General features: G+C 34.2%; 1 protein-coding gene across 2 annotated transcripts; it reads right to left on the bottom strand.

Annotated features, from left to right (window-relative positions):
• Positions 1–55302: 55302 nt before the first annotated feature.
• Positions 55303–124108, bottom strand: LOC129800032 (putative transcription factor SOX-14). Of its 2 annotated transcripts, XM_055844390.1 has the most exons (4): positions 123091–124108; positions 120990–121346; positions 66234–67477; positions 55303–55423 (listed from the first exon to the last, which is right to left on the bottom strand). In XM_055844390.1, exons 2-3 carry the CDS (start codon positions 121140–121142, stop codon positions 66242–66244), a joined length of 1389 nt encoding a protein of 462 aa, XP_055700365.1. In that variant the 5' UTR covers positions 121143–121346; positions 123091–124108; the 3' UTR covers positions 55303–55423; positions 66234–66241. The 2 variants fall into 2 exon arrangements, with proteins under 2 accessions (XP_055700365.1, XP_055700364.1); XM_055844389.1 differs by lacking the exon at positions 55303–55423 and having other exon boundaries at positions 65761–67477.
• Positions 124109–144179: the final 20071 nt, after the last annotated feature.

Below are 144179 nucleotides of genomic sequence, written 5' to 3'. Positions count from 1 at the left end.
CCATTCGGGATTTTGGTCCATTCGGAATTTTGAAACATTCAGGATAATAACCCATTCGGGATTTTGATCCATTCGGGACTTTGACCTATTCGGGATTTTGAGATATTCGGGATTTTGGCCCATTCGGGATTTTGGCCCTTTCGGAATTTTGACCCATTCGGAATTTTGATCCATTCGGGATTTTCACCTATTCGGGATTTTGATCCATTCGGGATTTTAATCGATTCAGGATAATGACCCATTCGGTATTTTGGCCTATTCGGGATTTTGATCCATTCGGGATTTTGGTCCATTCGGAATTTTGAAACATTCAGGATAATAACCCATTCGGGATTTTGATCCATTCGGGACTTTGACCTATTCGGGATTTTGAGATATTCGGGATTTTGGCCCATTCGGGATTTTGGCCCTTTCGGAATTTTGACCCATTCGGAATTTTGATCCATTCGGGATTTTCACCTATTCGGGATTTTGATCCATTCGGGATTTTGACCTATTCGGGATTTTGACCTATTCGGGATTTTGGCCCATTCGGAATTTTGACCCGTTTTGGACTCATATCATTCAGGTTTTCGATTCATTCTGGAATTTGGTTTTCGTGATATTGACCAGGACCCTGAAATTATATTACCTATTATATTATCACCTCCCTTATCTTAGTGAATAATTTTCTTTTAGGACAGCTATTATACAGATTTGAGACTTAAGACTTAGACCAGTTTTGAATGACTTAACGAGCAATATTAATTTCAAAATCTAATGAATAATTTGCCCTTAATCAAATCCTGAATAAAGGATTTGCTAAAGATCTTGTCTTGATAAAACATTACACAAGTTAAACCGTATGACTTAGTTTTAAATTTGAAGCCTTACCTTTCAGAGATTAGTGCAAAAGATTTAAGGATCTGATTTAGTCAAAGTAGGGTAGTTTCGCTCCTAAATTCCTAATTGGATTCCCTGAGTTGGAGATAGAACTAATGCTAAAGTTTGCGTGAAGGTCCATTAACTCGAAACTATCCCTTCGTTAAACTGCCCCACTTTCCCATATATCTGTCTCTTCTTTGAAAGACTGGGACATGGAATCAATCATTTGAAAAGTACATTAGGCGCTATGGTTTGTCCTGGATTTCTTAGATTCATCAAGTTCTTAAGCATCCTTATGAGTTCCTACGATTCTCTTTCAGAGTTTCTCTGGTACCAGGTCCTGAGGGTACCAGGTTAAACTGATACTAGCTCCTCGTAAGGAGTTTCTCTTTTTAAGCAAATTAGAGCTAATCTTCAAATTTTCATATAAAATTTCAAATGAGCAATGCCAAAAATTAATTCTAAAAGTTAAGCCTCCTAAAAGACCTCAAAATGGATCACATCTACCAATTTACTTTTCATCACATTTTAGTGAATTTTTACTGTCTTGTTCCGAAGTAATTAATGGCTCCAATTCGCCAAAACAGAGACTCTAAAGAAGTTTCCAAGAACGAGACGCTCCATCTCAAACAATCCACAAATTGATGAGAGATTATTTGATTAGCAAACGCACAGAAATTTTATTGCTCAACAAATAACAATTGCTCACCATCTTGTAGACTTTTTAATGCCACAAACTTCTGGGCCTGTTTCTGAGAATACACCGGAGGGCCTTTCCATGGGACACTCACCTTTACAATTTTTTTTTGTACTAAAAATCAAAAGCAATCAATTGGCGATATTTGCACCACCTAAAGTTCACCCTAAACTGATGCAATGTTGCACGGATGAGTTGGGAAAGACAATTGCTGGATTTTAATTAATTGCGTGGCAAAAAGGTTCTGCCTGAGCATGGTGTCAGAGAAGGGAGATTGGTCAGGGCAAAAAGCTTGGAGTGTCTGTCCCAAATGGAGGCGGCAGAAGAAGAGTTCTCCTCTTGTGTCAGTCGCTGAAGCGAGAAATGGCTTGAGAAGAAGAACCTGTTGTTCTCAATGCACTCAATGTCTTGCCAGGGACTATTGCACTTTACCCATTCATCCATCTATCCATCCATCCGTGGAATTGATTTATTCCCATCGAAAATACATTGCACTCTTGGGCACTGTTTGTCTTTTCTCTGCCACACTGTTTGCTGTATATTTTAATAAATAAACATGATGGAGTGAAGAAGACATTCGAGGCAAAATTGATCTCTCTAGAGGGATTTTTCTCTGATTTGTTAACAATCCAGAGAAGTCTATGAACGGAAAAGTGACCAGAATTGTAATTGTGACAGGATAGAATTTTTGGTGAGGAGGAGAGCTCATGCGGATGATATTCATTCAAAGATACAGAATGGTCACATGAGTCAAATGATATAATTAGATGAAGGACAATTCTTCGCTTCTATCAGCAATTTTTATATAGTCTGAATATGCCCAGAAAGAGCAAGAAGCTGATATAAGTGTTAAGGAATTCGACTATGTACGGTCTGGTGATGTGCAATACCTGGTGAGAATTTAAAGAAGCGAAAAAAGTATTAGTCCGTTCTCACCAGACAGGTGATAAGAAAGGTATGACAATTGCTAATCCAAACGACGGTTTACTTAAAAAAGAGTACTAAAACCTTTAACTTTGCTATTTCAAGACAAAATTGTCCTTCCCGTGAGCGTCGGTGAGGTGGTTTAATCCAAAATTAAAACACTAAAGGTTCCAGAGCTTTCGACACTATATTTGTGTCAGTTGGGCGCTATTTGGACAGTTGGGAGCTATTAACGAAAAAATCACATAATTATCACTAACAATTTTTCTGTCTTTTTCTACAAAACGGCCTGGTACTTGAATACCAAAATAGTAATTTTGTCAGTGACTAAGCAACATTAATTCTTTACTTTGCTAAAACTTTGAAAATTCAATTTGAAAACAGTTTTCAGCGACACGAGCGGGAGAAAACAGTGCCCTCACGCGGAGGAAAATATTGTTAATATTTAATTAGAAAAAAATAAAGTGAAGAATGCTTTAAAAAATAATCAAAAAAAATAGCACATCATTCAGTAAGTCTAAATATAAATGCTATACAAATTTGTGAATGTTGCATTCAATTTACCTTCAGATGAGAATATTTAGAATGATCTTTTACATTTTAACATATTTCCAAAAAAAGCTTTTTTACAAGCATTTACAAATGTTGGAATTTAATCTTCTTATGTAAAATAGGCCATTAAATAGAAGTATTTGTTAATTACTTTTATTAATCTAACATTAGCTATGATTTGTGCTTCTAATACGCTAGGCACAATTAATTTTTTTTCATTGTGATGATAAAATTTCAAATGTGAAAAAAGTAAAATAAGATTAATCGCTATTTGGACTGATAACAATTAATTTTTGTTTACACTTTATTATAATTAATAAGAAAACAAATCCTTAGATTACTCAAGGTGTGTAGTTTTAGCACATGACTGTACTAAATCAAATCATGTCATCATTTTTATGTATTGCTGGAAATATTAAAATTGTTTTAATTTTCTGAGACCCAGAGAATCAGCGTAAAGACGTTTCCATTGTGTAACTATTCTTTTCTTCATTTAGAATTGAATACTAAAAATAAGAAAACAAGATAGAAATTCTTTATTTACTTTCAAATGAGATGAAAATTGCTATTATTCAACTTGAAATAGGAAATATTAATTGGAGTTCTAATAAAATAATGTATACTTATTATTAGGCCTGTTGTAGTACAAATCGAATTTAGTACAAAGAAAAAAAGTCATTTAAAACGTTTCCATTTTTAAAAAAATCGAGCAATATTAGTAGTATTTTTAACTGTTAAATAGAAAATATTTACACAATTTTTAGCACAAAAGTACTAAATTATTTTTAGTACAAGTCCTATGTAGTGCAGTACAAATATGGATTTCCATTCTGAATAAAATGAGGTAAGTTTGCAGCCTTGTCAACTAAGTAGAAAATATTAATTATTAACAATATTATACTAGACCTCAGATGTGCTTTTGGTAGACGCAAGATTTAGTACAAGACAAAAAAACATCATAGAAACGCTCCCTTTTTTACAATATTAAGCAATTTTGTGGTATTTTTAATTGATAAATAGAAAATATTAACACAATTTGTAACAACATAGTACTAAAATGCTTTTAGTACAAGTCAGATATAGTGCAGAATAGAGATGTATTTCTTTCTTAATCAAAATGAATTAATTTTGTGGCTTTGCCAACTAACTAAAAATTATAATTACTAATAACATAATACTAAACTTCAGGTGTGCTTTTAGTGCACGAACATAGGATTTAGTACAAAAAAAAAGACAATGAAAACGATCCCTGCTTTACAAAAATAAGAAATATTTGTCGTACTTTTATGTAGTGAATGGAAAATATTAACGTAGTTATAAGATATATAGTACTAAATGGTTCTTAGTACAAATCGGATTAGTACAGAATAAATATAAGATTTCTCTTTTGAATAAAGTGAGTTAAGACCTTGTAAACTGAGTAGAAAATTTTAAGTGCTTATAATGTAGTACTAAATCTCAGGTGCACGTTGTATTTAGTACAAAACGAGAAAAGACAATAAAAATGCTCCCTTCACTGAGAGAAATCCGAAAAAGTTAAAATAACATTCCGGAAATGTAAATTTTACCCTGCAGGATTTATCCAAAATCGGTGTAAATATTACCCTTTTCAGGTATATTAAGGGTTAAAGTTACCCTTTTTCATGTTATTTTTACACCTAAAAAGTGTTAAAGTTATGAGGAAAAAAAGTTAATCGCACTCTCTTTTTTTTCTCAGTGTTACAGTACACTAATAAATCTCAGACATGTAGATCTAATGCTTAACCTGTTTTAGTACAAGGTAAATTATTTTCCAGAAAAGAAGACTCAAGTAAGTGGAACTAACTCTGTACAGAATGTTTTCCAAACAAAACTAACTGTGCCTATCCCTGTAATGAAAAAAACATTTCTTCTCTATCAATATTTTATATCAAAAGCACACTTTTTTTCTTAAAACCACATTCATTTCCATTGAACTTATATAAATAGATTTTTTCAATACAATAATGCTTTGTGCGAAGCCCATAATCCACAATGTCTTGCAATAATTAAAATCTTATTGACAATATCTCAAAAAACAATCTTTTAAATAACAAATTACAAAACTAATCTCTGATCTGCCAATATTTTTACTTTTTCGCTCATATTAATCTACCAACTTGTTTCGCAAAACTAGTCTTCAGAGGTATTTTTTTAAAGAAGCTTTAGTTATAAAAAAAATGTGGTATTTTTGGTGAAAACATGAGGAAGCACTTAATTTATCTGCTAAAATTGTCCACTCGATAAGAGGTAGGTAAAAAAAAAAACTAGATGATCTTGTGTGACTTTGACTTAAGCTATCCTGAAGGTTCTATGATTTTGTGAATCTGGTCACACTGTGAATGAAGAAGAACCATGTCTTCTTTCAATCATTTCCTCATCGTTAATGCTCTCCAGCCCCAAACACTCCCTCACGTCTGAGATGAAGATAGCAATCGATTGTGCTCGACCTTCATTGAAATGTTATGATCTGGCGATGGGTTTTGTGTCAGAATCCGAGAGAATACAAATGAGAGAGGCCTCAGAAGACGTGGCTGTGTGTCAAAAAGAAGGTGCAGATAGAATTGGAATTATTTCATTAAGATTTTTGCAAAGAAAAATGCGGAGTATTATGGGCAATATAAGCAGACATCTCTTTGGTGCGGAGATAAAACAAAAGGCGTTGATTAATGATACCTGGCAAGTTGAATTAGTTGCTTTTGCAGTCGCACAGCTATTACCTAATCATGGTAATTGACAATTTATTAATATGAATATAACAATTTTAAAAACATGAAAACCACTTCCAAGACACTCTATTTTATGAGCTCGTCGTGCAAGTTCACACAGCAAATGAGGAAAAACTTTGCGCAATACTTTTTGTGGGTTTGGTCTCACTCTCTCATATCTTATGAGCCATTTATTTAACCCATGATCAACCATTGTATGTCTCACTCCAGTCAACCAGATGTAAATTGAAGAATTGACTCGTGTCCTTCGCGCTGCTTACATTCTGTTGCAATATGCGCGATTAGTGGTTCACCCACGGAGAAATAGTCTTGTGCACAAGATCAGCTGAAGACTTGCCAGATCTCTCTCTCACCAGTCCATGTTCAACATCCCAGCATCGACTCCCAACAGACAAACAAGCCTCAAACCATCAGACGAAGAGCCACAATTCACCCATCCCAAACAGACCAGTCGTGACTCCATCATCTACCCCCCTATGCCCTCCCATTCACCATCTCCCAGGCAATTTAATGAGACACCCAAGATCTGCGCCGTTTAGCCCTGAAACATCTATCTCTATCTCAGATGGACAAAAACACCGAGAAATGTCGCTCGATTGAGGGATGTCACGGCAGATGAGTTGGAGATGATCTTGAAGCTTGGAAGAAGATTCATTGACTCCGCACCAGCTTCCAAATGTGACTGACCTCAGCTGCATCTTCAGCTCGTGCGCTGATCATGGTGATTTTTTGGAGGATCTCCCAGAGGTACTGCCTCTTACCATCACCACAAGCCATATCTCGATAGAGATCACTGCAATTCTTTGATCGATTCTTGGAGGAAAACTCGTTTTCTTAACAGCTCAAAAATTGAGCTCTTGTTGATGTTCACAAGAGGTGCTTAAATACCCGAGTCAAATTTTATTGCTGAATTGAGAAAAGATCAATAAATGATCGTTGAATTAATGGCCAAATCAGTTAATTCTTGTTCTTAAAAAACCAACACCAAATTTGGCATTCAGAAGCAATCCCAAGACGCAAAATTGCATTTATGTAACTACCCATAGCTGACCTTTAAAACCTCATAAAGAGTATTTTAGGCTTAAGTAACTATTAATTATCATGTAGGTTTTAGAAGAAGGCAATTAAAGAGTATTTCACTTTCCCTGCAAACTTCTTAGATGCCTATTATTAATAAACCAATTTTTGTAAACGAGGTCTAAGTGGAAAGGCGGTAATGGTGCTATTCCAATGAAAATAAACAAGTTTTTTCTTTGCATTTCACTGTTCTCAAATGCTTCTACAAATCGGATTTGTGTTGGTTGCTGTTACGACTATTTGGTGATTTTAGAACACGGCAAGGACTGAAGAATATAGGCGAGACAGGAACCAATAGAGAAAAGTCGATAATGCAGAAGCACTTGTGAACAGTAAAATGCTAAAACAATGTGTTCATTTTACAGTAGAATAGCACCATAATGCGGATAATGCGCTACATAGCCACATTCATTCATTTTCAACCGCTTATCCCTATTGGGGTCGCGGGCCTATGACATTCAATTTAGCAGCCCACGCTTGTCGATCCTCCGCCACTTCAGGAAGATTGTCGGGTTCGATCCCGAGGCGCTCCCACGCAAGATCCTGATTATTATTCAGCCACCTTGTCCTAGGTCTGCCACATGGTCGAGGTCTCCTCACAATGGCTTGCATAGCTTTTCTGGGGAATCTTCTGGGAAAGCTACATAGCCTATACCCCTCAATTTTTGTAAGTGACATAAGACTGAGTAATCAATTCCAGTTAGAAGTCACGAACCTGAGGTTAAGGATCAAAAGATCTGGTCCTCCTATGATCTAGACTAGGCGAAGCGCTAACTACGCCTCTCCATAAAAAGCAAGATTCTTATACGGGCTTCAGATCTAAGGCTTAGCCATCTGGCATAACTCCTATAATTTCTTATCAGGCACGATTTTTTAGGAAATTGTTGTTTAGAATTGGATATTAAGGGCAAATGATCCATTAGATTTTAAAAAATCAATAAAATTGCTTGTTATTTAGATTTTTGGGACCTCCGGGAACTGGGCTAAATCTCCAGTCTGAAGCCGGCATTACGGAAATTTTTCAATGAGCTTCATTAGAACGGTCTTTACAGCAGTGATACGCTGAGGAGCGAAGGAACTAGGGGGAGCTTGACGGGTTCAGTCCAGTATCGACCTGGCGATGTTTAATAAAAACTATAAGAGAATGTGTTTGATTTCTTAGCAAAATCGTGTCATCTACAAGGCAATTTACCAATACTACCAATATAAGTTCTAGATCGGCATTAATATGTCCATCTGCCTTGATTTCCTTGCTGAGAATTCCTTAAAGTTTCTCATATTCTCCAGGTTCAGGGATTTCCGAATTATATGTTATGTCAAAATTTGGAATATTGATCTTGATATCTCGTTCTGTAATAAATTTTTATTGGCTAATGTTTCGGTCCTTGGATTGAACCTTCCTCTGGGCCTACATACTGCAACGAATTCTGATGTTTTTCGTTACTGAGAATTCGTTACTGTATGTAGGCCCTGAGGAAGGTCCCAACCGAGGGCCGAAACGTTGCTCAATAAAAATTTTTTTGTAGAAAAAGAAATCAAGATCGATATTCCGAATTTTGACGTAGTACATATCCTAACGGGTCATAATCCTGAAAGCCAAAATCACGGATTTTTAAGAGTATCATAGCTACTCCCTGGCACCCACGCTTGCTGGGGGCAAGGGGACATTTTCTGTGGCTTGGGAAGTTATTCTAAACATTTTCCTATATACAATTTCATCCCTTTAAGATTTTGAACATTTTGGGGATTTTGGATTTCGGGACTTTGACTTTCGGGATTTTGGGTGCCTCTCCCTAACGGTGAGTTTCCGAATTCTTTCCAGTAGATTGCTAAAAATTCTTAGAGCTCTCCAGGTTCTCAACTGTTCCACATCCTTTGAAACTCTGGCTACCTAAATAATATCAATATATTCCTATACTGGGAAAACAATTTTTCGGACTTTTTAGAATCGACAAAAATTCGATTCTTCCGAATAATTACATACCGTGTCAGAATGGTCTTCACCGATCACAGATGGTAGGTCGGATCGTTAAAAACCGTCCCTAAGTGTGAGAATTAAAGAAAAGTTTACGAACAGGAGGAAAGAAAAGTCACTTACGGAGGACAAAGTCACCCGCATCTACGGTACTATTGTACCACGGATGCTAGAGACCTCGCACCGGAACCGGAACATGCTTGTCTGCCCTCGATCGCCAGCTACCCGTAATAGAGCCCCATTGCTGATTCCTGAGGAGCCTCGAATTGAACTTCCTAACAGCTTCACGATGGAAGGCCGACTAAGAGATCAATTCGCATACGCCTTCTGGACAATTCATCGGATGGCCACCATTATCGTCCTCGATATAGTGTCCTCTGAAGTTATCCATTATAGCATCAATCAGAGTCACCACCACTGCATTAGCTTAGAAGAGTCTTCGTCAGGACGGGCTTTCTCTCTCGAAAACTTTTTTTTTTCAGAAGGACGATTAGTTCCTGAGCTACCGTAGATGCCAGTAATTTTACATACCTGCTTTTGGTAAACTTTTCTTTAATTCTAGCACTTAAGGATGATCTCCACCGATCCTGTCTACCATGTCTGATCCGGGAAGAGAAATTCTTAAGTGCAAGAATTAAAGAAAAGCTTACGAACAGTAGGCGGCAAAGTCACCCGAATCTACGGTAAACATTTTTGATCAAAAAATTTAAAAAAACCGATTTTGAAAATGTTAGGCCCTTGACACACTTACGATTTAAGCCGAGAGACGGCTTAGTGGAAACTGATAGAAATATGGTTTAACTATTATTTCCAGTTTAATTACCCTAAGCCGTCTCTCGGCTAATTCTCATGTCTGTCAAGGCCCTTAAGGTCCGGAAAGAGTTTAGAATTTCTAGGGGCTGTTAACAGTTCTTGAAGGTATCCAACGTTCAAAACAGTTCAACGAGCTTCCTAGACGACTTGCAAGAATTAACCGGATTCCTTAAAATTCTTATAGTTTTCGGTTATGTTAATTTAAAATTTTCCGTTGGATTCAAGCTTTTTCCGTAGGTTTCCAATTCAGCAATCCAGGCAATAAAGAAACAGCTCAACTTTATTATGTATTTGTACGCTGTAATGGCCAATCATCGTTCGACATTCTGCACATGTTCGACTTTTATCAAATTATTCTACGAGTTTCCTGCAATGCCTTACCCTTGATCAAGCCCGCATCGCATTGATAAACACTGTCTTTTCCAAAAACATTGATCTCTGATCTATAATCTTCGCAGCTCAAATATCGCCTGATCCAAAACGATCCAAGATAAGTCCGTGTGTGAAGGCAGTCCAAAAAGTGATGATTAAGAAGAATCAAAATCATCAAAATGCGCTCGATTCGGTGACATTTCCGTTTTTCTATGTTCTTGACATCCCAAAAAGCTGTGAGGGAATCACACGCGTTCCTCAAATTGATTATCACGCCACGCGCGAGTCACTTCGGAGCCCCAAAATGCGGTCATTATCATCAATATTGTGCCCAGAATGCCTCACACCATTTGATAAATTGCTCCCTAAAGAAAATGACCGAATATGTGTCTTATCGCTGTGTATTGAAATGTTTCAAGAGGAGAATGTCTTAAGCAATTAAGATGCGCGCGCGTGTTGCTTTTTCAGTTAAAAAGAAGCACCGTGTCTTCAGCAAATATCGTCAATAATGATTGCTTATATTTTTTTCTTCTCTTGTTCGAGACCATTTTTCCGTGTCTCTGAATCTTTTTGGGTAATTTAGTGACAAATTACCGAGCAAGAGTATCTTGGCGACTGCCCCAGAAAAACTTTCCATCTTCTTCACACTTCCCCAACTATGTATTCATTGACTTTTGACGTGACACCGGGACATCAAGTGATTTTTTTCTGTACGTTATCTCTTGCCATGTAGTCAGAAGTATCTTCCTTCCCCTTGGTGACCTCTCAGTGACCTTCCCGCGACCGCCGCGTCAACTGTTAATCCTCAGCAGCGAGAACATCTTCGAGGAGGAGCTCAGGCATAACTTTATTCACCTTTTGTGGTTTTCTAAACGTCTTCAAACTTAAAATCATTAACAATAGTGCTCCTAAAGTTGGTCAGAATATTTAGGAGCAAAAAACGATTAGACTGAGGTTTTTCTTGTTCTCGGGTAATTCTTCACTAAATGATCTCATGACGTAAAAATGTGGTCACAGGGCACAAAAAAACTGAATTTGATGAAATATCAGGCGTGTTTAACTTTTGAAACTCTTATGAAAAATTCGCAATTTGAAATGATTCAAATAAAACATGAATATTTCATTTATTCCATTTTATGTTACTTGTTTTTTTCTTTATTTTTCATTTTATTTTTTTCACAATGTGATGAAATTAATAAAATAGTAAATATTTTTAATTCCCAAATTTTTAGTTATTAACCTAAAGTATGATTAAAAAATTATGAAATAAGAATTACTTCACGTTTAGTGTTAACTTTTTTTAATACCTTTATGTTATTTTCTCTTTTCATAAAATCTAAGTAGAGAATTAATTTAGAAAGTTTTAATAGTATTTAAATAAAAATTGAAGTTTTATCTTTCTATCACATTTTATTTTGTAAAACGAAGTCAAATGGTATTTCATTATTTTAAGGCTCAGAGTCAATTCACCTGTAATTTTTTTAATCAAATTGTCTTTTTATCTAATTTCCCATTATTTTGTTAAAAGCCATTAATAGTTTATCTTTTCAAAGAAATATAAAAAGTGAGTATGTTTTTCAGGAATTCATTAGAAAAAACAATTCAATTGTTTGTAACATTATCTCTTATCAAGGATGATAATCCGCTCTAATTTCTTCAGAATTGTGACTAAGAGAGCTCTTTAATTGAGCCATATACTTTTCTAAGATGTTGTGTTATGAGATTCCTACAGAGAAGTTTTTTCTTCACAATTTAAGTATTCAAAATAATAGTAAAACTTAACAAAAGTGTTTATTTTCTATTGAAAAGTATAGTTAGAATTATTCAAAAACATAGAAATGTTTGATAAAGTAACGCTTGAGTATAATTTAGTTAAAAGGCAACGTAGATAAAATTGTTTCGCAAAATTGTTAACAAATGTTTGTGAATTCCTATTGGAAACTTATAAAGTTCTTGTATATCATATATATAATCCAATAAAATGTTTGTAAAAGTTTGTATTTTTTCACAAAAATTGCTCGTAACATGATCATGAGCACTTCACCAGCATTTTGTCTTTTCTGCAAATAGGGGAAGTGTGTCAAATTTCGGCCATCTTCTAATTTCGGTCACTTTGAGTGTAATTTCGGCCGTGCAAATAAATTAATTAAAATCAGGTATGTAGTCTTCGAATAGTCAATGAATTCATTTTGGTTTTAAATATTTATTCATTTTAGGATGTATTAACATAAAGACCGTTAAATTTTAGGTATAATTTGAATTTAAATTGCGTTGTAAAAACTCAGTGTGGAAAGAGTCTTACAAAAAATGTGACAGATCGATTGTGTTTCTAGCAGTCTTACAATTTGTGGTGAAGTGCAAAAGGTTTTCTTTCGGTGTTTTTCATGAAAATTGATTAGTTTTCATTAAATATTGTTTCTGTATATATTAATGAATCAATCTTTAAATTTCGGGTAAAATTTCCCAGATGGATCCTGTATTTCGCAACAAAAAGTATATACTTTGTAAGCGTATCTCCGGTGAGGTAGTGTTGCTTATTCCGGCAACATGTTTGGATTATATTTTAGAGATTACCCAGGCGGACAATTGATTATGTGTGAAAATACCGTTGAATCATTCTTAATAACGATTTTTCAATGTTAAAGGTTTAAAAAAGCTCTGGAGAGTGTATTTATCAGGAGAATGGGTCATGTTTGGACGCATTGGAAAGGTTTTGGAATTTCCTATAAAACTGAACCGGTTCCAATCGGTTTTAACCGGTAATAAACTGGTTCATAACCCATAACCAATTTTTACACAAAATTCAATTAAATTACTCCTGAGATGTATTTTGGGAAATATTTTAAGTGATTTATAAATGGCATTGTATAAATGAGCAGCAAAAAAGGAAAAATCGAGCAGTAACAAAAAAATTTGAAACAGTGATATTATCGTCCAAATTTTGGCAAAGGCAAAATAAAAGGCTTTTCATTCTATTTACAACAATTTTAGTTGTTAATTGTATAAATTAGACCCAGTTTTGTGAAGATTTAGGTTTCTTACTGACGAAAATTAGGTATTTTACTGCTCATTTTTAGTTTTTTTGCTAGACATTTTGATTTTTTTACTGCTCATTTGTCTTTTGCCTTTATAAGTCGATGCAAATCGGTTGTGAACCGGTAATGAAACGATAAGTAATTTTTGTCAGAAAATCAATTTTATAACTCTTTAAACTATTTTTTGGAATATTTTAAGTGATTTATGAATCGGTTTAAATCGGTTTAGAACCGGTAAACTGTAAATTATGTGAAGGTATTTTTGATGTACAGTAGACTCTCACTCAATCGGCTCTTTTTCAATCGGGTGAAAATTTTTGTTGACAATTTTCACGTTTAATTATGAAGATAATTGGCTCAAATTCGCTGTATTTCTTCCTATTTTATCGTGATTCTTTATAATTGAGAGCTTTTTGTGGAATTTACAAAGGCTTTGACGCCTAAATCTATCGATAAACCGGATAACATTTTGCCCCAAATGCCCAATTGAGAGAGAGTCTACTGTATAGCACTAAGTCACGAGTTCGAGCATTTCGCAAAGTCTGGGATGCTGTGACACCTCTTTTATCGAAGAAAATTATTTTAAAACTTATATCTACCAAAGAATTAAAGTAGCACGGGGCAGTTTCACATACGCATGTCTTTGATGTATCATTTTTTTAAGAAAAATAAATTAATATCAAAGAATTATTATTCATAAATTTGTATAGACTTTATACAAATTCTACAATAAAGTATTCATTCTAAACAGTACATTTTCATTTGGGAAAAGAATTTTTAATGCATTTTTAGCTGTATCGAGCTACCCCAGTCTTTTCTACCTTATGCCCTAGACAGTCTTACGACGGAAGTCGAGAGACAATTTAGTGGGAAACTAAAAGGAGCTAAATACTTGATTTACATTTTTATCGAGTTTTCAGTTATTTACAAACCATATTAAAGTTCTATAAAATTTGTGTTATTTTATATAAAGGGGTAAGGCCTATTTTTAAACGACTGACTGACTGACTTCAGTTCCTCCCAAATTTAAAGTAATTCTACTATCGGAATTACTCATCTTTTATCCAAAAATTATGCTTTTACGTTAAACACAGTAATTTTCTGTACAATCAATTAGAATCTGGGGTAAGAGAGAAAGTTTTGAAATCGAATGACTGTTTTATGCAATTTCGAATGTCATCACTAAATTTATTATTTAGTTGCCTGATACTTTTAGTGCTCAGAATTGAGAATTATCCAGCAAGAAATTGAGCCTTTACCATATACCAATGCTTTGTAATTTGACAATTTTATTAATACAATGCAATTAAGAAATTTTAAAGCACTTTAAAGTTATATATCTCTATTTGAAATTTGAATGTTATGGTTGGAAATTTTTGTTTTAACTACTTTGAGCAACCAATTAGAATTCAGGGAGAAAGAGAGAAAGTTTTTGATATCAAATGTCCGTTTTCTGCAATTACGAATGTCATCGCAAAAATCATTATTTAATTGGATTGCTGTTAATTGGCAATCTCTGCGGTCTCTTTCATGTCATGCGAAAGCCCTGTTAATGCTCAGCATATATTTCATATTCCCCGAAAACACCATCTGAATTATTCACCAGATTTTGTGTCTGATCACCAAAAATTATGCATTCGAAATGCTTGTGTGTACAAATTTTAGCTAATCGCCCATCAACTCTGCCCGATAAGAGTATCAAATTGCGTTGAAGTAGACAATTTCGCCTTAACATAAATAAAACGATATGATGCGACTTGGTTGAGCATAGCTCTAAAGCAAGTACCAGCATTGAACAGGTCAGAACATGTTGAAACAGGCTTCATACAGAATCACTGGGAGAATTTTCCCGATTTTGTGCCATTCGCCTATTTCACAACATTCACCACATCATTGGGTCACTTCTTATATACGAAAACATCTATCGGATGACGTTTTTTACTTGCCTCGATGGTACGTCCCAGTGATTTGAGGAGACTTCCAACTTTATTCTCCATGGTAAATTAATTTATATCACATCTCTAGACATGATACAGTCTGCATAAATTACCTGTTCTCGTTGGTCACCTCTTTTTTTTTTGTGGCAATCGAGCTCAGTTCAAGCTCAGTTGGTGTGATTTATTTTTATGAAATACGCGGACATTAGCTGTTGAGTCAGCAATTCGGTGTGAACACAAGAGAAGAAGCAGGAATTATCGTTGATATTTATTAAACATCGACACAAAACACTCACCGAGACTCGTCTCTGGGAGCCACCTTTCTTCCATGCGAATGAATCATCCACCAGGTTGAGACCATCCTCGAGGGCATCGCGGGAAAGTTGATAGGGTCAAGGTGTCCCATACAGTGACTACTGTCTTACACCTTTCAACCCTTAGCAAATTAATAAGCAAGTCAAATGATCTTCAATCCTGGCCAAGTCAGTTGAAAATTTAACCCTTTCTACAGATCGTGCATTTAAATAATCAAGATCGATACTTTTTTTTGAAAATGCGTTATATAGACGAAAGGGCCTTACAAGTTATGAGAAAATGGGGCAGCTTTGAAATTGAACATTTTTCTCCTATTTTTTAATGGATTTAGACCTTGTACTGTGGTAAAATCTAGTTCCATAAACCAATTGTGAAACTAAGCTACTTAAAAATAAGACTCAATTCGTTTTTAATAAGGTGAAAAAATCCAATTCAAAAAGTATCCGTATTCAAAGGTGCTCCACGTCCCTCTACTTACAAAACATTACAGAAATTGAATAAACTCTCTGATTAAATTAAGAAATAAACAAAAAAATATATGGGGGGGTCATTGAAAATTAAAAATTGATAACCCTTATGGTTTACCGTTATGGTAACCCTTATGATTACCGCATGGCCGGTTAGAAAATATTAGAAATACTTAACATAACTTACAATATTCCAGTAATATTTAAGGTATTCCAACAATTAATATTGCTGGAAAATTGAAGTTATCACTTAAATTCAGTATCAATAAAATCCGTTTTGAAAGATATTTTAAAAGAAGGAAGCAGGACAACAATAACCTTATCGGAAGCGTACGTACCGAACTGAGGAGTTTCACACTGAATTGATACTATTGGTATCCTGCTTCAAAACATCGTAAGTAAAAATCAAGATTGGTAAGTAAAACATAAAAATTGGTAAGTAAAATAATCAAAAATGGTAAGTAAATAAATAAAATTTGGTAAGTAAAAAAATCGATAATGGTGAGAAAAAAAACAAAACTGTTAAAAAAGCTTAATGGTAAGTAAAAATAGTAAAAATATTTAAAATAAAGTAAAAAAAAACAAAATTGGTAGGTAAAAAATCAAAATTGATAAAATGTTTCATTGTTAAGACAATGGAAAATTTTCTTTAGGAATTTATCAGTAACGCCTGTTGGAGCAAAGGGAAATTTTCTGTGTTTTGGGAAGTTATTAGTTCTGTCCATTTGGGGCAAAGGAAAATTTTCTATGGTTTGGGAAGTTATCAGTGTCCCTTGTTGAGGCAAAGGAAAATATTCTATATTTTCAGAAATTATTCGGGAAATTTTCTGTGTTTTGAGAAATTATTAATTTCACCCTGTCTATGGGGCTCGTTATAATCTCGTCACCGCATCGGCTTGGAGACAAACGATTAGAGATATTGACCTCTGATCTTCGATTACCCCTCTCATTTATACGCCCACATACAAACCATCTTTAAATAGCTTATTTCAAAAACTGCTCCTAGATTTTTTTCATTTAGAATATATTTTGGAGATAATCAAGATGAATATTTCGTCCATAGATACCCATAATCGAAAAACATTACGATATAGAATTTTCAAAAGTCAAAGTTAATCAACTATGGAGTTTGGTGGGTCTGTCTCTTAACCGACTTGCTTAAATTTGGATTTTTCAGAAGGGTCTAGTAATTTCTAACTCGGTTGCATCGGACGTAATTAGTAATTAATCGATAAAGTACCAGTTTCATTTATCTTTCTCAAATATTTAATAAAAAAAATCTTTTTAATTTGTCCGAAAGCTTCACTGACAAAAAAAATAGGGGTGCGATTAACATTTTTTCTTCATAACTTTAACACTTTTTAGGTGTAAAAATGTATCAACATTTTTTAATGTTAATTCTACACCTTTTTAAGTGTAAAATTAACATGAAAAAGGTAACTTTAACCCCTAATACACCTAAAAAGGGTAATATTTACACCGATTTCTGATCAATACTCCAGGGTAAAATTAACATTTCAGGAATGTTATTTTAACTTTTTCGGATTTCTCTCTCAGTGTTGTCACACGGAGAGACTAAACGGTTAGAAATATTGACTTTCGGTCTTTGATGACTCCCTCCTCCCCCACCTTAGATAATTTGATCTAGAATAATTTTATTCTTTTTCCTTCACGGCGCTTCTTTCCTCCAAAACCATGTTTTTCGGTTTATTTCAAAATCGGTTCTTAGAATTTTTGATTTTCTAATATCGAACTCATCCCATAATGCCGTAATTAAGTCATAACAACAAATACCCATATTAAATTTCTAATTAAGAAGTCTTTAACTCAATTTCACGGCTATTAAATTATTTTTCGTCCAAATTTGCTTGACCACAATTGTCAATTTTTCTGATTGATTCAGTAGCAAGAGCATCATACCACAAAAACCGTTGTGCATAATCGTTAATCATCGTCAATTCGAAGTAGTTTCCGGTATTTTGACTCTGTGCATCCCTATTCGACAACAGTAGAAAATTAATGAAAATTAATGGAAATACTGGCGACAATGTATCGAGAACCCATCCAGGTGAACGATACTGAAGCAGAATGCATCAACCTCTTTTGTATTTGCTCACGATGTTCACAAGCGTATAAAAAAAAAGCGACAGAATCCCATCGAAAAAAAATCGTTGTAATGTTCCAAGAGAAGTATGATAAAGAAGCGAAAAAAAATCCATTGGAGATTTCTCCCGATGTTTTTGACCCCATCTTGCAGCAGAGAATAAAAAAAAATCTGCTCGTCGAGAAGGTAAGAAGAGGTTAATCCATTGATTTTCAATCCGTTTCAGTTGGTAACATGTTGGGGTATTGTGTTGGGCGCAAAGGTGAGAGGGGTGCTTAAAAAAAAGAACTTTGCACGAGAGGATCATTTCGATTATTTCCAAATGGCTTGATGACGCATTCCGGTGCAGGAATAAAAAAAAGCAGGAGAAAATTACAATGGCACTTAAGTTGCTCTATGATGCCCATGTTTAATGCATTTTGCCACAGAACGATGTTGAGTTTTTGGGTTTTGTCGACGAGGGGCGGAGGTAGGGGTAAGGGCTGGGAGATGAGGTGAATCACATGCATTTCCATTACAATGCTTCTATACAACTACGAAATGCATTTTGGATGTTTAGAGGTGGTAACTCAAATGAAAGTGCAACTGTTGAGGTTGTTGGATTGTGTTGTCGAAAATGAACGACTGGTGAATAGAGATTGAAGCTGTCCTCTGTTCAGGGAATGAGTCACAGGAGGGATTCTCTTTTTTTTTTCAACTGCAGCTTTAGGCGTTTCAAAAAGAGTTCTTGTGTTTTGTATTTTGTGTTTGCAAAAATAAAAGGGTCGAAAATTGTCCTTTGAGTTGTTCCGAAACGAATCAACCCAAAATAGGGATGATAAAGCCTTTATTTCCACTTGAAGAACTAGTTTTGCTATGAAATTTTGACTTTAGAATTACGCATCATTTAATGAGAAAACAAAAATTTAAAAAAAAATGAAAATTATAAAATTTTGTCATTAAAGATATGTAATGCATTCATGTGTTTTTTTCTGTCTAACCTTTTGATATTTGAATCTTGAAATTTATAATTTCTCCAAATTGAAATGAAAGAATATTATAAAGATTTCGAAGTTTTAAAATAAAAGTTCAACATTGTCCGTCTGTTTGTCCGTCTGTCCGTCCAGCTGTCGCCAGCTCTAGAGGCCAAACGGTTAGAAATAGCGCCTTGGGATCTAAGGGGGACCCCCATTAGTAATAAGTAATTTTAGTCCGAAAACTAATTTTATTAGGGTAAGTGTGCCAAATTTCGGCATAGTTGCATGCAAGCGTCAAAGTCTCAAGTTTGAAATGTAATATTTTAAATACAAATTAATTTCTTTTATTCTTTCTTCTGAAAGAGTGTTGCTGGGAGCCATGTAAAGAGTATACCGTCTTTATTTACTCTAAAATCATTCTTAATACATTTTAAAATGAATAAAAATATAGACAATGCTTTGGTGCCCTATTTCGGCCACCTTCATTCTCATAGTTCCTTCCCTTCAGGAATTGTTCCAATGCCTTTTTCAGATTATCTTGTTCCTCGAAGCGACATTTTTTGTTATTCTTTTGCATTTTATAATCTCTAGAATACGTAAAATCTAAAAGTTCATGGAAATTTCAGGAACAAAAAAGGTGGCCGAAATTGCAAGCTGGCCGGAATTTGGCACACTTACCCTATTCTGAAAATTATTTTGTGAGAACTCACAACTGTGACAGTGTGATTCCCGACTCCACTGTCATAGTTGTGACTTCAAGTCCCGTCCGGTGTAAATATTTGAAGCGTCCAAATGGACATTTTTCACGAAACATTATAATCTGAATAATCAATTTGTAAATTGAACAATGTACAAAATGGCAATAAAACTCCGGTACATCGAAATAAATAAATAAATAAATAAATAAATAAATAAATAAATTTTGTGGGATCTTTCGAGTAGGGTAAAGTGGTACAAGTTGGACAATGATACAAGTTAAACAGGGCTTTTTTTTCTTGATAAATTTAGTACTTCATTTTTATTTGTATATTTTTAATGCTTTAGTTTTATAATTTGGTTCCTTGTGCCTAAAACCAAATTTTGTACTGTATTTATTAAGAAAAAGCCATGTCCAACTTGTACCGGCGAATTGTCTGACTTGTAGCACTATGTCCAACTTATATCACTTTACCCTAGTTTATAATTCTGTTTAAATCGATTGAGAACCAGTAGGAGAAATCGCGCTACCTTCGGACGATTCAAGCTTCGCACAACTCATCTTTTTCAATACGTTTTTAATGAATTTCACCCATTATAATATTATATTTTAATAGCCTAGCCAATGCCTTAAAATTCCTGGAGGGGAATTCTGTAACGCTCTGGCAATGCCATATGACAAATTGGGTTCGAATCTTAAGAGAGCTTTTTCGAAAATGCGATTCTGTGTAGCAGTGACATTGCCATTTCAACTCACGTGACATTGTCAGAAGTCACATATTTGAGATTTCTGGCAATTCAAATGACAATAAATTTTGTTAAACAAATCAACCAAGACGTACTGTATTTTCATAAAATTATCAAGTAAAGGGATTTCATTAAAAATTCAATGAATTGCATTTTCGAACTCATATGACATGACAAAAAAAGCTCGAATGGCATTGTCAGGTTTCGAACTCACGTGTGACAATGCCACGAAAATTACAGAATTCCCCTACTGGAAGGGTCATGGGTCAAATCTATTAAGAACATAGAAAAAAATTGAGTTGTTCGAAGCTAGCGTCGTCCGAAGGTAGCGCGCTTTCCCCTAGACAGAAAAAAATATTTTGTAAAATTGTTCGTAAATGTTTGTGAAATCCTATGGAGGACTTACGAAATACTCGTGAATCGTATAACCCACAAACAAGTACGTAAAATTTTGTACTTTTTCACTAACATTTTTCGTAAAATTATCATTTGACTAACGTTTTTTGTACTTTTACACACATTTGTTCGCAAATGTTCGTAAACACACAAAAAATGTTCGTAAAATTTTGTCATTTGTTCGTATTTGTTTGTTTGTCTGGCAAAAATTTACGAACAAATACGAAAAATGACAAAATTTTACGAAAATTTTTTGTGTGTTTACGAACATTTACGAACAAATGTTTATAAAAGTGCAAAAAATGTTCGTCAAATGATCATTTTACGAACAATGTTTGTGAAAAAAGTACAAACTTTCACGAACTTATTTGCGGGTTATACGATTCACGAGCATTTCGTAAGTCCTCCATATGATTTCACAAACTTTTACGAACAATTTTACAAAATATTTTTTTCTGTGTAAACAGTAAATGATGCGAAAGTACTTTTGAGGGATAGCATCTAAGCCACGAGTTCGAGCACTTTGCAAAGCCTGGGACGCTTTGCCATCTCTTTTGTTGTTTTACAAACATTTTGATTGTAAATGTTCGTAAAATTTTGTCATTGGTTTGTAAAGTTTAGTCAGACAAACAAAAATTGTTGAACAATTTTTTGCAAAGGAGGAAAAGCCGCTCGTCAAGTGATCATGTTACGAACAGTGTTTGTGAAAAAATACAAACTTTTACAAACTTTTTTGTAGATCGTACGATTTGTCAACAATTTGCAAATCTTCTATATCCGATTTTCTTATTAAATAACTGTCAATTGCAAAGAATTTCCCAAGAGATTCTAATTTATTTGATCTGCTTTTATTATAGACGTACTATTAAGTTCTTAGGCAATGTTTTAGTTCTACGTGATTTATTATTCTCTTCAGTAGTGCTTAGTAATTTGACAGAGTGTGGTGTCATAAATTTGATTCAAATTCAAATGACTTGTCAAACAACCGTCTATCTTCGGAATACTTCAGCAGAACTTTCCAAATATTGTCTAATCTCTTTGCCTTGTTCACTACCATCAATTCAGCTTCTATAATTAGCACAAAGATATTTTATTGACAGAAAAATATACCAAAAGTGTCAGTTATGTGCTGAAGAAGATGCCCAATAAAATCATTCAAGGATTATCAAGTGAAAATTAACTCCGAAAAAATTTGTGGCTCTGTAAGCAATTCCATCAATTTTATGGATGAATCTCTCAATGTTTGATGTGTTTCAAAGATGTGGCATTTATTTCACAATCTCCGCGGCATCTTAATCACTTCTGCTCGTATTTCTCTCTCAGCATTTTTTTTTGTCGTTGGACTATCTGTTCATCTGATGCTCAGAACTCTAAGCTAGAGTGTCTCATGGGGTAATTGTAAATTTCAGATGATTTGTTACTCAATCTGCCAACTAATCTCTATAGAAGTCATATTTGCGCGGGAGAAGATGCGTGGAAAATTGATCGTGACGCGTAAAAATTGCGTTGACATGCGAGAGAATTTCCGCGTTTGTAAATCTTCTTCATGGGGGACTTTTGGGTTTTGGTTGCGGGTGGGGCAGGAGGTGAATGTTGGGTTTTTGATAAAATTAGATCAGTGCGGAGAGGAAAAACATTTCTCTTGGATTTCCCACTGATTAATCATCAACATGATCATTTTCACCCATTTCCAAGTGACTTGTTGTGTGGCTTCTCGCGAAAGATGAAGCGTTGACTTGAAGCGAAAGAACCACTAATATGACGACATTTTAATTGCTGCAATTGAGAAGCCGCCACCAGCATTTGGAGAGTTTATAGAATTAAATTAGGAATTTCTTATGTGCGAAATGGGAAAATTTCACAACAAAGTGCAAAATGTTGAACTTGGACACTTGGGCTTTTCATGAATGTGTTCACACTCGGTGATTTTCATCTTACCAGCTGACAGGGCATTTTCTCAGCTTCACTGACTTTTTTCCCATTCCGGGACGAGAGGAGGAGCAGTACCCAGTGGAAAAAAAAGAGTGTCATCTCTCGAGAGACAAAAGCGGCATCATCAGATTCTTCAGATGAGGACAAAAAAAAAACCATGAGATCGGAGCTAAATCGAAGGCGATAGAGAGCCAAGTTTGAGCTACGGAGAAGCATCATCTCGAGATGAGGATTGTGTCGCATCTCTTGTTGACATGACCTACGATAACAATCATCTTATAGAGCGCAACTTTTTCATATCACACCACCATAATATACTTTTTGCGCTCTTATGCCTTCGTTCGCGAATTTGCCTCCTTGGCGCAAAATAATCGCAATCTCTCAACAAATACATATAAGAATGACTCTGAACTGCTTTTTTCCTATACTCTTTTTATTCCCTTGCCTTTAAACTCCGTGGAGATATTGTACAAATAGAATATGTCAACGAATTTTATGAATTATTTGCACAAATTATCAATTTCGCTTAGAGGGTCGACCGTTTTTTTCTTCTTTCTCACTCTTTTTATTTCCCACACCAAAGCATCATATTTGTGCCACATAATATTTATTTATGTTTGAACAGAAGAAATTATTCACAAGTGGTCACAATATGACGGTTCTTTGGCGATAAGAACTTTTTTTTCCACTAAGCATTTCTTCCTCATTTCTACGCAGCTACTAAGGAGCTCTAGGGAAAGTATTGCTAGAGACGTAGGCTCGAAAATAAAGTTATAAATATTTTCTTCTGGTCAGTAAAAAATCGAAATGGCCAATAAAATAGGATAGAGGCACCATTTTTAGTGCAATGCTCCATTTAGTGCCACCTTGAAACCATTGATATCGTTTTTTCCATACCGCGTAATAAAGATTTGCAAAATCCAAGCATTTGATCAGTAACATGCAGTTGACGAAAGACCTAAACTCAATCCGCGCGTATTTGGACTACCGAAATCTACTCGCTTTAATAAATGATATGGAAATTTTCCGGGCTTCTTGTGATATTCTGGGGTTCCCTTACATAAACAGGAAGATGACTTGGTAAGATTGGTTCCTGAAATTAAGAAAAATAGACATCCTATTGAAGCGGATTAGCTGTCCAAATATGCAGCCAAAGTGTTCAAATTAATAACCAAGGTGTCCAAAATTTGAGTCAAATTCAGCTATACATATCAATTTATTTTTAAACGTATTAAGACTAATATTAGTAAGAACAAAGACAATAAACCCTTGCCAAGTTTCTAAACAACCCTTCTGAAAATGGAGTAACAAAAAAAAGTCAATTAGTATTGAAAATATCGTACTCCAAACTTAGATTCATGTTTATAAGCACTCTGACCAAAATTATGTGCCCTTACCCTATAGAGTTGCCGTATGAGAAGAACAGTGAATAAAAATTTAATCCTGACCTAATCTTACTCCAGAGTACCACTAATCTATAGAAAAATTCAGCTCTACCGTCAATAACAATTAGGAAAGTGTTAGATCCTGAAATTATTTTTTTTTTTAATTTTCTGAAGGTTTTACATTTACATCAGAAAAATAATAAATGTTAATTGAACTTGTTAAAATGAAAAATTCAACTGACCAGAGGAAATTTAATCGCGATACTGTATTAAATTAGATAAGTTTACACTAAAAAGTAGGTTTTAAATAAAAACAGAGCAAATGCGAGATAATTCCTTAACCCTTTAAAGACGATTGGGTCAACGGTGACCCAAAAATTAAATTTTTCCTACAGCCGTCTAAAGTTCTGGGGTGACATCATGACTTATTTTCGATACTATCGACTGTGTCGATTCTGAGAAATTTAAACGATAGCTGAACTTCTTGTTACTAATATAGATAAATAATCAACAGTGACATTCCTTTTAAGCATGTCAAAATGAATGGCTCAACAATGCGCACAAGGTCGACATTCACTTAATCTAATGGATAAAGATTTATCGATACTATCGATTCGATAGTATCGAAAAGTTATCATTCCAACCCTGTTTTGCTCTAAAATGTCAGAAAAATTATTTTTTCTGATCCCTAATTTTTGAACGTTTTTTTCACCTTAAAGTTTTAACTTTTAAGGGTTAATAGAACGTGAAAAAAAAACAAATAAGAAGCAAAAAAAAATTAAAAGATATATTAAAAATGAATTTGGTCAATATAAAATCCCAAATTGATCAAATTGAGGATCGAAGTACTGCTCTAATGTAATTTTTTACTGCTTATTTGCACAGTGCATTTATTAACCATAAGGCCGGCTTCAGACCTAAGGTTTAGCCCAGTTCCCGATGGTCTAGAACTAGAGATTCAAAATTGTTACCAATTTTATTGTTTTTTTCTTTTAATTTAAAGGATCACTTGTCCATGTTGTCCAATCTTAAGTGATAATTTTCCAAAAAATCTTGATTAATAAGAAATTAGAGAAGTTAAGCCACATGGCTAAGCCTTAGATCTGAAGCCCATATAAGTTAAGCAAGTTTAAGCAAGTGGCTTTATCAACGATTCGTCTAAATTTTAATACATTATAAAATTTGGATCTATGGAAATCGCCTATTGTATTATTCTACTTACTTAATCGTATCGAGACACTTTATTTGGTATTACTGTGTTATCACACTTGCACATTAAAATTTTAATATGATTCACATTAATTGTCGCTAGAGAGAGTCCAAATGTGTAATTTTCGTGTTTGAATTATTTTATATTCAAAATTTGATCTATTTGTTGATGAAAAGGTAGACTTGGCCCGCAAAATTTGATATAAATTGATTTATAGCATTAATGCGAAAAATTAATGCGATTTTCTCTTTAATTTTTTAATGTGAAAAATATTAATACATTAGGTAAATTTAAACTATTTTTGCAGGCCAAGTCCACTTCTTTATCAATAAATAGAAAAATCCCAAATATTAAGCGACTCAAATACACAAATAACTGGATGCTCACAAGCGACAATTAATGTGAATCACATTAAAATTTTAATGTGCAAGTGTGATAACGCCGTTACAATGTAATCATTACAATGTGCCCCGTGTTGAAAGAATCTGCTGATCATAGCACCAAGAACGCCTTGTACTGAATGCTTCTTCCGTGCTCCTGAAAGCTTTTGAGCAGAGATGGTGCACTTTATTCCATTTTATCGCGGTGAAAAATGTCTTTTTCTCGACATTCAGTTGCTTGTACTGAGCGGAACTCGTGCTCACAGCTGTGAGAGTCGAGTCAGAGATCTCACCGCCCGAGAGCCAACGGTCTTGCCTATTGCGCCACTGAGATCTCCATTGTTCTACTTAGAAAATAAATATTCTCAGCTATATAGACCACTATTTTGATTTAAGAATTTTACTTCGTAAGATTTATTATTGTCAGAGAATTTTTAATGAATCTTATCGAAGAATTATTTTTATTTTCTTTTTTTTAGTTATTTTTTTATTTATGTAGAAAAAAAACACTAACTGTTCTAAACCGGCTTTGGCTCTGAAGTGGTTTATCTTCTTTTCTTAATTCGCTTAATTTTGTCTGGCCTATTTCCAAAGCAATTGTAACAATGATATTGTGACAAATAACATGCAGCCTGCAAAAAGGGACATTTCCATCGTTTAGTCCTAGAGGCTGGAATCAACACTAAGATGGCGATGGACGCACGGGAACTCTCCTTCCCAAAATAAGATAAAAATAATTTGAATTGAGAAATTGAAACACAGCTACTGACAAAATAAATAAATTATTGACATTTTTAGTGACCAACTATCTGCAGAAAATCACAAATTAAAAAAAATGTGAAGAATAGCTAAAAATCACGGAAATGCCAAGTTCGCAATGACTTGACAACCGAGTGTTATGAAATATTAAATAAAAATTATTCATCTCACGATTTTCTCTCAGTGATAATAAACATGCGTTGAAATGTTCTAAACAAACATTCAACTTTGGGTTTTTGCTTCTCAAAAATATTATTCACTATATCACGTTTGAGCTTTATCTGGAAATTCGAAGACATTTTATCACGTCTATTATCTGCCTTTTTAATTGTATGTTTTTTGAAAATAAAAAAAAGTTTCGTGTAGAAAGTTCTTAAATTGTGATAACGCAATGGGTTGAAAAATGTTATTTGAGCACACTCACTCTTGATTGCGAAAATATAGTGATGTATTTCTGTTTAAATGATAATAAACATCCTTTATGCCGAGGAGCATTGCGAAAGCAATTTGTAAACAAACCCTTGGTATCCTTGAGAAGGAGGATGGGGTGCTTCAGGAAAAAGTGAATGCACTTCTCCAGGTGAGATAGATGTTGGAAAAAAGAAGCAGGGAAATGTGCATGTTTGAATATTGTGAAAAATTGTGTCAACTGCGAGCAAGTGAATCAGCCCCAGGAGCAACCAAGCTTCTGGCACTGGCATCATGCCATAAATTTGCTTGAGCAGGTGTGAAAAATGCAGGTGGGAATAATCCACATTTCTCACCACCAAAACAGACACCCGCCTAGACCCCTTTCCTCCTGGTCTGGCAATGCAGAAAATTCCTCTGGAGCCATTGAATGGGAAAACACTGCATTTTTCTGCGAAATTCCTCTACTGGGTTTTCCAATACAGAAAATCTACTGAAAAATTAATTTAGAAAAAAAAGAGAAATCCCTGACTATATTTTCCATCAATTTTCTTTAGTATGGGGAAAAACTCAAATTTGCGTCGAATGCAAGTTAATTTGTGTGACAAAAGAAATGGGAGAAGGCACAATGGATCACCTTTCAGCCCAGCAACTAAGTCATATCGTTCCAATTTCGGTGTCGTATCAAATATGTGTCAGAGGCACTTTTTTCTTTCCAAACCATATTTGTGTCAGCAATAAGATTTTTTGCATAACAAATCACGGCCAGAGATTCGAATTTCAAAACTCTTCCAGGAGACACCGAAAGAGTGGAAAGGTGAGAAAGATGTTTTTTTTGGAAGAAGTCTAAACGCAGTGGAAGTGAAAAGCAATAAAATAAATTTTTAGTGATTTCGACGCTTTTATACCCAAGTTTTATCGTTGATAGGGAGACTGGGGGAGCCATAACAAAAAAGCTAATCAAAATATTTAAATTTTTACTCACTCTTTAATCTCCAAATCTCCAAGAGATATTAGAAAAGTGTTTTGTTCACCTAAATGTAACACCGAGAATTTAGGTTGTTCCCTCGACGTGCCGTGAGTAAAGGTGATGAAGAAACCCAGAGATACTGAGTAGAGGGCATTGCAATTGATGAGAGGAAGTACTTGAATGCTGGATTACTTACGGTCATGCATTCGAAGATAGAAAGTCTTTCGAAGTTCTATTCGAATAGAATGATCAACCTTAGGCGGAGTTCTCACAACTGTAGCTGAAGATCCTGATAAGAGAAAAAACTCTTCCTGAAAAAAAGCATTCGATATAAAAATTATTTTTAAAATTTAAATACAAAAAATATTTTTAAAATATTGAGTATAAGAAACCCTGAGTCTCTTGTCTATGCACTTATTTAATTTACACAACGGACTATATTATGGTTCATTTAATGTGGTGGTTTGACAGCGCTGGCCAAAAACGCAAACGACAAAAACCCGAAAACCAAAATACCGAAAAGCCAAATACCTAAAAGCCAAATGGGCAATCTTAATTGTATTTGATTTTCGAAAATTCAAATTTTATTTTTGAATAAATCAATTTAGAATTCGATCAATAAATCAATTTAGACTTTCTTTGGAAAAGCATCTCAAGCTTTGGGATGTGCTTGAACTCGTGAATAAGATGCCTATACCTTATTTAAAAGCACTTTCGCATCTTTTACCGTTTACCAATTCAAAACCGAGATGAACTGATTTACAAATCGCACAAGAGATTGCCTAAAATTAGAACCAATGAAATTGATTTTCGGATAAAAATTACATAGAGGACTCCCCGGGGATGGCCAATTGACGTCACCTCACAAAAAAAAAACATTTCCTTAATCTTGCCCAGAGCTTTCGGTCCTGGATATTGGCCTTCTTCAGTAGTCCATATCCAGGACCGAAAGCTCTGGGCAAGATTAAAGAAGTGCTTTTTTTTGTGATATTATTTCAAAACCACTGGCCATCACCGGAGAGTCCCCTATGTAATTTTTATACGAAAATTAATTGCATTACTTATAATTTTAGGCAATTTCTAGAGCGATTTGTAAATCAACATAATATATTGATTTATAAATTGCTATTATCAAATTAATATATTATATTGATTAACAAATCGCCATAGAAATTGCCTAAAATTATAAGTATTAAAATTTTGGACCTTCTTCAGTGGTCCATATCCAGAACCAAAAGCTCTGGGCAAGATTAAAGAAGTGCTTTTTTGTGAGATGACTTCAAATCCACTGGCTCTCACCGGAGAGTCCTTCTTCTATACGTATTACGCCAGTCCTTCATCCAATTGGATAAAAATTACTTATCGATTCACAACCGGTTCATTACTATTTCATAAGTGATTGGATCTGGTTCAGATTAATTAAAAATTACAAGACCTTTCCAAAAAGCCCAAAAAAAAAACTATTAAATTGAGAAATACGATATGTAGGACGTTTTTAAAGTTTGACTTTGAAAAATATTTAAGATTTTTTTGCATAATATGGCTTTTGTAATTATTGAAAGACAAACTCGACCTCTGACAAGAATCTGAGGAATTATTCATTATAAATCGAACGCAGATAAGACGAGGGGTGATAGGAAAAGCTTTCAGGCTTCGCACTCACACTTTGGATTCGAATCTAATGACTCTTAATGAGCCTTAAGTCGCACACTTCCTGAATAAATTAGGTCAGGTTCAATAAAACAATATTGGAAAAAGTAAGAAAAGTTTGAAGCCAAAGTACGTGCGAAGCTTCAAAGTCCGAAAACCATCCCCTACTGACTTTTTTTTTTATAGATTTTATAGATTTTTATAGATATTCAAATCGATTTCTGTATACTGTTCTCTCCAAAAAGTAAAAACCGAACAGAAAGGTTTCCGTCTCTTGACGGTCGTGTTAGGGTTCTCCTTTATTTTAAAGTATCTCTGCTAGAAGCTGAATGGATCTTGGTCAAAATATCATTGATATTCGAAAATTTAAACTGAATTTCAAATACAAGATTAAGATTTGTCTATGGGGCGGCTAAAACGTTTAGCAGGGGCATTATTTGTTTTCGAAAATTCGAAAACCTAGCTCCTTAAATATTTTAATACTTTACTTCTTAATATTAAAGAAATATTTTCCAGAGTAGAAATTGGTTTTGAGTGGAAATTAGCCACTGCAATTGAATACAAATCGTTGTTCGAAATTGCAACTTCAAAACTGGATTTGAAAATCTCAGCAAATTTTCGAATTTATCGTGTATCCAAGAGCCGTGGGTTAGGGTCCAAATAGATTCAGGCTGATCTTCGAGAATATTTAGCTTGTAAAATTTGGCAGTAAATATTTATTCCAAACTATCATACACTAAGGAGCTAGGACCGCCAATTGGAGGTCCGTTGCATAAGATTCCTTTATTTAATCTTTTATTGTAAAATTTCACACGATAAATATTCTCGAGGATCAGCCTAAGGTTATAAGGACCCTTGGGACCCTTGGGAAGTAGACTCAGGCTGATCCTCGAGAATATTTAGCCTATAAAATGTGATAGTAAAGGATCAGGTAAAGGAAATTAATGCAAATTGCTTCTAATTGATGTTCCAAAGCCCTCTATGACAGTTTGGAATAAATCTATACTGTCAAATTTTACAGCCTAAGTATTTTCGAAGATCAACCTGGATTTATTTGGGCCCTTAGACAGCCCTGCAGCTGATGGATCAGTCAAGAAAAGTTGAAGTAAAAATAAGATTCTCTATGCTCGTGTATGCTATATTAAAGGTGAACAACATTCACACAATTTTCCCAACGATTAGCCCCTCATTTAGGCACATCGGTATGACACCCAAGAAGAGGAGGAATGGAAAGCTCTCGAGGAGCACTTGGTACTGTACTGTATGCCGAGATTGAGTCGATCATTCAGCTGCCCACGCTAACGTTGAAGTGTTTTGCTCTCTCTCGCCAATTTACATAATTCCCAATATATTCATAACACAAATTGGTGAAATAATTCCTCCGAAGAGACACACAAACACGAGTCTTCGGACTTAATTGCACTGTCTCTTTTTTCCTCCATGGCGCGTCTCCAAAAGGCCCATTGAACGTTTAACCCTTTCATGTCGAGTAAATCATGCAATATTCATGAGATTTTTATGAATTTTAATTATTTTTTCTTGAAAAATTGTTGCTTTTAATTAAACGTTTTTAAAAGAAGTTTACTAACGTAAGGATGACTTAAAATTTACTTTTTCTGGATATGAGTTTAAGATCCGTAAAACATAACGTAAATATTTCGTAAACAAAAGGTAATAGATACCTAAAGTCCAGGAAAGAATGAATATTATTTGTTTATAAAATTTTTAAAATTCTCATCTAATTTTTAGTTCCTTTTTAATCTTTTTAAATTAGGATTGATAGAACAACCTGGATTCATAGTGATCAGATTTTGCTACTTGGGAAGAACGATTTAGAATATTCTTTGAAGCTTTCTATTTTGTGTTGATCTTAAGTAATACAGGCTTCAAACCTACGGCTTAATCATATGGCTTAAATTCTCTAATTTATTATCAGTAAAGGTTTATTGAAGAATTTTGACTCAGGGTTGGATTAACCCATTCAGTCAATGTACCAGAAATACTTGAGATAGAATGTTCAAATTTTCGGATTGGTTTAATACAGATTAATAGATGAGTTTTTTTGAAAAGAATTTTTTTTTTACTATTATGAGGGCGTGGGGGGCCCTGTCAAACACATGTCCTAACGGTCACTGAATTTAAATTCCGTTCATTAATTCAAATCAAGAAAGAGGAAAGAGGCCAATTTTAACAAATTCGACGGGATGTCGTATTTTGAGAAAAAAATTTGCATGACTTTTTGCGAACCACGAAAACAATAACAAAATGTATTTTCATCTCTGTCGGACTATTTTTTCCAAGTAACTGAAGAACTAAAGTTACTACACTAAAAGAAATCCGAAAAAGTTGAAATGACATTCCGGAAGTGTTAATTTTACCCTGCAGTATTGATCCCAAATCGGTGTAGATATTACCCTTTTTAGGTGTATTGGGGGTTAAAGTTACTCTTTTTCATAAAAAGGTGTAAAATTAACATTAAAAAATGTTGATATATTTTTACACCTAAAAGTTAAAGTTATGAGGAAGAAAAGTTAATCGCACCCTCTTTTTTTCTCAGTGTAAAAATCCATTCGCGACAGCAATTCGGATAAAAATTGCCCAGGAATAAATCATCTAAAGTCACTCAATTTGCGTATGAAGTATAATACCATGGTAAGGAATGGATAACTGGGCTAAACCTCTAGTCTGAAGGCCGCTTAAGAAGAGATGAGCATTTAACAAGGTTTTTAAGCAATTCAATCCTATTGATTCTCAATCGTCGCGACAGGGTTAACCAGTGATCCACGCCAGAGATGAGGATCATTGGGAGGTGGTCTGGATGATGGAAAAGAGGCCGTTTTTCTGCACCAATTTGATTTTTCGATGCCATTCTAGGGCTCACGATCGAACGAGGTGCGGAAGAGATCGCGTCGATCTCTAATGATCAAACAATAATATTGTTGTAACACGCCGTTGGAGTCTTGTGCGCGCGATGGCTTGAGAAGTCCGAGGTGAAAGTACACGATCTTCGAGACAACACAGCCAGAGCAATATAATCAGAAGGCAGATTTGATCAATTTATTTATTTGTGCTGCTACACAGATAAATAATGAAATAAATCAACTTGGAGGAATAAAAAAAACGCACGATCCAAATTACAATTCACCATCTCTAGATATATTTCCATCGTGGCTATATAGCATTTTTCAAATGTTACCAAATAGGTATGTTCTATTTTTCCTCATTGGCTCTCCCTCTCTCTCACACACTTCTTCTTGGGCCCCAAGAGCACACTTCCCTTTCCACCCATAAGAGAAGGTAATTACGAATGGAAAACAGCTAGTTTAAGATCAATTCTTGGTAACATTTTGTACATTTTCTCCAAGCATATCTTCGACTTATTTGAGTGATCAACAGCACCTCACTTGTACCTGGATCCCCAGCCTCTCTCTCTCTCAGCTCAACTTCGATCTGAGGGAAAGAAAAGAATCCAAACAATATTGCAAATGTTGACTAAGAAAACTGCCAGCGTCACGATCCTCTTAATGTCGAGAATTTCTTCACTAATTAGAAGACTCTGAGTCCATTTCCTGATTCTTACAATCACGATTTCTATCATTTTTCTCTCTCTCCGTCCTCCCATCTCTATCCAACGTGTTCCAATCCCAAAACAGGCACCCCAACATCAAAATTTATTAAGGGTTTCAACACATTGTACCGTTAAAATCAGAAACAATTAGCCGAGACATATACCAGATGTGTTTGTCCCGGAGACAGCCAAAATCCCGAACGCCAAAATCCCGAAAACCAAAATTCGGAAAGCCGAAATCCCGAAAGCCAAAATCCCGAATGTTCAAAGTCCTGAAAAGGATGAATTTGTACGGAGGATAATGTGTAGAATAATTTCCAAAGCACAGAAAATTTTCCTTTGCCTCCAGCATGCGCGGGTGCAATCGTGGGAGTAGCTATGATACTTTTAAGAAATCGGGATTTTGATTTCGGGTTTTTGCCCATTCGGGATTTTGGCTTTCGGAATTGTGGCGTTCGGAATTTTGGTGTTCGGAATTTTGGCTTTCGGGATTTTAGATTTCGGGATTTTGGCGTTCGGGATTTTGGCTTTCGGGATTTTGGCGTTCGGGATTTTGGCTTTCGGGATTTTAGCTTTCGGAATTTTGGAGTTCGGTATTTTGGCTTTCGGGATTTTGGCTTTCGGTATTTTGGCTTTCGGTATTTTGACCGGGACCCGTTTATCCTTTGACATTTTAACGATTCTTTTAAATATTGTGATCTTACATTACTATACAACAAATATCAATTGTATCTACAGAGAAATAAAGAAAAATGTGCAATAGCGCAGACAGGATGCATTTTCTGGTTTGTGTCTTGGCTTTCTATAAATCAATAAAGATTTCTTTGCTCACAATTTTCCCAATTAATGGATTTATCTTTGTCAGTTTACTTTTAGACCAATTAAGCTCCACAGATCCTGTAGATGGCAACAAACTGTTTGAAAAAATTGTAACCTTATTGTCTGTACCAACAAGTTAATAACCCAAAGGGCATCTTCTGATAAATCTGATAAATTTTCCCATGGATTTTGAACTTGTTTCTTCGATTTGACCAACTATTTCTTATTGAAAAATAGCCTTCGAAGTGAACTGCAAGCGGAAAATTACAAAAAACGATGATTTTCTGTCAAAAACGGACAAATCGGTAAGACCTTCCTAAAAGATCAGACGATTGGTGAGGTCGACCAGGTTCTTTCAGAAAATTTCACATCGCCATTATTTTTGCAGCGATCGACATATTAAAATTACTGTTAAAAGAACGAATCTCTCGACACGATTGATAATAATAAAAGAGATTAATTTCCGATTAATACGATCTTTGCAAAAAAAGAACTGAAAAAGAGTAAGATACCTACAGAGACGGAAATATCGAACCAGAGCTTGCAGTGGTTAATATATCGACACAATCTTCTTAAAGATCGACAGATTGGCTACGTTCAGTAATCACCTTTCGAAGAGACAAAGCCACTCCAAAGCCATGCCAAACATATTCGAAAATCTACCGGAATCCTAAAGTACAAGTTCATATACCCGCCGCTTTAGCGCTGATTGTTCTGCCATTTCGATTTTCGATATTCTTGACACTTTCATCGTCAACAATGTCAGCAACAATGTGCAAACCTTTTCTGAAAAAATGAATTTTTGTGTAGTTTTGTGGAATTTAAGGATGGTAGAACGTCTTAATTGCAATTTCATTCAAAGAAATGTCCTTTTGATGAACTTGCTCACTTTTGTGTAACTCATCGGTTTAAACTTTAAACATTCGAACTTCCAACGAGTTTTAGGTAAGTTCTCTCTGATATACCTTCGAATCGGTAAAGAAAAAACCTCAACCGGAGAGAACTCTTAAATCGGGAAGGTTATTACTGAACGAGAGGATTAGCAAGAACTCTGTAAGAAATTTACAGATTGACTCGATTTTTGTAGAGATCGACAGATCGATACAATCATTTCCCAATTAAACTAATCGAAATGGTCTGCGCATCATCAAACTTCGGCAGATCGACACTATCTTCGATACATCAACAGAACAGCAAGATATTTCAAGGAATCGTTTGATCGACATCGTCATTACAGTAGAAACAGGTTAGAACGATCTGTACAAAGATAGACAGATAGACAGATAAGCAAATTCTATGTATATTTCGACAAATCGAAATGATCTTTGCTTATACGTGTAGAGAGATCGGTATGACATATAAAGTGTGTGACATATCTATATGATCTTCGTAAAGATCGGACAGATCGACAAGATATTTAAAGAAAGCGATTGATCGACTTCATCTTTACACCTTGAATCAGGGGCATGACATTTCCTATGTTTCCCATATGTTTCTTGCGAGCCGAAAATTTTTTTGAGTTTATTAGCTGTTTTCTGTCACTATAGAATGAATTAGTAAAAACTACTAATACAAAATAAAAGCCAATTTAATAACAAAGAGGCAACCAAAAACCCTAAATTAATAATCTACGTAGTTTTGGAGATATCTCGTGAAATGTGTACGAAAACAGGGAAAAAATTACACTAAAACTGGTCGCATTTTTCAGAGCTAATGTCACCCCCTGCCTTGAACAGATTAGAATAACCTTTATAAAGATAGATATATAAGCAAGATCTCTCTATATTTCGCTTAACGGAAAAGATCTATGCTTGCTCGGATTCAAAATCGGTATGACGTTTAAAGTGCATAACAGTCCTATACAATCTTCGTAAATATCGACAGATCGCGATAGATATTCGTAGATATCGACAGTTTGTTATATTAGAACGATCTTTACAAAAATAGACAGATGAGATCGATAGAGATCAATCTAAGCTTTGAAATGTTTGACAGATCTATACGATCTTCGTAAAGATCGAAAGATCGGAAAGAGAGTAGAAGAAATCGATAGATCCATGCTGGTTTGCAATTTTAAGATTGGTTTTACGTTTAGAAAAATACACATATAAGCAAGATCCTTGCTTAGATCCCCTAAAATCCCCCCTAAGACAATATGAAAATATCCTAATTAGCTAATACACAATTATCCGGGAACAATACTAATTATCTCGTACAACACAACATTTTCCCAAACCCAAGACACTTTTTCTAATGTCGATGAAGTGTAGCCTGTGTAGCTAATTTGATGTGTCTCGACTAATTCTCTTCCATTGAGTCTTGACTAAAACAAATAGATTTTTTAGTTCTCTTTAATTTTTAAAAGATCGAAAAATCAATTGTCCTAAAATCAGTTATTGTTTTTCAACCGTAAATGTTAAAAACTCTTTTTTTTATTGTAAATCCCAACGATACCACCCATCCCACCCGATCGATGTGTTTGAGCCCTAAATGGATAAATGTTTTGTTTGTACATCAAACCTCCAAATTGCGTTTCTTTTGTGAAAATATTTTACAATAACAATTTGCGTTGTATGAAAATTCACGAATTCCTCTCTATTTACCCTCTCCGTGATATTTTTTTTTCTTATATCCACTGTACTCCATTCTATAAACCTGGCTATAATTTTCACGGTCATCGTGCCACTCTTTACGCCAATGTTATTGTTTGTTGCCATACATTTGTTATTTCGATTGTACCGCTGTCAACTCCCGCCAAAAAAGTTACGACTCGCTCACGTTTCGCGATCGCGCCAAATTGTTGTTTTGCTCATCCAGGGACCCTGCTGGCAACTTTTCCTCTCAGTGTTTTTTTTTTGGTGCTAGGGGAATTTTCCTCAGCTGGGGAAAAGTTTTTGGTCTATTGCAGAAAGACGATGCACGCGGGAATGTTTACAAACATCCAGCTTTCTTTTAAATTGATCCCAAAGACCGAGGTTTAGCGTGTGGTTTATTGGCGTGAGTGCCAAGGGGTCAACCACATTGATGTGTCTCTAGGATCATCTTGAGGAGGCGGATACGATTAGGCACACATGAGTCTTGCCAGCATCATATTATGATCAACAAAGAACTTGAAGAAAATCGATTTATTTATAGAAGATGAGTATAGTGTTGTTGGTCAATGGACTTGGTCAACAAGGCATCAAGAATGCGACCCTGACTTGCACGCATTTTATTTTGAAGAATATACACTTTAGATTGAAGTTGAAGAATCTTGCCATAGGAGAACAGCTGCGAGAGTTTACGAATGAATCGTTTTGTCTGAATAGCCTATCACCTCGCACAAAAGAACTCTTTTGCATAAAAGATTGGTTCAGCTTCTCTGTTAAACTTTCAGGTGTTTTGGAGTTAAGTCTAAATAAAACACGTGCGAATGTAGAATCCCACATTAGTTCAGTGTACTTAAGGTCACACATAATAAGTTACCCTTTGACTTTTAATTGAACCAGAAGAGATGCTAGTTACACTCATTTTGAAATCAAATAAATCAGTGTGTATTAAAAAGTAAAAATTTAAAAAAAACAAAACGATTTAGCACAGATTTTCTTCTGATTATTAATTAAGTTAGTAATCAAATTAAAGAATGATGAGTGAGGTACTACAAAGCAATAATTTTTTTGTGATATTGAATAAAGCATGATGAAGATTTCAGTATGGTTGCTCGATAGGACCCATAAAATATTGTCATTGCAAAGTATATCACCTTATTTTATTTTATTAAAATAAATTGGATCATGATGATAGCCATCATAGCTAATAATCTGTAATTAAATAAATTCTTATTAAAATGAGACGATTACACATTTCTTGTTTATTTACCCAAAGCAAATTAAAAAAAAATAAAATATTCTTTAACAATTTGACTAATTTATTTTCAATAATTCACGCTTAGCTAAATTTGTGTTGTATTTTATTATTACTCAAGTTTATTATGATTTTTAATTTAAAAATATATTTTTAAATAACAGAAAAATAAATAGAAATACTGTGTTATAAAAACCTGAATAGATCCTAAAAATTATTCTACTCGTATCTATATTTTTTATCAAACTAATGAAGTGTTTTCTAAAGTCAAAGATTAATGTACAAATTTATAATAATTTAATAATGAGTAAATTAGAATTATTTTAAATAAATCTAATTGCGATTTCATTAAGCAGTATTAACCAGATTAATATTATAATTCACTAAATTTAATTGGAGTATCTTCGCAATTTTTTAATTCATTTAAATTATGGGAAGGCGCTCTACCTTCGGACGACTAAGACCTTGGACAACTCAATTTTCTTCTACGTTCTTAATGGATTTGACCCATGACTCCTTTCAGTAAATTTGAGCCATTTGACTATAGCCATTAATATATAATATTATAATGGATTAAATTCATTAAAAACATTTTGAAAAAATGAACTGTTCGAAACTTGAGTTGTCCGAAGGTAGCGCGCTTATCCCTTCTGTGTCTTAGTTTTCACAGATTTGTTATTTTTTTTAAGACAGAACTCATTGAAAATTTAAAGATAGAATCTAAAATCACGCTGCAATGATAAATTTCGAGGAAAAATAATTAAAAGATTCTCAACCGTTGCAAATCTGCTTAAAATCAATTTTATTATGTTGGGAACTCGCAGACCTTTCCAAAGGACCTAAGCTTGTCCAAATGAGTTAAGAAATATGCACTCTAGAACTCTTTCTAGCCTTTGCCCTTGAAGGTCATTATTAAGAATAGTTCAAGGTTTTTTTCAGAAATGAAAGAAAAGTCCTATAAGGAAAGGGAACCACGTATCGGAATTATTAAGAAAAACGCTGAATATTCAGTTCAAGGTTCAAGCCCCTAAAAAAATTGGTATGGAAAGTACTCTCTCTTTGAACGTTCATGCCTTTGAATTATGTGAATTTTCTTTTATTTTTCCTAAGAGACTTAAAGATTTCTATTAAATATTAGTTAGCTTATTAATACTTATTGATAATTACGCGATAATTATGTGCAAGTCTCTTGCAGAAGATAAAAGAAATTCACATTATTCGAAGGCATGAACGTTCGGTAGGGTACTTTCCCTTATTTTTGTATTTACCAATTGGCATGTTAGTGATTCATTCAACTAATTTTAGTCATTTGAATTATTACTTCTTATGAAAATTAATAAAAAGAAATATGTTTAATTGCAAATATTATCCTTGTATTAAAACTCGGGTCTGTACCAGCATACTGAAAGTACCTACTGAATTTTGTAAGAGTCAATTGGTTAAAAGTACAGAATATTCTTTAAAAATCAATTTATTTCGAAGAAATAATAAGTAGGGTGAGTGTGCAAAATTCCGGCCAGCTTGCAATACCGGCCACCTTTTTCCTTCCTCGAATTTTCATGAATTTTTAGTTTTTAGATACTCTAGAGATTATATAATGCAAAAGAATAACAAAAAAAATGTAGCTTTGAAACCCAAGAAGACGCGAAAAAGACATTGGAAGGGTTCCAGAAGGGCAAGAAACTATGAGAATGAAAGTGGCCGAAATAGGGAACCAAAGCTATGTCTATATTTTTATTAATTTTAAAATGTATTAGAATAATTTTAGAGTAAGTAAATACGATAAACTATCTACCAGGTTCCAAGCAACACTCTTTAAATAAAAATAAATAAAAATAAAATAAAATAAATCAATTTATATTAAAAATATTACATTTCAAACTTGAGACTTTGGCGCTTGCATGCAACTATGCCGAAATTTGGCACACTTGCCCTAGGTTTGAACCCCCAGAAAAGCTATGCAAGCCATTTTGAGAAGGCGTCGACCTCTAGCAGACCTAGGACAAGGTGGCTGAATCGAATTCAGAATCTTACTTAATCTCTTACTAATTCGGTAATTAATAAAAAAAAAATCTCTTACTTATTCGGTTCAGAATTCTACTTCACAAATTTCCTGGAAATTCTTGGATTTTCCTCTAAAGGAAAATCAAATTTATTCTTATGAGGTTACCGACGGAATATTTGTGTTGTGAAGAAACCAGTGAGCGTCGGGGATATAGGGCAGCTTAGAAAAACAACGATTATTCCGAAAGCTGGAGACTGAGCCGAAAGCTTTGGGAAGAATCGTGGTTTTTCTGATCTGCCCTATATCCCCGACGCTCACCGGTTTCTTCACAATGAAAATTTATTGGCATTTTTTACAAAGTTGTCCTGGTTTGATCAGCTTCGTAAAATATTTTGCCCACCTATGTAGGCCTAATTTTCCCGGAAGCATTACACCGTACACAAAAATTTGCACATCACTGCATAAATAGAACTTTTATCAACTTTTTTTTCACCGTTTGTAGGAGGTATCATGCGTCAAAAAATCACTTTTATGATATTTTTCTAACACTTGTTTCTGTGACACTCGGAAAACCATTTTTGTGCTTTGGTTTATCTTAAGGATTATTTTTTTTTGCGTACCCCCGTTGGATATAAAATTTAATGGCCCTAAATTCTCAAACCTAATTTCACACAAATAAATAAAAATGTTTACCAGCATTCCTGCTTGAATTAGCGCAACTCAGATACTCTACGTGAGATCTTGAAGATCTTCAAGTCCGGGATCATTGTACTTGTCAAGCCTTCTCAACTTCTTAAGAGAACAATCCCAGTGGAAATCATCCAAGCTTCTGAATTGATCCTTCAATTCAGAACATCCCCTATTCTCAAAGTTAAACCCTGATGGTATCTTTGGGCATTTTGTCGCCCAGAACCAGCCACTTCAAACACGAAACCGTGGCATTATCGTGTCCATCTTGCTCTCATGAGTGTAATCCGCCTTCTGGACGCTTATTTGGTAAATTGAGCTGCAGACACGGGGACAAAAAGACGCAGGGCAACAAGAGGCCCAATTGTTAGGCGTCTGAGATGGGAATTAACTGTGTGAGTAGAGGGAGAGAGAGAAGCGAATTGATGAAAATAGGATAAAATCGTGATGTAATTCAATTTAATTATAAAGACCCCAAGAAGTGGAGTCATGCCTAAGAGTGTTGGGCCATGGCTATGGGCCTCTCTATTGTGGAGTTTTGATCTGTGGCAGAAAAGTGCTTCAATAAATCTTCCAACACATCTCAAAACTGAAAAGGTGAGATGGGGGCTTGGTACAAGAGAGAAAAAAAATTAGTAAAATCGTAAGAAGCCTCTATGAGATTACGCATTTGGTTGCTGCAATGGAACACGTGTTCTGCATTAGGGATTATTATTAGTATATGCCTTAATTTTTAATTTCAAACTCATGCAGATAAGTAATCCCCGATATGAGGGGCTTCTGGGATTTTGTTGATGGAATGGAGGAAGAGATTGTACAACTTCCAGGGATCAATTTTCTCTCGCAACAGAATTCACCGAATTGCTGTCGTTGGAGATATTCGCTCAAGTATTTGCGATATTGGCAATTTGAACGTATGACTGATGCTGTACATCAGCTCCAATCCACGCAAGCTTTTCAGCATCCACCGGGTGGGATTTTACCACCCACTAAAGGTATTCATTTTCACACGCGAGAGGGGTTTGGGATGGCATACAATTTTGTAATTGCTTTTTTTTTGCCATTCTCCTGTCTTTTTCACGTCGATTCTGCTGGTTCTTCTTTTTATTCCACTTTTATTTTCAGGAAATTCACTGAGGAAAAATCTCAGATGTTAAACGAATTTTTTGAAACACCATAAAGTCCACTATTTGAATTTAAAGCAGTCGATAAACTGTGCTTGTGTCAAATTTCGGACAGCTGCAATATCGGACACTTATTTCTCAAAATCAATTTTTGGGATTATCAATTCACAGAATTTGTAAAATTTTTAAGAAACCAGCGGACAAGGTGCTGTAGGGCAAGGAAGTTCCAGAAACTTGATGTCCGATATAACCTACAAAGCACTTACCTATACTTCTAATAAATTTTAATTAAAATAGGAATAATTTTAGAGAAAACAATTATCAAGAGCTACTTTTAAAACTCTGAAAAATAAAACAAAGAAAAATCAATTTGTATTAAGAGGTAGCATCTACCAGAACTTTGAAGATTAACGAGTTTTGGGCCTTCATCTTTTTAAATACTTGAAAATTTCTTTAAGAATAAATCATATTATAGGGTAAGTGTGCCAAATTTCGGCCAGTATTATATTTCGGCCACTTTGAGTGCAATTTCGGCAATGCAAATTAAATGAAGTTGATAGTGAATCAATCTTTAAATTTCGGGTAAAATTTCCCAGCTGGATTCTGTATTTCGCGTAAAAAAGTGGATACTTTGTGAGGCTCTCTCCGGTGAGGTAATGTTGCCTATTCCGGCAACATCTTTTGGTTTCCTAAAATTTCTTTTTCATTTAACTATTTTTCAATTTCTGATTTCTACGATGCCCATGGCAAAAAAAGCATCGCCTCTATGAAAAAGATAATGTAGAATAGACCTTGGAAGAGTTCAGGAAAGGTAAACTGCTACTGTAATCTGTGCGTGAATTTGAGAAGCCAAGATAAACACTTCAGGTCTTCAGGACAAATTATACGGAAGATCTCAGGGCTTGTGGGTCATATAAACGTATTAAAGTAAATATTTTTAAACTCGTGCCGTATGATATTTTAAAATTTTCTATCAGATGCTTCACGAAAGGTGGTCACAAACAAATTGGCCGGTATTACACTCAAAGTGGCCGGAATATTACCCTAAGTAACATCTATATTTTTTATTAAGTTTTCAATATTTTTGGACTGATTTAAAGAAAACAAAGATGATAAACTAGTTGTCAAGGTTTCACACAACCCTCCCGAAAATGAAGTAACAAGAAATATCAATATGTATTAAAAATATTGCACTTGAACTTGGAACTTCAGTAATTATTTGCAACTATGCCGAAATTTGGCACACTTACCCTAAATCATTCTTAACATATTTTTACGACATTTAAGAAAAAACCAAAAATATCAAAAAAAATTACTGGTAAATGTAACCCCTTAAAGAAATTTTGCAAACGTATTGCTTTAAAACCTTTATGCAAACTGTCCGAAATTAGGCATAGTTATTGCAGATGTATTAAATGTTGATGTATAAAATATCTAAAGAATAATATCTAAATTTAAAAATCAGTCAGTGACAGTCAGGGGTTAGACAGCTCAAGAGCCGAACGCTCTTACCAATTATACCACGTATTCCCAGAATAAATAGTAGGGCAGACCGGGGAGGTTTGGAACACTTTTTTATGTTTTGACTTTAATTCAGTATTCCAAAAAATCACGATAATATATTACAATTTTATGCGATCTATAGAATACTTATGGATATTGACTATATAAAATGTACTCGATAGAACTTGGAAAACAACTGAATTTTCTTGGAGAAGATAAAATATATAACTTGACGCTTTGTCCCAAACCTCCCCGATTTAGGGCAGTGTGGGACACAAAAGGGGATGTTTGGGACGCATTTTTTTCGAATAATTTGCATTATTGGAGCATTTTAATTAATTTTAAATGCTATATTAAAAATATTTCTAACAGAAATAAATATATTTAATCTTTTATTTCATACTTAAAAATCAATATCAATCTTATTTGTACAGTAGAGTCATTTTTTGTCAATCAGTTATTTAATGTATTTTCTTCTTATTTACCATCCTAGCTTTCTTTATTTTTTTATTCTTAATATTACAATTATCATCATTCAAATTTCTCAGGCGAGTAAATTCTCTAGGACACTCTTAGTTTTGAACCTTTTGAACTCATTGACGGATTCCTGTTTGATTTTACGACAACAGCGTGGAAATTGTTTTTCCTTATTTCTCTGAATAAGCTCTCACCTTGCCTTTTGTAGAAAACTTGTGAGATTTGTAGAGGATATTGCTCGAGAAATTTTCCAGAAAATAATTTTTAGCGGCATTGGGCAAAGGGGAATATCCTCAGGAGAAGAATTTATTAGTTCCCAAAACATTGATGGTTTAATAGTCTCTGTAGTTGGAGACAATTGCTCAACTGGTAAACTTTGAACAAGAGGGAGATTTTCAGTAGAAACTGGACATTACACTTCATTTTGACAATAAACAATTGTACACCACCGACAATCTTGTCGAAAATCAACGTCCCATTCATCCCCTTTCAGGTGTCCCAAACATCCCCACGTGTAGTTTTGGTATTTAAAACCTTTATGTAAAAAACAAGAGCGTATAATCTCTGAAACTTTTATAAAAATATGTTCCCAGATTATACTGCTAGCGAATGACATAAAAAAGTTTTGATTATATATCGCTGATATAAAATACAAAGAGAAAAACTGAGAAATCAAAAAATACAATTGTTATCAATTTTTAAGAAAGTGTTCATAGAATTAAAACAATAATACTGAGGATATCCATTCTTTTAGTCAAGATACATCTTAATATTGCCTACGATTTAGTAGTGGTCAAATCCCGTTTATTTAAAAAAAAAATAATCAAAAAATCGCCTTGTCCCACAGTACCCCTGCCCCAAACCTCCCCGGTCTCCCCTAAGTTTACGATCTAACATCAAGTTCAAAACAAAGTGATACTTATTTAATGAAATCTTTATAAAAATAATAGTAAATTAGTTGTAAGATATTAATTATGGTAAATATAATATTTAATTTATGAATTAACCATTGAAAATAAAAAAATAGAAAATAAACCAAATAAACAATAAAAATCATATTTTTATATTACAACTTAAGGAAATTTGAAAAAAAATAAATAATTAATATTAATTTCTCTTTCAATTAGGCAGCACATTTGTCAATTTAACAGCGACTTTATTCAAGTGCCACAATATGAAATTTTGGATGGAAAAAAATCCTCCAAAAACTTCCGCAGTGAAAATCCAGCGTATTCCTTCACGAAGCGGAAGCCAGTCACTGAAGGTGGGCCTAGGCCGGAAGCCTCCCCTGGTGGCTTTGACAGGGGCCAAGAAATTGATGAAATTTCCTGGGATGGAGGTGAAATTAATTTGTGTCAAATTCACCGATTATTGAATGGGAAAAGAAAAGAAGACGAAATCCTAGGCAAATTGGAGTGAAATTAATTTTGAATGAGAACCCTCCACATACGCACACGCTTTCTCATTTCCTGTCGTTTTTCCCTTTCGTTTGCCTCAACACGACAAATTGGGGTAACATTACGCCTGACAAGAACCCTCAATCTCACGCGGGATTTTCCTTTCTCATCCCTCAATCCGGCTGCTTTTGTCGAAACAGAACATTCCTCCAGGTTCGTTTATTTAAATTCACTGCGTGGTGTCTTGTGCGTCGCACTTTTTTTCCTACCGACTTATATACACACTTAATCAATTTCCATTAGAGGGCAAACAATTGGGGGGGATTGAAATCATACTCCCAATACCGAAGACTTTCCATCAGCTTCAAGTCTTTTTGGGTGGTGACGCCTCCCTCAATTATTCATCGTGACGATTCACCGTCGTGAAATATTCACAGCAATCACGCACTGCGTCGAAGCAATTGCACCAGAAAATTATCCGCCCTTCCAATTTAACCGTGAGTTTTGTAAGCAATCATCCCCCTTTGGGACTTCCATATGAAAAATTTCATTAACACGCTGAATGATGCAATAAAAATAATTCGCCGAGGTACAAATGGGACTTTCTTTGGCACGAGATTTGGATTGATTGCAGGGGGTTAGCAAATGTTCACGAAATTGCTGATGCGCAAAATTGTGCATTTTAGATGAGAAAAAATCAGGAGCGTGTCCCAAAGGAATTTACACGCAAATTGGAAATAAACCTCAAGATTGCGTTATACCAGTTACGCATTTGGGAAATTGATTTAAATAAATTTTGTCATGAATATTTAAAATCTTGAAAAAAAGTTCCTTAAATGCTTTTATTTTTTAATTTAGTAACTCTGTATTCTTAAGGTTAGTATGCTATCATATTTGCTGTCAAATCCTTATGCCCTAGACACCTTTACGACTTAAGCCGAGAGACGGATTATTCAGAAACTGTTGGAAATGTAATGTGATCATTGTTTTGATTTATAATTACGTTAAGGCGTCTTTTGGCTTAAGCCGTAAGTGTGTCTCGGGTATTATACAAACTTTAGACCTAAGGCTTAGCCAAATGGCTTAGCCTCTCTAACTGGTTGTTAGTCAAGGTTTTTGAGAATATTTTGATTTAGGATTAAATACTGAAATTAAATGATCAATGAGATTATCCAATTTTTCCAACAAGTAAAAGTGATTGCTGATTAGGATTGTAAAACCTTCGGGAACTGGACTAAACCATTAGTCTGAAGACAACTTTACCATCGAACAGTCAAAATGGCTCATATTTCTCACAGACATACATGCAACATACCTATATTCTAAAAAAAAATATTTAAAAAAAAAACTTAAGAAATATCTAAAAATCAAAATTTTGATAAAAAAATAATAAGAAAAAATATATTAAAAACGTTTAATTTATTTTTCAATTTATTATTATTTTCATTCAATAATTTAAGTTATTCGAAGTTTAATAATAATAATTCTGAAATTGTCAAACAATTACTATGAAAATCTGTTACTTTAAAAAGCAAGAAAGGATAGATACGGATAGTAACGGTGATGTAGTCTGCAAAACTGAGCTCTTGCCCGTTTTCCGCAAGTTTCACATTTTTAAAATGTAGTAAATTAATTGCTAAATTTATTAAAATAATATAATATACAGTCCATAATAAGCACAGTTTACCCAGTTTAACCCAGTTCCTAAAGGTCTTAAAATCGTAGATATGTATCAAGTTGAGAGATATATCAAAATCTAATGGAACATTTGCCCTTAACATTCAAACCGAACTCAAAATTTTCCCAAAAACCTTGCCTGATAAGAAGTTAGAGGAGTTAAGCCATATCTCTAAACCTTACGTCCTGGACAGACCTACGGCTTAATCCAAGAAACGGCTTAATGTAATTATAATCAAAATAATGATTAGACTTATAATCCCATCAGTTTTTCACTAACTAAGTAGCATCTCGGCTTCAGTCGTAAATCAATGAGATCTGAAAACCATTTAAGCATTTAATAAGATCAATGTAATGCTACGATTACACGACTCTACGGTGTAACCTTAACGGTAAGAGCTGGAATTTGTAAAAAAAATATAAAATTTGTTAAAATCTAATTTTTTTAAAAAAATATATATAACATTCACATTTTCTTAGTCATGCTTTGGATTTCTAGTGACACTTAAAGAATTAAATGAATTTAAGCCAAAAGTCTTTAAACAGACGATCATAATTCAAAAATTAGAGATTGAAAATTCCGTAAATCTTTGAAAAATTAAAAAAAAATCACTTTCAATAGTTCTCAAGAGAAGTTACAAAAGTTGGAATCAATGGATTTCTCTTTAAAACATTTTCTTTGATACCTGCGACTTTTAGAGGTTTTACCTTATTTTAAGTAAATTTGGTGTTCGGGATTTTAGGTTTCCGGAATTTCAACTCATTCAGGATTTGGGCCGTTCGGGATTTTGAAGTTCGGTACTTTGGCTTTCTTTGTTTTGGATTTTCTAGATTTTGGCGCTCAAAATTTTGGCTGTTTGGAACTTTGGGTTATCGGATTTTGCTTTTCTCGATTTTTTTCGAAATTTTGACGTTCGAGATCTATGGCTTTTCGAGATTTTGACTTATTCGGAATTTAGGGCGTCCGAGATATTGCAGTTCGGGACTTTAGCTCTCTGGATTTGGGCTTTTTAAAATTTTGATTTTCGGAATTTTGACCGGTACCCGTTTATCCATTTGGCTAAATAATTAAAATTACCAAATAAGCGATCACTTTTGGGAACTGAGCTACTCTCTTATCTACATCTCGCGGGGCTGAAGACAGCTAAAGATTTGTCTGGATGGATTAATATGCTTAACCGATTTAATTTCCTAGCAAGAAATGTTCATGATAAGAATTTGATTAGGTTTATATTCGTACATTACTGAAAGGAATAAATCTTACAGATTTTGCAATTGTTTATAATTTCAAATTAAATGTGTTCGAGAACAAGATTAACCTTTAGCCTAAAGACCTGAAATGGTTTGTAGACTAGGGTTTAGTCCAGTTCCTGATACGTCTAGAATTTTGAATAACAATTTATTTATCGCTGTGATTTCTCCAAACTAAATAGATCAATCATTGCCCTTAATATAGGTAGAACCCCAATTGTAAATTTTTACTAAAAGTTTCACGCAATAATAATATTAGACTAGTCTAATCAATTGAGTGAACTTTACGTCTGAGGATCGTTTTATGGTAGGATGTGATAGTTATCTTACAGAGCTAAGATAGCTTGAATGGTTTAAATACATTTTTCGAAAAAGTTGTAAAGACTACGGAGTTCCGTGTCTTGTTCCGGACCTTCCGGACACTATTACAAGCTCCGTAAAACCTTGAAGAGTTTAAAAAAGTTTAAGATTAAAAGTAATATTAGGGCATATTCTAGATTCTTTACAAAACCTTAATTTCTGGGATATAGTTAATAAACTAATATTAATTCAGATTAAACATGTGGGTTGGCTACCTGTTAAGTAAGGACTAAACTCCTGAAATAGGTATTTGAAAGAAAATTCTTGTCAATAGGGCTTCCTCATATAGTTTCTAAATTTCAGAAGAAGCAAAAAAAGAAGCAAAAAGCCTTAATTTCAAGATTTTAAACGATTTATAGATCTTTTTATATGACCGAGTATCAAGGTCAAATCAGATTTGAATCCCGTATAATCTGTTAAACATTTGGAAATATATAAGTCATCCTTACGTAATAAAATTGAACTTGTCAAGTTTATTACGTATGTATTTTTGCATTAAAAATCATATTTGTAGATAATCAATTTATCATTAAAGGGTTAAGGAAGCTTGAAATCCCAAAAAAAATTATTCTTTTGCATACCTATTACATAGCTAGCTTTAGAACCCCTAACATACTAACCTATCCTTACTTTACTATTTTAAAAATTCTTGAATTATTGAAAATATGTGAAGTTATATTAAAGTTTCTAAATTATCACAATGTAATTAAATTTAAAAGAACATTTCCAAAAAGCTCCATTCAATTAAGATATAGAGTAAGTTACTTTCCTTCTTGAATATGGATACTCAATGAATTAAACTTAATCAGTAGGGGCTTGAAGGTTCTTAAATCTTTAACAAGTCTTTCAGTAAATTCCCCAATAAACTTTTCTAAATTGCAATTGGCCCTTTGACTAGCAAATTCCCAAAGATATTGGCCTTCGGGAAATGCCTGGAAGAGAGGTCTCAATCAGCCTTTAGTATCATCGAATTAGAGTAAAATGTCCAACCTTCGGCAAAGTCTAATTAATTAAGTCAGAGTGGATGAGACAATAAGGAAATTTTCCTCTCAATGGGCACACGATGGGAATGCCATTGCAATTAAAAGAGTGTGGAGCTTTTATTTAACTTCTTGCGACAGGCAGCACTAAAAAAAAAAGAATCAGCCAGCCAGTGTAAGAAAAATATCTCATTTATGGTAATGGATGCATTAAATGGTCTAGTGAGCGCCTGGCATTGAATTTTCGAGCAGTTTCGTAGAAAAATTTGCTAACTTTGGGTGCTATTGGTGGGAAAGAGATGTGAGCAATGTTGGGGATTTCGTTTGGGTGTTCCTTTTTCTATCCCACCAATACCCTCCAGCATGTTCGTATCATCTGAGCCAAAGTTTATTTTTGCTGTGGATTATGGAAATATCATTGAGAAAAAAAAATTTTACCAAATATTTTGCCTCCTGAAGTGCTCGGCAGACAAGAAAAATAATCAATATGTCACTCGCGGTGTCACGCGATATGGAAAGGCTGAAAAGCCCTTTGAAAGCCACCCTTGGAGCGTCTTGTGAGCTTTTTTTCCCAACCCTTACTCTAAAAGGCGTCGAATTTCACTCCAGCGGAATCGGAAGCATTCTTCAGACGCCCTCCGTGCTTCCTCTAACACCCTACTCCTGGGGAAGTCAACAACAATTGCGACAGCGTCGGTAAACACCAGTCAGCAACTTCCACCCCATCGGCCCCAGCTTCTGGGAAAAGTTGAAAAGTAAATGTTTCAGCCACTCAATTATTACTTTGCCAACAAAATTTTCGATAAGTTGGGGGGAAAAGTTTCGGCATTTCATTATAAATCGTCGGTACTCCCGGGACTTCAACCCCAAGCCCAAGTAACTCTTTACCTCCGGCGGCCACAACGGTGACGATGAAAAATACCAAGGATGTTTTAGGGAATGCCCTGGAGGTGCTGAAATTTTTACCCGAGAATTCCAAACCCAGAGGAACAATCAATTTTTTCTGCGCAGTTTAGTTCAAAGGAAATGGGGATGATTCCTCATGTTCGACAAAGTCAATTTGGGAATTCACCAAGTTACTGTGTAGGATTCAGTGTTTAGGAAAGTTACATCGGATCTACTTACAAAACATGGGATAGCATACTCGGTAAATTCAATAGTCAACATGAAAGTTTACCCAACAGCTTCTGGGTAATGCTTGAACTCAGGGATATATTTTGCAGCTTTTAAAATTTTTCAAACAATTAAACTGGAATTTAGAAAAAAAATCACAAGAGGGGTGCAATACTGGAACCTTTAATAATTGAACCCCTCATAATTGGTATAGGATGTTTGAGTTATTTTCTAAAACGTTTTATTACACAATATGAAATTAGGCCGGTTAAAAACAAAAACTTAAAGAAAAGACTTTATAGGCCTTGAAGCCTTAACGTCTTAAGTAATAGGGGTTCAGTCCGGAACTTCATCCGATTCTAGTTCTCAAATGATTAAAAATACGATTTAAAAGGACTATTAAAGTAGTTTTTCGAAATTTAATATCTCATTCATACCGGTTTCATACTTGAAGTTTATACAAGCTTCGGAGCTGAAGCTTAGCCATACGACTTAACTTCTTTAGCCTCTTTAGTGTCTTATCAGTCAGAACTTTTGGATAATTTTGATTTAGGATTGGATATTAAAGGTAAGTGACCTATTAGATTCTGGAAAACCAATAAATTTGTTACTATTTGCAATCATGAGACCTGAAGGAAAATGGCTAAACCTATGATCTTTAACCTATCTCCCAAATGACACAAAATTCTAAATAAATAACAAGCATTTTTAGTGGTCTTACAATATCTAATGAACACAAAATATTGGAGATATTAGGACATAAGTATGAAGCCGTATTATCCGGTCTCTAGATCTAAGCTTTAGCCATATGACTGAACACCCTTAATTTTTAATCAAGCCAAATTTTTGAAGAAATCTTGGTTTAGGATTGGGTTGGACTAAGTGTAAATGATTTACTAGATTTTGAAAAATCATTAAAATTGCTTTTATTTAAATTTTCGAAACGATCTGAAACTGGGCCAAACCCCTATTCAAAATCCGTATTACCTTTCCTATAAGGCCTTCAAGCCTCAACATTTTAAGTCATAGGGGCTTCAGTCCGAAACTTTATCCAAGCCTAGTTCCCAAATGTTTCAAAATCCGATTTAGTAGATTTCGAAAAATCATTAAAATTGCTTTACTTGGATTTTCGAAACCTTCGGGACTTGGGCCAAACCTTCAACATGAAATCCGAATTACCCTTGTTATCTAAACCTAATACCGGCTTCAGACCAGACCTTAGATTCAGGCACACGGCTTAGCTTCTCTAATTTCTTTCTTTTCAAAAGTTTACAGACCTTAAACTGCCTCGATTTTCTATTTAAACCTGTTTAAAGGTTTATTGATACCTAGAACATCTAGAACATGCCTCAAAATAAGTATCGATCTTTTTTTCTTACCTGTATTCAGGATAGTCAAACTCTTACTTTTTAGGTAAGAATCTTAAGTTGCTCGAGTTAAAATGTATTCTATTGACCCGAGAATACCCAAAATATTTTAGTGTTGATAGAACTAGGTAACGGGCATGAAGTTAGAAGTAGAACTTATTCTAACTCTATAAGTCCCTAGTAATAAAATAACCGAAATTCATTAAATCCTTAACCTGAAGCACTAAATGAAAATAGCGATAGCCTGGGTCCAGAGAAGCACAAGCTGATCCTCGAAAATATTTAGACCCAGCCCTAGCCCTGGGCTAATCCTTAACCACTAAATTTTCTCGAGGATCAGTCTAAGTCTCTTTGAGCCCTAGGATTGGCTTTAATTTAATGGAGGATAAATTTGCCTGTAACCCTGCTTTTGCCCTGATTCATTATGATGGAGACCAAGGCTGTTGGCGGCCAATTGCCAGGCAGCAACCCATTTTTTTAATATTATTTTTAGTACTTTTTATTTCAAAAATTTTAAATATTTATTTTTTTTTTTTGGAGGCATTTAGTTAATTCCATGTAAGTAAGTGTAATTAACAAAACCGGAAGTACACATCAATCGTCTGAGCTTAATGTTTGGCTTTATGTGTTATTTTTTTTCTTAATTATTCCTTGGCAATTAAAGAAAAAAGTTAACAAACATGAAGCGGTATTCAGGACTTATGCTATAAGCAGAATGACACATTTGCAATGTTAAGTTCTGCAAAATAAAAATTGAATTCAAATATAAAGACAAATTATGCACTCTTTATCTCAAGTTCTTCAAACATTTCGAAAAAACTGTTATGTTTTTATTATATTTTAGCTTAATTGCTTGAGAAATTCTTCATTTAAAATTGAAACACCTTTTCTCTGCAATATAAATTCACCCTAGAACTCTACGATAATGAAAAACATATATTTATTATTTAAAGTTACAAACCAATTATGTTTACTGTATTACAAACTCTCGTAAAAATGCTCGGTATTTTAATGCTTAAGGGATTCTTGAAAATTAAATAGAAGTTAAAGAAGTTTTCTTTATTTCCATTTCTATTTTATTGTCAAGTTCTTTCATTTTTGGAAACTTTCGATTTTTAATCATGAAGTCTGTATTGGAGAACACAAATCAGTTTCTATGCCGATTTAAAGATTTAAAGCTTAAGCGTATGAAAATTAAGTTCCTCAGAGCAAATCTCAATCTCAATTCATGGGTTAGTCTTTAAGTTTATTGAATGCCTGTACCAATTTTAGAGTAGGTTCCGAATAATACCGCTGGACCGGTTTAACCTAATTTTCGATACCACGCCTAATAAACATGCTTATTAATCTTTAAAAATTCAAATATAGGGTAGATTTTGATTAAGTGTTGAAGGTCCGGTGAGGTTTAACGAATAGCATAACTAAGGTCGAAAATTTGATGCCCGTATGAATTCCACATGCATGTCCTTGTAATGCTTCAACACCAAAAATTTGGACGTTTTGATTCCATTTTATTCTACGAACTACGGATTTTTGCAGAATAATAAGTCAATATTCTTAACTTAAATGCTTAAAGCTTAAAGGGGTCAAGGTCAAAAGTTCGAAAGCCAAAATTCCTAATACGGGCTTCTGACCTAAGACTTAACTTAATGGCTTAACTTCTGTAATATCTTATCAGACAAGATTTTTTGGAAAATTTTATCTGTCTGTTGATCTATTGGATTTAAAAAAAAAAAGCTATGAAATTGGTTGCTCTTTAGGTTTTCTCTAGTTTGAAGACTGTTTAAAGGACTAATATCCCAAATGTTGAATACCCTAGAAGCGGATGTCTTTGCACCCTTGTTTTTCGTATTTGATCCGGTCTATTGTGTTCGATGAGTAAAGACCATTGTTCAAGAGCTAAAGAAAAACTTACGAGAAACAGGGGTGCAAAATGGGTCCCGGTCAAAATCCCGAAAGCCAAAATCCCGGGTTCTTAAAAGTGTAATAGCTACTCTCATGATTGAACCCACGCCTGCTGAAGGCAAAGGGAAATCTTCTGTGTCTTGGGAAATTATTCTTAACATTTTCCCCCATGTAATTTCATCCCTTTCAGGATTTTGAACAATCGGGATTTTGGTTTTCGGGATTTTGGCTGCCACCGGTGCAAAATTACCCCTGGAATACAAAGCCACCCGCATCTATGGTACTGAAAGTGTCGCAACTGCTCCCACATTCTACACATTATCTTTGTAATCTTCCGTATTATTTCGCCCCTAACGATTTTGCCCATTCATTTACGATTTTGATTTTCGGAAATTCTGGCTTTATGGATTTTGGATAACACAGGCTCAAAAATCGTTTCAAAATTTTGAGATTAGTCTTTAATAGTTACACATCTTTTAGACAAGGGATTTACCCTAGTTTCTAGAGATCTCAAAATCCTAAATTGTAAGAAATATTTCAGGTTTTATAAAATCTAGTCAATTAATTGCTCTTAATATGGGATCCCAAGTCAAAATTTTCTCAACTAAAGTTTAGGTCTGAAACACGTATTGCCAGACTACTGTATCGATTTTCGGGAAGTATTAATATTCAATCCTAAACAAATATTCCTTTAAAAATTCCGGCCTAATAAAGAATTAGAAGAGTTAAGTCATATGTTGAAGCCTTATACGGGTTTCAGACCTAAGGTTTAGCTATATGGCTTAACTACTTTAATTTTTTATCGATTATGATTTTTTTTTAAATTAACTTAGAATTGGATTATTAAGGAAAAATGACCTATTAGGCTCCTCTCAAAATGCAATATAATTGCTCGCAATTTAAGATTTTAAGTCATCCGGAAACTGGGCTAAACCTCTAGTCTGAAGCCGGCCTTAGGTCTGAAGACGGTACAACCTGCTGCTATAGCGCTTTTACTAAATCATCGGTACTTCGACTATAGCACCCTTGCTTAGTCATTTTCAAGAGCCCTTGTATAGGGGACATGATGTATAGAGTTTCAAGTTTGGTAAGGCTTAAGCTACTTTCCAATTAGTATTTCCTTGAATCATATACGGTTTAGGCAATAGTCTAATTTACTCAACCAGATTAAGCTTAAAGCCTACCTCTTGATATTCAAACTTACCAGATAAATCCTTATCCGAAAGGCTGACTTCACGTTAAAACACTTCCTGAAATTTTTCAAACGCGAAAGTGAGAAGATCGGAATGAAGTCAACCCAAAAGAGAAGCCCAACATAAAAAGAACTCATAGTTTAATTTCAGATGTAAAAATGTTTTGTATTTTAGTAATAATATATATAATATATATAGTATATAAAGACTATGTAATATATCTACAAACTAATTCTACAAAATACAAAAATTTACATATACAAAAGAATTTCTCTTCGTATTTCATTCTTAATTACATTTAAAATATATTTTTTTATTATACGCTTCTCCATCTTTTTTGTGTTTTTTTTTCTCAAATGTGTTTTTTCTTGTTTTTTTTTTTTTTCTTAAGATTGGTATTTAGATTTTCAGTTTTCTTCCAAACATAAAAATTTATTTTTCTTTCTTTTTTTTTTAATTTATCAATAAGATTAAACTGGATTTTTTTTCTTTTTGATAAAAATAAAAACAAAATAAAAAAATGAAGTGTTTATGTTGAAAAATTGAAGGAGAGACAAAAAGATGTGTCATTATTGCTTTTTATCCATCTCTTCGGCTATTTCACTTCTCTCAAATATCTTTGCATCGTGATCACACTTTATTTACACTTTTTTCTTCAAATTGAGTTTTGTTTTTTGTTTTTTCTTTTTTTGTTATGTCATTTAGCTGTTCGGGGTTGTTTGCAAACTGCAGAGTGACACTTTTTGAATCGAAAATATCTGTGTTTTTTGTGTGTGGATTTTGTTCCTACGAAAAAGAAAAAAGTAGATGGTAGATGATAGATGATAGAAAGAAAATTAAAAAAATTAAACAAAGGAAATAGGTATAAAAATTATTTAAAAACTGGCTTCGACAATATTCCTACAATTTAATATTTCACTTTATACAGCAATATTGTGTGTTTTCTTCACCACCTTCAATCATCATATATTAATAATATAACAACAATTTTTTTTTCTTCATCAGTAATAGGGTTTTTTTTCACCATCATCTTCATCATCATATTGTAATAATTATTTACTTCTAGAAATATATTCCTAACATGACGACAAACTATACATTATCTCACAAAATCTGCGTCTTCTGTTCAAAAAGTTTTACACATTAATTTCTTTTTATTTATTTATTATTCAGTCAATGCCCGAGTAATGTATACAAAGATTACAATTTTTTTTTTATACTCACTCACTCTCGTCTGTACACAGGAAAAAAAATCTTCATCTTGTGTTTCGTGTGTTGTTTTGTTTGCTCAAAATACAGAATTGTCGAAAATTGATAATTCTGCCATTAAAATTGTGTTTGGTTTAGTGTATTTCTTCTCCTCTTTTAATGTGTTCTTCCACTTTTTTTTTGTTGCTTTTCCATCTCTTTTTTAAATTTGTTTTTCTACAATTTTCATCGTCAAATTGTCACGCAATAGAAATATTGAATTTCTCACTTATTTCCTTTTGATACTTAAGGATACGGAAGGGTTTTCGGTGTTGAACGCTTCGATCAGTTACCACGCGTAAACAACACCGCTCCGTTAAAAAAACAGAAAACATGACTTATTTTCTGTTTTTCCCAATAAAATAAATATTGCAGAAAAGAAGAGGATTCAAGCAATTAGGAGAACCGCAAAATGTTGCAAACGGAGATAAATTTTCAATGTTTCAGAAGGATTATTTCCTTCTGACGCACACCCAATCTCTCATCAACGTCAAGAGATCATGGGATTTTTTTCGCCATTCCTTCTCGTTTATCCTTTTAATAATTAGGAAAAAAATCACAATAAATTACATATTAGAGAAAATTATTAAGTTTCTTGCTTTTCTCATCTTAATTTCATTTTACTCGATAAACGCCTATGAATACAATATTACAAAATAAAGTACAGTGTTAAATATTTATAATGCTTTCTCGATAGTTTTTCTTTTCTTGCTATATACGAGGAAAGGCTCTTTCGTCTTTATTTTACACATGAAATTTTTTATTTTTTTTATTTTTTTTTTAAATTATAAAGCTCAACTTTCTCTTTTTTTCTTCAAGGGTAGAAAAAGGCTGAGAACTCTTTCGACAAAAATGAATAAATCATTTTGTTTATAAAAAAAACGATATAATAACAAATTATTTATAATAAAAAAAGATCTCTTTAGAAATGTTTCTCACAATTTCAGGGTATTTACAAAATGGGGAAAGCTTTTTTATGATTTTTGTTTTTTTAAAAGATTTTGGTCGGGTTCTGTGAATAAAGAAATAAATGTCCAATTTTTTCGGAAATGCTCAATTTGCACATACTTTTTTTCCCTTTTTTTCAATTTCTCAAAAATATCTTCTGTGTTTCCTTTTTTTTAAAGTTCGTCTTTGAAATATTTTGTGTAGTGTGTTATGTTTCTTGCATTGAAGAAACGACAAAAATTTCTCCATCTTTCCCACCATTTCTCTTAAATCCTAATCATCCTCAAATACAATTTTTATTTCCTCAGTAAACACTTACGTTATCCCATCTTCATTCACTATCTTTTAAATTTTTTACTTTGTTATTTGTTTTTTTTTAATATTTTCTTTCTTCTATTTTTTTTCTTCTTTAAGTAAGATCAATTTGTCAATTACGTTTAATTTCTACACACTTAAAGCGATTGTTTTTTTGCGTAGATTATTTTTGTTTTGTTTTTTTTCATGTTTCTCAATTTAACTTTATTGGATTACTATCATTTAATTGGATTGGAAATACATTGTCCTTAAGATTAATGCAATTTTTTATGTTTTTCTTTTTCTTTTTTGATTTCTCAACAATATTAAAACAAACGCGTTAATTTTGAAAAATTTTGTTTTTTTTTGAATTTTTTTTTTAAAATAGAAATGTGTGTGAAATGAAATGTTTTCGCGATTTTATCAATGTTTACTTTTAAAATTTTTCCAGAAATCTTTCAAGATGGAGGGGTGTTACGTGTAAAAAAAAATATTGGAGGGTGATTTATCTTCACAAAAAAATAAAAGTTGAAAATGCAACAAAAATCATTTGACCTGACTAGACTCGAAGATTACAACTCTGTTTACAAAACAAACAAACAAACAAGACAATAATGCCTAGTGCACAATAACTTTTGTTTTGTAAACGTGTTTTAGACATTTCAGTGAGAGCGAGAGAGATCTAGATTTAGTCATTCCGCTCACTCTTATAGAAAATTTTGAAAACATGTTTATAAACAAAAGTTATTGTACGCTGGTCATAATGGGCAACGCACAATTGTTTTTGTTTTGTAAACATTTTTTTTATTTGAATAAGAGGGCGCAATCCCTGCTTACCCTTGCTGAATTATAAAACAAATGTTTACAAAAAAAACCAACAGTGCGTAACCTATAATAATGCTCTCATGCTACCACGAGAAGACTCTCTCTACAGGGTTCCTAACCCTGCATCTTGCCATCAATCCCCATAAAAAAGAGTAATTAAATAAATTGAGAAAATAGCTCAAAAAAACTGCGAATTGACTGCTCTCCCTAAACACTGCTAGAAACGGTTTTAAAATGCATTAGGCAGTTTAGCGCAGCACGGCATTCAAAAGGTTAAACCCACATCTGATAAATCTATACTTTAATTTTTGTCGCTACTCCTAAATCCGGTTTTTTTCGCTTAATTTTTGTTTTTTGTTTTTCTTTTGTCATCTTGTCAAAGGAAAGAAAACTAAAACGACTTAGTTTTATCATATTTTTTCTTGTTTTTTTCATAATCTTTTTTTTTCACATTCTTTAATAACAAAAAGAAACATTTATTTCACAGCCTGTTTGTAGATACCTGAATATTTTTCGTCTCTAAGTTTGAAAAAGAAAAAATTTACGCGTTTTTTTTGCTTAGTTCAAACCTTTTCAAAAAATGGGATTTCTCTCCTAACTGAAAATGTTCCTCTTTTACATAAATCCTGATCTAAGAGCTTCCTGTTTCTGCGGATGTCTTCTCCACGACAAATTTAATTTAAAAAAAAACACACACGAAAAATCAAAAAAAAACATAGCGAACCAATTTGAATGTTTTGCAAATGTTGCAATGTCTTGAAAGAATTTATTTAATCTTCTAAAAAGAAAATCTTTCTTCCCTCTGTTTTTTTTCATTTCTTTAATTTAAAAAACAAAAAACTTTTTTTGGTGGGAAAAAAATTATTTTAGTATCTTATGAGATCACTTGATGAAAAAATGCTTATTTTTTGCTTCAATGTTAAATTAATGATTACGCAAAGAAAATAAATTAGGGTTAGAAAACAAAAAAAATAATAATAAAAAAATTCATAACCTAAAAATTAGAGTGAGAGAACGCGGTTTAAATGACGCTCGTTAATTTTTTCCTTAAATCGGCCTATTTTTTCGTGTTCTCGCAATATCAAATTTTTTTTTGTAAGAATTTTTTATTCTCTTTTTTTTATAGTTTTTAATTTACACTTCAATTTCTAATGCTCAGTCTTAAAATATGTATAAGATAATTACTATATTTACTCAACATTTATGCTTTTTCATCTTTTTTCACTAATATTTATCTTTCTCCACGATATACTTTGCAGTAAAAAATTATTTTACAGATATTGTGATAGTTTATTTTTGTTGCTGGTTTTCTTTTACCCCTAGAGTAGTTTTAAATGTTAAAGAAAAGAATTCCCTGAAGGAAAGAATCATATAAATTATTGAGTAGTAGTATGAGCACTCAACTTTAGAGATCTTATTCATCTTCTCCGCTAGATGTCACTTTTATGTTTCATGTTTCTTAGTTTCTCTCAAGTTTCGCAAATTTTGTATCTTGCAAAGGATACTTAAAATTCAGTTTTGAAAAAAATACCACAAAATTATAAGAAAAACTTAAAGTAGGACATGCAGAACTCCGTTTTAGAATATTAACTTTAGCTTCAAATGCAATGCCATGTTTCATCCGTGTTTCATGTTTCATACTTGTATTTATTTGTTCTACTTTTCGTTTTCAAAAGCTGCTTTACCAGAATTTAGATTGAGAAAATGTCTGAAAGTCTGTCAAAATTTTCGGGTATTCTGTCCTTGAAAATACATCAAGGTCAAAGCTTCGATTCCACTGCCAATAATAGAATAGAAAGTCCTTTGAGTCTTACAATCAATCTGCATTTCATTTGTGTCAGCATTTCACGCAAGAGGCGATGCCTGTATCGTAGCTTGCACCCAATGCAGACACAACACAAATACAGATACGACTACGGACGATGCAGTCGAGGAAATATTACTCGTAGAACTCCAAGGACTTTCTAAGGGATCAAAAAGAACCACAAGGACTAATCTTTCTATGTTTTTTATTCATTCTTTTACGGCCTCTACACACTAGAAGCAATTTTCGTCAAAAATTGTGTTTTTTTAAAAAATCTGACGTTTCTGCTCATCCACAATGTTAGGAGAAATTTTCTTTAAAAAAAAACGTTTTTTTATTGCTCCTATAGCGTAGAGGCCTCTAAGGCCTGCCATTGGGAGCAGTTTTCGTTAAAAAGTGCACTTTTGTCAGAATTTTGATGTTTAGAATTTTGACATTTAGAATTTTGACGTATAGAATTTTGACGTAAATTGTTTTCAATGTCTAGAGGCCTTTGGGGTTTGCAAATGCAGTGGGATCTGATTGGGACTGAAAATGACAGATAAAACGGATAAAACCCATTCGATAAGGAAGTTTTTTTTTGACGTTCTCGTGGCTGACAGCTGCCACCCAAATATCGAAGAGTAGAATATTGAAGAGCCCTGTGTATCTGTTCGGCTCAATTTCAGCTTATTGATTGACTGCAGACTAGAGTAATTTATGTCCATATTTGATAGTTTTTCCAATAACTTCTACATACTAGAAAAGTTTATGTCCATATTGAAGAGTTTTTTCCACACAAGTGTAGGGAATTTGTTTCGATATGGACATAAATTTCTCTAGTGTGTAGAGGCCATAAACAAGCATAGCCAATTTGCTACAAAATGAACATTAATTCCTTTAGTGTGTAGGGGCCTTTAGAGTTTCAGAATTGATTTTTCTTCCTTCAAATTTCAGGGATTTACTAACCCCAAGTGAAGGGTATTGAAATAATGCTTTTAAGCATTTTTTCCTTGAATACTCTACAAGGTCAAAGCAAGGATTCGAAGGTTCTGGTTTGTATGAAAATCATTTTAGCTCAATTTGTGTTTAAAATATTGGAATACTAAGATTTTCCTTCTTAGTTTCAAAATTTGGCTCGGAAACCAAGAGTATTGAAGTCTTGAAGTCGTGAAAAGTTTTTAGCTAATCTGACCTTGAAGACACTTCAAGGTCAAAGCCGTAATTCTGTTTCCAAGTCTTTCCAATGATCTATAAATTTTTCTTCAAACCTAGTGAAGATTTTTGAGAGATTTTCCTAATTCACAAAAAAAAACATTTCAGCTGAATTATAGCTTAAGATTTAAAAACCTTGAAATTCTTTAAAACTGTATTTATAAATCGAAATAAAGGCCTTTCCTTCATGATTAAGATCTCAAAAGTCGTACATGCCAGCAAACTACTAACGAAATAAATTCAATATCGTGCAAATGTTTGAATTTTAACGGAAAATAACGGCTACAAATCTGTAGAGAGGACACAATGTTTTTTTGCTTCTTGAGCAAATTCTCAAAGGATAAATTGCCGAAATCACGATTGACTTCTGATTTATTGCAGCGATTCTCGTAGAATTCTCACATCGTCTTATTCTAAGAAAAAAAATTGCAGAGACAGGTGTATGGTGTTCTTTTTGGAAGATAGGAAACCGAAAGACAGTGTAATTTGTTGTTGCAAAAAAGGCTATACATTTTTACGATGGTCCCAAAGGCACTAATAACTCCTTTTATTTTTTTTTGAGGTGTTACACTTCATTAAAAAGAAGAAGAAAAAAGTCTTGAGCAACCCTTTCAAAAGCGCGACAATGAATAAAAAAAAAGAAGTAAAAGACGCCGAAAACAATGTCACGTCCTTCAAGAACGATAAATTTAATTGTTGTATTTTTTATTTTTATTTTTTTTCCTTCTACAATCAAACATTATTGTCACATTTCAAGCCGCTCATTGAGAACGAAAGTGAACTTCTTTTTTTGGTTTTATTTTTTTTTGCTGCTTCGGGAAGTGCTAAGAACGTATTGAAATGCACAAGAAGATCCCTTCGGCTACACTGTTACCAATGGAGCGGCAATGCGTGAGAAATTTTTTAAAATACCATTTCGCAACGGTCTTTTTCATTTCTTGTGATCATTTGAAAAAAAGTGGCGTGTTTTGAAAAATGTCCGAGATCGCGTACGATGTGATTATGTGGCTAAATGGCAATTAATTGTGTGACTTGCTCATTCATACACAACACCTTAATACACCGTGTTTTGAGATGGTTAAAATTACCATACAGCAGTGTCACATAATTTCCCAAACATAATTCAGGCGCGTTGTGCAAGGGTATTAAAAGAAATAATAGTGCTACGAGAGCGAAAAATAGAGATAAAATAATATAAAATAATCTTCATGATAATTTATTGCAAATTTTTCTGTTTTCACATAACGCAGCGAAAAAAAAAGCGAGAAAAAGACGCCAAAATAAATTTCAATGGTCAGTGAATGTGTTAAGTTTTTTTTTTGAGAGACTGGAGGAGAGACAACGTCCAAAAAAAAAAAACGAGGTGTCTGTTATCATAAAATTACAATAAAGACTGTCCAATTGTGAAATATGCATCGTAATGAGACGAACACGTCTCACTGAGAAATGAGAATTTCTTCGATGGAATATTGTTAATGCCATCGTTGGACATTTTTGTATTCATCTCCATGCTGGAGGAATCATTTCCTCTCGCCAGACACACAATTCATCATATTATTATTCGTCTTTTGCCTTCACTATTCCATTCAATCAATCCCAAAAGTCAATATTCAATTAATCCCATACCATTGACATGCAATTGTTGCATCTTTCCCAAAGGATTTTTTCTGTTGAAAAGCTCGTGAACACCTTAATTGTTGGGACAATTTGTCCCTGAATTGAAAATAGTCGGTCAGCTGTTCATAGAGTATTAGACAGATGTTATAATTGCAAACTGTTCTGATCGTAAACTGTTCTAATCGTAAACTGTTCTAAAAATGAATTTGTTTTAAAAACAAGTTTTCTAGGTAGGAGCATTTAAATGTACTCCTTAAGGGCTAGGCATAATTGCTTTTGTTTTGAGAACTTCCGATCAGCTGTTTAGGACAAGTGAAAGAGATATTCTAATCGATCCTCTCAAACTGTTTCAGGAAACATGTTTGAAAAACTGAAACACATCTGCAAACGTCTGAAGATCCACGCATAATCCCTTACAGTTTCATAAACATCCGATCAGCTGATCACCGAGATCGATACTATTCGTAATGAGATATCAAACTGTTCTTAAAAAATGAGAACAACTGTTCTGAAAGTGAAGTATTCATCTCTTTTCTCAAACTGTTCCAGGAAACATGTTTTCAAACAGAGACAAATCCACTTTGGCTTTATAGGCTACGTGCAAGTCACTCGTTTCGCAAACATCCGATCAGCTATTCACCAAGATCGGGAAACAGTGTTCCAAGGACTTCTGTCAATCAGTTTTAGGAAACATACTTACAAAACGGAAACAAATATACGTACGTCTTAAGGACCACGCATAATTTACTTCAGTTTCATAAATATATGATCAACTGTTTATCGAGACCAAGGCGATTCGTAACGATATGTTAAAACGGTTTTTAAAGGATTAGAACAGCTGTTCAGGAAGTGAAGTATTCATCTCTTTTCTTGAACTGTTTCAGGAAACATGTTTACGAAACAGAAACAAGTCTACGTAGGCCTCAAGGGCTACGCACAACTCACTCACGGTTTTCTAAACATCCTATCAGCTGTTCATCGAGAACGAGAAATAGTGTTCTAAGCATTTCTCTGAAACAGTTTTAGGAAATATGTTTAGAAAATAGATAAAAATCTATGTAAGCCTTTAGGGCCACGCACGAGTCACTCCACTTTTGTAAACATCCGATCAGCTGTTCATTAAGATCAAGACTGTTCTTAATGAGGTCTGAAACTGTTTCTAAAAGAAGAGAAAACACATGTTTACAAAAAGAAACAAACTAACGTACGTCTTAACGGCTACGCATGTCTTGCTCCTGTTTTGTAAACATGCGATCAGCTGTTCATTAAGAACAAGACTGTTCTTAATGGGATCTAAATCTGTTTCTAAAACATGAATAGAGCTGGTAATGAAGAGTGAGACTGACGATTAAACAGCTTCAAGAAACATGTTTACAAAACAGAAACAAACCTACGTACGCCTTAACGGCCACGCATATCTTGCTCCTGTTTTGTAAACATTCGATCAGTTGTTCATCTGTATCGTGAAATATGATCTGCTCACTTTTAGGGTGTCTACACATTGTAATCAATTTTCGTCAAAAATTATTCTTTTGAAGGAAATCGTCCGCACTGTTGTAGGTAAAAACGTCAAAATTCTGTCAAAAATGCGATTTTTGACGAAAATTGCACCCAATGTGTAGAAAGTTATTGAGCGTTGGGCATTATGCCCAACGCACAATAAGTTTTGTTTAGTAAACATGTTTTCGAAACTACCTGTGAGCGTGAGTGAGATGACTAGCTCTAGGTCTCACTCACTCTCACTGGAATGTCCAAAAACATGTTTTCAAAACAAAACCAAATTTGCGAATCCCTTTTGTATATTTAAAATCATATTTGCAAAATCAAATCAATTATGAATGCTTATCTTGCCTACCTCTATATTTATCTCTCTCACTCTGTCTCAAAGCATGTTTGAAAAATACAGACGATCACGTGACTACGTGTGTAGCTTATAGGCAACGCACAATTGATTTTCTTTTGAAAGTGTTTGCTTAGAATTTCAGCTAGTTTCATTGCAGTTTCATCTCTCTTTTCCCGGCCTCGAAAACTTGTTTCCAAAACCAAAACAAACTGTGCATACCCCAATAGCTTTTCTTTTCAAAAAAAAAATACCGAAATAATGCCTTGCACTCTGTAACCTCTATCTCTGTCCAGCCTAAAACCACTAATATGCAATATATTGAATATCTATCAGCATTAAATGACATTTTATTGACGAATATTGTGCATAATTTATGCCATTGTGGCTCTCTCATGGTTTTTCCCCGCCGAAAAGAAAAAAAACAAACATCACTCTCGTCGTCATGAAAGTGATAAAGTTTACGGTTACCGCAAAAGTAAGATAGAAAGTAGGTTTTTGTGTAAAAGCCCCCGCTGAGATGACTTTGGGACTTATTCAACTGCCTGGATAAGACTTTGCGCAATGTCTCATGACCATAACCTCACATTTTCGTTGAAACTGCAGCGTCATCTGGCGGGAGTTTTTTTGTATTTCGAATAAAAACAAAGTCGCGCTCAAATTGCAAGCTAAGAACTTTCTATATTAACCACGATTTTTTTTTTTAAAAATGTTTTGTTGTGTTTATATCCTATTCTCCAATAACATCAAATACTAGTTTTATTTACTGTGACAAGAAGCATTGTCAAGTCGCGGGAAGGAAGGTATATGTCAAATTTGATATTAAAAGTGTCAAAACCTGTGCTAAATTTTGGGCTTTGCCGTGAGGAATTTTATTTTTGTTTTTTTTTTTGCTTTGTTTACTGGTGAAGGTGTTAAAAAAATCTACGCTGAGTTTTGCAGAATGAGCATGGGTTGTCTATTTCTTGGATTCCTATAAAAAAAACACTACAACACTCTTTATTTTTTCAATTTTTTTTTGTTTATTTCGAAAAACTTTTCCAACCGATCTCTCCACTCAGAGTCATTCTTTTTTTGTTGTTTAAATATCTTTAAAGCAATAGGTTGTTTATTCAATAATGTGTATCAACATCAATTTGAAAATATGTATATTATATATAATTTTTTTTTGTGTATTTATATTGTAATATATATCTCTGCACATAAGAGTCAACAATGAATATAATATATATTTAATCATTTTCTTCTTCTTCTTATTTTAAATGTCAATTATGTAGTAAATATAATATGTATTTCACAGAAACCATGAACTCTTATTCTCCGTCATTTTTTTTTCTTTTACTTCTTTCCTTTCTGTACAATCTGTCTTCAATCAAAAATTTTCCGGACCCCAAAAACTTAGGGGTCCCCTACCCATCTCTCAATTGACGAAATTTTCCAAGTTCCTTGAGAAAAAATTACGATGTTTTCTACAAAAAACAAAATTTCAACTTTTGACAGTTAGCCTATTATTTGAAGCCTGTCAAATGCAAATTCCGAAATGTTCCGAAACGATTACGTAATTGCAGATCGTAACCTTTTCTCCGAGGAGTTGGACAATTCCGATAAAATCGTGAAAATAAAAGTTGGAGCACGTGGTTTTTGGGCAAACTTTAGTGCTTGGTTTGATTTGTTTTTTCTTTCAAAAAATGGTTCATTTTTTTTTTGTTTTCAAATAGAAGAAATCACAAAAAAAGGGGCGGGTCCTTATGTCAAAAAAAGAAGATGAAAGGATGGGGGGGAAGGTGACTCAGGGTCACGGTGCAACAAGTCTTGAAAGGGCTCACCTTTAGGTTCACAGCATATCGAAGTCGGTGAACATCTTGGACGTCTCGGCTTCGCTGTACGGGAAGTCCAGGTGACTACCCGAGCTGGAGGAGTTCGTCTCGAGATTGTCATAGGAGTCAATTTGGAAGTCCATGGGTTCAATAATGGTGTTAAAGGCACCAATTTCAACCCTATCAGTCTCCTGCTTGATCTCACTGAAATCCGTATGGTAGTTGTTGTTGAGCTGGTTCTTATCGCAGATGGTGGCATTGAGATTGGCATCATTGGACGTCAGCAATTCGCTGAGTGTGTCCTGCTCAAATCCATTGGGCCCGGTGCACTGCGATACGGGACGTGTGATGTCATCTGGGTATTTCTTCGTCGTCACCCCATTGAACATTGTGCCATTGGTGTAGAAGTATGTTGGCTTCTGACTCGGCACCTCCATGTATCTTGCCATGAGATCAATTGTGATATTTGTCTTATCCTCGGAACAGAATGTATCGAGGAGATCATTTGTGTCCGGAAATGACTCATTCTCGAGGAACATTTTGGTGTCATTGTCAAACAAACGTTGTTCCGTATCAAACATACGGTCTGTTTGCGTATCCGCTGCCACGGCTAACGGACTATCCTCGTAGAATGTGGCACTTTCGGGTGAATTGGGGATATGCTCATTGCCATCCATGCTGTACAGCTGTGTACCCGTTACAGGTTCACTAATTGCATTGACATAGATCTGCGCAGCTTGATTCACTGATACTCCCCCATTGCGTGCTATCAGTTCCGTTATCGGACTCAGACGGATGCTGTGCATCTTGGCCGGACTGCGACTATTGTTATTCGTGTCATTCTTCGTGACACGCTGTGAATTGCGCCTTGTGGCTTTGCGTACCCCACTTAGTGGTGGGGAACGTGTAGCTGATGCAGGGGAACCAGTTGAGCTGGGTGAGGCAGATGATGCCGAGGATGGGGATGAGGCAGATGGGGTAGTTGACTTTGTTGGTTTATTCTGCTTCTTCTTGGGACGGTACTTGTAATTTGGATACTCCTGCAAATGGAGTTTCCTCAATCTCTCCGCCTCCTCAATATAGGGCTTCTTCTCCTCATCTGACAGTGCCTTCCACCTAGCACCCAAATTCTTCGAGATCTCGGCATTGTGCATATCTGGGGTTACCTCAGTTATTTTACGCCTTTCAATCTGACTCCACACCATAAAGGGATTCATTGGTCGTTTAATGTGACCCGGATGGTGTTTCTTTGTCTGCAATGACAAAAAAACAGGGAAGGGTATGGTTTAGCCTAGAGATCTAGGTACGGGACTAAACGCAATTATCAGGGAAATAGCCTTAGTGTTCTTCCAAAAACAAAAATCTTATGCATTTCTATGTTTTATGCAGTGGTCAAAGGAGATATATCTAAAGTCTTAGGATTAAGTATAAGTCGAGATACCTATCCTTATTGGATGGTATAGTAGGTCTTGAACTCTCAAATTTCAAGCCCTGTTTGATGGTCAAGACAAACACAATCTCTGTAATAATGGTCAAAGAACAAAAATTCTATGTTCATTTTGTGACATGAAAGGGTCAAAGGAGGTATATCTAAAGTCTTAGGATTAAGTATAAGTCGAGATAACAATCCTTATTGGATGGTCCTTATTAGATTTCAAGCCCTGTCTGATGGTTAAGGCAAACTAAATCTCTGTAAGAGTCAAAAAACAAAAATTCTATGTTCATTTTGTGACATGAAAGGGTCAAAGGAGGTATATCTAAAGTCTTAGGATTTTGGATAAGTCAAGATACCTATCCTTATTTGATGGTATTGTAGGTCTTGAACTCTTAGATTTCAAGCCCTGTTTGATGGTCAAGGCAAACAAAATCTCTGTAAGGGTCAAAAAACAAAATTCTATGTTTATTTTGTCAAATGACGGGGTCAAAAGAGGTATATCAAAAGTCTTAAGATTAATATAAGTCGAGATAACTATCCTTATTGGATGGTACAGTAGGGCTTGAACTCTGAAATTTCAAGCCCTGTTTGATGGTCAAGACAAACAAAATCCCAGTAAGGATCAAAATACAAAAATTATATGTTCATTTTGTGACATGAAAGGGCCAAAGGAGGTATATCAAAAGTCTTAGGATTTAGTATAAGTCGAGATAACTATCCTTCTTGGATGGTTTCTTATGTCCTGAACTTTCAGGTTTCAAGCCATGTTGGAAAGTCAATCCAAATGTAACCTCTGTAATGGGAAGTATCAAAAAATCCACATGTTCTTTTGTTAAATCAATGAGTGAAAGGCGATATATCTAAAGCCTTAGGGTTTTTACGGTACGTCGAGATACTCATCCCTAAGGAATGGTTCCTTAGCCCTTGAACTTTAAGATTTCAAGATTTCAAGCCAAGCCTGAATATAAAGACAAACACAATTACCAAAATTTCCAAGTATAGTTTCTCTCAAATGCAAAGGGTGTCAAAGGTTTTCCAATAACAAGGGATATGCATCGGCTCTAGTGGGTTTCCAGGGTCTTAAAATGAGGTATTTCAAGCTCAACCGGAAGGTCATGAGGAATAAAACCCGAGCAATGGGCAAGAATATAAAATTCTCATAATTTTTCAATCAAGTGCAAGGGTAAAAGGAGATATATCTAATGTCTTAGGTTATCTTATAAGTCAAGATACTCATACCTTTTAATCACTCTCAAAAGCCTTGAACTTTGAAATTTTAAGCCCAGCCGAAAGATCAATAGCCCTATTCCCTTACACCGAGCCCAAGTATTAATCATCAAAAATCTGCTATGTCAATTTAACCTTTTTCCTCACACCCACAAGCCCCATACTTGGTGGAAAATCCCGTGAACACGCTCAACCATTGACCTTTTCCTATTTTGACATTTTCCCAAACCCCTTTTCAGGAATCCGGACAATTAACCCCTCCCGCCCCCCTTTTGAGCGGGGCGACAAAAGTAGCCCAGGAGGAAATACATTGTATGTTCTTCTTGGAGGGAAATTGAGGAAATCCATGGTATTACAATTCTCGCATTTCAATCAAAATCGAATTAAATTCCACTCACAGTATTGTGATTGATTAAATAATGATAAAAAATTACCAAGTGGGCAACCTTGACAGTTTCACGATATTGCGCCCTGGGTCTTGCACTTGGTATTGTGTACACGAAGAAGCGCGCGCGACTTAAATAATTTATATCACAAAAAAAAAGCAAGCACCAACTTATTCAAATTGCCATGTTTGACGCGTGAGAATGATAAAAAAGAAGAAGAATTTATAGAGAAAAAAATTGTGGTGGCGGAAGAAGGAATTGTTGGACATTTTTAGCACCAAGTATTGTTCGTAAAGCTATCATTGAAGTACTTAGAGATAAGTCATTTCCCAGTGTCTCTGGGTGGGGACTATTGAGAGAGAAAGAGGAGGCTTCTGATGTGAGGAGAGCTGTTTTAGTATCAGGAAAAAAGTTCTCAGGGTGTCTTCTTGAAAGACAACATACAGATTTTTTTTCTTTCCTCCATAGTGCAACATTATATGAAAATGTACGAGAGAAACGTGAAATTAAATTCAATTAAATTGCGCAACTTTAATAGTTCAATTTCATGGTGAGTTCTCCTCATCATAAAATTCCAAGATGTCTCCATGATTTACTGATGATGTTCTATGGGTCTCTGCACGATTCCATCGCGACATTTTTGTCCCCAACCCTCCTCCCCAACGTTGCTTGGCCTGATGGATTTAATGCTGGATGGCATTAAAGAGTGCAAAAGAAGGCCCCCATTGTTGCATCAGTCATGGACTAGCACTGTCAATCAGGTAGAGATCAACGACATACAAGTTTAGGAGCAAAAAAAAAACTAATAATTTTCTGCAGAAAAATTGGCGCCAAAACAGGAGGAAAAGTCTGTGTGAGAAAAAATGCGCGTCTTTTAGCAGAAATTCCCCATTAAAATGAGGAAGTGAAAATGACTTGTCCTTCTGCCACCCGTATATGTGGAAACTGTTCATTTCGTGACCTCGATTTGTGTGCGTATATAAATCACACAGGCACGACTATATAATAATCCAACAATTTCCAAAGAGACACCAATGAGATTGACTTCTTGTACCATCGCGATTAGGTTTAATGCTTTGGACAATCTCAAGACGCGAGATTAAAAATCCAATCCAATCGTAAATCGCAATCGTCGCGCGCGCGAAAAAAAAAGTCCATCACCTTGCTGGTATAGAACACAAACCATACTCTAAACTCCCCTCATTTTAATTGCTTGTCATATAAATTTGTGCTCAATGCGATGATGTGGCGCCAATTTCTAACAATCTTCATCGCTAGATGACTTTTCTCCACACATATACCCAGGCCAGGCTATATGAGAGCTCCACAGAGAACGCGGAAATCTCAATAAAATGGATGGTGTTATTAATAAAATTCACAAAAAGATCTCTCACTCTCTCATATAATACTCCATCAGTTGGGATTTTTGCCGCAGAACAAGATGAAAATGTGCAAGGTTGCTGCTTGAGATAAAGTGGAAGAATCACTCAAAACACCTTGAAGTATTGTTGACGGATGGAGGTATATAAAATCCCTCATCTCACTTAATTTCACGTGTGGGTGGATTTGAGAGGCTCTTCTGACCACTCAAAACAAATCGAACATTGCGGAATCGGCAGGGGGCACCAACTCAACGTCAATAGCACTAACATTAATTGTTAATGCAACTTTTATAACTGCATAAATTTTGTACCATCGACAGAATGGAAAATCTTACATGTACTAAAATTAGTACATTATTATATCTTAAAATCGAACTAGTTTTGCAGCGGAATAACATCAAATCTTTGAACTCTCACTAAATTTTTTCTTCCAATATAAGCTACCTCTTTAGATGTACTAAAATTAGTACAAATATATTTTAGGGTTGTACTAAACTCCTAGAACACTGGCCAAGTTGGCACGTAATACTTTCTTGTAGTGCTTTAATTCAGTTTTCTCTAATAGAACACAAGAATTTCCTCTTCAAATGTACTAAAATTACAACACAAAAATTTTAGTACATTACTTGTGAAGCTATTAAGATCCTGAGTATATTTGTTCTTGTTAGCATTTTGCACCAGTTATGCTTAGTTCTTCCCTATATTTGAAAAAAGGTTCTTTTGAATTGTTCTAAAATGGCAAAAAACAAAGGAGCAGTAAAATATCTAATTATGGTCATTGGAAAACTTAAATCTTTACTCAATTGGGTCTAATTTATATATTTAACATTTAAAATTGTTGCAGGTAGAATGAAAAGCAATTTATTTTCCCTTTTACCAAAATTTGGATGATAATATCACTGTTTCAAGTCTTTTGTTACTCCTAAATTTTAACTTTTTACTGATAATTTATACAATGCCTTCTGAAATTAGTACTAATTTTTCAGCCCAGAAATAGTCTAAATAACTTTGATAAAGTATTGCTAAAATCGTTAGACTGATTAAGCAGAAAATCTATGCAAGCCATTGTGAGGAGGTGTCGACCTCGGGGCAGACCTAGGACAAGGTGGCTGAATCAAAATCAGGATCTTGCCTGAAAAGAGCTTAGGATCGACCTTGAACACCTCCCTGAAGTGGCAGAGGATCGGCAGGCGTAGACAGCTAACCTATACGTCCTAGGTCTGCTACCCCAATAGGGATAAACGGTTGAAAATGATAATGATGCTGACTAGGGAGAAGGCTGTCGGATTGTCTTTACAATTATTAAAATAAGTACTAAGACGAGGCCGACCTAGCCTCCGATGGACCGATGGCGTGGACCAGGACGCCAGCTCATTAGAGGTACGGAATTGGAGAACAGTGGCGCGTAATAGGATCGAATGGCGACGGGTAATGAGTCAGGCCAAGACCAGCAAATGGTTGTAGCACCGGTTAAGTAAATAAGTACTAAATTTTGGGATTGTAAAACATTGAACTGTTTAGTACTGTACATTCCCAAAAGAATATTCAATCTGTCTTTATAGTACTCCAGACGGTAACTTTTCAAAAACATATTAAAATTTAAGTAAACTTTAGATGTACTAAAATTAGTACTAAGAGTTATCATTAGGGGCTAGTTAACCAGCTTTATACTTAGTTGGTTAAGTATTCCACTGAACTGTTCTGACTATTTCTGTTGATATTTTTTTAACAGTCCGTTTTGTAAGAATTTAATAAGGAAAATTTAAACCTCAATAGTACTAAAATTAAGTCGTAAAAGCTTGATATCAAGAAGAATAAAGCACCCTGAGAATGGCATAGATTAGTAAAATTTTGCTTATTTAAAAAAGAAACAAAAAAAAGAAATTGTATTAAAAGACCAAATTGACTAAGGCTCACGTCAGCTGTACTAAAAAAAATCAGACATATTTTAGTATCTGTCTGCCTAAGTGTAATAAGTAATGTATTTATTTTATTTAAGAAGAACAGTGTCTTAAACACAAAACCATTGTTCTGGTTTTATTAAGAAAATAGTTTTAAACAAAAAATCGGTCTCGAAGTTCCAAAATTCAAGATCCAAATCAATTTGTACTAAAATATATTTACAAAAATCAAATTTGGAGACAAGCTCAGTTATACTTCTTCATTTGTTTTTAAATCCTTTTAATTTTCCACATATGAGCCTTATGTTCTAAAATTAGTACACAAAATTAAATTTGAAGATAAAGATTATTTGTTATAATTCTGACTGTTTTGCTATTAGGCTCTGCTTAGTTAAACCTTGATTTGTAATATCACAAACTTTTTTTTTCTTAAGGTTTATTGGATTTCATAAGACCACTTGTACTAAAATTGCTACATTGGTGAAAAAATGCAAAATGAATACAATTCTCTGACAAATTTATTTTCTCCAATTAAAATGCTTAGTATTCCAATTTTGAAGTTCAATTGTGATCCCTATTAAAAGTAGTCAAACTCAGTTTGTACTAAAATTCATGTTAAAAAGATATACTAAAAATAGGAACAAGTAAAAATTTTATAAGGATGCTAATTCGTTTTTGAACCTAATTAAAATCATCTTTCTTTTGGAGTCTGACGGGGAACTTTATGCTCTCAATTCTTCCGGTGTTCGTCAGAAGGGTATTCCTCTTTTCAAATTAAAAGAATCTGTTTTTTCTCCAAAGCTTTCAATCCACTGAAGAAGACCCATACGAAGGGTTGAAAGCTTTGGAGAAAAAAACAGATTCTTTTAATTTGAAAAGAGGAATACCCTTCTGACGAACATCGGAAGAATTGAGAGCACTAATTAAAATCAGTTCAAGAAAATATTCGATTTAACACCCCCTGGTTTTACGGTTTTCCAATTTCCAGACAAACCAAACAAACTTTCAATAACAAATAAAATCCTTATCTTGACTTCATTTCTATTTTCAAGCGTTCATTAGAGCTCTCACCATTAAAATTAGAACTTGAAGAAAAACAGTGAACTAATTCTAGCTTCCTAAATTTAAGAAACATGCCCAGAAAACTACTTGAAACCACCTAAAACCGATTTTAACAAGATTTTGAGAAAATCTTCTTAGTCAAACTTCCGCTAGGTTTTTTTTTTGGTATTCGTGGAAAATTCCACTAAATTCCCCAAATGTGCTAAACTACTCTAATTTTTTCACAATCATTCATCATCGAGATAATTTTTCCGCTGAATCTCACCCGTATCGTGAATCATCCGTTTGACTAATTAATTCCACAAGAGAGCGCACCGGGGAAAAAAACGCTGCGTAAAGGGTGCGTATTGGGCGAAAAGCCCAAGGGGTGGATTACCAGGGATATTAGAGCATACAGCGAGTCGTAAAATATTGTAATTATTCTAATACCGAACACTGGGGTCAACTTGGAGAGCCTTTTGTTGGGAGGGTTGGACTTTTCTTGAGCCTTGGCTTTCTTTAGCTGGCGAACTGTTGCTGGGCCCTTTCAAAAAAAAAGCGAGGGAAGGTGCGTGGTCAGGTACACAGGTAGATTTGTCATAATTAGTGTGAAGCACGCGATGTCAGTTCACTCTTAAATATATCCGTGTGACATTTGGCTCCCGCAGGGACTTGGACTGGGCGGGAAAATTAGGCAGGAGCAGTGGTACGAAGGGTATTTTCTTTGAATTGGAGATGCAGTTGGATGGTGAAATTGTTCCAAGACAATTGCGCAAAAATCAGCGCGAGCTAGAGAGATGATTTACGGTTATGCCTCGCGGTGGTCAATTACTAATAACCTACAAATTGTCTCTAGAGCGCCTCTCGCACACTGCACTTATTATCCCCTAAGTTACACTTAATTCCATCAATTCCATCACCGTTTGTATATACTTCTGAGGTAATCTCGAAAAAAAAAAAATACTCCGTATCGGCGCAAGATCTCAAAATAACAAAATAAAATAAAAAAACATCCATGGAAATTTCTCCTCGAAAGTCTAAGAAAATTACACCTAGAGCGCCTAATCACCATAGACTTCCATAAGACGCCAAAGATAGGTGATGTGAAGTACAACAACAACAACAAAAAAAAAAGCAATTTTTTGTGTGGTTTCTCGCACTTGAAAATACATTTGAAAAAAAAAAGAGAAGAAATGAAAGAGAAGAACCAGAGATTTCCATGAGGCCGATAGTACACAAATCACCATGTTAGACAAAACGGAAATAGTGTGAAATAAATGTTTCGAGATCATTAATTTTATTGTGGTTATATATATATTTTTTTTCTTCTTCTTACACCGCTCACTTAACTCCCAAAACCCCCCTCCCCGCCAAAGAATTTTCCAACTGAGATGGTAGTGAGCAAGAAAATTAATTTTTACAAGATATTGCTACGGTAAATTATTGGGTGTATTTAAAAAGCAACAAATTTTCGACAAAATTAAGCAATTAATCTAACACCCATCCACTTTATGGCCATTTCTACGCAACTTTTATTTTCGTGTGAATTATTGGGCATGGGCGAGAAAATTCAAAAAACTGCTCTTTCTGAATGCATCTCAAAAAGGTAAACACGTTAACATGGAATAAATAATTTTATATTAGGTTTTTCTTGTGGAAAATCAACCTCAGAAAGAAGAGTTATGGAGAAAATTGCTATAGAAACTCTGTTTTTAATTTTAGTACATGCATGTACTAAATCAAGGGATCATACTTATTGAGAAAAGGATTTTGAAAAAAAAGAATCTAAACCAATTAATTAAAAAAAAATAACACTATTAATTAAACTTTCTGTTCAACATCTTTACAAGAGAAGTAAAGTAGTAACAGGTTGTACTAAAAATCAGCCATGGTGTAAAAATTTCATTATTTTTATTAAAAAGAAAATTTTATGAAAACCAAACCAAATAGACATTATGGAACATTATTTTTCGGTTTATTAGAAATATATCAAATAACGAATTAAATGTCTTACGAAATGACAATTTATTAGATTCAAAAATAGTATTAATTTTAGTACTATTCCAAAGTATCTGGAACTTAAGTCTTTCGTTGAGAACGAATTTCATAAGCCTATTTTAAAAATTCAAAATAGGGTCTACCATATTAATCCTATTCAATTTTTTGAGACTTTAAGATCTTTTAAGGATAAGAAAACTTTTAATTCAAATGCTTTTTTTTTTAAAAAGAACTAGATTTTCAAAAAATAATTAAATATTCTTAGCATGGTTGTACGCAATTTCGGTTAAGTAAAAAAGCTTAACAGTAATTTTGAGGTTAGGATTTTTCTCAAAGACCACCAGAGCACCATAATTGGGGTACATTTGAAGTAGGGTTACTTTCTTTTGTTTTTAAAAGTCAAAAAGTTGGTTTACATCGTAATAAGATTCAGTTCCACTTAAAAATAGATTAAAAGGTTCTGTTTCAAAAGTTCTCCAATCCGACGGTGCTCCACTTCCTTTTGCACAAAATTAACCTAAGTGTTGAGGTTAGGACCGATCTTTCGAGATACTTTTATGACTTTTTTATGATGTTTGTTGAATATTCTTTTAATACTTCTATCAGAATATACTTAGGAATCATTTAGTAATTATTACCTTTAAAAATTAAGCGCGGTTATGACCCATCTAAGCTTTAAGGTTATGATTTAGTTTATGAACGATTGACAAATCTGTTTCGGTTGTTTAGAAAATAAATAATCAACTGCGGGATTAATATTTCAATTAAGAATACTTATGAATCTACTGAAATAACCATAGATATATTGCATTATCTGAAAGGTTAGGGCTAATATCACTTTTGAGGTTAGAATAGATCTTCCCAAATGGCAAAAGCTTTCATTTTTTATAAAGATAAGCAGTATCTAATCGAATTTTTTTTTAAGGAAAGGATATCTAGTCTGAAAATTTGAATGATCAACTTACTAAATTTAACGAAACATAAATAAAGCTGGAGCCAAGAACAATTTTGAGGTTAGAATTAGCGTTGCCGAATGGTTGAGGTTTGTTTTTTCTTTTTTCAAGAAAAACAACATCAAAACTAATATTTCTTTAAGGAATGAAAAACAGTTTACAGAATTTCATGAAAAAACAAGCGAGTCTAGGGCAAGAACATTTTTGAGGTTAGAAAAAAGCCTTCCCAAATGAGTAAGTGTTTTGTTTTTCGTTGAAGACAAGCAATATCAAATCTAATATTTTTATTAAAGAAAGAAAAACAGTCTGAATGATAATAAATTTACTGAAATTCATGAAAAAACGAGTAAGGTTAGGGTGGAGAATAATTTTGAGGTTAGAATTGATCTTCCCAAAAGGGTAAGATTTTTTCTTTTCGTTTAAGGCACGAAATATCAATTCTAGTATTCTTTAAAAAAAAATAGTTTGAATATTTAAATAATAAATTTACTGAATTTTTTGAAACTCAAGTGAAGTTTGGGCCATAAACAATTTGGAGGTTAGAATGAACCTTCCCAAATGTTTAAGGTTCTCGTTTTTGTTTTTTTTAAGGAACCTCAAAACTAATATTTTTAGGGAAAGAAAAAATGTCTGAATATTTCAATAATAAATTTACTGAATTTTTTGAAACACAAGTGAGGTTAGAGTTATGAACAATTTTGAGGTTAGAACGAACCTTCCCGAATGGTTAAGGCTCTCGGTTTTGTTTGTTTTAAGCAACCTCAAAACTAATATTTTTTAATGAAGGAAAAACTGTCTGAATATTTAAATAATAAATTTACTGCGTTTAATTAAAAACACGTAAGGCTTGAACCATGATCAACTTAGAGGTTAGAATAAACCTTTCCAAATAGGTAGGATTTTCCTTTTCGTTTTAGAAAGGCAGAACCAAAACTAATATTTTTCAAGGAAAGAAAAGGAATTTCAAAAATTTAAATAACATATGCACAGGACTAAATATAAAACAATTGAGGTTATGTTTAAGAACAATTTTAAGGTTAGAATCGATTTTTGAAATCTAAATGGTTTCCTTTGAGAAAAAATAAGAAAAATAATTCAAATAATTCAACGTTCTTTATCTTAAATTCAACAACAACAACAAAGTAAGGTTAGGGTTAATGGCTTATTCTCAATTTTGAGGTTAGGTGGTTAAATCTAATTGTTTTGCTTGAAAATTTTAATTTTAAACTCCTCCATGATGGTGTTCTGTGTCAATGTGCTTTCTCAATTGATTTTTTCTTTCCCCAAAAAAACAACAAACATTAGAACATGCAAGAGTCTTCCAAAGCCAGAAAGAAAATGCACCCAAAGAGATTTTCTCTGTTGCTCGTAAATTAATCAACGGTTGTTGTCATAAACACTTCATTGCAATGCTTGCAAGTATTAATGATAGTGCGCAGGATCTTTTGAATAATTTCATGTTTTCATGAATTTTCCATGGGCTATTTTCGCCTCAAAACATCTCTTCTAACATTGTGTCTCAGGGAGTTCAATCACTCAACTGCCCATTAATCGTCCTTTTGAGCCACACTGAATTGGATTTAGAACTGTGGGAGGGATTTTGGGATAACTTTGAGATATCTTTCATGTCATAGCACTCTTGCCTACACCCATGAAGATGACCTGAAAATTGCCCAACTGACCTTCTTTCGCTGAATTTTTCTAATTTGAATTATTTCCCGTTGAAGGTGACAGAGTGAAATTAAAGTGCCAATCTTTTTAGGATAATTCTTTTCCAAAAAATTTTTCCTCATTACTCTTTTGGTTTTAAGTTAAGAGCTTGATAGAGAAGCGAGAAAAAAATCTAACAATAGCCCTAATTATGGTTGTGGGCCTCGCGTTATTTTCATAAATTAATTCATTTTAATTGGCTCCGTCACTATTGCCCAAAAATATCTCCGATGGCCTTGCCGATCTCTTTTTTTTTCAACCAGGAGTATGCTTTGGAGCATTTGTAAAAAAAAACCACGAGACTCAATAAAAATTGCCTGAAAAAGACGGTTTTTTTCCGCCAAAAGTTACATGTCTTGGAAATGAGTAAAAATCTCCGGTGCTTGGTTGGAGTTCTTGGCCATATCGGGCAACACATCATTAATTTTTCCCGCATGTAATCAAAAGGCACATTTTGGCGGGAGATTTTTTGTTATGGGCAATTTTTGGCGGGAAGGTGGCGGAAGGCAGCAATTTGAGAGGTATGTTGTAGGCCTGAAAAAGATTGTAAGTGAGAAAAACCTGAGGAGAAAAAAACCCAACTCATGTGAGCCAAAGTAAATTAAATTAAACGTGTGAAATATGGATTAGATGGAAATTAATTTAATTATCTACCATTCTACCCATTTTTCAGAGACCTAAGAGAAAATCCCTCGACACTGAAGTGGGGAATGGTGGAAATAAAAAGCGAGAGTACTCATGAAGAACGTTGGCTTCTTATCAGCCTGAACTAGCCTGCATTTGATACGGATCTCCCCGTGGAAAAACTGCCAGGTGGAGAGAAAATACCAAGTGAAAAAGAAATAAGGCCCCAGAGACTGTAATGTTGGGAAAAAAATGCATCATGCAATCGTGACGTGTCACCACAAAAGTTGAAAATTATGCACAAAACATATATTTTTTTTTTATAACTATGCGCCTCTCATGGTGTTGTACGTTATTGTATAAATAAGCCAACATTAATATTTATATGCCACAATCACGTATTGGGCAACATTGGAAGCTTTAATTGTTATTATTAAAATAGTAAATTTATTAAATGTACGATCTTTTTTTTCATTATTATTTTACTTCACTATTTGAGCTACCAACGAAGCACAAACCAAACATTTTTGCCGCTGCAGAAAAGTGTTAACACACTTAGCAACTCACCATGAAATGATTTTGATTTATATCTTGTCTCACTTTGACTCAATATTGCGAATTTTCCAATGTGTAGCCATCCCTACGAATAATTTAATCGAGGTGCAAGCTGGACGTGTGAGCCGAGGGGGATGAAATCGGCTGTGGCTACTCAATTAACTGATCAGCAGTTACTACACTGAGAGAAATCCGAAAAAGTTAAAATAACATTCTGGAAATGTTTATTTTACCCTGCAGTATTGATCCGAAATCGGTGCAAATATTATGCTTTTAGGTGTATTAGGGGTTAAAGTTATCCTTTTTCATGTTAGTTTTACCCTTAAAAAGGTGTAAAATTAACATTAAAAATGCTAATATATTTTTACACCTAAAAAAAGTCAAAGTTATGAGGAAAAAAAGTTAATCGCACCCCCGTTTTTTTCTCAGTATATGTGACGATCTTTTGTAAAAATCCTGCCGATTTGCCGATTTCGCATGGATTTTTCGATCTCATACTAGTATGCCGATTTGGTTGAATTTCCGCAGAGATTCCATAGAATTTTCTCAGAAATTCCGCGATACGAATTTAAACAAGCCACATGAGTTTAAACGCTCCACTTCACAAGAGCGAACTTATATTTAAGAATAAGCCTACTGACCGTTTTTGGTCATTTTTGACCGTGGTAGAGTAGGTTGCTCAATAAATTTATCTTGGAAAAGAGAAAAAATCAAAATTTAACCACTGAAAAAATATATTCCATGCATATTTTAAGGAATTTATAAAGTTTGATAGTGACATTGTACCGTTCAAATATGTGTTAATTTTAGAAAGCTTTTAAACCGGTCAATTTGACCGGTTTAAAGGTCTTGGTAGGTTTATTGTCAAATCTACCGAATCTTCTTTACGATCGTGCTGATCTGCCGATTTTTGCTAAGTACCATGACGATCTGTCGATTCCTAACCAAATTAATCGGTCAATTTTTAGCTCCAGTTGACCAATTTTGCCGATCACCACTCATAGTTCACTCTGAGAGTCCCTTATTCACCCTTTGGTACTTTATAACATTTTTAAATCTAACGATATTACTTCAAACCCTTTCAAAAAACACAAATATTACTTATTTTAGTTTCATAAAATACGAGTTTAAGTATCCTCTTGGTTTTGAGGTTAGAACCAGCAGTCCAAAATTTATTATACTGTATCTTATTTATTACTTCTTACTCTTCTCAATTGTTACACTCGATAAAAGAAAAGACCATTTGAAAACTGTTATAATATTTCATTAATCTCAATTATAAAAAGTAAGGTTAGAATCTTTCTCAGTTTTAAGGTTAAATTAGGTTAGGCGTTGTGTTCTTCAAACTTTTTACAGCTTTTCTTGAAATATGTTACCATTTAAAATGTTAATGTAAAGGAAACTCTAACAATGAAAATTGAGGTTAGGACCACTTTCAACTTTAAGGTTAGGTATCATATTAAGGGAATATAGGCAAGGTTCGCACATAGTGAACCTTCAAACAAAACGAGTTTCTTCTTGATTTGCAAAGAGCTGGTTTACCATTCTCATCTCATCTCATGAGGATAATAATTAGCTATCTTATGACTACAACAAACTAATTTTCTACAAAGAAGGAGAAAATTCGCATAGTATGAAGGTTCACTGTGTGCGAACCATGACTACATTTCCCTATAGAAATAATTCAGATTTTCTCATAAAAAAGCGTTATTAATATTCAAAGAAGTTGGAGATATTTTGTAACTAGAACTGACAATGTTAGAAGAAAACAATTAAGCTTAAGTTAATGTCAATCTCTTTTAGGTTATGTTTGACATAAAAAAAACATTTTCAGTCTTCCTTTTAGAAATAAAATTTAAGAAACAGTGGCATTTAGTAGCGGCAACAGATTGGTAGTAAAGCTTCACAAAAAAGCAAATACTAATCAACCAGTTTAAGGCCTTACCTCAAAATTAACATTAGCCATAACCTCATTGTCTTTTTTCGAATATTGGAAGTATTAATTATGATTTTAAGACACTTTTTTTCATACCTGAAAATTTAGTAACTGTCTTTTTTTTTAAATATTTTTAACAAAATAAATTGAGGTTGATATTTATTTTTTAAGGTTAGAACCGATGTCTTAATGATGAAAATTGTGGTTAGGACATTTGGGTTACACTAGCCCAGATTAGTACTGAAGTTCTATTACACTGTTTTGAGGTTAAATTTAAGCAGTATTCTAGAGTTTGAAATTAGGATCACCTCTTCTATCTAAATATTCTTTTTTTAGAATTCAACATTTGAGGTTATGACAAAATATTCTTCAATACTTTCAAAGTTTCTCTTTCAGCTCGTCCATGAATCCCCAATTAACCAAATTTACCTTTGTAATTAACAATATCATTTCATTTTCAAACCAACAACTAACAATTTTGTTTTTGATAATAATCTCGCTGATTTTGTGCAAATCAAAATCACTAAACCATTTCAAAAATTTTCCCACTGACCTACCACTTCAAAAACTTATACTTTTTCGCCCAAAACTCCATGACACATAAAATAAATAGAAAAATAAAATATTGAATCAAGAGAAAATGAAATTAAATTGCATGATATGTATTTGTATCCAAGTTGATTTGGATGAAGAGTGGTTTTATAAGAGCGGGGTTGGAAGAACATTTTGCATTTTGCAACAATTTTATTTACAAGACAATGTATTAAATTTATTTGCTTGCATTCACAGATCATGCAACATGCAATCGTCTCGTCATTTTGTATATGGCTCTTTATAATGAAATGTGACGTTGAAATACAAAACGATCACATTCTCGGGATGTTCTTGGTTGGGGTTGAAGACACACATAGCATGGGATGAGGAGGAAGTTCTCAAAGTATAAGAATGAAAAAAAGCAGAGTATGAGCATGAAAAATTACACCAAGTGTGGAGAGAATCTGATAAAGATTGAATATTGTCTTAATATGACTGATGTTGAAGTGAAAACAAATCTCTTCTAAATGCTTCATTTATCACATGCATGCATCCAGGAATAATCATTGCTTCTGGCCCCACTTCGGCTCTGCCTTTAGTTGCAACACAAAACTTCGATGACCTTCTCATCATCAAACAGCTATTTAATATTATTATTTTTTTTTCGTATAGTCACAATTTTCGCCACTTATATTCTTCTCCTTATGTGCTGTTGCTTATAATGTGTGTCTCTCAACACTATGACCCTGATTGACTCACGTATCAAATGACTGGATTTCGTCAATATCGCACCTCACCGTCTCACCGTTTGGTCGACTAATGCGAAAGTGAATTTTATCACAAGTTTCTACATTAGGGAATTTCAACTGTTGACGATCATGTACGTGAGAAGTTGGAAAAGAATACCCTCAGGGGTGCATGTGAATTTTCCTGATGCGTGAAAAATCACCTGCACGTTCTAGAGGTGTGCGCGCTTCAAATAAGGTGGTGGAAATTATTTTAAAGATTTTAAGAAGATTTGTACTCAATCGACCCTTTTTTGATTAACTTAAAACAGTTTTATTGAGCTACCATTATTTAATAGTACTGTGGGCACATGAAATTCAGGCGGCGGCGGCAACCGAAATTTAAGCTATTTGGGCAATTCAAAGTATAAGTGGAAAACGCGAGAGTGTCTATTCATTTGAGTTGAATTTCAGAAAAAAAACTGATGAAAAAATCAGACAATCCTAGAGGATAACACTAGATCGATAGGTGTGAGCAGTAAAATTTACGTGGCAAAAAATTGTTTCATGAAAGAAATTAACAAGGAAGTCTTAAGCTTTCTACTAATTCTAATATGTTTTTCACAAATAAAACAAGCTAACGAAAGCAGCTATGTTATCATATTTTGCCAATTTAAATCCCAAGGTGTGAGCAGTAAAATTCACGAGGCGGATAATTCATCTATGGCTCCCCGAAAATCTAAAATTTCTTAACCAATCTGCTGTTGTTGTCTTTTCTAGCAAAGAAGAACTGATAAAGGTGATAGCGGTGATAAGAGAGCTGATAATTGACTCTCTGTCTTGTACTAAATTCGAATGTGTGAGCAGTAAAATTTACGCGGCGACTGCTTCTGTTAAACCTCCCAATTCAAAATTTAAAACCTTTTCAACAATTCTCCTACTTTTTTTTGAAAAAGTCACATACTCTAAGGATAGTTCTGAGTCACCGGTACTATCGAGAGGTGTGAGTATATTAACTGCAGGAGGCGGCTAACTGTATTAAACTTTCCAAGGAGGTATAGTCTAAAAATCCTCACATTTTTCAACCAATTGACTTATTCTTCAAAGGAATATAATAGCAAATTGACCCCTAAAGGGCCTTAGGGTAATGCTAATTTAACTGCATGTCTCAGAGGTGTGAGCAAGGCAGAGTAAAGAGGCTAAGTGCTTAACAAACCCTTTTTAAGAATAGGTTTGTCAACTATTTCTAAGAACATTGTTAAAAACAAATATGCATCTTGCAGACTTTCAGAGGGACGCCTCGAAATGCACCTCTAGCCATATCAAAAATCTAAAAAGGTCTACTGTCTTCAACCTCACGAAGCTTTACCTAACATCTCCTCTTCCCCCCTGATAGTACTATCTTTATAATCACGGAGTTAAACTAACGGACACTCTGTATAATGTTTACAATCTATTGATTTCTAGGCCTAGTGAACCGAGTTCTCTTCCGTTTTCCAAAATAGGGCTACTGTAAAGTCGGCGGCAGACGCAGAAAGTCTTTTCAGAGATATTCCAACGTGAATTTAGAAGCTTTCTGCTAATAAACCTTAGAACCGCTATTCTAGTCACTCCCTAAAGGTGCCTCAAGTCAAAAATAGTAGGTGAGATTGTTAAGAATCTCACCTAATACAATCAAGAGCTGTGAGCAGGTAAAAGTTGCGCGGCTGTTTAGAAAAAAAGCAATTTAAAGAATTTTCTCTTCAGTTATTCTAACTTTGTTATTCAGCAGACAACATTAAACCAGTAAGAAACATCTCCAAGACCTATTACAAGAGGTGTGAGCCAGGAAATTAAGCGGCGGCAACTTCACTTAAAGCTTCTGAGAAGGTATCTAATCGAATTTCTTAAAGTTTATTCAACAAAAAAGAACTGATGGATTGATCCAGGCAATCTCTGAGGATGACGCGCGTGAGAATTTTTGCCATGGATTTTTCTCGGCCCAAAATCAATAAAGCAAATCCATAATAGGATTAAATTAATAAGCCCCTTCTCGTTCGGTGATGAAAATTGCAGCGTCACTTTTTCCTCAATTCTCTGTGACTATGGAGTTTTTGGGAAATTTGATGTGTGTTTGTGTCACATGATATGGGTATTTGATTGATCCGTGGTAATCCTTAATTCACAAACAACGCGAAAAACAATCAATTTGACATTGGGGAGGTTCGACCACCTTCTTCCTCTCTCTTCCCAGGGAATATGGAAGTGTACACCGCAGTACAACATGGGCTAGGAGAGGAGTGAATGGTGTACATGGAGGAAGTGAACAGAGTCGGTGTAAAAGGTCACCAACGAGCGCGTTCTATAATTGGATGCCATCTAATGCCTATTATATTTGTCTATTCACTTTGTCGCACTTCCAGTCGCTGTGTTTTTTTTGCACCATCGACACACAAAATGTTGACTATCCGAGGTCCATGGGTAAATTATAGGTGTATATGATGGGATATTTGCCGGGTCGATCGCGAAGATCATTAACACAGAGCCATAGAGGCGTGATATTTGCACAAAATGATGCTTCCCTTTCCTCAATTGTGAATCATCAGCCAGGTGACATGCTCCAAGTCAAAACCGTAAACGCCAATTGCATCGATCTCTCTCTCTCTCTCTCACCTAGAGCGTCACTAGAGCGAAAAGTATCTCTAAGCTGCAATACTTTTTTTCCGCGGCTACAAATCAAAATCAAGAGTCGCGCAGACCAAATAAGGTGTATTGCCATGTTTTGCAACAATCGCGATATTTTTTTTTTTAATTTAATGCTCAACTCTCTCATTGTGCTTATTTGTACTTGAAAAATTTGTGGCAGGCTCACCAGTGTTTGTGGCCGAATGAAAAATCAATGCCTGGAAATCTCCTAATCTCGTCAAAATCTCTTTCATGTTTAACTCTTGGAGCCCCATTATGCAAATTATGGGTTTCACTAAGAACAATTAAAATGTTGGCTTTTTGTGGTTTTTCCCTTCCAAAAAAAAAGAGCTACACAACCTAAGCACAAACACATGTCATTCGAACTATCTTCAAGTCCATTGAAATAGCTACACTGTACTCTTTAAATAAATTGCAGAAATTTCGAGAAATTGCTGATTTTTTTTATTATTCATATTGGATTGTTCGATGTGCTCATTAGGAAATCACTTTAAATGGCCATTACATGGAGAAATAAAAATTAAAATAAATTGGACATCCTGCATTTCTGTTTTCCGTTAATTTAAATTTGGAGCACCATGCACCTGTTGCAAAAATATGTGCTAAACAAACTGAGTGTTTAGAACATGATTTAGTACAGAAAGTACGCATCAGATAATAAGTCATGAATAAAACTGTAATTTAAATGCTTCTGTATTCATAGGAATAATGGTGCTATTCCAAAGAAAAATGAACATTTTTTTTAGTACTTCACTGTTCTGAACTGCTTCTGCATTATCGTCTTTTCAATGCAAAGGTTCCTGTTTCCACTGTCTTTCTGTGTTGTAAATCACCAAAAAGTCGTTACAGGAACCAATACAAGGAACCGTACTTGGGACTTGACTTCTTTCCATGAAATAGTTTAGTACATTCATGTTCTAAATATTTATTTTCAGAAAAACTTTATTAAACTTGAACTGATACAAGAACAATACAGAAAATCATATCAGAATTTTTAGTACTCATTCAAGATTTTGAGTTTAAATTTTAGTACTAAATCAAGAGAACATGTTGGTTGGATCAGTAACTGTGCTAACTACATTTGCATTGTGTCTGTATTCGTTGTAAGCGACACATCGCTGTGTGAAGTTTACAATGCAAACTGTGCAAGTGCAGTAAGCACGGTTGTTGATCAAATTGATGATATGGAGTTGCTTTTAGTACATGTATGACCCATAGCTTTTAAAAAATATTTTTTTAATCTTCAACTAATATCAAGCACAAGACAAAAAAGTATATCTGCATTTATTGAAACTCTTTGAAACTGAGATAGTGCAGTACTAAAAGAAAGATCTACAATGGCCAATGAATACTTAAAGATTGTCAAGGAACAGGTAGAGTTACGGTTCGAATTGTAGATGAACAGCTTTTTCTTTGAATTTAGAGAAAAAAAAATTGCATGGATTGCAAGCACCAATCGCATATTAGTATAACAAAATCACTTTAGTACAAGCGTGTACTAAAAGTTTAGCTTAGTGGATTATTTATTTGAGATCCAAAAGGCGGTTATTATATAACTATTTTAGTTCGAATTACTGAGAATAATATCATCAACTTCATATAATTTTTAAAACATTTCACTAAATTAGTACAAAATGAAAAACTTAAATAAATTTTATATTTTCCACAAATTAAATTATTGTTTTAATTTCCAATATATTATTTGCGACACTGCAAAATTCCTAAAGTGTACTTCTCGTGACTTTAGTACATACCTGAATTAAACATTTAGTACAGACTTGTACTAAAACTTCATTTTTATTCTATCTATAATTTTCAACATTGAAAAGCATGTTGATCAACCCATTTTGTACAATTCCCTCAAGTCGGATATATAACTTTTAATTCACGGTGCGCCTAACATTTTCATTAAATAGAAATCAAAGCGAAAATCATTTGAAAACCTTGGCCCGTTGCTTGTTTAATAGCTGGAATACGGCATTAGAAGTGGAGAGGAAAAAAAATAGTCAGTTGTGTGGAAATCTTTTGGTATTGCTTGACTGAACTGGACTTGATTCTTATTGCGTCCTCCACTATCAGTGTGACAACTCTGTCCAAGTCTGTCCTATTTTTTTTGGCCAAACTTCTAAAACTTTGTAGTTAGTGCAGATCCTATTACAAAGACCTTAAAAGAAATCAAACCCGAAGGGGCCCAAGAAACACGACCCCCAGTTAATTGGCTTAAATTAATATCCCTCTGTGGAATGATTTTCTTGCCACTCGCGAAAGATATCCAGAAGGAAGAGGAGACCAAAAGGGAAAGAGCCTCCATCACCAAACTAAATCCCTGTCGAATTTGTAATTTAATACTTGTGCGTGTTCACAAAAATATGAAAGAAAAATTGTGAGCCCTTCACACAGAAAAAAAACACACCCCGAAAGAAAGACAGAAAAAAGTGCCCTAAATCCAAATCCGTACATTTTAAGACAACCAAAAAAAAAAGAGATACCCATTCCGCAACCTCAACCCAATGGATTTTCTCCTTTGCTTTGGGTGTCCATGGAGAAAATCCTCTTCGAAATTCAATACTTTCAGTCCCTTCAGACCGTCCAAAATAGGGCCTTCCTTTTTTTTTTGAAGGGTAGAGCCAGTGAAAGTCAAACTTTTAATTTCTCGCTCCTATACGCACGATAGAATTGTGCGTTTCGCGTCACTTTCGCGCGGGGTTTTGCGTCAAAATCACCTGACCGGATCATTGGTGAGAAATTCCGTGACTTCACGGAGAGAAATTTTCCAGTAGAGAAGACGAATGAAAATAATAAAAAAAAAAACAGATTGAGAATTTTCATGACCAATTGACTCTCGAATGTCCAAATGGTAGACAAGACAGTAAGTGTACTGAACTAGAAAGAGTTGAGAAGTGGGAGTGACACGTGCATAAGTCAATCGAGACAAACCCAATTGAATGGTGTTTAGTATGATTTCATGTTAGCTTAATCATCGAGATCAGTCTTCGGAAAAAAGGTTTAGAATGTTGAGACATTTCTTTTCAAATGGAAAATGTTTGGTGAAAACAACAGTTAAATGGGTTTAGGAGCCATATAGGGCTTGGTAGGGGATATATAGGAGTCTTTAAATCATATACACTTAAAATTTTATCCTAAGATAAAGTTTAAAAATTCGTGGAATCATCAAGAGAATAGAAGCCGAATTAAGGCCTGATTGCAACAAGGGTCTTCCTGACACTTTCAGAGCTTATAAAAAACACAAATACCTTTTTAACGAAATATAGATAAAAAATGTGTAGTAGTATTTTTTTCGAACTTGCACCTATGTGATAAAAATGAAAGTGCTAAATTTCAGGTTTCTTTAGTTAGAGCCCTGTAAGGCTTAGTAGGGGATATATAGGAGCCTTAAAAACCAATATACTTAGCGTTTTATTTTAAATAAAGTTTAAAAGTGCATAGAATCATCAACTGGATAAAAGCCGAATTAGTGCCTGATTGCAACAAATGGTCTACTTAACACTTTTCAAGCTTTGAACAAATAAAAAACAGACATATCTTTTTAAAGAAATATAAACAAAATTTGGAGTTGTATTTTTTCGAATTTTCACCTATCTGATGAATAGAAGTGTTGAATTTCAGGTTTTCTTAGTTAGAGCCCTATACGGCTTAGTAGGGGGTGTATAGGGGCATAGAAATCCAATATGCTTAACGTTTTCTTTTGAAATAAAGTTTAAAAAATGCATAGAATCCTCAATCAGATAAGAGCCGAATTAGGGCTTGATAGCAACAATGGCCTACTTAACACTTTTCAAGCTTTGAACAAATAAATAAAGGCATATCTTTAGGTTTCCTTAGTTAGAGCCCTATAGGGCTTAGTACGTGGTGCATAGGGGCCTTGAAATCCAATCTGTTAAATGTTTGATTTGGAATAAAGTTTAAAAATGCGTAGAATCATCAATCGGATAAGAGCTGAATTGTGGCTTGATTACAACAAGAGTCCACGTAAGATTTTTCAAGCTTTGCAAAAAAACAAACATTTATTTCTTTTTAAAGATAGATAAAATTAGAAATCCTATTTTTTGGAATTTTTACCTATCTAATAATTAAAAGAGTTCGATTTTAGGTTAGTGGGAGTGTATAGACGCCTTGAAAGTCGTATTAGGGCCTGATTGCAGTAAAGACCTACATTACATTTTAAAGGATTGAACAAATTTTTGTTTTTTGTTTATTTCAGGATAAATGATAAAATTATAAATCTTTATTTTGGAAGACTATTTGCTTTCTTCAGAAAAGAACGTGATAGAATCTAGGTTCCCTTAGATCATATAGAGCCCTATCGGACTTAGTAGCTTAGTCTGCTTAGCCCTATAGGGCTACATAGGGCCATTAATATAAATAACCATAAACTTTTAATTATAAAATAGGCAATTAGACTGCATCAGATCACCATTCCGATATGTGCCTAATGAGATCCTAATTTTTAAGCAATCTAAACCCATTTTTTTCATTATTACAAAAGAATAGAAAATTTCACTGAGCATCATTAATAAAATTGAGAAACCTCATTGTATCGTCTGAGCCAATAGGCCAGGTATATAAAATAAATGTATTGAATAAAAAATGCCACAAAATTATACTGGCGCCTATTAAAAAATTGAACCTCTCTTTCGATTTCATGAATAATTCAACAGAGACCAAAAAAAAATCATCTGCCAGAGACTCTGCATTTCGATCAATTCACAATTTTGCGCTGCCATTAAATTCATCGGAGGAGACACTCTTTTTCATCCGAAGGGAGAATGTCAATTGAGTGATAAGTTGAGGAGGAGCTCCGGGGAAAAAAATGTCCAGGTCTTCTGGGGTGGATATGGAATAAATTATTGGTCAGCAAAATGATAGTAGAGTGAGAAAAAAACCGAGCAGGTGTATCATATTTTTTGATCGGGTGGGAGGAGGATGTTGGGTGGTAGGAAAATTTAATCACATGACAGGAGTAGGAGGACTACTGTCCCCAATTGGGAAGCCACACTCAAAGATATGGCATCAATTTTGCAGACACAGAAATAGCTATATTATGACTGTTATGGACTTTCGAGGGGTATTTCCATGGGATGATGGAGGAAGTCCTCGCAGTGAATCCAAGAAGTGGAATCAGAAAGTCAACAAAATAGTAACAAGAGCAGAGAGAATGGTCTCAAGATGGGGCACATAGAAAAGAAGATGATAGTTTGGAGCAAAAAGAAGAAGTACAAGTAACAAATAAAAAAGAAACCCACCAACACAGCACATAAGGAAGAGAATTTATATTCTCTTGCAAAATTGTAATCATCTTGATAAAATTTTACCCTATGTAATAGTTTCTGGGTACAATTTTGCTGTGTGGAGAGAAGATCTCACAATTTTGTTCTATGCACGTCTCAAGTACCACCAGTGTTTATACAACTCCACACATTTATTATAAATGCACTCACTTGAGGAGGACTCACGGACATTGCGCGAAGAGATCTCAATGCTGAGATAGTGGTACTGGACGCTGAGATGAGACTTTTCCACCAGCAAACGCAAAAATTATATTAACAATTCACGAGAAGAGCATTTGGACATGGAGGAGGCATATACTGTATCTATCTTCCTCTTCAAGAACGCAATTTATGCAATTGTCTTGCAGTTCTTTCCCTCCGTGCAACATACTCTGCTGTGTATCATCTTTTGGGACGTGCTCAGAAAGATTACCACGAATTTGGCACATACAACTGCTTTTTTACTTAGTGATGAAATTGTATAAATCACCACTTTAGTGCTAACTGAAATCTTGAAAGATCCGTTGGGGTTGATTAAATTTGAATTTAGATTGACAGATAACTGGATGTCAATTGAATCGTTGGGTTTCGTTAAGTTTGATCAATCGGATTGGACTAAGGAGTTCTCTTAATCCGTATTAATTTTTTGTATCTTATTTCTTTAAAAAAAAGATAGTTAATTGCATTTTAATTGATTCGTTAAGATTATTATGTGATTTTCGGTCAATGGAATAGAAAGCTACGCAAGGGATACCTAAGGACTATTTAGGGGCAAGCCTAGAACAAGGTCTCTGCATAAAATTCAGGATATTGCCTCGGAGTGCCCTTGGATCGACAGGCGTAGGCTGCTAACCTTATTTATGCTAACCTACCGAATTTAAGCATCGATCTTCGTTAAGTTTTAATAATTATGCAGATTTGTCCAAAATCGTATGTAAACATATGAATCGCCTAATCATACACTGCAACAAGCTTATTGTTTTCACATTCAAACTACAATTTAGTTCCTGAAATCCTTAATCTTAAGGAAACTATCCAATTTCGTTAAGATTTAACGGTTTCATTTCGTTCAGATAACAATTTTCAAAAGGAATGATAAACTATTGATCGATCGGTTGGGATTTAATATGCCAGACGAAGCTATATGATTATTATCAATTTTAATTTAAATATAAATAGGTTTTTTATTACATTTCGTTAAGTTTCAGTGAATTGCATCAGATAAAAATAATTGAGTTTTTTTTGCTTTATGCTTTTGCAGTTTTAATGGTTAATTTAGTAACAGGTGATACATTGTTAATCTTGTTAATTTTTTTAAGTATTGATTAATTATTTTGTTAAACTGTGATTGGGACAGAAAATGACAGGTAAGAAACTACTCTGAAAAAATGTTTTGTCAAATTAACAAGAAAAGTTTGTAAAAAGGATGTTCTTCCATACAGAATATGGAAAAGTTTTGTCAAATAGGCAGGCGACCAACTGGATCTTGTTAAAAGTTTGTCAAAAGGGTGTTTCTCTATTTAAAACGCAAGATAAAGTTTTGTCAAATTTGTAAATAACACCCTTTTGACAAAATTTCAACAAAATCCATCTGTTCGTTTAGCAAGACATTTTTTTCAAAATATGTGAGAAGGGGGATTTCTTGACTTTCTCGAGCGTTTGACAGCTGTCACCCGAATAACGAATAGTTCTGTGTTGACAATCTTAACGAATAAACAAATGACAGTTACATTTTTGTCAATTTAATTCTTAAGTTCTAATTGTTCATAGTGTTTCTTAAATAATTTGTAATGTCTTAGTCACACATTTTAGCTCGGCATAATTTCATGAAATCAAAATTCGTGTTCGTTTCTTTCTCAAAAGATTTGCATAGGTCTGTCTCACTCTATCGATCTCAAAATTGAACTGAAATAAATTTAATTTGGTGTGATGTCCAAAAGAAGAAGAAGAGTACGGAAGAGTAGGACAGACCCCGTTAAATAATTTCGTCAGATATCTTTAAGATTTCTGCAGAAAATATCTACACTTCTGCTGAAAATCTGCCGATAAATCGGTAGATATTACTACGAATTTTATTTGAGCTTGGGACAAAATTAGTCAGATATTTTTGCAGATTTTCTGACGAATCATGGTGCATACTCTGACGAATTTCTGTAGATATTTTGCCGATTTTCCTGTAGATAATTCTGCCGAAAATCTACAGAATTTCTCTTAATGTACTAGAATATACCGTTACAATTCAAAAAACCTCCGAGTAAAAGCGGCAGGTAGAGCAATGATTTGACGGAACATATACAAAACTTTCAAGGAAGAAAGGAACGTGAATTCTGACTTTATGAAATTTTCATGATCTAAAAGGTGTACCAGAGCCATAAATAATAAATTTCACATATTCGATAAGTTTTTTTTGTCAAGTCACGGAAAAACCGTTGGGTTGTGTAGACAATTTAAATTCAAAAGTGACAAGAAACTGTAAGTCAAACGTTAAGTTTCTCAGACCGAAAAGAACGTACTAAGAAGGTTTGTATGAATAAGCCATTGATTTATTAAGTAATTTCGCAAAGTTTCATTAAGTTTTCTTGTGGAAGCTATATAAGCTTGCACGTTTCCTGTAATTGACCAATCCCAAGAAAACTTCTGATCGATTGATTGGTAGGAAAAGTCACACGTCACACCATCAATTTCTGACTCAATCTGGTCAAGAATTGTGGGAGGTGTTTTGTGCTCAAAGCAAAGACAAGGGGGGAGGACAAAAAGTGAGCCTCCTCTCACCCGGAAAATTAACGGCCAAACACCTGAACGACTAACCAGAAGATAGAGGCCTTCCAACACTTAAACTAATTAATTGATCCTGAATTGATGATTAGTCTTGGATGGTACCTTTCAGAGTTGCTTTTTCTACACCACAATAATTCATGGCGAATTGTGAATACAGGTTTCAACTTGTTTTATTTTCTATCATTTATAGCCTCACAATGGATGGGTCTCTTGTGGTTCTTTTTGCTCATTGGGGTCTTCGTGTCTCTTTGCCCACCATCCTCACCATCCAATCTTGCAAGATCCCCAAGTGCTAGTCTCCCCCCACATTACCAACTGCCTTCCATTCCTGTTTCTAAGGCACCTCATGTGCCGTACAGCAAAATGTTGGAGGAACAAACACAGAAATGAGAGAAAATAACTCGATGAGTCAGTAAATTAATGTTGCCTTTTTGCCAAGCAAGACATGAAGAAGAGGAATAAGAAAAAAAAGTCACTCAAACAATAGAAGGGAACAAGTTGAAAAAAAAAGTCCAACTGGAGTGTTCTTGAATTTCAAGACAACACCGAAGATTGTAAATAATTTCTGGTGATATTTGAGAAATTTTTCTTACCAAGCATACGGTAAAAGTTAGGTCACTGGAAAATTCGTCAGCAACAAAACTCTTCTTCTGAATCATCCTTCTGATTAATCGCCATGATGCGCGATAGATTCACGCAACGACAACCTGCACGCGATTTAGCCACCGTGGTGCCCCCCGCGGTCCTCCCACGGCACCCCACTTTATAAGTCACCTAAAAAGCCTCACAGTTAGGTGGAAGTTTTCCCGCTAATTTACCAACTTGTCATCGCTAAAATAAACCCAAAAAGTCTTATTCAATGGTGAATGAAGTGTCGTGTGCTTCAGAAATAGACCCCAAAAAATTCTCATCACTTATACCAAACCCAAAAGTCTTTGATAACTTCTCGGTGATTTTCTCATCACTTTGCCCCAATGTTTGTCAGGGCAAGAAAAACTGATGAGATTTTCCACCAAGATTCCCAGTGAGACATGATATTTAAACAAACTATAATGTATTGAGTTAGGGAGAGAAATATCTTGCCACTTTAGACAATTTTCCTCTTGTTTCTTTCACTTTTTTTTTACTAGTGTTGTGTCGAGCAAACCTGAACAAGCCAATTTATCTTCCTGAGACAACATCCTTCTTATACCCAAAATCACCCGGGAGGGACTGTTTTTTTTTATTCTTCCAAAAGGCATCTTGGAAATGTCTACACGGAATGGGTTAGTTTGATGAATCGGATATGTGGGATGTTTCACATACCGTAAAGTACTCAGAAAAGATCAAACAAACCATTTGATTCAAGGTTTAGAATTGAAATTTTGAAAATTTTAAAGCCCTTGGCATTAGTTTTGATATTCCGGAGGATACGGAATACTGGAAGAACCTAGTGAAAGTGCCCATGCTTCGTACGAAAAAGTGCCTAAGCTTTGTAGTGACTAAATTTTTCCTGTGTCCTTGACTCTTTTCCCTAATTGAGAAACAGGTAAAATTTAGTCATTACGAAGCTTGAGATCGTATGAAGCATGGGCACTTTTCCCTACTCTGACAAAAAAAGTTTTGTCAAATTAAGAATAAAAGTTTGTCAAAAGAACGTGCTTCCATACAGAATATGGAAAAGTTTAGTCAAATCGACAGCCAACTGAACCTTGTAAAAAGTTTCTCTGAAGAATGTTTTTCCATATAAAATGTAACAAAAAGTTTTGACAATTTGGTGAACAACATCCTTTTGACAATTTTTTAGCAATTTTGTCAAAAGGATGTTGTTAAAAAATTTGACAAAACTGTTTCTTACATTTTCTAAAAGGAAACACCCTTTTGACAAACAACACAAAAAAAAATTTCAACAAAATTCTAATGGTTACCGATTTAACAAAATTGTTCCATATTCTGTATAGACCGGAATTCGGTACTGTCCGGAATTCAACACTATATGACTATTCTAAATTATACAAACTCCTCCCAAGTAGCAAAATGCACTCAGCATAACGTTATTTTAATCATATAATCGTAGTAATTATTTAGTCACCTACACGTCATCGTTTTGACAAACTTTTCTCATTCATTTGACAAAACCTTTTTTCAGAAAAAACAGGATATTTTCTTCAAAGTCAGACAGCACCAAAAGTTGAAACTCAACTGTTCGTTTTTCCAAATGTTACTCTACTTTGAAAATTGTAAGTGATTAATTTGTCCGGAATTCAGTGCTGTTCGGAATTCGGTACTGTCCGGAATTCGAAATTTCACCCTAGATTGCCAGATCAAATTGTACAAACTCTTCCCAAGTTGCAAAATTCGCTCACCCGAAAAAATCCAGCAATAAAGGAAGAGATTAAGAGATCATTGAATTACAAAAAAAAATTATCCATAATCTCTCAAACAGTAATAGGCTTTTTTGTATATAGCATTCCATCTACTAGTGTTCTATTTAAGGCGAGTGTGCCAAATTTCGACATAGTTGCATGCAAGCGCCAAAGTCTCTGAAATGTAATATTTTTGATAACAAATTGATTTTTTGCTACTTTTTTACAAGGAATGTTACTTGGAACCTTGAAGACACTCTAGCCGTCTCTCAGCTTAGACCGTGAGTCAAACTAGGTCCTAAGCAAAACTTCCGAAAGTCTGACGTAATTCTGTGGTCAGTTGTGACGTAATAAGTACAGAGGAAAAATTTAGTAATATTGAGGTCAGAGAATGGCCACAGCTTAAGTCTATCAAAAGACATTTCAGTGACTTGTAAATTACGTTTCCACGACTTAAAGACTATAGTAAAATATTGCTACTTGGGCCCTGGTTTAATTGTTGTCTAGTTAATATCGTTCTGACCTCTTGATCAAGTAATTTTAGAATTTTTAGTGGTCTAAATACTAGTCAATTTCAAATTTAAATTCCTAACTACTCCCAACTGTTGACAATTGTATCTGATCTAGCAATAAAATTTCATTTTCAAAATTGTTTAAGACCTAAACCCTAAACCTGCAGCTATGTTCCCTTAAGCATAACACAACATCCGCATTCATCTTACCAGCATCTGAACCATTTGATAGTAATTTATTTACAAAGTTGAGAGAATTCTTAGCAATTGAAGACAAACTTTGGCGCCCAAATGCCCTTCTTCCATCACCTCCCAACCATTTCATCTCGGCAAGTTATTTCTCCCCTTCTTGCCCGTAAATCGTTTTGAGTGCAAACAAAACCTCAGAAGCCAAGTGTTGAGTATATTGAAGAGTGAAGCGAAAGAAAAGTATAAGGAGGAAAAAAACATGGTAATGTTATAACATTTTTCACATAATTATTTCAGTGCATGCATTCATCAAGTTGAAAACACATGTTCCTTAGCTAAATGGGCTGTACATGTGTGTTAAAAGTGGATAACATAGCTATCATAAGTACAGCATAACTCTTCAGCATAATCTCAACCATTTGCTTAAATTCACCAATGCATTTTTCTGATTTCACGCAGAGATTATTGTGATTTTTTTTTTGGTTTGGTTGGTTTGGTAGAAATAAAAGAAAATTGCTTTATCTCGGTGAGGTTTTTTTTTGTTGCTATTCATGGTGAGGGGGGTGGTGAAATCTGTGTTAGAAGATATATATAAGAGAATGAAGCTCCTCAAGCACCCACTAAAGTGGCAGTTGAGCCCGAAGTAGAGATAATCCAATTGTAAGCAGCATATGGATTTGTGATTTGCTCCCATTGAGCGTGTTTATGGATATGGTTTGTATACCCAGAAGTGACTACCAATATTGCCCATTTACAAATTAGAAACTAATTATATTGAACCTTCATATAGAAAGTATAGTGTTATTAAAATTAATTGCAAGACACTTTTATACTCCATCATTGACGGAGAGATACTGCAAGTGGGCTCTGTAGCATTTCTCCTCTGGGAAGGGAAAAAATTAACTTTGGGGAAGGAGGAAAAATCTCTGTAATCACCATTCCAAATGCCATAAATGCATTTTACACTTAACATAATTGCTAGTGGAGCATCCCATTGGCACTTCCTCACCCAGAGCCCCTCTATATCGTATAGCTTTTTTTTTATTTATTCTTCACCAACTTCTTTCACTCGCTCCATCATCAAGACAATCATTATGGTAAATTGTGTAATAGAAAACGATGCTCGAACTAACTAGCTCTTCTGGAGAGATGGTTTATCTGTAATTCTCTCATAAACACAGCTATTGTGATGCTGCAATTTAGTCAATTATTGCTGATCGAGATCATATTTCCCTAGGAAATTTTCCTGATTTCGAAAATGACAGAATGTGGATATTTTGACAGATGTCATCTGTTAGAATTTTGACAAATGCCACACTAAGAAAAAAAGAGGGTGCGATTAACTTTTTTTCCTCGTAACTTTAACACTTTTTAGGAGTAAATATATATCAACATTTTTTAATGTTAATTTTACATCTGTTTAAGGATAAAATTAACATGAAAAAGGGTAACTTTAACCCCTAATACATCTAAAAAGGATAAGATTTACACCGATTTCGGATCAAAAATGCAGGGTAAAATTAACATTTTCGGAATGTTATTTTAACTTTTTCGTATTTCTCTCAGTGCACCTTTGAAACTCTGCCATACGAGATATTTATATTTTTTAATTAATCTAATTATTAATCTATTTTTTAGTTATTTTTGTAATCAATTTTTAATGGAATGAGCAGTAAGATATTCGAAAGAATTATAGTATTTGACAGATGTCATATGATAAAACCTTGAAGTATAAGACAATTAGAAACACTTATAGATCTTTAATCAAATTTCAATCAATTTGTGATATCAAAAACGATTTTGTATTAGTTTCAAAGTTTATAGACATTACAAATTAATTATACGCCACTTGTCAAGTAAATGTCAAATTTGACATACGCTAAATACAATTTTTTTAAAAAAATACAAGAGAAGCAGACAATGGAGAATACTTGTAGATCTTCAATGAAAAATATTTCAATTCAAAAACGTTTTCCTGTCAGTTTAAGTGTTTACGAAACATAACAAATGAATTAGGCTCCTTAACAAAGTAATGACAAATTTGACATATGTCAAATTTGACAAATATGACAGATTCAAAAAAACATTTAATACAAAACAGTGAGAAACACATTGATTTTTAATGGAAAATTTTTGCTTTCAATGATATTTTTTTTTAATAATGTAAAAGTCTATAGATATGACAAATTATGTAAGCCATTTGACAAGCAAATGTCAAATGTCACGTAAGTCAATTTCGAATTTAAATAAAAAAAACTTTATAATGCAAATTCATGAGAAAAACCGGCGGATTTTAAATGGATGATCTTTGATTTCAAAAACGATTTTGAGTTAGTTTAAAACTTTACGGATATAACAAGTTAATTAAGCTACTTGATAAGGAAATGTCAAATTTGACGTATGTCCTATTCAAATTTAAAAAAATCGCAATGCAAAATCATAAGAAACACTTTTAATGGATAATTTTTGTTTTCAAAAACGATTTTGAGTTAGTTTGAAGGTTTATATATATGAAAAAATAATTAAGCTACTTAATAAGTAAGTGTCAAATTTGACGTATGTCAAATTGACAACAGTAATTATTTGAATATCTTTTGTACTGGGCAAAATCGGTTTAGTAGGCTGATTTATTGTACTTACTATATAAAGGCCACTTCACAGTTAGATTTTTGTCAAAATACATCATTTTGACGTACTTTAAAGCGTTCTACGAAAGACTTAGAAAACGATGCAAAAGACTTTTGGTTTGAGAAGAAGACAATCCTCTGACGAACACCGGAAGAAACTGATACAGTCAAATACAGTATTCAAAGATAAATGATTTACATCAAAATTTATCGCAATTTTATTTCAGTTGCAACTTACTTTGTGATATGTTAAATATAAGGGAATATCGGTCTGTTAGGTTTAGTACTCGTTGAGTAATCGTTACTTAATCCCTTGTAGGGCTTTTTAAGACCTTTTCAAAATCTACTTAAACTTGAAAATTTATCCAGCGAATTTTTAAACGAAAGTTTTGATCTTTGTATGCTTTAAACGAATTTAACCTCGATTTTATAAAGAGCTACTGCAATTGCGGGTAACTGTACTATCCGAGGCTGACTTAACCATCCTGCTTTCGTAAGCTTTTCTTTAATTTTAGCAGTTAAGTAAGCTCTCTGCCGATTCGACAAGGTAGATCGGATCGATCAAGACTTTCCATAAGTGCTAAAATTAAAGAAAAGCTAACAAACAGCAGGAGGTAGTCACTCGCATCTACGGTATAAGAGTTGAACCGGTTTTTTTCCTGTTCAAAAACCTTTTAGCCAAATTAGACATTTCCAGTGCACTTCCAAAAAAGGTTTTGAGCATTAACGGTTGATAGTAAAAGCGTTGACTAAAATTCAGTATTTTATCAAAATGTTTTGCAAATAATTAAAATTTTGCTGAATGTTATTCGATACATGCTTGAATTTTAGGAAACGGTCTTAAAACGGTTTTGTTATAATTTCCTTTGTGATTAACTTATTTCATCGATTGAACCTGAAGTCAGATAGACGAATTGCTAATTCAAGGAATAACGACTTAAAAAAAAATAACTTTGTCTTCTGTCAATTGAAGCTCTACTCAAGCCCCTATCTAAACACGTTAATACTTGCATATTCCTTATTTACAGGATGTGACTTGGGTCTTAAACTTGATTTCCAACCAAAGAATCTCAACTACAATGAGCTCGGGTAAGCTTATCACTTTTTTGGTATTAGGGCAACATAGAAGAAGATGCAGAGAATAGGAGAAAAAAAACTAGACAGTTTAGAAGTCGTTACATTGTATGTTTGTCAGTTTGGTCGTTGTTTCGTTTAATTTAATTATATACACGGATAGTCTTTGGCATAGAAGATCCCTCGCACTTTTTTATTCTCAAGGCACCTCATCGCCTCGAGTAATTACAATGAAAATTTCCCTCAAATTTCAATTAAGGCTTTTGCTAACATATGTTGCTAACATTGGAGCCAATCCCATAAAGTCCACATATAACCTTTTTTTCGCACAGTTAGAGACCCTGGGAAGCAAAAATGATTTGAATTGGAGTCCGCGAGACAACATCCATCAATTGGATATTAATGTGCAATTAACGTGTCATTAAATTAAACGGGTACAGTTATGGAAGTGCTAAATTTGTACTGTATCTCATGAGCATTAATGCTTAAGAAAGAGCCCAAGATGATGCCCATGAAGAAGAGTGATGGTTTATTCTTTAAGGTGCTCGTTAGACTACTTTATACCCCGATTTCAGTGTGTGCTTCCTTCCACATAGGCCCTACCTACGTCTCTCTGGGCCTCACACCCAGAAACTCCCCACTGTCCCCCTTACAACAGGCCTCTTGGAAAAGCCATATGAGACAGAAAAGAAGGAAAAGCTCCCGCAATTTTATGTGGCTTGGTGAGAGAGAATAAAATCAAGAAAGTTCACTTAACTCAGAGTGTTTCAACTCTAAACAAGAGTGGCTAGAGTCAGAAATTGCTCTACGAAGTTTAAATGAAAAAAAAACTCTCAACCAGATACGAAAAGGAGAAAAATGGTTGAACAGTCCTCTATTTTTTTTTTCGTCTTTTGAGGAGAGAACCAACAAAGTCCACAAAAGCTATATGTAGGTTGTTTTCTTCGACTTTTCTGCTGTCAGTTGGAAAATTAATTAAATTGACCATTTTCTTGTACACCCTTCGACATTCACTGCCACTCGGAGTCACCTCTTGCATTACATGAAGACCCATTAAAATTTACATTTGAGCATTTGTTGCAATACCACTTCTTTTTCATGCCGTCACCTTCTCGGTGTGTACACCTTTTGCAAATGTAGCAAAATCATTGTTTTCCTGTCGCACCTGACAAGTTGATAGTGGAACTAAGAAGTGGTCATAGCCAAGGGATACCATGCTATGATTGAGAGTTTATCGAAAAACCCATTCAATTTCAATGCACTGAATTTACAATGAATAGTTGCAAAAACTTCTGAAATATCCTTTTTGACATATGTCATCTGTCAAAAATTTGACATATTATCAATTATGCATGTTAAACTCTAATGGCTTATGGGAGATCTTGGATATTGAAGTCAATTCTACTTCAATCTCTAAGCAAATTTCAAAAGGAAAAGGGGACTTTAATTTTGACAGCTGTCAATTGTCAAACTACTACTTGTCAAAATGGAACTATAGTTTTTTTCATATTTAAAACAGATTTTAAAACATTAAATTTGAAGAGGCTTTGTTGTTCTAAAACAATGATTTGAGAGCAAATAGGTGTCACGATTGACAGATCATTTGACAGAAAATATGACACAGTTTGAAATAGATATTCTACATTTAATTACATTGGTAATATAACAGTTGAGTACGATCAAAATTTAAAGTTCAATACTCCCTTTGTCCCAAAAAAAATCATACATTCTTTCAGATAAAATGTACTAGCAAACGTACGACTTTTTTCGGCACGGAGGGAGTATTAAATTACTTTTCAAACTAATCCTTTGAAAAGATATTGTGACGTTTAATTCCTGACATCTGTCAAAAATTTTGCATGAGTAAGATTTTATTGTCATTTTAAGCATTGGAATTTGGAATCAATTTTAGTAATTTTAAATTTACTTTAGAAAGAGTTTTTGAACCTTCAGAGAAATTTTTACGTCACATTTGACAGATGTCATCTTTGAAATTTCAGGACAAAAGGTGACATTTGATAGTTATCATATGTGAAAAATTAATCAGGCAAGACTTTGGTTTATTAATTTGAACTTTGAAAAAAAAACACAGATTCTCGATGGAGAAATTGATGTTGCTTTTGACAGATGACATCGTTAACTATTGACATTTTCAGTCGTCAATAACTGTCAAAAATTATTCAGGAAAACCCTTGATATAATATTGTGAACTTCATATTTGGCGATCTTGCTCAGTTGTTTCAAATTTACTTTGAAAAATAAACAATAAGATTTATCAGAAAGAAATTATATATTCCATTTGACAGATGTCATTATTAATATGGGAAAGTGGGGCACTTTTGTAATTCGGATTTTTTGCCTATTTTAAAATAAAATTGAGCCTTATCGTGATATAATTTAGCTGCGCAAACAGATTGAGAAGCTAAATTACATTATGATATGGCTCAGTTTCACTTAAACATATGAGAAAATCCCAATTTCAAAAGTGCCCCACTTTCAAAGGTGCCCCACTTCCCCCTATTTGTCAAACTAAAGAAAACTTTTTATGCTTGTTTAAGAAAAACTGCCAAAATTTCTTCTTTATTACCAAGATTAATGCTAAAAATGGGCAAACATTTTTCAATTGTTTAAAGCTCTTTGAAAGATTTGACATTAGCTGACATCTGTCAAAAAATATTCTATCGAATTTTCAAATTTTGATGTTAAATTTCGATCTTTGGGTCTCCAGTGAATTTAAGTTATCTTTGAGAAAACACGAGACAGATTTTTCTGAGAAATTTTTTGAAGCGGATTTGACAGATGTCATCTGTCAAAATATTGTCAAACAAACTATAGACACATATTTATAGATAAACTATATCGACTTAATTTCAAAATTTACATTTGTAACAATTACCTTACCCGTATGGTAAGTAAATGTCAAATTTGACGTATGTCAAATTCAAATTTAAACTCTAACTGTTAAATTCCTGGAAATTCTTTAATGTGTAACTCTGGCACAGATAATTAAGAAAAACCCTCAAAACTTTCGTGACTTTCGTGTTTCTGAGTGTCTCAAAGTCATCCAAAAGAAAAACAAACAAGTTCAATTGTTGGAAAAAAAAGAAGTTGGAGTCTAATTTTTTGTCGATAAACATTTCTTCCTTCCCGTTACATGCTCCATCTCATACAGTTCCTGCTAAGACATTAGTTGCTCTATGCAAAGCAGATAGAGTGAAATATTGTCGATGAGATACAAGTGCTGGGAGAAGGCAAAAATTATTAGTGCCATAAAATAGCGTGTCTCTTATCGCGTTACAATAATCTTAATACACTTTATATATGTATGTATTATTAAAATGATGTAATAAATAAAAATATTATATGCTTGAAAAAAAAACTATCGTTATGTAGGCATTTTTTTTCCGCAGTATCTCTTCAGCACATACACTTCCATATATATATTTATAGTGTTTCCAGCACTACCACTGAATTAAACTACACGCTCTTGCCATTCAGTGTTATTGCCCGATATATTACCATTTTTCCCCCATGGCCCCCCTTTCCCCTACATACATTTTTTTTCGGATAAATTTTATTTATTGTCACCCGCAACTAAATAGTGGGAGGTAGTTTTTCTTTCTGTGCCGGGAAAATAGTTGAAAAAGGGGTGGTTACCCAGTACTCTAAGTCATCCCTCAAAAGTAGGTCACAGAAAGGCCCCTCATAAATTTTTTTTTGGCAGCAGATAGAGAAAAAAAGCCCGAGTCATAAAAAAAAGCCAAAGAGATAAAAGTTGCGAAATGTTGCGGAAAAAGATGTCCGATAAACAATTAACAATACAATTTTTGATGGGATTTTTTGCTCAATGAACCACTAACGCATGCGCTATAAAAAAAAGAACATAACGCACGCTCTTGTGATAAGGAGGATTTTAAATCAGTCCGCGAAAGTACGCACTTTCCCCGAACCCTGATAAGCCTAATCAAAAATTGCCTCCTTGTCACATTCCTCTCGACTATTGACCTCAATTTTTCTTCTAACATTTGCCGGTTAATTATGAGGACACTTTTACCCAAGCCTCGAGATTAGGAACAATTTTTGAACATCATCATTCTGACAGAATTCTCACCCCACGTGATTCTCTCCACAGTCCACGGCACCAAAAAAAAATAATAATATCTACTATCACCCATTTTTAGTGGTTGGACGATATGAACTTGTGGTTTGATCCACTTTTATACCCACAATTTACTGTCGTCTGTAAATGCTTCAGAGCTGTAAAAGTCCATTGTATTTCTATGAGCTCTCTAGCACAGCTCAACAAATTGGTTACAACGAGGGGCTATTCATATCGCTAAATCAAACCTTTATGGGAATAAGGTAATAAATTTCGAAAGAACCTTTGCAAATCAGGCTTATTTATATTTATTGTGTATTTTGCATATCGGTAAAGTAGTTAATCAGGTTTTAAGCCCTATATCAAATACATTTCCTTAGCAATTCTATACACCAAATCCCAATCAATTTATTAAGCACAATTATTAAACATCAATTTGTGATTAAGGACACCATTTAAACAAATGAAGATAATATGGAATACTAATTGGTTAACCTCAATTTGATTTAGTTTCATGTTTAATAGTAGTCTGACGCAATACGTCATCCTGTTGCATCAAAGCCAAATTGATCTGGTTAAGATGACCTATTAAACTAAATTTATAATTTTACCTAAATACACAAGCAGATAATTAAGACAATGATAATGTGAAATCAGTATGCACATTGCAATCTGGTTCAAGCCCTATAGGGCTTTGAGATTACTTTCCTAAATTCAAATAATTTGGAAAACGTTATCGTTATTGTTAATCAAATAAAATGCTTTTAATCGTATTTCAAATAAGATTTCAAGAGGCGATCAAGGATGTTAATATTAGATAGATAGATAAATTTATTCATCAACAATGCTTTGAAGTACAGTATCGTTGAACTGAGATCCCGTGTAGTTTTCAGCGTCCACCGCCGTCTCAGGATGTTTATATTATGTTAAAATCCTAGGTCTGTTAAAAACGATTTTAACTCTTTCGCGTCCATAGGGTCATATATGACCCGGGGAAAAAAGTTTCTTTTTGGCTATTTACATTAATTGAAATCTAACTGGAGTCTTGAGAAAATGAGCCAAGAATCTTACATCCTTCTATTATGATGTCGTGCACGAGCAGATAGATTTCAGTTAATGTAAATACCCAAAAAAAACTTTTTTCCCCGAGTCATGACATTACCCTATGGACGCGAAAGAGTTAAACCTTGAGAGGTTCTATCCCTTAGGACACTTCAAATTGAATTTATTTGGTGGAAAAGGTCGAAATAGTATCAACAAGATATAAAAGCAATCAACAAAGCGTTATCCTGAATTAGTTTATTTGATAGAATTAAAGACAAGATTACGAATACCAGGGGGTAAATTACCCGTATCTACGGTATAGGGCTGGAAAGTTTTTCTTCTCAAATTCAAAGGTAATTGAAAATATTAGTCAAGGAATCTTTTAGACAGATTAAAAATTTCTTGTACATTTCCTAAAATATATTCAGCAAAATCAAGTGTAAAGAAAAATCCAGGAGTAAGTAAAACCCGTATGTAACCCTTGAAACCTGTATCATATCACACTTAACTCCGTTATGAGAAAGGTTAACCAAAAACAAAGTTTAGATTAGAAAATATACCCCAAGATTAGAACAATACTTAATCCAGAATGATGTACGGATATCTGTCTTCATGCAATCAGATTCTAGCCCAATAGGGCTTCAATATTTTTTTTCCAAATTCAGATTAAATATAGAACATTTGGTTAAGATTACTTCTTGATGAAATCAACCATTTTAAGTCAAGTTCCGAATAAGATTTCTAAGAGTGATTTCTAATTTCAAGTGTTAACCTCAACCAGAAAAAAAGATTAGGTGCTAAGGGTACCAGCCCTATAATAACACTTTAAAGCTCTATCCCAAAAACAAGTTCATGCTAATTTTACGACACCAACGGAATTAGTCCATAAGCAACGAAGCCAGATATAAAAAGAGGTTAAGAGATCAGTATCCATTTGGTCCGGTTTAAGCCCTATAGGGCTTCATTAATCTTTTTTTCAAAATTCAAATTGAGTTGAAAACATTTGAAATTGAGATATTTCTTGATCAAATCGTCCTTTTTATGACAAGTTCCATATAAGATTTCTAGGACAGATTGTTAAGTTTAAGCGTCAACATTAACCAGGCAAAAAGATTAGGTTCCTAGGTTACAAACCCTTTATGAACTCTTGACTGCTCTATCCCTGAGATAAGTCCAAATGCAATTTATGATATCTAAGCAGTTTTTTTTAATAAGAGCATTGCAGATTTTTAATTCCTAATCTTGAAATCTTAAATGAACATACGTTCAATCATGCTCAAGGTTCAAGCCCTACAGGGCTTTATGGTCTTCTCTCAAAATTCAAATCAAGCAAAAAGCATTCATCAGGACATTTCTTGATCGAAACAACAAAATTAAGTCAAGTTTCAAATAAGATTTTCAGCACTGTCTGTTGATGGAAAGCGTTAATCAAAATTCAGAATTAAGTGGTAGCCTTATAAGGACCCTTGAAAGCTCTATCCCTGAGATAAATTCAAGTTGAATTTAGGATATTTAAGCTATTTTATAACAAGAGTAGTGGAGGTTTTTAATTCCTAATCTTAAAGTCTTAATTCGACATCATCTGTTCGTACAGGTTCCAGCCTTACAGGGCTTCATGGTCTTCTCCCAAAATTAAAATCAAACAATAAGCATTTTAGTGAGGGCATGTCTTGGTCAAATCAGCAACTTAAGTCAAGTTCCAAATTATATTTCTAACCCTGTCTGTTAATGGAAGGTGTTAATCTAAATTCAGAAGGAGGTGGAAATCTATAAGTACCCTTAAAAGTTCTACTTCTGAGACAAATTAAAGTTAAGTTTAGGATATTTAAGCCATTTTATAACATTTATTTATAAGGGGTATTAATTCCAAATCTTGAAATCTTAATTCAACACACGTTTAATGAAACTTACGATTCAAGCCCTACAGGGCTTCGTGGTTTTCTCCTAAAATTCAAATGAAAGCAAAAAGTATAACCAGGATATTTCTTGGTCAAAACAAAAACTTTAAGTCAAGTTCCAAAAGATATCCCAAATTGGGATTGTAAATAATCAAGTGTTAACCAAGATTCAGGAGTAGTTGGTAACCCTTCGGAACCTGCAGAAGCTCCCCGTGGAAATTGCAAGTTAAATTTGTGGGATAAAAAAAAACCACCCACCACCCAACGTCTCCAGTAAGAAAATATTGTGTTACAGTCGTGTGATAGTCTCTATAATTTTATAGGTTTTCCCATGTGCGCTCTTTTTTGCTCCTTTTTTCTTGAGACCGAGGTAGACACACTGACGACGTCGGTGCAAAAAGACGCTGAAGAACAAACAGTGTTCAATCGGTGGGGTTGGGAAAATCCAACTTTTCCAATACTTTGCACAGAGCCGCATATTTAAATTCTATTTACTTTATATTCCTGACCGGACTTTTTTGTGCTTCCCACCGACATTTTCAAGAGTTTGGGGACGAGGATCGGGACGGAGTTAGAGGTAGAGAACAGAAAGAAAAACTCTGAGGAAAATACCAAGGCAGGTAATTCAATCGATTTTTCCGTGTGCTAAAGAGAGCTTTAAATAAAATATTGGATGCGATATAGTAAAAAAAAAACGGTGATGAGGAAAGGCTAAACGGTTTGAGGTATCGCCCTAAGTAAATAGCAAATTGCTTTATATGGAAAAATGATAGAAGATGATGGGATTATTTTTCAATATATATCTTTAAAAAAAAAAAACTTTCACCCAACGACAACCAACTTGATGGAAATTTATTGAATTTTATTTTCTCGAATCATTAATCAGAATCTCTAGAGGAAGATTGAGAGTGTATTACAAAAAAGAATCCGTCAAACGGGAGAACTTTTAGCTAGACAATCATTTTGTTATTTCTTTTTTTTTTTTTGGAAGAAATATCATGAAAATTGACTCAAGTAGCGGAAAGTTTTCACAATCACAAACACCCGGAACCAGCATACCCGAAACATCTCTTATTATAAATTTTTATAAGAAGCCACCCATAGAGTGCAAAAAAAAAATTGTCGGTTAATCATCCCAAGAGAAGTATTCTTGAGAATCATGGGGCTACAAAGCTGCGGGGTTGGGGTTTGGTAATCGCGCTTCCAGCTGAAGGAGAAAAAAAAGCCGCGTGTATCGTCATCATCGATGATTATTCAACTTGTCTATCTTTTTGTCCCCATGGCTTGGCGCAATTTTTTCCAATGGAAAATCAATCAAACACCCAAGAGAGCAATATTTTGTCACAATACCATTAATTCATGCGCGTTTTGGGCTCCGGACAAAAAAAATTCTCTCATGTTCTATTGAAATTTTAACAACGACCAATTGTAGGCTCTTTTGAGGCCCCCCGGTACAGCAAAAAATTATTCACTTTTTTTTCTGCACGCCTATAAACCTAAAAATTTGGTGGACAAAAAGACACTCAAAGAGCTCTCGGTTCGCTGACGGGATACAATGTACTTCAGGAAAAATTCTCCGTAGGCTTTTCCCTGCCATCAGGCAATCCTCCTCCCGCAGGGGGATAGGCCATCTTTCTAATTAGTCGCTCACACTGCAAAAAACCGCGAGGCGTTCCACCCTCGGTACCACTGGGGTGAAATTGTCCTCACCAGCAATTATCCTTCCACCACCCAGAAGGCCCAGGACACGATGGATAGGACAAAATGAAGAGAGTAGAGAGGAAAAAAAAACTAACCAGGACACCCCAAGAACAGTGACACAAAATATACCCTCCGTGCGCGCTTTTGGTATTAAAGATTGAGATAAGAGCTTATCTCTGCCCGAAGCTTTTGTGAAAAAGCCATTAAGTCAAAAAAAAAGTAGTTATGTAGCTTTTGTATATAAAATTCATCGTTTGTTGCCCCGGTAATGGATTTCACGTTTCATGGTAACACAATCACTTTTTTTTGTTGGCTCTCCCCTTTGGTCTTTCTCATCTCCACCAACAGCAGAAAAAAAACTCAAAATTGTGAAGACAACCACACAAAATTGCTTAAGAGACAATCACTAGATGCCCCCTCAGCTCTTTTTTTTACTCTTGAGAATTTCCTACAAGTCCAAGGAGGAATCTCTAACTGCCCTGGAGTTCCACATATAACAAAAAAGAAAATGAATCACCTACAGCTGTCCAATTTTACTGTCCAATCGTAAAATGTCCAAATTTCCTAATCACAGTGAGACATGTTGAACAGCTGATCGAAGGTGAGGCGTAGAATTGAAAATTAGACGGTGGGACAGTCGGGCAAAAAGTGTCTATTTGGCTTAAAGTCACTTTGGTGGGACTGTTGTGCTGTTTTTTTTTTGCTGAGGTAGGGGACCACCGAATGAGGCCTGGACAGATTAGTGTTGATAGGCAAAAAACTACTAAGTGTTTGTCACTCAAATTTAATGATTTTCAGCTGGAATTTGACTTTGAGGGGTGATTTGGAAGCCATAAATATCCCAGAGAATTGAGGAATTGACATGCTGGCGGATTTGGGTATTCTAAACTATCCAATACGGATTCTAAACCTCTTTAGAAAAAATTACAATTACTTTAATCGCCATCTAGACTCCATCAACAAATGTACTTATTGAAAATTCTAATAAGAAGTATCGATTTTTTTGTCATGTAGACTTAATGCATCAATTTAGTAACGAATTTCGAAATTCTAAACAATTCAGCCTGAATTCGAAACTTCTTAAATCAGTTTGTATGTTAAGAATCATTTTAATCTTGTAAAAACACTTTGCACCCGTGGGACTTTATTTGCAACTTCTAGGGAATTGCAATTAAAGTCATTCTGAACTGTCTAACAAATTTTAGATTTTCTAAACCGGTAGACATGTGTTCTAAGCTTTTAAAAGGTTTCGTATACTGATACCAGAACCATTTGCAAGTTCTAGGGATTTGCAATTAAATTCTTTAAAGAATAGAATCAGTCAGCTAAAAGAATCAAGTTCCTAATGAAATTTCGTATTCTAAACAATTGAATATGGATTCTAAACACTCAGAAGCGATTGCAACACAACCTTGTCAAATAAAGATCTTTCTTTTCATTTCCAAATTTCTCAAAATTTGCAAGAAAATTTTCCAAAAGTATTTAACCAGTAGACTTAAAGAATAATCTTGCCTTACGAAGTTTAGAATTTCAAATGTTAGGAAATGTGCATTCTGAACTCTTTGTAAAGATCAAAATTAAAATAAAACAATTCAAATTATTAATATTTGCAGTTGAATTACTTCGATTTATGCATTTTTTTCTTGGAAATGTTCTTTAGGACACGAATACCTTTACCGGATGTCACTGTTTAGACTTTACCAGGTATTCAAAAATTTAAACCTTAACAGAATGGACAAAATTAGACAATATTGATCAGTCTCATTCGGGTTTTAAATCCTCAGAACAAAGTGGCAGTTGTTCAAAACGCCGCGCTGTCTAATAAAGTACTGGAAATGACAATTCATATTGCAAGACTTCGGGAAAACTACCACAGCTAAGCTTCTACCCTACCGTTTTTAATGCTCTAAAGTGCAAATGAAAGCTTAGAAAATTTCCTAAAAGCCTATTAAAATAAAGTTTCGAGGTTCGGCCATTTTAAATCCGGTTACATATATCTCAAAATTGGCTTTTTCATGAATGAAAATGACTCAAGAAATATCTAGCAATTTATTTATTCACCCGATTTGAGACGTTGGTGTTTTCTTGAAGTTACCAGGTCAGAAGCATACATAACCTATAAGAAATCATTAGGGAAAACTCTCTGTGGATCAGAAAACGTAAGGGGTTGAGGTTATTTAGTAAGAAATAAAAATAATCTTAGAGATATCAGAGTATAGGAATTTCAAAAGAAGTACAGTCTTAAATATTTAAGGTTAGATTACAAGATATGTAAATACACTATAAGGTAAAATACTTTAAGGAAATTTTCCTTGTAATTTTGGTTATAAGACATTGAGGTTACCTCGTAAGAAACCATTATCAGCACCCAAGATATCAAACAGTGTGCATTTTAGAAGCATTACACACTGAAAAATTTGAGGTTAGAATGACGGAAACTTACATAACCAAATAGATAACATGCTATGGGGGCTCTTTAGGGCAATAGATAACCCCTAAAAGCAATCCTCATAGCTACAATCCAATCAATCGACAAATAAAATTGGTATTCACGCTGAAATTATTTATCTAATCCCAAATATACAATTTTTTCCCCCGAAATCATTTTTGACATTGAATTTCCTACAGCGACCAAGTTCATTTACCTGATGTATTAGTCTGGGTATAAAAAACATACGCCTCATATGCAAGCCTCTCTTCATATTTACTCTCATTATATACCGGGTTAAATTAAACAGTCACTCAAATTGTGCCTGTTTGGGCAATATTCATATAGTTTTTTTTTCCTTTACTCTGCCTTCCATTTCTGTAAATAGGTATTCTAATGATAGAGGTTGAGGCAAAAGCAGAGTCACAAACACCAAATGAACTTGAATATTGGTAGACTTGGTCATATATTTGTTCGAAAAAAACGAAGACTTGTTCAAATAGAGGTGAGAAAATCCGCAAGGAGGTCAAACTCTTTCCCACCCTCGCATAAGGCTAAAATTGTTGGATTTAATGCTTTGGTTTAAAAAATGCGGAAGTGTCACCGCGATGTTCCAACACTGTCAAAAAAAAGGCGACTAAAAATCAATGAACTCTCAATGCCTCGGACTTGCCCTGCCGAAAAACAAGACTAAGCACTAGAAATCGGTGTAAGTTGGACTATAGCGTTGGATGGTGGACACAGATACAGTGAAAATCCCCAGCAATAAATTGGTTTAATTGAATATGTAAATGTTTCAATTGAATTTCATTCATTTCACCCAATAAAAAAAATTATCATCATCATAAATAAAAAAAAATACAGCAGGGCATATTCAACGAGCCCTGGTTGGGTTCGGTTCTCACTTCTCTGTCCCTAACTTTTTTTTTCTAGAATCAGTCTTCCCCTGCCGGAAGGAAGAAGACGCATAAATCAATGGAAATCCTGAAAAGGACTTAACCGAGGAAAAATGATAATGATCGAAATCGCTGAAATAATTTTTTTCTTCCTCTCTCTCCGTCCCTCTATCTGAAGTACTTCCTTGTACTGTTGGATTTATTGAAGTGAACTTGTATGAGCTCTCAAATCATATAAATTCCCCTTATCTATGTAGGACAGATACATAATGTATTTATTTTTGTACATATTTAACATTTTAAATGTTTGCACTCAAAGCCTCGAGACCACACATCGAACAATATTTACTGTCAACCACGATAGTGTGTGTTGAAAGAACAATCTCACGATTTGTCCTAATCAGGGATCGTTGATTTTTTTTTTCACCATTCAGCTGGAATATTAATTACGCAGTAGCAGATATTCGATATTTCCATTGCAAAAGATTAACAGTAGGAAATGTCAAAGGCAGTTCCAACAACGTTTGCATATTTTCGATGAAACCACTTTTGACAAATTTTTTTGAGTGTTGATCCGTTTTATTAAACAATTTTAATTAGAAGTATTCAATTGTTCGCAAACGTTTTAATTTTTTTACTAACTTGACATCATTTTGGCAGATTGATTTTTAATTTGAAGTTTCGTACTTTCATCGATTAATGTCAAAGTTTCATGGTTTTGTAGATTTAATTACTTCCTTCTTCGTTGTATTCGACTTTCGAAAGAAATTCTTCTAGTAAGCTGATTGTCAATAATCTTAGTCTTAGATAAATTTGACAGATGAACTTACTTTGACAGATGGATTTCATTCCTAGGTAAATGGACTTTCAATGACGTTTGCCATGCCAAAAACTAGAACATAAATATTTTCTAGAAATCTGATATAAATCAAGTAGTGCACATTTTTCGTTCTTATCACGAACTCTCAGTAGAAATCAATTCCCACAGAACTTTGACAGGTGGATTTGCTCTATTTTTGACAAAGATGAATTTGACATATGAAAATACTTTGACAGATACATATTATTCCTTGCAAAATATACTTTCAATTACGTTTGTCATGCTAAAAAGGAGAGCATAAATATCTTCTATGTTTTGGCTAGAAATCCTCCAGTTTGACAGATTATTTGTGTCCATTCTTTCATCTGTCAGTTGAGTTTGACAGCGTTTTGACAAATCCATTGTTTTTCTTACAAGAAATGCGCATTTTAGGTTCTCATCACGTACACTTAGAAATCATTGGTAATAAAGTTAATTGCTTCTATAGCTACCTGTTCTTAATGGATTCTGACTTCTGACAGAACTCTGACAGGTGAATTTGCTCTGTTTTTGACACATAGTCTATGTCGAAATCTTTCAGCACCAAGACCATCAATTCTACTTCTTTAATTTTCATAAACCTGTTAGAATAACGCAAGTGCTTATAGTTAGATTGTTAATTGCTTAGAGCTTTCAGTTGAGTTTGACAGAACTTTGACAGATTGGTTCCTTCGTTGCAAATTTAACAGTTTCTATGTTTTAAACAGTATATACTCTAAGTCTATATCCTTCATATTTCCCATAAAGCTTTCTAATTAACGTAAATATACATAGCTAGCTTGTCAATTACTTTGAGCTTTCAACTCAATTTGACATATTTTTGACAGAACGGTTCCTCCGCAAACAATTTCATATTTTCTATGTTTTTTTTACACATAAGTCCATGTCGATATACTTTGTATTTCGCTTAATGCTGTCTCAGCAACAAGGATTATATAGATAGGTTGTCAATTGTTTTGGATTTTTAGTTCAATCTGACAGAACTTTGACAGGATAGATCCTTTACAACTAAATCCGCATTTTCCATGTTCATGAAATTCCTTATATTTTGCTTACATCTGTCTGGGTTACAGGGATGTACATAGCCAGGTTGGTAATTTCTTTCAACTTTCAGTTCAATTTGACAGACTTTTGACAGATAGGTTACTTCTTGACAAATTTCATATTGCTCAAATTGTGAAATATGTCAATTTAGTTCGATTTTTCTTTGAATTCTCTTATCTATGGGTTCGTCAGTTGTTTTTATTTTTGTAATTTGACAGGACTTTGACAGTTTTTGGTTTTTCTAAACCTTTTTCACAGTGTACACTGTCAAGACGTTCTCCACGTCAAAAAGCGCAAATATCTGTTGGAATTTTATTAGGATTGCCCCATATGATCGTCGTTTATAATCAAGTATCTGGTTAATTTTATCAGACCTTTTGACAGCTTGTCAAACTTGAAGTTTCTTCTTTCAACTTTGATAGATGTTGTACTTCATAATTCAGAAGGATCTTATTCAAGTCACAATTTCTTAGGAGTTCGACAATTTTACTTCAGCCTTTTGACAGCACTTTGACAGATTGAATTTTTCACGAAAAATTTGAAATTTTCATATGAAATTTTGTATTTTGGATACGATTGTATTTCTTTGATACATTTCAGCTTAGCAGAAACAGCTTAAAGCAATGAAGTTTCCTGTCGGACAATCCTCCTCAATATGTCCTCCGCACACTCGTTTTTAACAGTGTGTCCCTAGAAACCTCTCAGCCTATCTCTTATGCACCATATGATTGGATTTCCGTGAAAAATGTGTGTGGAAGTTGAATTTTCAAGCTATGAGGCACCTCTTCGACCATCCAACTTAGAAGATTTCCCAACAATCTCGCCGCAAGAGCCAGAAAAAAACAGAGGATTTTCTCGGGGAAAAATCTGTTCAATTTCAAATAGCAACTGCATGAAACAAACACTTCGAACCAACAAATTTTATCTCGAAAAATTTAGTGTCTCGTGTATGGTCTTCAAGGCAGTACACAAACAGACACGAGGGATGAATCATTGGGAGAGTTGGGAGAGTTTTTGGGAGTGAAAAACCTCAATGAAGTTGTATCTTCTGAGTGAAAATGCTTTGGGTATTTTTTCCCCTTTGGGGTCAGTATCTTCTTTTCTCCTTATCATTAGCGCCGCAGGAAAACCGATTATTTTAATCAGTCACTCGCGCAAAGAAGCTCGAGAGAGCAGAGTTGTGGATGAAATGAGAATAAAAAAAAACCACGTCTATGTAGTGTGGAACATTAATCAAAAACGCATTAAGTCATTTGGTGTAAACTACGTAATTAAAATTGAAGACAGACTGTCTCGACGATTGGTCTTTTCATCTTTGACTCTGGCAAAAGGAAGCATGATGGTCTGAAGGCCCCTGGGGTAGTTAATACACACGGCGATAGAAAATTCTCGGAAAACGCTTTTCTCCATCTCAGATGAGCGATTTTTTTTTCAAATATAAATCTCTTCTCTCTCCCCATTAAATCGCCAAGTTGGAGACAGTGTGTGAGGCTTTGAACTACTTTTCATGTCAAGCCTGGGACCTTTGGCTCGATGGCACTGACATTTTTCATCATTTATGGTTGTAGAATTGAGTTGTGGAAAGTCGTTGAGATATATAGCAAAAGAAAAAAATTAGCACCAGAGAAGGATGACAAGCGTCACACAATTTTTTTTTCTGCTTTCCAAATACAATCGCGAAAAGTCAGTGAAACCTCTCTCCTAGAGAGTGTCCGAGTCATGGCATGAGATAACTTATCACATTTATTATCGCACACAATTTTCTGTTTTCCCACAAATTCACCAATTTGCCCACCAATCTGATGCAATTCACTTTTGTTTACCGGACTTTCTGGCTTTTTTTTCTATTTACGGTTCTATTTGTTTATCCATTTGTTCCAAAACCGATAGAGAAACAACATTTTCCCCCCCATTACACGATAATCCATCTCAGGTGAGTGGAAAAATAGCACTGTAAAATCATTTCCTGTGTCCACACCCCTCCTATGGCATTTTCAACATTGATTAGAGACCGCTAACCAGGCCAAGATTTCGCAAACTTGACTCACAAATGGTGGTTTAGGTAAACAGAATTTTCTACAGAGTTTGAAAATTTAACAGGCTAAATGCAAAACGCATGTTTTAGTTGTGACACGGAATTGGAAAAAACTTTGCTGGTATTTATCAAATTGAATTTAAACTTATCTGGATCAATGTCAAAACATTGTAGTTGATTTGTAACAAATGCTGGATTTTTCTTTTCCTGTGAAATTTTCTGATCTTACCGCATTATCAAGCAAATGTTATACATTGATTAAATTCCCGGAAAATAATTTGGTCCTGGGATTGACCTTCTGTTGATAGTTCGATTGATATTTCGGTTAATGTAGGTCTTCTTGAAAGGTTCTAAATGAAACTAGAGAAAGGCTTTCAGACATCGTACATACTCTAGGTTCGAACACTAAAGCGGTCTTCGCACTAGACGTTTAGCCTAGTTCCGGAAGGCCTCAAAATCCTAAATAGCAACCAATTTTAGTTTAAATTAAACTTTCCCAAAAAAATTTAATTGATAAGAAAATTGGATTATTAAGCCTTATGGCTAAGCCTTAGGTTTGAAGCCCGTATAAGGGATCGCGCTACCTTCGAACGATAGTTTAAAAATAGTTTCGCCCATTACAATATTAGATTTTAATAACTAGTCCGAAGCTTGAGTCGTCCAAAGTCCGAAGGTAGCGTGCTATCCCCTATATATTTTTCCCAAAGTCCTTTAATAAATCTGACTTAATTTCTTCAGAAAATATGTGACTTAAAAATGGTTATTAAAATATATTGCCATAGGTCAGATTCATTAAAGGAATATGGGAAAATTTTGAAGTGTTCGAACCTAAAGTATGCAAAGCCTGAAAGTTTTCCTATAATTTTATTCCTAGAATTGTCCTTCCTCTTACGATGCCTAACAATAGTTTTCTTCAGATTTAAGAAGCTGTACGTGTTTTACAGGATTATGATTACTAGTCATATTTTTTAGCATAAAACAAGTATTTTTGAATTTGCGAAAACAGGTTTTAGTCCTAAAATTGTTTTTTCAATTACGGATTCTAACAACATTTACCTTAAGATTTCAGAAGCTGTATAGGTTTTTTTGTGAAATTCACAATACTTTTCAGACTTTAAGCATAAAAAGCATGCTTTCTAATACGGAAAAATCCTGTCAGTCCTAAAATTGTTTTCGCATTTACGGTTTTTAAAAGTAAGTCTCCTGAGATTTCAGAAGCTATAAATTTTTGAGATTCAAAATTCTTGTTAGATTTTTAAGGAAAAAAACACTTTTATTTTAATTTGCGAAAGAATAATTTTTAGTCCTGAAAATGTGACTCAAAGGTTTCAACACATTTTCCGTAAAGAATGCTATACGTCCAGAAGGGGTTTTGTTTTAGTTTAAATATTCTTTCTAACTTCAATAGTTTCTATCGTTTCCAGCGAAACTTTATTCTGAGTGGTCTTTCTCTGATTTTTACAGCAAATGCTTGAAAATTTAAGAATTTACGATCTACAATGGTTAAGTAAGTTCGTTTTTCTTTTGATGAGAAATTAAATAGGGCTGAACTTCGATGTATTTAATACGATATCCATTAAATTCTTAGTTCTATCAAAATTTTAAGCCTGAAATATCGAATTTCCCAAAACCAAATCCATGTTTAGCCCTAGAATCCGTGAAATTTCCTGAAGAGAAGTTTCTGGTTTTTAAATTATTCTGCACTCAAGAACACTACTAAGATTTTCACTAATTTAATAAGTTCTGCACGTTTGGCACGTTTTGTGCATTAAACACCGAACTACCAATAAAAGGATCCAGGACAAATCTAAGAATATTCCTAGAAGTTGTCAAATAGAGCAAAGACAGATATTCCACAGGGGGTCTTTCAATGCTAAAACTTCTCACCATTCAATAAGCTTAATTATATTTGCATTAATTTAAAGATTTTAATTGAATTTTGAAAAGCTTCTGGATGTTTTCAACTTTTCACAAAGTGAATTAAGATGTTTATTGATTTCAATCTTCGCAGAAATTTTATTAAATTTAAATTTATTAATTTTTTCGGGTTGGAAATATCGCAATTCACAAACAAGAACATGAAATTAATCCTGGAGTTGTCCTATTCACTACCGGTTACAGTTAATAGAATTTATATAAAATTCAGGAATAATACAAAACTTCTAGGTCTAAAAAATTCAGAGAAACTTAGCACGTTTTATGACATAAAATGCGGCATTTTCGAAAATTAACCCAGTTTTTCGTAAAGAAATCTAGGAATAAATTTAGCATTGTAGGAGACGAATTTATAAGTTCAGAAAACAGTGTTTATTAAAGAGATTCACTTTGGTTTTCATGAATTTCACTCCCTGAAGCATCTTTTAAGTGATTTAACACGTTTTTTGAATAAAATTCCAAGTAAAGAATCTAGAAGGATTTTAAGTATATTTCCAAAATTGGAAGATTAGGAATATAGAAAGAGATTCTAGCCCTAAAACTGTTCTCTATTCTGTAAATTCACTTTTATTTTCAAGAATTTCAGGATTTATCGCTCATTTTAGTAGCTTTAACACGCATTTTACGAATGAGATTCCAACAAAAAATCCAGGAAATCTTTAGGAAAAATCCACAAATTGACAAATTGGAATCTTGGATTTTCTGAAGCAGGAACTTTAGCTCTAAAACTAACTTTTTTTCAGGAAATTCACTGTTTGTTTTTCTTCCCTAATTTAAGAATTTGTAGCACATTTTAATAGCTTTAGCGATTTTAACACTATTTCACTCATAAAATTCTAACACAATAAATAAAGGAGAATTTCAAGAATATTACAGAAATTATGGAATTGGAAACTTAGATTTTCCGAATAAGAGATTCTACGTCTAAAATTGTTCTTTTTCATGAACTTCACTTTGATCTTCTAGAATTTCCGGATTTGCAGCTCATTTTAATATCTTTAGCACGTTTTTACACATCAAATTCCGCCAAAAAAAATCAGAAGAATTTTAAAAATAATCCACAAATTCCCGAATAGGAATCTTAGATTTTCTGAATCAAAAAAAACCGAAACTCTAAAATTGGGAAATTGAGAGATTCTAGGTTTAAACTTGTTCCCTATTCAAGAAATCCACTTTTATTTTGCCAAATTTAGGAATTTGTAGCACATTTTAATATGTTTAACGCGTTTTTACTCATTAAATTCAATTCAGAAGAATTTCAAGAATAATCCTCAAATTGCCGAATTGGAATCTCGCATTTTACTAATCAGAGATACTAGCTCTAAAACCGTTTCTCATTCAGGAAATCCACTTTGATTTTCTAGGAATTCGAATTAGGAAATCTAGAATTTTCGCACCAGGGATCTTAGCTCTAAAACTGGGCTTATTTCGCCAAATTCACTTTAATCTTCAAGAATTTCGTGATTTAACCACATTTTAATATCTTAGAACTGATTTTAAGGTTTTAAATGCCACACTCCTAAAAAGAATTCTAAGAATAACTTTAACCTTCTTCAAGCCTAGTTAACTTCCGAAAAAAGGGCCTATGAATAATCCAAGATACGACACCTTAAGATTTGTTCCATATAGCTTCAACACTATTTTATTTATGCAGCACATTTTATTAGTTTTAACACGTTTTACGTATAAAATTCCGACAAAAAATCCAGGAAAACTTTAAGAATAACCCACAAATTGTAGGATTGCGGAATTTAGATTTTCCGAATTAGGGGTTCTAGCTCTAAAACTGTTCTTCATTCAGGAAGTTCACACTGATTTTCTTTAAAATTAAGTCCGACAACAATCTTTTAATAGGTTTAACACGTTTTTTCCGCACAAAATTCTCGGAAAAAATATCCAGGAGATTTTTAAGAATAATTCAGAAATTGGCGAATTGGAATCTTGCATTTTACGTATCAGATATTCTAGCTCTAAAACTGTTCTTTATTCAGGAAATCCACTTTAATTTTCTAGAATTTAAGGATCTGTAGCACATATTAATAGCTTTAACACTATTTTATGTATAAAATTCCGTAAATGAAGTCCCGGAGAATTTTAAGACTAATGCAGATATCTAGATTTTCCTTATCAGCGATTCTAGCTCTAAAACCGATTTTTATTCAGTATATTCACTTTGATTTTCTTCGATTTAAGGATTTGCAGCACATTTAATTATCTAAAACCCGTATTTTACGAATAAAATTCCAACATAAAAATCCAGGAGAAATTTAAAAATATTCCAGAAATTGTTAAATTATTATGTCTAGGTTTTTCAAATAAGAGATTCAAGCTCTAAAACTGCGCTTTTTTCACGTAATTCACTTTTATCTTCAAGAATTTCAGGATTTAACCACATTTTAATATCTTAGGAACGTTTTTAGGTTTAAAGTGCCGCACTCCTAAAACGAATCTAATTTTTAGCAAAGCATTCCAAGAATAACTTTGATCTTCTTCAAGCCTAGTTCACTTCCGAAAAAGGGCCTAGGACTATAATCCAAGATTCGACACCTACACTACCGGTTTCCGAGAACGTTTTTTTCTCAAATTTCACAGCTTTGGTTTTGGCACACTTTTTGCCGGTTTCCCAAACAAGGGCTTCACTTCAATAAAATTTTCAGAAAACCACAAAAATTGATAGGAAATTGGGAATTTAGCAGAGACGGAATTTTCGGTGATAAATGTTCCACAGGAAGCTCAAGAGGTCAAATTTGGAGACATGTATTCACTATCTCCCCAAGTTGAACGACAAATTTTCAAGAATTTCCCAGTGACACGGAAATTTGTCAAACACACACGGAAGAACACTGAAGGCACTTTATCGGTTATTTTTTTCCGGTTTGGAAAAAAAAATATATTTGAAAAATATTAAAATTGAGACTCACCTTGGTGGCATCTGAATAGGGGGTGCTTGAATTTTTATCCACGAGCTGGGATCCAAAGACGATTCTTGTGTTTTGTAGGCCTTCAGTGGCCGCGGTGGTAGACTCAATGTCTGTACGTGTCATGTTACCCTCTTGTGAATGCTGGGGTACCATTTTTGTGTACAGATTCTTTTGGGGGGGGGAGGTTGTTTATTTAGTTTCTTTTGGGGATGAAACCAAACTATTTAGTTTTTTGGTATTTCTTGCCCAAATTCAATTAAAAGTTCTTATTCTTTTTTTAAGCACAATTTTCACTTTAAATTTAACAACTTTTTTTTCCTGTCACTCTTCTTCACTCCACTTTATCAAATAGTCTTACTGCAAATAGAAAAAGAGAAGAATTTTTGGTTGAGAATTTTGCGATGGTACACAAAATTTTCAAAGTGCAACTGCGGTGGTTTTATTTTGTTTTTTTTTTTTTTTTTGCAGCGGTACGGGGTGAATTGAATTGAATTAATAGCACTCAAGGTGAGAATGACAATTTTCTCGTGAATGGCTTGGCTTTTCCTCAGAATTTTCCCATCACGCCAATTGTGTGTGGCCCGTTCTAATTCCAAATAATTATCACCGAGAATCTATTGCCAGATTGTTTTTCTCATTGATATTGCAATAGCGCCAGAGAACACCGCAATTTGGGGATTTGGGTTAAGTGCGCGAAATTATTTCACGAAAATTGCACCACAAGGATTAAGCACAGAATCTCAATTCTCAAATATGCGTTCAAAAACTTTTGCACTGTGAAAGTCACTGATTTTTCATTGCACTACTTTTATAAGTCCCTGTATTGCACCGAAAAAGACCGTTTTCATCAGGCTTAGAGACAGAGAGGCCTTTCACAAAAAAATTTCTGATATTATAGCGTGATTGTTTATTCACGCAAAATAAAAATTCCTGTTTATTGGTGAAAATGACGATGAGTTTTTTTCACCCGAGGTTCTATTAATAGTTATTGACCTAAACACGCATTTCTTTGCAGGATTTTCTCATCGGCCAAAAACGGATTTCCTCCCGTAGTGTCTCCCAAGGCAAAAGAACTTTATGCGTTTCTTCGTTTTGTCAGAAAAAAAAAGCTGTTTTCAGTGATTTATTGAGCACCTTTTCCCCATTGATAAATAACAAGGAAAGAAACTCGAAAACAACAACACACACCTCTCTAGGTTTATCTCAAATAGTTCTCCTAAGTCACTCAAAGAATCACCGTGTTTTTGCACAAAATAGCCCCATGGGAGATTAGTTGAGGTGCTTTGGGCAAAAATTTAATCGCCACAAATGTGCGTAAATTGTGAAAACTTTTCAAGTTTTCATCTGAATCAGTTCCTTGAAGTTCGCAATGTGAGAAAAATCATTTCACGTAAACAATCTACGTCGTCACTACGTTAGATACGGAAAAAAAATATCTCAATAGACGTACATTGATGATTTTTTTTTTCAACACGGAATTTTTATATTTTGCGATATAGGTTTTAGCTCATTCAAGTGTATTTTTATTTATTAAAAATAACTCGCAGTATGTTTCTCTTTCAGTTTTGACTTCCATGGGCACTTTGGCCTTCCCAAGTGCCATCGTACACAAATCACTAAATCTCACTAAAAACGGCTCTAAATACAAAAAAAAAACTAGAATTTCCTTGTGGGATGCAATAAATTTCGATAAAAACAAAAACGAAAATTCGATGAGGAACGAGCAGTCAGCCAGTGACTCTGCCTTGGACTTTTGTCCATAAACTTTTTTGATCTCTCGTACTGCTTCTAAATAAACCCCAAATTGGGGGAAAAAGAACCTTGTTCTTGTATCTCACTTTTGAGTCCTTTCACTATTTTTCGGAGTTTTTCAAAATATCCCCGCTTTCCACGGATTTTCACAATCTCCGGATTTTTCTAACTTGGATTTGTTTTCATCCGAAGATTTCCCAGCACTTTTCAATTTTTTACATTTTTTCATCAAAAAAATCATTTGTATGATTTGTATGAACTCATAGAGACCGAATAACAGAATTAAACCACCACAGTTACACAAAAAAAACTAAAGCCCAATTGGCAATGTTCAGGCAATTCCACTCACTTGTTTATACAATTTTCCGTGATAGAGAAGATAAATCTCTTCTGGAGAACTTGTCGTTGAATTTCCATGAAAAATCTGACCACTCACTCCGTATGCGACTTAGCGCTATCATAGGGGCAAAAAAAAATACGGAAAATTCACGATAATGAATTTTAATTGATTAAAATTTAGAAAAATAAAAATTAAATTCACGGATTTAAAACACTGGATTAATTCCCCACACTTGAGGGACTTTTAATTCTTTTCTATTTTAGTTATTTTGTTTAATTTGTGAAGAATTTTAGCGTTAAGGGGTATGCCCTATCGCGATGACTGAATCGAGTTGATTGCCACTCGACGACTCAGACTCTATGTCTTTTAGAGGGTGTTTGAGGAAAAAAACCGTTCTGAGCTAAAAGTTTTGTAATTCAGCTCCGTTCTTACAATTTCCGTCTACTCTCGCTAACAGCTGTTTTAGCACTGATCCGCTGAGCACGGCACACCGACTTCTTCCAATGCACTTTTGCTTCGGAAGCCAGAGGCATCAGCTGTTCTCTCCCACCATGCCACATTTCAATGTAATTGTGATGGCTACATAAGTGTCTGACACTTATTTACTTGTCAAATACACTCTCACTCGCACTCAACTTCACGCATGCGTCTCACTCGCTCTCACACAATTCCATCGTGCTGTATTTCTTCCTCAACGACACGTCCCGATTCCAAAGTATGCGTGCACGATATTCACCACACACTCCCCCCAAAAAATTCTCAATTGACATGCATGACAGGGACACGTAAGTCCCTTCGGTCTACCACCCGATCACCATCCGATACGCATTTCCCCACCCGAACATCCCCCACTTTCACCCCAATAAACCCAAAGCACAACAGATGATTCCTTCCCCCTGAACACACACTCTCAACCCACCCCGCAGGGGCACTTCCCCAAGGTGGGGTATTCTCCCCTACAAAATCAATAAAGTGGTGAATATCCACCCCCTACAACCCCTACAACCCCGTACAAGAAATCCGGCAATGCCGCCTATCGCTATCAAAAATTGCGACTTTCCAAAACCAAGACACTTTGCGTCTCATGACGAAATTCAGCTCCAAGAAGTCTGCCAAGGCTCCCCATTATCAATCCCAATCCCCTTATCGCATGAGACACAATGAGAGTCAAGTCGCATATCGCCAAGATAAGAGAACTGTAAAATTTTCCCCCATTGATTTTGCGATTTATTTTCCAGCGACAAAATGCTGTAAACAACCCAAATCCCAATCGCGGAGTTTAATCCAAATCCTCGCGCGATGCGTCAGAAAAATTGACAGGTCCTGTCAAAAGGGAGCCACTATGCGTAAGTGTGCGTACAGAAAGAAAAAATTGCGCTAGAGGGAGAGACACTGGAAACAGCTGAGACAACCGGATTTTCAGGTTTTTTTTTGCTCTTATGCTTCCATCTCCGCGAGTCTCCAGCTCAATTTCTCCTCCACATCTGCGTCTCCAGTGCTTCTTTTTTTTCCATTCATTCTGCCTTCTTCTCATCTTGGTTGCTCTCTTTTGCTCCTCATCCAGTTTTCCGTCCAAGCTCTCAGCTGTTGCATTTCCTGGGTGTGTGTATGTGTGTGCGGGGCTCCAACACAGGCGCAGATGTCAGAGGGAACTTTGGCTTCCCGTGAGGAGTCAATCACGCATGAAATTAATCAGCGATTGACCTTCGAGAGTGGCCCACGGTGGAAATTTTTCGAGGAAAATACAGCCGGCGGACGCAGCATCTTGAAGCCGCTGGTCTTGCCTGTTCTAATTACCGAGAACTTGACCACTCTTGTCGCTAATGACACTGTGGGCTCTCTTTTTTGGCAGCTGGGACGCATCTCGCACTGGCCTGTCTTGAGCAATTTGCCGCGAGGAAGAGTGCGACCCGATGACGACAGTACGGTCGTGAGCCAACATGCCGCTTTTTTGGCATTCGCAACCGAAATGAGGGGTGATTCATCCCAGCGGTCAATGTACTCTGACCACCTCAAGTGGACAAGGCACTTCAAGAAGATTCGAGATGGAGTTGAAAAACTCACGTAGCAACTTATGAGATTTAGATTGTGTTACACAGAATTGCCGGGGTTAGGTTATTGGCCACATTTAAAACTTATGACTAAATTATGACTACGCACGCTGCTTGGGTATATTTCGCAAAGTTACCTAATTCTAGGGGAAGACATTCACGCTTCGCACATACTCTGGCTCCGAACACTTGATATTTTTACCCAGGGAGGTGACATTAGGTCTGAAAAATACGACCAGTTTTAGTGTAATTTTTTCCCTGCTTTCATACACATTTCACTAGATATCTCCAAAACTACGTAGGTTGCCAATTTGGGGTTTTCGATTGCCTATTCTATATTAAATTGGCTTTTATTCTGTAATTGTATTTTTTTCTAATTTATTCTACAATAACAGAAAAGAGCTAATAAACTCAAAAGTTTTTGCGGCACGTAAAAACATATGAGAAACATAGGAAACGTCATGCCCTTGATTTTAATAGCCAGTCTTAACCCTTTAACGACGAGACAGTTTTCGCGGACCGAAAATCTGCAATATAAATGAAACCAGTGAACAAAACCAGTGAAAGGTCTTAGATCTGGCCTTCGAAAAGCCAACAGAGTCTGATTTGGTGTATTTTTTTGTCTCCATGAACGATAGGGACAAAAATAGCCTAAAAATTTAAGTAATTTTTCTGACAATACTAATGAATGATAACTTTCAATCTAATGAAAAATATTATGTTTGAGTATTGTAGTTTCTTTTCCCAAAACGTTTTTGGTTAAAAAAAAGTGGAAGTATAAAAAATATTTAAAATTATTTTTCAATAAAAGTATTTAAAAATTCGTCATTTTTTAGCTTAAAAATTTACTATATAGTAAATAGCTGGAGACTTACAAAAAATATCCTAGATTCCTTCAACCTTCTACTTTGTAATTACGTACAGACATAAGGAAAATGTAACTTTAGGTAGTCAAGAAAAATTATTTTCTTTATGGGACACGGGTGTTCCAATCGTCCTTAAAAGGTTAAGTCACACAATTTCTGAAAAAATATGACAGATTCATTAAATGACTATGGGAAAAATATGAAGTGTTCGAAACCAGAGTGTGTGGGAAGCGAAGCCTAACTAAAAGCCTTTCCCAACTTAAATGTCTAACTCAAATTCTCAATAAAATTATCAAAATTGGAACTGGAATTTTATACAAAAAGAGATCGCTATCTCTTACCGATTGGCCTCTTTTTGAAAATTTGATTAGGGGAGACCGGGGTAGAATTAGCCACCAAATGAGATTTTTAATTGCGTATAATTTGTACAAAAAAATGTTTGTATGAGGCTGTTAAATATTTCAATGAATAGGAAGGGAAATGCAGTGGCGGCCAAAATAAAGAGACTAAAAAAATGGCAAACACCACTATTTTACCTTTATCATTATTGTTTATTCCAATTCGTTGAAATAATTTTGATATAGAAATGTTCAAATAATTACCTTACGTCAAATAAGTATTCATTTGGCCGCTAGAGGTCTCTCTTTTTCACAGAATATATCAATAGTGAAATATGGTTTGAACAACACGTAAGAACCACTTTCATTTAAATTAAAGAATGTGGTCTATAAATCGAATAAGTTTAAATAAAGCCATATTTAGATAGCATAAATGACAGTTTTGCATTTTTTTTGGTCGAACTGAATTTCACTATTGACGTATTCTGTGTAAAATAGAGACCTGTAACTGCCAAAACAACCCTTATTCTATGATTCTAATAATTTAAAGATTTCCACTTCAGAATTATATCAACAAATTGGGAAGAAATACAAAAGTTAAAAAATATAAGCTTTGCAATGTGATTCTATTATTTTGGCCGCCACTGTATATATTTAGAATAAAGAGTGATTTCCTCAATACTCCTTCGCAGGCAAACTATAAGATACTACTGTCTAATACTATACGTGGCTAATTCTGCCCCGGTCTCCCTTACCCATAAAGGAATAAAGGATGCTTCGAGCACCAATGAAGGAATAGAATTAGATTTATGACAGTAATTGAAAATTAGAGTTTGCGCCTGGGGCAAATATTGTCAAATACAAATTTCCTAAATTATATAATATATTTCCGAAATAAAATAACCTTTATGAACCTTCTTAACCCTACAAGGACGAGTGGGGCACCGGTGTCCCAAAAACAAAAACTATTTTTTGACTTTTGAAAGTAATTTTGGCCTCCAAATAATCCAAAAAAATAGTTCTCATTTTTGATACACCAGTGTCCCAGGAGAGAAAAGTTATTAGTTTATTTAGTGAAATTTTTATAAAAATATTAAATTAAAAATACAGAAAAACGACAGTGACGTAGAGTTAAACTGTGTTCAGTCTAGTAGTGGAGAAATTGGTGGAAATAAATAATTGGTGAAGGTGAAAATTGTGTTTCACTGCCTCAGTGGATTTGGTGAAGGGCATTTGGCGGTCATCGAGGAAACGTCTTCTGGAAAAGCCAGCCGCCTACGTTCCGGATCACTGTTGAAGACATTTACTAAAGGAATATATATTTCCAGGTAAACTGGGCAGGAAGAAGAGGGTATTAAATATCACAGAATCCTATCACAGAGAAATTATTGTTTACCACAGGTATTTGAATATCACAGACGGTAGAAGAAAGCCCAAGAAGCACACAGTCCCTGACATATTTATAACACCACAATATATTTATAGGTAATTCTCCACATCAGTGAAAAAATTCAAATAAAAAAAAAGAATTGGAAAATAAAAAATATTCAAAATTTGAACCCGATTTTACTGCTCGACTTGGAGCTTAAACGGTAACAGGCATCAGTTTCCGGTTATCGGTGATTTCCAATAAAAAACTTATCCCCTAACGTTTTTTTCCTTTTTCCCCTCACCCCGTCCCCATACAAAACCATGTATTTTTTTGCTTTTTCTTAAAATTGACCCAAGCTTTTTCAATGAATTTCGGATAAGTCTTAGGGGTAGTCCAGACCAGACGATCATTTCTTCCAAACATACCTATGACCGGAAAATCACCATAGACCAATAACTTTGGAAGACTCATTTCTTAACTGATTTGGTCAAACTTAGATTTTTTTGGAAAGGTATTGAAAGCTCGAACCCGACGGCATCAGTCTTTATCGGTAACAAATCGGTTAAACCGATAATTGAATCATTTTTCGAAAATTATTTCTTTACTAGACCTTAAGTGTGTTCTCGAACTAGAGGTCAAAATATAAGAGACAGACGTCCGGTCTTACCCTCTCCCCCATAAGTGAACATTATCTCGGACAGTCTTTTTCTTGTCTCCCCTAAGCCCCCTCCAACCCTTCCAAAACCGTGTTTTTTTGATTCTTCTCAAAATTATTACAAGCTTTTTCAGTGATTTTCGGATATGATTTAGAGGTAGTTCAGGCGAACATTTCGTCCAAACATACCCATGATCGGAAAATTCGCCATTTTGAATTATTGAAGGTCAATAGATCAATCACTTTGGAGGACAAAATTTTTCAACCGATGTGGTTGAATTTGAATATTTTAGAAAGGTCCTAAAATTTTTTATCCGGCTACAAGAGTCCCAATCGGAAATGAATTGATCAAGTAATCATAATCGTTATATTTTCCCTAAATATCCCTTTTTATTTGCGCATAGGCATGTTACTAATGATAAGAATATTCTACAATATATATTTCTCAAACAATTTTCTAGTTCAGAATTGTGTTCCGATTTTTCAAGAAATTTAATCGTTAATAAACCGATATACATCCGGAAAACATTCCGAAGAATAATACACAAATAGGTCTACCTCGAGAGTTCGAACAATCCGCAACGTTGGGACATACAGCATAATCTGAGCCAATTTTTTAATTTTAATTAAAGAAAAAGGTTTTAAATTCCATATTTGTTACTTCAAATTTAATGAAAGGATAAATTTAAATAAATATAAGAAAAACCTAAGGCTAATCTACCTGAAGTAAACTTGTGGCTTGACTTGTTTCTCTGTAATATAAAACAAAAAACGGGAATGAAAATTTGTATTTTAAATTTAGTTAGACCTTGTTAGCATTTTAGTAGGCCCCTCAAGTTCTCTGAGTTATTCTCGTTTGATAAAATAGAAAAAACTAAAAGAAAGACGTTTTTCGCAATTTAATTAGTTTGAAGTTAGTTTAACAAAACAAAATAAAATTGGCGAGCGAATACTCGAAAAATATATCTTTACAATGTAAATAAATTTAATTTAACAATTTAATTAAATAAATAAATTATTTTGTCTTCAGTGCACTGTACAGTGCACAGTGTCAAATTTGAGTTATTGATTTGCATATTGTAATATAAAATAACCTCAGGAATTGTAATACTTTAATTATTTAATTGACATTTGTTAATTAATTATTTCAAATAATGAATAAATATCAACAGTGGGCCATTTAATTAATTTTAACACAGTTTAAAAATTTGATTTTTTTACCCAGGACAAATTTTAATTCTTTTTCTGGCTCGAGTAAAGAATAATTAATTTAAAAAATTAGTTTACAAAACACAATTAATTCTTCTTATTCTGTTGTTGTCACTAATTGGGTTAATCTAAAGAGAATAATATGGCAAACTAGTCTTAGGTAAAGTCGTAAATCTTATAGTTACAAACAAATCCTAATTCCGGATTAAAAGCTTAGCCCATAGTCTGAAACTGTCTTAACCCGATCACGTATAGTTAGGGGATTATTTTAGTCTACTTAAGATTTCAGAATGGTTACTACGGAAGACCATCTATACGTAATTCAAAGTAATATAAAAATTTTTGTGGTAATAAATATTAGGATGACAAAAAAATAAACTAAAATTAAACAATTCCTACATGATATTTTTCAAGATTTCAGATTTAAATATGAATCTTTCTCATGAAAACACTATTAATAAAAAGTATATATAAAAATATTGTATACTTAATGATAAGGAGTAAAAAAGTGGTAAACATTTTATTATCACAACTTTGGAACCTATTATGTTCAATTTAAGAAAATTTTAAATAATGTAAAAAAAGAAATTTTTAGAAAATAGAATAATACTTTCAGATTTTTAACGACAAATAAAATCAGTTATACGTTATGAGTTCAACAGTTTGGAAGCAGTTTTCGTCACAAATTGTCTAATTATTATTTTTTTTTAATTTAACATTAAATTATAAAAAAAAATTTTTTTCAAAAATTTCTCCCACTTTGGCCTGTTTTCGAATGTGTCAGACTTTAAATATTTTAATTTTCTCTTATTTCCTAAATCGAAAATTCGTTTTTATTAATCAAAATAATGGAAAATAGTTAAAAGTTATTAATTATAGATTTTAAAATCGATTTTTTTTCTTTGGGAAATAAGAGAAAAATTACATTCAAAGACTAGTCACTTCCCCCTAAACAGATTCTTTTCAATAAATGAATAAGGGTTACCCCTTTATGGACGATTGGAACCCCGGTGTCCTATAAAGAAAATAATTTTTCCTGACTACTTAAAGTTATTTTTTTCTTATGTCTGTACATAATTGTAAAGTAGAAGGTTGAAGGAATCTAGAATATTTTTTGCAAGTCTCTAGCTATTTGCTATGTAGTAAATATTTAAGCCCAAAAATGGCGAATTTTTAAATTCTCAAATTCATAATTGATTTTATTTATGTTTTATACTTCCAATTTTTTTTAAGGAAAACCCTCTTGGCAATAAAAACTACAATACTCATACATAATATTTTTTATGAAAGTGAAAAATATTATTCATTGGTAATGTCGATAAAATTATTTAAATTTTTTGGCTATTTTTGTCCCTATCGTTCATAGAAGCACAAAATTAGACCGAATAAGACTCTATTGGCCTTTCCAAGATTAGATGTAAGAGTTATCATTGATTATGTTTCTCAGTTTAATTTTTATTGTTGATTCTCAGTTCGTAAAAAATGTTTCGTCGTTAAAGGGTTAAAAGCAACAGTTTAGAACAGTTGCCAGCGCCACTGGCGGGAAAAAGCAGTGCCCTCATGCGGAGAAAAAGATATCCAGTACCATATGGTGTTACAAAATTGTCGACAATTCTTGTTGCAAAATTATTTTTCCTGTAAAAGCAATTACGTGAAAATAGTGAAAAAAATATAAAAATAGTAAAGTTAATGACCAGCGCACAATAACTTTTGTTTGTAAACATGTTTTCAAAATTTCCCATGACAATGAGCGAGATGACTAGATCTAGATCTCACTCAATCTCATTGAAATGTCTAAAACATGTTTACCAAACAAAAGTTATTGTGCGTTGGGCATAATGTTTCAAAGTCTTAATTTAAATAAAAATAATCATAGCACTTCTCTAACTTAAATATTGTAGGCCAAATGGCGCTGACGACTGTTTCTGATGTTTGGTTCTCAAAAAAGGGGTGAATAAGTAGTTTTCAGAGTGAACTGTAAGCGGAGATCGGCAAAATAGGTCAATCTGGAGCTAAAAATTTACAGATCGGCACAATTTGTATCAGAAATCGACAGATCAGTCAGTTTGTTCTTATGAAGTATAGCGTTTAAACTCGTGCGGCTCGTTTAAACTGTGTGGTTCGTTTAAATTCGCGGTGCGGAATTTCTGCGGAAATTCTGCCGAATCGGCATACTGACATGAGATCGATAAATCCATGCGAAATCAGCAAATCGGCACAATTTTTACAAAAGATCGGCACATCAGTACGCAAGTGATCCGTGAGCAGTAGAGTTATCTACTCATTGTTCTAAGCTTTTCTATGTGTTTTCCTCAAGAAAATGCTACTTGGGATGCTGTTGGTATGTATTTCGTCTATTTATTATTGCAGATCTACTTTGAGTACCTCATTCTCCTAACTGTGCAACCTCTTAAGCCTCCTTTTGCCGTCGCGATCGATTTGATGGTTTTTGGTTTAAAAAAAAAAACAACCAAGCATAAAACGAGCGAGAGAACATGAAAAAGAAGGCAAAATGTGAATGAAAAAAATGGAACATAAGAAGCATAAAACTAGCGAATGAAAGGTTTTATGTGCGAATTCGGCAGACAAGTCGGGAATCGCACACCTGTTGGGATTCACCTTTTACGTGCCGGCTCTCATAATCCCTCTCCTGGGGCTCAAAAATACCTCTCTGGAGGACCTCAAGGTGCTTCTCTTCGTCCTTGAGACAAATCCCATTTTGCTGCTACTATCGTCCAAATGGCCTAGGATGGGATCATTTAAATGCGCTCTAGGCAGGAAGTTCAATGGAAATTTCTGGGGAATTTCGGCAAGTTGATGAGAAATTTCTTATGGGAAGGGCTTTTATCAGTGGACATGGTTATGTTTTTTTTTCGGAGATTTTATTCTAATTTTTATCACAAGAGACGGAATTCCCTGCAATCACCGGAGTCATTCACATAATTAAACGCAAACTAATAATTAGTTAATTGATATGTGGAGAGTGAAAAAAAAATGTGGTTAGATGCTTTTAATTAACAATATCACGCTGTGAATTTTAACATCACATCGAGATTTATTTCATCGTAAAAGAGTTTAAGGAAAAGAATTAGATAAAAACAAACTATCAGAGTATTTTTACATAATTTAAGGTTGGATATTGTGCTTCCAATGAAATTGATCTTATTAATTTATGCAGTTTCTCGGCTGATTTTCTCTTTTTTTTCATCGTGATTTCAAAAAAAAAGTTAAAAAAAAGAAAAATTTATTGTGTATCTCAATTGAAGTTTGTGGATTTTTTTTTGAACTTTTAAAGGCCCTGGATTTTTCGATTTTTCATCACGATTAATCTCGGAGTGTTTTTCTTGACGACAGAAACAATAAATATTAAAATCAGCTCCACAAAAGTGTTTATTTTCTCTCAAGGCTCTGTTCATTATTTTAGAGATCAATTTGGTGTTTGGATAGAATTTGTGTATAAAAAAAAATTTGTTTAAATATTTCTCTGAAAGAGTCTCGTGGCAATTTTTTTTTCAGTCCAGTCTCATGACGGCAATTTTTTTCTTGCCTCCCATATAATACTTCCACTAATGATTTCAGAAACGTATTAAAAGCCAATCAAATCGAGAAACACTAACAAGTCTCGGCGAGATAAGAGTCTTTTGAGGAGAAGAAAAAAGAATTAAAGAGAAGAAAACTGAAGTTTGAGGCTTGTTAAGTAAAATACGGGAGAACGGGGTAGTCATTGCCTCATTCTATGTCGCTGCACTGTAAATTAAATAAACAAAAGGGGTAACAAAGCATCTCAGACTTTGCAAAGTGCTCTAATTCCTGACTGATAATATACCTCTTTCGCATCATCTACCGTTTACCGGTTCTCAACCGATTTGAATCGATTCAAACGATCCCGTAAAATAGTTAAAGGACAAGAACAATTATTTTCGAAAAAAAACTTATTGGTTAATAATCGGTTCACAACTAGTGGTTCCAAATAACCCGGTTTTTAGGATAGACGTTTAACCGGTTTTGAACGGCTCTGAAACCGGTTAACCGGTTTGAAACCGGTCTCAAATTTAGGATTAGATTATGAAATTTTGAGCAATTTTTCAGAACTTTAACTTTGATGTGATATAGGGTAAGTGTGCCAAATTTCGACATAGTTGCATGCAAGCGCCAAAGTCTCAAGTTTGAAATGTAATATCTTTAATAGAAATTGATTTTTTTTTATTCCTTCTACTTAAGGAGTGTTGCTTAGAACCTTGTAAAGAGTTTATCGTCTTTATTTACTTTAAAATCATTCTTAATACATTTTAAAATGAATAAAAATGTAGACATAGCTTTGGTTCCCTATTTCGGCCACCTTCATTCTCATAGTTCCTTGCCCTTCAGCAATTCTTCCAATGTCTTTTTCACGTCATCTCGTTTGTCGAAGCTACATTTTTTATTATTCTTTTGCATTATATAATCTCTAGAGTATGTAAAAACTAAAAATTCATAGAAATTCGCGAAACAAAAAAGGTGGCCGAAATTGCAAGCTGGCCGGAATTTGTCACACTTACCCTAATATTAGGTGAGATTCTTAACAATCTCACCTACTATAATCCTAACAAAATTTCATGTCCTCCGATCGCGCTCAAACTTGGCCAAAATGTGTTTCGCCACTTCCTGATCACGAATATATGGGGGGCTAAGTTACGTTCCCGGCCGGCCGGCCGGCCGGCCGCTCTTTGGAGCTTAATAGCTCCTAAACTAAAAAAGATATCGACTTGCGGTTTTCGGCAAAGGTTAAATATCGTATGAAAATTGCAACATGGTGCATTGACCCCCCACCCCCCACCCCTCCTTCCGCCATTTTGAAGACCCCCCTTTTTTTGTTTTCTCAATAGCTCCGCCCCTATGGTATCGATCGGGCTCAAATTTTAGTATGTTATAGCTGGACCTTAGAGCTTTCCATCAATACCAAACTTAAGGTCCCCTGACCCCCCTGACCCGAGCTATAAGGGTCCAAAAAAAATTTCTTAAAATGGCCATAACTCCGGTTCTAATTGTCATAATTCAAAAATGAGGGCTTTTTGGAAAGCTCTCGTGAAATGCCACTTCCTCTTATAACATCGCAAGTTCATAAAACCACCGCTAGGGGCGCTATCATTAAAAAGAAAATTTTTAAATCTTAAAAGTTAAATAACTGAAAAATTCCTTATGCAATCGAGCTGAAATTTTAGTATGTTGTAGCCGTTGATTATACCTATCAAACAAAAAAAACCTTAAGTCGATCCATAACCCCTGACCCGAGCTATAAGGGGTCAAAGTTCGAACATTGACCTGCCTCTATCTCCGGTTCTAATTAACATAGCGACCTAAATTTTACCTTTTTGGTTTCGTCTCGATGAGCACTTTCAGATGGAAGTTCAAAAAGTCACTACAGGTGGCGCTGTGATAGTGTCAAAATTCATCGAAATTCAAAGTCACTTTTCTCAAAAACGGCATTGTGCAAGTTAATGAAATTTTAGTATGTTGTAGTCCAGTCTAGGACGTTTCCAAAATGGTGCGTATGCGTGCTGTGGTTTCAATAGAACCGGAGATATGAGGGGTCAAAGTTCACAAAATTCAAAAAATCATATCTCCGGTTCTATGTGACCGATTTTGATGAATGAGGGCTCAAACGAAAGATCTCACCAAATGCTACAACTTTCTAGAATATTTGAACTTCGTGGGACCAACACCAGGGGCGCCACAGTCGAAAAACCAATTTCAATATCACATAACCTCAATTATCTCGACTGTCGCTGAACCGATTTTGATGATTACTTCAACATAATTGTAGAGCACATTTGTCTCTACATTTCGTCCATACATCATTTTCCACTCAGACTACGCTATCACTCCGATTTTACCGTTTTAGTGTGAAAAAATTGATTTTTCCCATAATAACGCTTTGAAATCACTCAGATGCCAATTTGACTGCCTCTACTCCACCAAGACACTTAAAATAGGGGTTTAAATGGAAAGTTCCGCAAAATACAACAATTCTTTGATATAGTTGAAGTTCAACAAATGACTACTTGGGGCACTCTGGATGAAAAAACGAGTTAAGAAACAAAAAACCTCGCTTATCTTGGCTTCTGAGTAATCGATGAGTTCAAGTTCTACGGCAAAATTATAGAGAACATTCTGGTCTACATTTCACCCATATAACACTTTTCTGTCAGTTCATCCAAATCCTTGATATTTTGGTTTAAATACAAAATTTGTATAATTTCACGAATTTGATTCAAGATAACTGAATGGCGACTCACAATTTCAGCTCTAAATCGAATTTGCATGCACTCCGAGTTAGCTCACGTTAAGAATCTCACCTACATAAGCCGGTTAGGATTATCTGTCCCTTTAACACATAAATATATTTTTTTCTCAGTTAGTTCAGAACTTATTTATTTTATTGCTTTATTTTGTATTTAAAATAGTTCAGAAAACTTCAGAGTGTAGAAAAATTACTGCGATTTTTTCCAATAATATTGGTCGGTGGAAAAGCTAATGCAATCTAGATTTCCGTAAAAATAACTATTTTTACGTACAATTTATTTTTCTTAAAATAAATTGGTTATAAACGTTATTATTTTTGACAATCCGTAATGAGGAAATACTTAAAAATTTTATTCTAAATCTTGGAAAATGAAAAAAAAATAGAAAATGTTTTAACGAACAAACGAAAGGGGCTTCTTCTTTATTTTTTTAAAATTCTTTTACTAGTTAAATTTTATTAAATTTAAGTTTAGAAAATTTAAATCGTGGAAGAAAAATAAAATTCGCAAAAATATAAAGAAAGAATATTGGAACAATTGTACCAAGATTTATCGCTACGTTATATTCGCTATAAAGTTCCTTTTTTGTACAGTCTTTGAAAAGTATTGTCAAAATTATTCTAATTTTGACAATACTTTATGCTGTATTTTAATTTAAATTAAAATACAGCAAGATTCAATAAAAATCTCTATGAAGACTTGTTACTTTTCCACAAAAAAACAATATTTTGCAAGATTCTACTAAATCGTTTACAATTTTTTTCTCAGTATACTATTGATTTTTTAGTCTTGTAAATATTTAACTAAGGTTTAAAGTATAATGTATTTTCAAGTGAAGAAATCCTGAAATAATTTCCGATAACCTTTAAGAAAATAATTCTTTTCAAGAGTGGAAGAAACGTACAGGAAACCCATTACTACTATCCTTAATATATTATTAACATACTACCATACTACAAATTACACTTAGAATCATATTGCACTTCAGGTTCCTTTCTAAAGGCAAGGAAATATTTTGCAGTGTATCTTGATTTTCAAGAAATAAACTAAAGCTTAAGAGAAATTTTAAAGTTTTTGGAAGGAGACGGTTTTAAAACGGTTTCATCTCTAAAAACCGGTTTTATAACCGTTTCCAAAATAGGACGGTTAACCGATTTTTCGAAACCGGTTAACCGTTTTTGGAAACACTATTCACAACCAATTTAAACCGATTTATAAATTACTCTAAATATTGCCCAAACACATTAGGAGTTACTGTAATAGAATTTCTAAATAAATTAGTTATCGGTTGTAAACCGCTTCAGAACCGATTGGAACTAGTCAAAGCTTGTCAGAAATTCCAAGACCTTTATAACAAAACCAAATATGACCCCATTCGGTTAAGAAATACGCCCTCTAGAGCTTTTTTAAACTTTGAACTTGAAAAACCATTATTAGGAATGGTTCGACGGTATTTCCGAAATGTCCACCTGGGTAATCTTTAAAATATATCCAAAAATAAACTTATAGGGAGACTTAATTATGGGGAGGGGGATCCTCTGCAAGTCCCAAACCTCTATCTATAACCGTTTGGTCTCTAGGCTTGGTAAAGGCTCGGCGGACAAACGGACAGATGCACAAACAGTCAAACAGCGTAACGTAAAAAAAAAACTCTAAATAAATAGCTTTGAACAAATAGTACTTTCTCAAAATTCTTTGTAAGAAAACTGTAATACCTCCCACTGCACTGTCTAATTCTACTCTTAACTAATTTTGCCCCAATATCCCCTACCAAATATTGCTAAATATTCAAAAAATGTCTTATTTTCTCACATGTAACCATAAATATTTGGGTTTTTATGATCCCAGAAAAACAGCAATCCCTTTTTGGAAAAAAAATGCATTTCACATTTTTTGTTGGAACTTGTTGAAAAATGCTTTGCATAATTATTTTCAAAGAAAATATAAAGCGCAAGAGAAGAAAGTTTGTGACCTGAAACCACCAAGGGTCGAATTTCCTACACCCGTAAAATACTCAAGGCTCAATAATTTATTCTTTTGAGAGGCAGATGAATAAGACACGTGTGAAGTCATAATTCTTTTCTCTAAGTACCATGCTCTAGCTAGAGCAGGAATACCACTCAAAATCCTCCCATTCAAAGTCACAACTGACAGCACAAATCCCACAAAATGCAGCGATGGAGAAAATGAATTTTCACTCTATACCCAAAATGCATTAAAGAAAATTCCTTCAAGAATACCATAAATTTTCCTTCAGCTTTTCTCTGAATCACTTCCTCGTGATTGAACGTCTATCTGCAAAAACTTTCGTTGTTAAACTTTTGTCCTTCAAATGATAGCAACTTTCTGCAAGTATTTTTTTTCGTGGAAATGGTCATTAAGTGTGATAAAAGAGCTATTTGGTGGTTTCTTTTTTATTCGAGATGTTGATTATACCATAAAAATGCTTAGCAATGATTGTTAGTTGATGTGAATTATTCAAACTGTGCCCCTTAACTCTTTCCGGACCACAACATATCCAGCGAACGAATTTCAGTAAAACTCACTTTATTGTAACTTTTAGTGGTCAAATATGATACTTTTGTAGAGAAAGAATCTTCTCCGTCTCTGGGAAATTGGAAAACTCATGGGTACTCTCGTCCCCAAAAGAACGAAAAGGAGACATACTTCAATTTTCCAAAAGCCAATAATATCAATTTTGTGAATTATTTTTGCGTGTCAAATGACTCCTTTACAATGTTGATCACTAAAACAAGGAGAATTATTGACCAGTATCTTGTGGGATGTCCAGAAAATGGTCAAAAACACACCAAATTCCTGCTTGCCAACAGATTCCTCAAAATATATTTCACACAATACAATTTAAAACACATTTCTCTCAATACGATGTTATTGTAGACACATTAAGCTTTCTCACAAGCCAAAAAACACTTCATCGACAATCAGAATTCATTAAAATCAGGAAAAGCAGGAAAAACTTCCCCGAAAGCAATCTCCCGCGATGCCAAATGTCAAAATTATCGGCCATATTGGCAAAAATGTCGCTCCCGCTTGGAATTTTCTTACAAGGTTGGTGTCAAAAAGCAAATGGCGGACAATGGCGGGATAACCTTAGATTTGACCTCTAGATTTTTGGGGACGAGAGTACCCATAAAGTTTGAACAAGTTTTTTGAAAATTTCAGAAAAAAATTGTTATTCGAATTTATGTAATCTGTAATTGTTAGTTACCATACTTATTGGCCCTGAGAGGTTTTCCCTTATTCTGGTCTAGAAATATCAAAAAAGTCACAATATCTGCAAGGAAGCAGAAAATCGAAAATTCACGATTTTTGATCAAAAATATCTTAGCTCAGGAGTTAATTGGGATCCTGAAAAAAATATCCTAGATTTGGACATCCTTATAGTTTGTAATAATCCAGAAGAATCGGTTTTTTATCGATTCTAGATAGTCTAAAAAAATTGTTGTTTCCATGGGTACCCAGAGTCCCAAAGGAGACGAAAGAGTTAATCAATTAACGACAGATAAACTTCTTTTAATCGCAAAGTGAATTGATAAGCTTCTACGCACAAATAAATAAAATGAATCAGGTTTTCTTCGTACAAATTGATTTCACCATCTTGCATAAAATTGGGTGATTGTCCATACACTTAAGGGGGACTGTAATCTGATAAATTAAAGACATAGGGGAGATTTGGGCAATTTCAAACAGCTGAATTTAAATTAATTTTGACAATCTGAAAAAGTGAAGTCTAGGGTATAACGGGGTGGTTTTGAACAGAATCTAAATTCAGGCCTTGAGATTTTCTCAAGGTTTCCTATGGCAAAGCGTAATTCAGACTTCAGACCCAATGTATTAGACAGACATTTTGCTTAAACTGATAGACGGCTTAACGTAATTATAATTAAAATAGCAATTAGACTACTTTTAAATCGGTTTCCCACGAAGCAGTCTTTAGGGTTACACCGTAAGTGCCCTAAAAGACTCAGGCTGATCCTTAAATATATTTATTAAGTAAAGGAAATTTATGCAAAGGACCTCTAATCGATTATCCTATGGTCTCAATGTATGATAGTTTTTGTTACATTTTTTCTGCCAAATTCTACAAGCTAAATATTCTCTAGAATCAGACTGAGTCTATTTGAGCTTGAAGTGTGTAAATCGTAGGCCTAGGGCATAAGGTTTAGCCATGTAGCTTACCTTTTCTAAACTCTTGTAATTCATTCTTTTTTAGAAAATTTTGACTTAGGATTAATCCAAGAGTAAATGACGCACTAGATTCCGGAAAATAATAAAATTATTTGGCATTCAAAATTTTTAGATGTATTTAAATTTTTAGAACTAAAGCCCTAGTCTGAAGACCGCCTAAAAAAAGATCTGAAAGAAGTACAGGCACTACGCTCAAGAGTACTTCCCCGGGTTGTCTATCTTTTTTTTAACCCATTTGAAACGTTCTGAAAATCTTAAAGTTTAAATTGAGATTCTGGTATATTTTTTCAAAATATTTTCACATTTATCTCTAGAAAAAATTTTGCCACGCCCCTTTACAAATCAACGGCTCCATTCCATACTATTCTAAGTCGACTTATAGAATTATATTACTCCGAGAGCTATGTCGTTCCTAGGATCGAGATCTGCAACTGGTGAAAATTTAGTGGTCATCTGATGTCCGGGTAACGAGATATTCATTTTTTTCGAAAAAAAATACACGGGCAGCATAGGAAAATGCCAACTTCAAATGGCTCTCCTAAAAAGTTGTCTCTCTGAGATAGAATAGGTTAGAATGGAACCGTCGAAATGATCATTCTATTTCTAATTTTAAGTGTACATTTATGAGATACTTCCAAACCACCCAAACACATGATCACCAGGAATTCCAATTTTGGGCTCAGATCAAAGGATTTCGATCGCAAGAAAATTAGGCCACTCCCCCATTAACCTTCTCTGAGGAACACAAGTAGTACAAGTTTCATGGAATTGTTTATAACATTTCAACACTTTGTACATCAATCTGGAAAGTCTGGACAGGGAAAAAAATGAAGTAGTGCTCAAAAGGGCAATGCTCAAAAGGGCGTGGTTTCCGAAGAGATGTTGAAGTATACCTTAATTTTTTAAAGTGATAAATACCAGATAAATACCATTTCTATGGTTAAGATAAAAACCATTTCTCTTTAAGAGAAATACCATTTCTCTGATTTTTTTTTTGAATTCGGAAAAAAGTATACGCGAAACTGGGCTTCACCGAACATGAGGTAGCACCGAACATTTAATTTTAATTTATTTTTTCAATTTATTATTAAAAAAAAACACAACAAACAGGGTACAACCCTCTTACACATGCGTGCCAAGCAAGAAAACAACAATAATTTTTATTTCTAAACTGCTTGGACTATCTCGACCATTTCTTCAGTGGACAAGCATTTCTATAATGCTTATTAATTCCCAGGTTTTGTCATCTAAAGTCTAATATCTGAAAAATTTCAGTGTTTAGTGTTGCCCCATATACGGCGGTGCCCCAGTTTCCGTTATAGTCCAATGTCAACGCATACGTATTTTAAATCCGATTGAAAAAATTAAAGGAAAATGTCTAACTTTTCAAAAGTATATCAAATTAATTGCAGATTCGACGGTTCCATTCCATACTATTCTATCTCAGAATGACAACATTTCAGAAGAGCCATTTGAAGTTGACGATTTCCTATGCTGCCTGTGTAATTTTTTTTCGAAAAAAATGAATATATCGTTACCCGAACGCCGGATGACCACCAAATTTTCAGCAGTTGTAGATCTCGGTCCCAGGAACAACATATCTCTCGGAGTAATATAATTCTAAGTCGACTTAGAATAGTATGGAATGGAGCCGTCAATATAATATGATTATTGTTTATTTCATGAAAATAGATTTTTTGTATAGTACATTTTATCATTAACCACATGAATCTAAACAAAAGTTGCAGTGAAATAAAATACTTAGGGGAAAGCTTTCCAGCTTTGAACACTGTCTAGCTTCATATGTACTTAGTATTTTTCCCATATTTAATGAATTTGAGCTAATTTTTTTTCAGATAATGTGTGACATAACACTAGTTATCAAAATGGGTTCCGGTCAAAATCCCAAAAGCCAAAATCCCGTCTCCTCCTTAAAAGTGTCATAGCTGCTCCCTCGATTGTATCCGCGCTTGATGGAGGCAAAGGAAAATTTTCTATGCCTTGTGAAATTATTCTACACATTATTCTTCATATAATTTCACCTCTTTCGGGATTTACAACATTCGGGATTTTGGCTTTCGGGATATTGGCTTTCGGGATTTTGGCGTTCGGGATTTTGGCTGCCTTCGATTAAAATATATAGCCGTAGAAAAAATATGAAGTTCTCGAGGCCAGAGTGTGTACGAAGGCTGAAAGCCTTCCCCTACTAGTAAAAAACTAACATTAATCTGGCTGTTTCTTTAGTATACTCACTGAAGCATATAATGACGTGAATAAAATAACAAATTCTTATCTGTTCTCATGACTCTTCAAGATTTTATTATTATATTCCTATGTATAATAAATCATATTTTAAAAATAAATATAAACTGACATCAATGTGAGATAATTTCGAGAACTACAAAAATATTCGTTAAATTTTTAAATAGGTCGTAATTGGGTGTTTAGTAAATTTTCTCATATTGGGAAATGCACCGTTTAAGTCTAGCGACTTGGCTAAATTAGTAGGATACAACAACTATTGATCCAAGCGACGAAGCAGTTGAATTGAAAATTCCATGTTTTTGTGTACAATAAAATGCAAGGGAAGGCTTTCAGGCTTTGCACGCCGTCTGGATTCGAACACTTTTTATTTTCTCATAGGGAGAAGTGGGGTGTCTTTGAACAAGGGCACCATTTAATTAGAGATTTTTTCTCCTGTTTTGAACTGGAAATAGATCTTACCAAGATATAATTTAGCTTTACAAATTAAACTAAATTATATGATGATATGGCTGAGTTCTTCGGTGCCTCTATTCAAACGTGCCCCACTTTCCCCTATTGCTTTAATGAAGCTGACTTAATATTAAGTCATACATTTCTTGAAAAAAATAAATCGGATTCATTAAAGTATCAAGCTTGAAAGCTTTCCCCTACTTCCTAGTTGATAAATTAATTGTATTTACTGACTATTCATATTGTGAATTTTGCATATTAGTAGTGCCAAGTTGTTTGCAAAGTGATCTTCTACCCTATTATTAATTTTGATGAAATTTTGCCTAATGCTCGCCTCATTTAGATCTTAAGCAAGTGACGTGTCTAGAGAGAATGATTTTCAGAATTATTTTCTTCAAACGTCCACCTTTGAGGCAATTTTAAACATTATGGGAGTGAGTCAAAATTTCAAAACACAAAAAAATATCCCCCACTTTTTCAACCTCCTAAAAATCTTTTCGCGATCGCCAAAAAATCTCCCTGTTCAAGGTGATTTGAGTGCAAAAAGCGCGAGTCAGACTGTCTGAGTGAGAAACCATGATGCAATCATCTATTAATATACTAATCGAAAAAAAAAGTTATTATTTTAATTTGTGCGATAAGAAAGGCAGAGAAAAATGTGCTTGAGAGACATAAAGTGCGATTGACGGGAGAATTTTTGTTGTTGGATTGTTCTTTCAAGACATCGACGTTTATGATAAAAATAGCGATAATCTCAAATGGGTGGCTCGAAGGGGGAGATTTTTGGGGCAATTTCAGTAGCTGTAGAAATAAAATTTATCGATGGGCATAAAAAAGCATAATGCTGAAAGACACTGAAACTGAAGAAGAGCATGGGAGCAGGAAAGAAAAAAAAGAGAGGAATATGGATCGAAAAGTTGGAACTTGAAGATTGTTATAAATTGGAAGTGATCTTGAGTGATAAATTTGCATGGATGGTGGAGGATTAAGAGTGATTGGGCAGATTGGAGAGGAAGACACGACGGGTTGGGACGTTAAAATGCCAAAATAATCATAAAGTGTGATTTAAGTGAGGATTAAGCGGCTCCATGGTAGAAGATAACTGATCTGTGGCTGCCACTTCTTGATGGCCAAACAGAAACGGCGATTTTATGGGCCAAAAAATACTTGAGCCAGCACGCATTTTCCTGCACATAAATTTCAAATGACATACTCTCTTCAACGTCTTGGGTGAGTATTGTTTCCCACTTTCAGGAAGTATAATTGTTATCGGTAATCCATCAGGCAAACTCAGAAGAAGAAAAAAAGAACTTTGGTCGTTGTTTTAGTTTGTAATTTTATGTTGTTATTTTGTTCTCTTTCTCTTTGCCCTACCTCCCTTGGGTAGAAATTAAATAATTAA

The sequence above is a fragment of the Phlebotomus papatasi genome, chromosome 1 (genome assembly GCF_024763615.1).
Source record: "Phlebotomus papatasi isolate M1 chromosome 1, Ppap_2.1, whole genome shotgun sequence".
NCBI lineage: Eukaryota > Metazoa > Arthropoda > Insecta > Diptera > Psychodidae > Phlebotomus > Phlebotomus papatasi.
The sequence above is the reverse complement of the archived record's forward strand: the minus strand, read 5'-3'. Positions and strand labels throughout refer to the sequence as shown.

Bases quoted from the DNA above. Each gene is read 5' to 3' on its own strand.
- LOC129800032 (XM_055844390.1), bottom strand. From the start codon at position 121,142: ATGGTACCCCAGCATTCACAAGAGGGTAACATGACACGTACAGACATT. The intron at 67,478-120,989 runs GTGAGTCTCAAT...TTGTCATTGCAG, and splicing joins CCTATTCAGATGCCACCAAG to ACAAAGAAACACCATCCGGG.